At 42.9% G+C, this 144,179-nt stretch overlaps 2 protein-coding genes and 1 long non-coding RNA gene across 5 annotated transcripts; 1 reads left to right on the forward strand and 2 right to left on the reverse strand.

The window, feature by feature from the left end:
- Positions 1–16,805: 16,805 nt before the first annotated feature.
- Positions 16,806–82,919, forward strand: CPM (carboxypeptidase M). 2 transcript variants are annotated; one of them, XM_073327826.1, is made up of 9 exons: positions 16,806–16,907; positions 17,115–17,274; positions 53,663–53,760; positions 65,416–65,588; positions 67,858–68,042; positions 68,304–68,474; positions 71,593–71,745; positions 79,416–79,564; positions 82,542–82,919. In XM_073327826.1, the coding sequence occupies exons 1-9, from the start codon at positions 16,902–16,904 to the stop codon at positions 82,791–82,793; spliced, it is 1,347 nt and encodes a 448-aa protein (XP_073183927.1). In that variant the 5' UTR covers positions 16,806–16,901; the 3' UTR covers positions 82,794–82,919. The 2 variants fall into 2 exon arrangements, with proteins under 2 accessions (XP_073183927.1, XP_073183928.1); XM_073327827.1 differs by lacking the exon at positions 79,416–79,564 and having other exon boundaries at positions 82,542–82,689.
- Positions 82,920–87,493: 4,574 nt separating this feature from the next.
- On the reverse strand, positions 87,494–96,530 carry LOC140905131 (uncharacterized). Its single transcript, XR_012156763.1, has 3 exons — positions 95,088–96,530; positions 93,890–94,017; positions 87,494–87,845 (listed from the first exon to the last, which is right to left on the reverse strand). It is a non-coding gene; the product is annotated as an uncharacterized LOC140905131 (long non-coding RNA).
- A 4,084-nt stretch (positions 96,531–100,614) lies between these two features.
- On the reverse strand, positions 100,615–128,247 carry MDM2 (MDM2 proto-oncogene). Of its 2 annotated transcripts, none has more exons than XM_073327824.2 (11): positions 128,118–128,247; positions 127,467–127,551; positions 122,012–122,086; positions 121,432–121,565; positions 120,210–120,259; positions 118,743–118,810; positions 118,492–118,585; positions 115,700–115,857; positions 114,781–114,936; positions 113,288–113,365; positions 100,615–110,214 (listed from the first exon to the last, which is right to left on the reverse strand). In XM_073327824.2, the coding sequence occupies exons 2-11, from the start codon at positions 127,545–127,547 to the stop codon at positions 109,642–109,644; spliced, it is 1,467 nt and encodes a 488-aa protein (XP_073183925.1). In that variant the 5' UTR covers positions 127,548–127,551; positions 128,118–128,247; the 3' UTR covers positions 100,615–109,641. The 2 variants fall into 2 exon arrangements, with proteins under 2 accessions (XP_073183925.1, XP_073183926.1); XM_073327825.2 differs by lacking the exon at positions 128,118–128,247 and adding an exon at positions 127,675–127,876.
- Between the last annotated feature and the right edge of the window lie 15,932 nt (positions 128,248–144,179).

The raw sequence follows: 144,179 nt of genomic DNA on the forward strand, positions 1-144,179 counted from the left end.
CAAATCAGATACACTTGATTATCTCAAGCAATTGCACAGAGGGAGAGACTGCACTAGGACACAGGGTTTCCCCCACCTAGGCAGGTCTCTCCCAGATAAACAATTAGAGCAAGTATTTATACCTTTATTACAGACAATAATAAGCAACAACTGCAGATTGTTTAATACATATTCCCTCATGATCTCTTATTTTTCTCACAGTTTCTCTTATAGTCAGCATTCTATTCTTATCTAATACAAGGTCACAACAGCCTCTTTCACAGTTCTTTTCCACTCGCTTCGCACTATCCCCGCTTCTACAAATCTCGCGTTATTAAAGCTAGAGTTAGCCTGACTCCTGCTCATTTCAGAGGCCTGCATCCAAATTCCCTTTATCTACTTCCACACTCCCCCCTTTTGTGCTTCCAGCACAACTGTCAATTTTAAACTTCCATTTTCATTTCATTTTGTATTTCAAACTCTGCATCAAATACGTCAACCTGAGGGGTTTTAATTGGATACAATGACAACGCATGGTTAGTATGGACATGGAAAGTATTATTATTATTACGTCTTTTACAACAACAACAACATAACCCTAAACCAAATAACAGCAATACAAGCAATAACATGCCCACAATAATACTATAATGGGGTTGTTGCACAGTTTTAGTCACAAAACATCATACTTAGTACAGAAGGTAGACACTCCGTAAGCGGTACGAAAGGCATACTTTTCAACTTGATACATATTTTGAAGCATATGAAGTTACCCTTGTAACTCAGAAGTTCTGAATCTCTGGTAGGAGTGAAAGTAAATTTTGGAATCGATCAGGTATTAGGGTGGTCCAGTTAAAAGGTATCTGAAACCTAAGGGCTGATTGAAAAATTCTATCCGCAGGCCTGCAGCAGTGGTGAGATTAAAATGAATATCTTGTAATATGGTGGCCTCAACATGCACACAGCTATCATTAGCTTGGAAGAGTAGGTGTCCTATCAGGGTAGTTCCTTGTCCCATATCCTCCCAACAAACATTGTCATGAACAGTGACAACTTCCCCTGGCTTCAGTTTGCATACACACTGAAGTTGTGAGGGTTCAAACGGCCAGAATGTCCATTGACTCCCTCTCCCTATCCAAATGTCAGGTGTTATTCCAGGAGCACTAACTAAAAATCGATTAGGCATACCAGGTAGTCTAAGTTCCCAAATGTCTCGGTGAATTACCCAGTCCCACATGCATCCTCCTCACGGACCCTGCAGGATATGGTATGTGGGAGCCCACATCCCTCCAACCAGTCCCTATGCTTGGAAGGAACACGGCGAACGTTTGCACCTCCACCCAGAAAATCTCGAAGTGTGTCTCCCTGGCCACAGATCAGATGATACTCCTGAAGTGTCTGTAAGGGCAGTAGGCCAGGCCTGATGCTCTAGATCACTCCGAATGGCCATTAGCTGCTCATTCAGGAAATCCTGGATTTCTGAGCAAGCCAGACCCCACTGGAATGCCTTCCCAGCCTCAGTGATATTCAGTACCATCTCTGTTAACAGCTTCTGGGTCATCGAACTAAGGGCGGAGATAACATGTAATTCACCCACTCCAGCCTGAACCTGGGTTAATTGTGCTCCAGTTATAAGGCCAGTGGTTTTTTCCAATTGTCCTAATTTCTCTTCATGTTCTAGGTTTCTATAAATATTCCAAATTGCTGTTGCACTATTGGCCCCATCCTATCGGGATCCAGCTAAGTCCCTCTTCTTTCTAAAGGAAACCCAGGCCCTTTGTTATGTTAACCTAATGGCAGCCCCTCTTGAGCAATTTGGATATGTAGAGGTAATCTGAAACTGGACACGGGCAGTGTGAATTTTATAGTCCCTAATGTAGCATTAATCACAGTCCATCAATATCCTACTACATCTCTTTCTGGTACAGTACTATACCACATCTGTTGGCTAAACACTTTCATATACTTCCGAGAGGCATTAGCATCAATGGCATAAGAGGGGGTATATTGCAATATGGCACAGGTTAAATTATTAGTTACTGGAATAATTTCAGTACAGGTAAAATTTCCAGCGACAGAACAAACTCTTTGGGTATATGTTTGGTTATTCACTAATTGGGTGACCAAATAACAATGAGGGCCTCTTTCATATAACATTTTACAGACTCCAGGAACGACCATCATATCTACTTCGCTATAGAACCCATTAATCTCAATTTCTGATTCTCGGGGTTCATCTGTAGTGATATCATATATTTCTATTTCAACTGTGTATCAATGTTTTCCATTCAATTGTTCTCTCATATGAGCTATTCTGAACCTTTAAAAAATACATTTTCTGAACAACATTTCAATAAATTACGTAGATGTGAAGGTCTTGGCCAATAGGTTTCATTAGAATATACAGTATCATTTGTATTTGGGTAACTTACAGGAGTGGTTGCAAGGGTGGAAGGGATGGTGGGAGTAATGTTCGTGGCTGTAAGGCGTTTTTGGTGTTCATCATCCGGAAGACAATTAGGGAGGGCCGTGCATTCTGATGGTACTTGCCCATAAGCACAGATTCCAGCCCCTGAAATAAACCCACCCCACTACTTTACTCCACATTCCCAAGAATACATCCCGCAACTCCCACCCTGCCAAAGTACAATGCTCCGTCTTCACCAGCAAGGCCAATTCTCAATGTCTTTTGTAGTCAGGAATCCTTGAATCTTGGTGGTTTCAGCAGAATGGGCGTTTCTTCTTCTCTCTTGAAACAGTTGTGGTTTTGCATTATACAGGGGAGAGGTTACTAGCACGTCATCCTGTAGTGCTTTGGTTTCTTTGGCTGAATGCAGGTTAGCTCTGTCAGTGGACAAAGGAGAGGTTACTAGCACTTCACCTTGTCCTTTCCCCTGCTGTCCAAAAGGAGGAAAGAAAAAACCCAGAAGGAGGGACAGGCTGATCAGTAGTCGAAGTGAAGTCATCTTGAGGTGGAGGGGTCTTTTTGCAGTAAGAAACATGGGTCCAGGCAGTCAGTCCTTGGCACTTCACAGCGGTGTTGGTAGTTAGCAGGACTTAATAAGGGCCTTTCTAGCATGGGGCCAGAGTAGTCTTTAATTGATGGACCTTTATGGAGACCCAGTCACCTGGTTTTAACAAATAGCAGGTTTGCTCAGGATCCTTGGAGCAGTACTTCTTTCACCTTTAAATACAGAGACCTAACACATTTCATTAATGTCTGGCAGTGTTTTGCAGATCTCACAGCTGCTTGGGTACATTCAAGCCCCCCTCTTTCTTGGCTGTCAGCCAAATCCTAGTGTCTTTGGGCAGGCCAGCGTCTTATCTTTGGACAGAGCCTGCCAGCTACAGTGTTGAATTAACTCGTCCTACGTTCTTTTTCTTCTCCCCTTCTTGGCTTCTATTAACCTGCAAAGGAAACTTTCACTTTCTACTCACACACCTTTGTTCAAAAATGAACACTTATACATTGCCCATTATACAGCACTTTAGTCTTATTGTTCAATGTATGCCACATACACCCTTCTAGTAAAATGACTTTATCAGGGAGCTTTGGAGCAACAAGCCAGGACAAGCACACCCACTTTTGAGGAGTCCACTTGGTACAACCTCTGGTGTCCAATAGCTTTCCTCCCTCCCCAGCCCTCTGGCTAGAAATCTGAGGTAGCCAGAAGGATCCCATGTGTAATATGGGGAGTGGGTTAACCTTTCATGCCCTTGCTTCCAAAGACTGTTGGTGTGCAAATTTTAACAATGTTTTCAATTAAAAGATCTGGCCAATGAAATTTCTTTTTCTTACTTAAGCAAATGTATTAAACTTTAGTATATCACATTTTCCTGATATTATCCAAACACTTTGTATTCCAAGTTGAATAAAACAAGTGTCTGCATTTTGATTTAACCCTTCTATTTAGTTTTAAACTAAACTGTCCTATGAAAAATTAAACACAGCAATTCTGGCCACAAGACAGAACATAGTTCCTAATGTGCCAGTAAATTCATGGTATGTTGAATTGCTTTTCAGCTGGCATCAGTTTTCTCTGATTTTCTGAAAGACAAAAAGAACATAGATCTGCCCCTTCTGGGCAGTCAGTCATTGCTTAAAATATTTCCTTTTTATACAAATACCCTTATTAATTGCAGACAAAATATAGGAATTACCCATATTTTCTTGTATTTGTTTCATAGGTAGCCCAGGTTTCAGTGGCTTCTACCTTATCAGTTAGGTAATTTACATTAAAACAGATGCTTTCCAGCTTGCTTTTGGATCCAAAGCTATCCACAGCTTAAAGATTATTACTTAAAAAAGGACACAATTAACTTTACCAGACTTTTGATTGCCTTTTACTTTTAACTCCTGATGTCAAACACACAGCGATCTGAAGACACCACCTATTGTAGCCCTGTCATAAATATAAAGGGAAGGGTAAACCCCTTTGAAATCCCTCTTGGCCAGAGGAAAACTCCTCTCACCTGTAAAGGGTTAAAAAGCTAAAGGTAACCTCGCTGGCACCTGACCAAAATGACCAATGAGGAGACAAGATACTTTCAAAAGCTGGGAGGAGGGAGAGAAACAAAGGGTCTGGGTCTGTCTATATGCTGGTCTTTACCGGGGATAGACCAGGAATGGAGTCTTAGAACTTTTAGTAAGTAATCTAGCTAGGTATGTGTTAGATTATGATTTCTTTAAATGGCTGAGAAAAGAATTGTGCTGAATAGAATAACTATTTCTGTCTGTGTATCTTTTTTGTAACTTAAGGTTTTGCCTAGAGGGATTCTCTATGTTTTGAATCTAATTACCCTGTAAGGTATCTACCATTCTGATTTTACAGAGGGAATTTCTTTACTTCTATTTACTCCTATTTCTATTAAAAGTCTTCTTGTAAGAAAACTGAATGCTTTCTCATTGTTCTCAGATCCAAGGGTTTGGGTCTGTGGTCACCTATGCAAATTGGTGAGGCTTTTTATCCAACATTTCCCAGGAAAGGGGGTTGCAAGTGTTGGGAGGATTGTTCATTGTTCTTAGGATCCAAGGGTCTGGGTCTGTAGTCACCTAGGCAAATTGGTGAGGCTTTTTACCAAACCTTGTCCAGGAAGTGGGGTGCAAGGTTTTGGGAAGTATTTTGCGGGGAAAGACGCTTCCAAACAGCTCTTCCCCAGTAACCAGTATTAGTTTGGTGGTGGTAGCGGCCAATCCAAGGACAAAGGGTGTAATATTTTGTACCTTGGGGAAGTTTTTGACCTAAGCTGGTAAAGATAAGCTTAGGAGGTTTTCATGCAGGTCCCCACATCTGTACCCTAGCGTTCAGAGTGGGGGAGGAACCTTGACAAGCCCCTTGGAGCCTAATAAGATATTAAGTAGCACTGTATAATTGCATTCCTTTGGAAAAGGGCCCATTTTTCTTCAAAATGGCTGCAAAGAAACCAAGAATTCTTTTTCTTTCTAAGTAACAGCCGTGTTAGTCTGTATTCACAAAAAGAAAAGGAGTACTTGTGGAACCTTAGAGACTAACCAATTTATTTGAGCATGAGCTTTCGTGAGCTACAGCTCACTTCCTCAGATGCATATCGTGGAAACTGCAGCAGGCTTTATATATACACAGAGAATATGAAACAATACCTACTCCCACCCCACTGTCCTGCTGGTAAGATAAGCTATTACCAGCAGGACAGTGGGGTGGGAGTAGGTATTGTTTCATATTCTCTGTGTATATATAAAGCCTGCTGCAGTTTCCACGATATGCATCTGAGGAAGTGAGCTGTAGCTCACGAAAGCTTATGCTCTAATAAATTGGTTAGTCTCTAAGGTGCCACAAGTACTCCTTTTCTTTTTTCTTTCTAGTATTTCACAAAGTTCAACTGCTTAATTCCCTCCAGCAACTACAGTGTTAACTTCTCACTTTCCTTTCTTAAATCACTTGCTTATCTCCTAAAACGACACCCAATCAACTCAGATTTTACCATTCCAAGTATTATTCCGGGATCTCTGGTCACTCGATTACGGACCTAAAAGTGGCAATTCTTCAACAAAAAAACTTCGAAAATAGACTCCAACGAGAGACTGCTGAATTGGAATTAATTTGCAAACTGGACACCATTAACTTAGGCTTGAATAAAGACTGGGAGTGGATGTGTCATTACACAAAGTAAAACTATTTCCCCATGTTTATTTTCCCCCGCTACTGTTCCTCACACGTTCTTGTCAGCTGCTGGAAATGGTCCAACTTGATTGTCTCTTCAAAAGGTTTTTGTTTTGTTTTTTCTCTCCTGCTGGTAATAGCTCACCTTACCTGATCACTTTCGTTACAGTGTGTATGATAACACCCATTGTTTCATGTTCTCTGTGTATATAAAATCTCCCCACTGTATTTTCCACTGCATGCATCTGATGAAGTGAGCTGTAGCTCACGAAAGCTTATGCTTAAATAAATTTGTTAGTCTCTAAGGTGCCACAAGTACTCCTTTTCTTTTTCCGGGATTTAAGTTTCCCATTCCTGTAATTATTTACTCCTTTTCTTTCACTATGCCCTCCAAGTTTCCAAACCTGTTTTCCAATCTCTCTATCTGTTGCCTGCCCGCTTAGGCCCAATCCTGTTTTTCTCTGTGAACTGTCCCTTCCATGGACACCAGCTTTGTCCCACTACCAATTTAACAAGGAGGGTGGGCTTCTTGACTAGCCCCCACCCCTCCTGGTCTCTTCTTTTAAATATTCTCACTCACAAGGTGTCAAGGTTCCTCCCCCACTCTGAACTCTAGGGTACAGATGTGGGGACCTGCATGAAAAACCTCCTAAGCTTATCTTTACCAGCTTAGGTCAAAACTTCCCCAAGGTACAAAATATTCCACCCGTTGTCCTTGGACTGGCTGCTACCACCACCAAACTAATACTGGTTACTGGGGAAGAGCTGTTTGGACGCGTCCTTCCCCCCAAAATACTTCCCAAAACCTTGCACCCCACTTCCTGGACAAGGTTTGGTAAAAAGCCTCACCAATTTGCCTAGGTGACTACAGACCCAGACCCTTGGATCTTAAGAACAATGAACAATCCTCCCAACACTTGCACCCCCCCTTTCCTGGGGAATGTTGGATAAAAAGCCTCACCAATTTGCATAGGTGACCACAGACCCAATCCTTGGATCTGAGAACAATGAAAAAGCATTCAGTTTTCTTACAAGAAGACTTAATAAAAATAGAAGTAAATAGAAATAAAGAAATCCCCCCTGTAAAATCAGGATGGTAGATATCTTGCAGGGTAATTAGATTCAAAAACATAGAGAACCCCTCTAGGCAAAACCTTAAGTTACAAAAAAGATACACAGACAGAAATAGTTATTCTATTCAGCACAATTCTTTTCTCAGCCATTTAAAGAAATCATAACCTAACACATACCTAGCTAGATTACTTACTAAAAGTTCTAAGACTCCATTCCTGGTCTATCCCCGGTAAAGACCAGCATATAGACAGACACACAGACCCTTTGTTTCTCTCCCTCCTCCCAGCTTTTGAAAGTATCTTGTCTCCTCATTGGTCATTTTGGTCAGGTGCCAGCGAGGTTACCTTTAGCTTCTTAACCCTTTACAGGTGAGAGGAGCTTTCCCCTGGCCAGGAAGGATTTCAAAGGGGTTTACCCTTCCCTTTATATTTATGACACAAGGGCTACCCGAGTCCTCTGCCTTGAGGCTTGTCACCTGGACAGAATGCACGGCCAATTGGCGTTTTAACTATTTAATTTCCTCTTACGGCAGACACACTGCTGTTATGGCACATGCTGACCACAAATGGTTACATTTTGACAAGTCTCTGAAGGACTGGTACTTGCTTAATCAGTGCTTTCTTTTCTGCCTGGAAGTCCTTCTTAAGGCTTACAACTTGTTCTGGGCATAGGTTTGAGTTTCTGCCCGGTTCATAATCTATACTTTTAATTGCTCAATTCTAGCTGTCAGGTACACATCTCTTTCCTTATCCCCAACTCCTCTTTGTACCCCAGGCATGCTACGGTTAAGGTCATATGCGCCAAGGATTATATGCGTGGAGCGAGACTCCCCGAGTCCACCCCTCCACCAACCTGGCCTTCTACAACCAGGATTACATCCACTTGCACTCTATCACTGACTGGAGTGGAGAGAGGAATGCTAAACCCCTCTCCACTTCTCAGACCTACTGCGGCTGAGAGTGGGACTCACCTTTAATCATGCAATTCTTAACATATAAAACCAACTGTGCCAAACAAAGCAAAAGTAAAATATCAAGGGCAAAAGAGAGATGGTGTGCAGGGTTCTCCCCCTCCTCAATTTTCCATTAAAACTGTGACAGATTTTTCATTACCAGTTTGCCTGTGCCTTAGTTGATCAGCCTAAGACCACAGAATCATAGGGTAGAGATGAAGAGAACACATCATGTGACTGAATTTAAAGCATTAATTAATAAAATAACAGTACTCAAGGGAAGAAAAACGTTAATGCTCAAACCCTGATCCTCTTTTATACTCACAAACACGCTTCCTGAGCTGGCCAGGCCCAGCGGGTAGGAGAGAGAGAGAGAGATGGATGGGAGGTTATCCTGTGCACAGATTGTCCAGAGATATACTGTAAAAATTTCCAACTTGCTTCCACTTTTGGGAGGTATTCCAGTCCAGGCCGGCTACCTGTGGCTTCTTTAGCGTCCCCAAACCACATCGGCTCCAGGGTTGCAAAGGCAGACTGTTGGGTCTCACCAGGTGGCTAACCTTCGAAATGTAATCTCAGTCCTGCAACTTATTTGCCTTTGTTTTACCTTTGTTTATATTTTCTTCACAGCCAGCTGGGGCTGAAAGCAGATTTTTTTTGTGCTTGGCATGGTCTGTGTCGATTCTTGACCTTGAACGCAAAGCAGCTCTCTTCTTATCTCTAGGCCAAGCTAACTTTTCAGATTAACCTGTTCCTTTCCCTCCTTGACTTCAGCCTTAATTAATTGGGAATATAAAGAAGCCAAGGGGTTAACAAAAAATAATTTGGGAGGCATCCGGATGCTTTACATTTCGTTTCAAAGCCTGTACTTCAGTTTTTAATTTTTCCTGGGAGTCCTTTACACTCCACACCCAAGACTCGTGGAGTCTCTTTGTGGCTTCCTCTGAGGTGTATGATTTTATTTAAATCGAAGGTACCTTCTAGTGGGAATTGTTTAGATGGATTATCACATGTGTAAAGATTCCAATTTTCCAAATACCTGCAGGTCCTAGGACCATAATGTACGTACATGTGATATGCCAGGGTACCCTTAGGGGATATGGGGGAATATTTAGACTGTCCCTCACCCATTTTCTAGACACACAGCAGGGAGCTGATAAGCTAAGAATATCTCTTCTGCTCAAATCACTCACACAGGAAAGATTTATCAAGATGTCCACGACCTTCCTACACCTCCCTTCAGCAAAGAGCGTCGGCTAGTCTCAGAGAGACAGCGCCGCTTACTCTGATTGCTTCCAGTGAGATGGTCAGATCAATCAGTGGCTCATAAGCGTGGGAGAAAGGGACAAAATGGATAGAGGCACACAACCCTAGACCCAGGCAGGCTGCTCTCTGGGCAATGCCATGCAGAGACAGCCCCCCCTAGTCAGGATCTTTTACTGATCCACTGAGGTGCAGTCCACCGGGCTTGCGTTAGAGACAGCCCCAGTCACGAGCCTTTGGCTTCGCAGGGTGCTCTGGGCGTCTTCCGGCGGCCCTCATTCACACACACGCCTCTATTCCTGCGTACCACGATGCATCTTTACCTTATGTCCGGACTTAATACAACCTTTCCCTTATGTGAGGGGGTAACAACCCCTCAGTACCAGTACATTAATCTTATTGGGGATGGCAAAACTAAGTCCCCAGCACCACATCAAACTAACCTTATTGGGGGGGGGCAAAATAGTTCCCCAGCACTGCTCTGTATCTGATCTTGCTGCACAATCAATAAGTTCAGATGGCGTAAGCCCAAAAGGGACAGGCGGCCTCACGGGCAGTCCTCCTCCGATACCCCAATAGAGATTTCAAAAGGTCTCTTCCTCCTAATGTGACACCATGGGGTTCGAAGGAGAAGGTTTGCAGCAGCTGCCGTTGTCTCTGCAGGCATTGCCATCCCGGACCAGCCCCCAGATTGTCGGAGAAAAACACAGTTCTCACTCTCAGGTTGGGTGCAGCAAATCAGATACACTTGATTATCTCAAGCAATTGCACAGAGGGAGAGACTGCACTAGGACACAGGGTTTCCCCCACCTAGGCAGGTCTCTCCCAGATAAACAATTAGAGCAAGTATTTATACCTTTATTACAGACAATAATAAGCAACAACTGCAGATTGTTTAATACATATTCCCTCATGATCTCTTATTTTTCTCACCGTTTCTCTTATAGTCAGCATTCTATTCTTATCTAATACAAGGTCACAACAGCCTCTTTCACAGTTCTTTTCCACTCGCTTCGCACTATCCCCGCTTCTACAAATCTCGTGTTATTAAAGCAAGAGTTAGCCTGACTCCTGCTCATTTCAGAGGCCTGCATCCAAATTCCCTTTATCTACTTCCACAGCCATGTGCCCTGTGTGAGTTGGGAGAAGCTGAACCCAGGAGCAGAACGCAGGCTGTTATCCCTAACTTTGAAGCATTTTGCAGCAGGCTAGTGATATTGTTAACCCTGTAACAGGGAAGCATGGGCAATGCTAATTATAGCAAGGGGAAATCGGGAGGCGAAAAATAACTTATGTTTTAATTGTATGCGTTGAATGTTTTGATTTTAGCCAAACTGTTCTAGTTAAATTGTCTCAACTAGTCGGATTCACCAACTTTTCTTTAAATGTAGTAATGGGGAAAGAGTCGTTTCTATTTTGCTATTCTCAGTTTTGTATTTTCTTGTAACAGGGTTTTCTTTAAATCTATACACTTTAACTGAGTGATTGGTTAATCAGTTAGCTGACCGGCTAGCAGTGATTTCAGCAGAGGAAGAGTCTGCATAGATTCCAGCTGAAGATTCCTACAAGCAAGTGGAAGGAAGATGTTGTTTGAGACTCAGCAGACTGTATAGATTTGGTGATCAAAGACTCTAACTGAGACTTAGGTGAACTAAACCTAAGCTTTTGGGAACTTTCAGTTTCTTCTCATTGTATTTCTGTGGGGACTGGACTGTTCAGATTTTAATTTGTTCTCTTTATGTATAACTGTGAAGGTAATGTCTGTGGATTATAAAATAGCCAGGTCCTGCTGTAAAAATTATTCTTATTTCTTTATCATAAGATTTTATAAAATTATCTAATTAAATTCATTTCTTTAGTTCCTTTTGAGACTTGAATGTGGAGAGGTTGACCCTGTGCAATCCTTGCTGAAAATCCTTAGAGACTGAACTCTGGGTATCCAGCTACTTTCTATGGGAGTTGGGGTTTGTTTTTTTAAGGCACTAGAGACAGGAAACGAAGTGAACTCTAGCCCACCCAAAGGTTACAATTGCATGACATCAGATGTGATTTTAATTGTTCCAGTCAAGTTAAGTAATTACATCCATGTTTTTTCACCATGCTATTTGCATCCTCCTTTTCTACCTCAGAGTCATGTACATTGATTTTTTTTTATGTCTGTCAATAGAACTATGACCCATCCTAGACTCAATACAGGCTGAAGAAATTTGCCTTCCTCCCCCACTCACTTGAATGGTGCCATTAGGATAATCTTTCAAGCAGCCCTGCAACTAGAAACTTAGCTGTCTTATATCTTCATTTTTAAAATGTAAATGTTTGATAAACTAAATTGCACAATACAAATACTTACTTAAAATAGTTTAACACAATTTTATAACATTTGACAACTTTTTATGTAATCAAAGCAGAGAGTTTTCTTCTAATAGAAATGTAGGAATTGCCATTCTAGATCAGAACAATGGTCCATTTAATCTAGTATCCTGTCTCTTACAGTGACCAGTACAAGATACTTCAGAAGAAGGTGCAAAAGACCTTGCACTGGACAATTACAAAAGATAGGTTTACACTACTGCCATTTTACTTTCATTGCAAGGTGTCACAAGATAGAGGACTTTAAAAAAATTGTCATATACCAATTTCTGAAGCATGCCTCTGAAGCATGTTTTAAAATAAATCTTGATGCTATCCTAATTTTTTCTTTGCAGGTTCTTTGACTTTCCTATGTCAGGCTCTTTCAACCTCAGACTTTAACAATCATTATAAAAGGTGTTGAAAATATTTGGGAAATAGATCTTAAGGCTGACATCTCTCTAAATCAAGGGAATGACACTTGGTCCAAAACAAGAAAAGTATTTAATTTTTGTAGAAATAATCCAATCCTTTCCAATTTTATAGCCAAAGTTGGTAGCACTGCATATAGTTGAAGTTGCCTGATACTTTCAACTATAAGATCCCGTTTTCACTTGCTCATAGCTTTGCCAAACTTTAAGTGCTTGGGCTGAAAGTTTCCATGCTGGGTGTCTGCCATAGGCTGTTTTTTGTTTCGTTTAGCTTTGTTTTGTTTGTTTGGCATTTTCAGCTAATATGGGTCAGCTGTTTCCAAGAATGAAAATGGGGGAAAATACATTGTTTTGCCCATGTTAACAAAAATTATTACAACTGCCATGTTGAGAAGCTCTAGCACCTCAATGCTTTTGGAGCAGGGATTTGAAATGTGGCTGGATATAGGGGTGGTGGAGAGGGAAAAGAAATCACACTGGTGCCTTGGGAAAATTCACTCAAATTTGGGTAAATTATGAGTTTTTGAAAAGTCTCAGTTCACAAATGTTCAGTAGAGATTTGTGGAGTTGGGCAGCAAAATTCTTTGAGGATTTTTCTGTCTGCACTGAACATGCTCCATCCGAGGAATGCAGAGACTGAGCAGAACTTTCCCTGTAATTGCTTTTCTTCCAGTTTCTGAGGGCTACAGTGGCCTCAGGCACAGGAAGTGAGAGCAGGGAGACTGTCTTTCCTGTGCTGTCCATACTCCCTCTGCTGACACCAGCGTGGAGAGATGGAGGGTTGGATTTTCATTGTTGCCAATTCTTGCAATTTTATTGTAAATCTTTCAATATTTGCTATTTTTCTTAAAGCCCCAGCTCCTGGAGAGATGGGATTGGGTGAGAATCTCAGTTTTCATTTTTTTTATTTAAAAAAATAGTACATTTTTAGTCCTCATAGTTGTGGCAAAAAGCCTGAAATGAAAATATGATTCAAGTGTGCCCTAAACGCTCAAACGATAGGAGAAATAAAAACATTAAATGAATCTTATGATTTTAAAGCTAATATTGTGATTTGGGGGGGGTCTGACTTATGATTTTTGAACACTTGGTTGGAAATGCTGTTACTCCTACAGAAAAATATGTATATTTTACACAGCTATATTGATCACTTTTAAAATACAATGGGACATACTTTAAAATGTGACTTACATTTGTCTAATAAAGCAGTTAGAGCCTGCATTTGTTGTGCATCTAAAAGTGGCATACTGAAACTCACACTGACTTCAGTGGAAGGAATGAAGGATTGGGCCCTTAATTGTACAATATTTGTAAAGCATTTTAAAGATGAAGTCATAAACATCAGGTATTCTTCTTGTAATAATAACCCAATTATTTGCATGACCATGTTTGGTTCATTCTACCAATTAAAAATTGTCAGTAAAAAGTTGCTGCAATTAAAACTTAGGAGATTTCAGAATATAATACTTATTCTTATATAGCACTTTTCACTGGTAGTGCTCAGAGGCCCAGATCCTCTAAGGTACTTAGGCATCTAATTCCCACTGAAATCAAGTGGGAATTAGGCAAATGTTATCCCCATTTTATAGATGGAGAAACAGGAGAACTGAGAGATAAAAAGACATGCCCAAGGTCAGTGGCAGAGTCAGGGACAGAACCAGGGCCAGTGAAACCACTAGGTGAGCTAGCTGGTTGCCTAGGGCACCAAGTGGTTGGGGGCGCCAAAAAGCGGTACCCTGGCTCGGCAGGGAGGAGCTGTCTTCTGGAGGCACCGGAGAGCCAGAGCATTGGCTTGCGGGGGCGGTGAGCCCCAGCCATGGGTGAGCTGGCGTGACTCAGGGGGCAGCAGACCTGCAAAGGCGGTAGCGCAGCTAGCGGGGCACATCCGCACCCCCAGCCCCTCCTGCCTAGGCTGTGGCCCAGCACCAACCCGGGGTGGGGGGGGGCTCCTGCAGGCAGGAGCGGGGTCGGGGCAGGCAGGGAGCAGGGGGGGGTGGATGGGTTGGGAGTTCTCGGGGGGACTGTCAGAGGGCGGGGGTGTGGAGAGGGGTTGGGGTAGGCAGGAGACAGGGAGCACGGGGGCCACCAGGGTGGGATGGGGAGGGCTCGAGGGGGGGCTGTGCACCCTCCAGGAGAGTTCAGGGGGTGGGGAGGGGGGAACCTGGCCTGGGGAGCAGCCCCTGGGCACAGCTGGCCCCTGGGCAGGCTGGCCCCGGAGGTCTATAAAGGCTCGTTGGGATTTGCCCCTCAATGAACCAATGTGCAGGGGAGGGGGGGCGCAAGGTGGAAGTTTCACCTAGGGTGCAAAATATCCTTGCACGGGCCCTGGACAGAACCCAGGATTCCTGACTTAGTCCAGTGCCCTATCCCTGGACCATGCTGACATGATGTATGAATTAATTTTTAAAAAGGCTAAATTTTTAGCCAAAAATTACAAACATAGGGATATACATAAGGAATATGTATTCTAGTCCCTGGGCTTTGTTCACTATTAACAATAATAAATAGATAATAAACTGAACCCCAAGGATACCCCTGACTACCTTTGCCATTCCAGTAGTCTCAGATAAACCAGATCCTCTGGGAAGCAACAGTGGTAAATCCCAACTTGAGCTGGACAGCCGTAACAAAGACAGCTTGACTTTTACAGGGCGAGGCAGCCCTGCTTCTATACTCAATTCTGTTTGGCTGGCCCCTGTGCCTTCATATATCTGATTGCAACATTGAAGGGGGGAGGGAGGAGGGAAGGCAAGAGAGGGGGAAGATAATTCATTAGAATTTTTAGTTTAATTCTGAAGCAGCTTTTTTAAGGTGTTTCAGAAACACAGTATGGGTGTTAGGTACACTATAAACTTTTTATTGCTACTTGTTAGGAAGATTTTTCCAAACACCAGCTTGCAGCACACTGACTTTGACTTTTATAGCACAGCATCATGCCCTCGTGCAAGCATGTACAGTAGCTGATAATTGAATTTTGTGTGCATACAGACTGGTCAATCCTTTGTCTGCACCCAGATATTGTGTATGTGCTCCTTTTATGATTGGGATTAGTGATGATGAGCACAATTCGCTGTTTTGGGGGGGAAGGTTCTGACAGGCTATGGGAACATGAGTGCTTCTCCCAGCGAACAAGAGTATTTTAAAGTCTTCCTATGAGAATGGCTGTTCCATGTCATTGCAGAGTTGGGGTTGGTATACAGCAAATACTCTATTCTCTCCTCGCTCTTTTACTTGTCTTTACATTATAAATACTTCAGGACCCTGACCTAAAGCTGTACAAAGCCCTGACATTTACAGAACTGTATAAATGCTTACTACCAACATTAGTTTTCAGTGAAGGATTTGTCCATACCAAGTTGGAGGCTTTAAACATCAATTATTTTTACTGTAGCCCTGTTTTTGGATGTATGGGTTTTTGGTTTTTTTAATGAGAATGGTGTTTACTTTTCATACTTACATAACTCAAATTGCTGAAAAGAATTTGTTCAAATTTAAACCAACAAAGCACATTTAGGCAGACCTCAAGGATGGACATGGACAAGTTCAGCCCCAAAAGGTGAATGTTATGAGCATGTAAGAACAGGGGTTTAAATGAAAAATATTCTGCCATTTTATCTTTAGCAGGCAAATACACATATGTTTAATGGGACTACTCACAGTGTATAAAGTTAAAGGTGTGCTTAAGTCTTTGCAGGCCTGGAGCCATATATTGTATTTCAGATACCTGTACAGTGATCATCTGTAAACTGTTAAAACTTAAACAAGTAACTTTTAAAAAGGGCTTCTTATGGGAGAGGGAAGCAAAAGTGGAAGAGGAGAACCTGACATCACACAAATGTGACTCAAGGACATTTTAAAATGCATGCAGTGATATGTAAGAGGTGTCTGTCTACGCCAGCTAGCAGGTGTTCTCTTTTATGTTCTCCTCATAGATGTAGCTTGTAATAAAACTTTGTGTACACACACATACTTTCTATTTTAAAGTTTCATGGTTTATATTCACCCCCTCAACATTTACATTTTTCCATGAAAAATCCTCTTTAATCTTCTTTGCTTAACTAAATCGTTGCCTATTTTTAAGTATATTAAAACACCTGTGTCACAGAGGCAGGTGTATTATCCACCTTCTGCAGCTGGAGAAACTGAGGCAGCAGCAGCCACCCCTGATTACCCCTCTACCTAGTCTGCCCCTCACCACCCTTCTTCCCGCCCCACCCCATGTGACTGGGGACTGGTTTTTCCTTTTGAGAAGTGGGATTTAGTGGGGATCCCTGGCGTGAAAAGGCTCAGCCATGGGCTTGTCGCAACGTTGCAATCAGCGGGACGTTTCCAGCCCCTGAGCCTCGCATTACCCCGCTCAGCATTTCAGGCCGGTGGCCACGGCAGGGACCCTTCCTGCTGAGGGCTCAGCTGCCCCCCACCAACCTTTCCTGGAGTAGGTGAGACCGTCCACGCTCCACGCCGCCCGGCTGCCTCCCGCAGAGCCTCGAGCTCCGCCGGGGCTGGTGAGGGCGGGAGAGGGGGAAACAGACCCGACCCCTTCTCACCGCCCCCCTCCATGGGCGGGCCCCGGGGACCAGACTGGATGGCTCCTGCGTCAGTCAGCGGGCAGGGCACGTCCCCTGAGGGTGTCACACCGCCTCCTGCCCGGGCTGCCGAGCTTGTGCCGGGAGGTTGCGGGCGCCGCCGCCGCTGCTGCTCCGAGCCAGAGCCATGCGGGTAGGAGCGCGCCCCGGGCTGCTGCTGCCGGCAACAAGGCGTGTGGGGCGGGCGCCTGTCTCAGCCCGGGCGGGACGACAGGCCGGCTTCAGCCCGGCGTCTCGGGGGAAGGGGCGGTGGGACGAGGAGGCGCTGAGCCCCGGGAGCCGGCGGGCCCGTGGCGAGCGGGGCCCCCCGGTGTCACACGGCGTCTCTGTTTGCTTCCAGGAGGCGGGCGGCAGCCTGTGCCTGGCGCTCCTGCTCCCGGCGCTGCTCGGCTTGGAGTTCAGCTATCACCGCAGCGAGCAGCTGGGGACGTTCCTGGAGGAGGTGCACCGGCGGCACCCCTCCATCACCGCCCTGCACAGCGTCGGGCGGTCCGTGGCAGGTAGGCTGCTGCGGGGCAAGCTCCGGAGCCGCTGGAGACCGGGGGTGGCGGGGGGGTGGGGGGGGGAAGGTGTCTGTTTGTTATAAAGTATTTGAAGAGCAGCTACAATAAAAAGTCAGACGGTGTAAAGATGTTTATCCGCATGTGAATTCATTAACCTATGACGAATGGCTAGTGGGGAAACCCACGTCTGATCTAACTGCGCCTTGATTTATGACTTCTAGCCAAAAACGGTATAATTCTCAACTCAGTATTTTGTGCCTGGGAGCAGATGCTTTGATATTTGACATACTCAGGTAGTTGATTGCGATACAAGTAGAGGGCTTGGCGACTGCTCTATTTCTGTAGTTCCTAGCATCGGTCTACTTACATTTGCCCCTTCAGGGATTTGTGTGTTGCTGTCTCTCAAACTGTAGTAACAAACCTACTGAATGCAACATTTAGTTATATTAAACCACAATGTAACTTATCCTTTGAAATAGGGCTCTGAAGTTAGACAGTTCCAGGGCTACAACTTCAAAAATGTAGCTGATTTCAATATTTTTTAAATGGGTGTAAGATGTCCAACTTACTAAAAGTCCAAGCCAGTCACAATGATATTGTAATGTGTATTTTCTAATTTATGGATAACTTTAAAAGATATATAGTCTTCCTGGATTCACCCACTATTCCAACAAGTACAAGTAAAAAGTACTTTGGTGCTGAAATCAAGACTATTGTGTCCCTCATTTAACACCAACTCTCAAGCTCTTTGGGAAAATATAGGGTATGTCTACACTACGAAATTAGGTCGAATTTATAGAAGTCGGTTTTTTAGAAATCGGTTTTATATATTTGAGTGTGTGTGTCCCCACAGAAAATGCTCTAAGTGCATTAAGTGCATTAACTCGGCGGAGCGCTTCCACAGTACCGAGGCAGGCATCGACTTCCGGAGTGTTGCATTGTGGGTAGCTATCCTACAGTTCCTGCAGTCTCCGCTGCCCATTGGAATTCTGGTGTGAGATCCCAATGCCTGATGGGGCTAAAACATTGTCGCGGGTGGTTCTGGGTACATATCGTCAGGCCCCCGTTCCCTCCCTCCGTGAAAGCAAGGGCAGACAATCATTTTGCGCCTTTTTCCTTGAGTTAGCTGTGCAGACGCCATACCAAGGCAAGCATGGAGGCTGCTCAGCTCACTTTGGCAATTAGGAGCACATTAAACACCACACGCATTATCCAGCAGTATATGCAGCACCAGAACCTGGCAGAGCGATACCGGGCGAGGAGGCGACATCAGCGCAGTCACGTGAGTGATCAGGACATGGACGTAGGTTTCTCTCAAAGCATGGGCCCTGCCAATGCATGCATCATGGTGCTAATGGGGCAGATTCATGCTGTGGAATGCCGATTCTGGGCTCAGGAAACAAGCACAGACTGGTGGGACCGCATAGTGTTGCAGGTCTGGGACGATTCCCAGTGGCTGCGAAACTTTCGCATGCGTAAGGGCACTTTCATGGAACTTTGTGACTTGCTTTCCCCTGCCCTGAGGTGCCAGAATACCAAGAAGAGAGCAGCCCTCACAGTTGAGAAGCGAGCGGCAATAGCCCTGCGGAAGCTTGCAATGCCAGACAGCTACCGGTCAGTTGGGAATCAATTTTGGTCAGTTGGGAATCAATTTTTTATTTAAAGAAATTTAAAAATCCAATTTAATAAGGACATTAGCGTACACCTACATTTATGCATGTCTTGTCAAGTGTTCTGAAAAGAAATTTATGTACGTGCAGTACTTTTCATTTGATCATGGAACAAGAAATTATTCTAAGAAATACGGTATAAAGTTAGAGATGAGGAACTACATTCTTGAGAAACATGTTCACATAATCCTGATTAATCTGTTTTTGCTTAAGCAAGAGCAATTGTAGCAATGATCAAATCTATGATTGTGTTCTAGATAAAGCTGCATCATTATAGGCGAATTAGCATGAAGAACTATAGTAGGTAGAGTTGCTCTTTCATGTAGGGTTAAAAATAAAGGTAAATGTGTGACTTCACATTTTCTGAATACAACAGTACTTGTCTGAAAGAGAATTTGATTTTTAAAGTCCAGTCTCTTCTGTTTTGGCTAGATATCAATCATCACTGGTATTAAGTGTGAAAGCAGCTGCCAGACCACTCACTCACTCTTGATTTAAGGAAATAACTGATCAGCAAATAATGAGTAAGGACCAAACTAAAAAGAGAATCAAAGAATTCAGAGATGGACTAATTCTAGTAGGTCATCTAGACTATCCACCCCAATGGAGGCTTGTTCTCAAATGTTAATGCTAATTAATATTGACACTTTTAATATTTTTATCTTGAGGGACCTTAACTGTTAAATATCGGGCCAAATTCTGCCTTCCTTGCCATCCTGGGACCGCACAGGCTTCTGTGTGGCGAAACTAAAGCTGAATTTGGACCCTCTCACAAGATTAAACTTTTCTAACTTATGTGCTTAAAATATGGCCCCTAAATAAATATTTAGGCACCTGAAAAATCAGACCCCTTCATTTAGAAGAACTGAGCACCCACAACTCCCATTGACTTAAAACCCAAAACTGGAAATGCACTTATCCTTTGTCAGTGAGCACAGATTACCAAGGATTTTGGTATCCCCTTTCACTGCTCTGCTTAAGCACATGGGAGAGGTGGGAGCTGAAAGTTTTGTCTCAGGAGCGCCCCCCTGCTCTGCCTGCTAAACTTGCATCATGCAAAGTGAAAAGAGAAGTGCTTTTCTCCCTGCCCTTCCTAAGCACTTTAAGCAGAGCAGTGAACAGAGTAGATAGGCACTGAACAATGTATCAATACCACATAAAGCAGGGTTGGGCAGACAAATGAAGGTGATAGGGAATCCCGCAGGAGAAGACGGCAGTATTGCATTTTTCATCCACCACAAGTATTTGGAGGAGTGGGGGAAGTGGTATCTGGGATTTGGGTGGAGAGAGAGCAAGAAGGTTCTTTCATTCTCAGCAGCCAGCAGAGGATTTCATCCCACGCCCAGTAATAATAGTTAGAGACCTTCCCACATGACCACTAGCAGAGATAACCGGCTTCCAGAATGATTAAGCTAGTGTTCACTTTACCCCTTCCCTACGTCACTGGGATCAACATTAGGTAACACACAGTGTGTATGGTAACACCCATTGTTTCATGTTCTCTATGTATATAAATTTCCCCACTGTATTTTCCACTGAATGCATCCAGTGAAGTGAGCTGTAGCTCACGAAAGCTTATGCTCAAATAAATTTGTTAGTCTCTAAGGTGCCACAAGTACTCCTTTTCTTTTTATTAGATTCTGGTATACAGTTTTCTCAAGTTTTTCTCAAGGGAGATAGAATCTAAATATATAATTTTAAAGTTTAAATTATATCACCATTTATATTCCTGCCAGGATCCTGAGGGAAACTAAAAACTAAACATCAGTCCTCTTCCCCAAGTAAGGAAAACTGTCAAGAGATAATTATGGCACCATTAAGGTCCATGGAAGACTAATAGAAGAATTGGTATTATGAAGACACTACCCCAATCAGTAGCTACACTAAACTTAAAGGAACAATGTTACATACATGCCATCTCTTATCAATTATCTTATCTGTATCTTTACTTCTACTCATCACTTGAGCTAGTGAGATTTCACGCAGATGCTCAATACAGTCCCTGTTTGCTAGAAACTGGGAGTGGACGACAGGGGATGGATCACTTGATTGCCTGTTCTGTTTGTTCCCTCTGAAGCACCTGTCGGAAGACAGAATACTGGGCTAGATGGACCATTGGTCTAACCCAGTATGGCTGTTCTTATGACTAGTAGAGCCCTGCACGCATTCAAAAATGTGGATCCGCATCCGCCAAAATTAACATGCATCCGACCCATGATCCACTAGGTGTCTTTTATATGTATCCCGCAGCAGCAAGCCATCTCACAAGGGCTAGCAAAGTGGTGTGGGAGCAGAGATGAGTGAGCAGGGGGTGGGTCTTGCAGGGAAGAGGCAGCATAAGGGCAAGGACTGGGGATAATGGGTGGCACAGGGGTGGGGCCTCAAGGAGAAAGGGGCTGGGGGGAAAAGGGGTGTATCATTGGTTGCTGCTCCTGGGGGCTCACAAGTGACAGCAGCAGCAGTGTGTGTTGCACCACAGCAGGACAAAGGGGTGGGGTGCTGGGGCTCTGCCCACTTCAATCCCTGTGGCTGGGGGTAGGCCCCGCTGCCCAGGAGTCAGTGGGCTGGGAGTGAAGCCAGTGGTGCCCGACCAGGCCATGGTGGGGATGCTGGCATAGCCCGAGGGGCCCGAGCTGCTGGACAGGAAGTGGTGCAGTGAGTGGGTGCTGGACAGCCCCGATTCCGGCTTGCCGCCCGGCCACTTGCTGCCAGCCTTGAGCGCGCTGCGCCCCTCAGGCTGCCCAAACCGGACACTGTGGGCCAGGTGCTGCTGGTGAGCAGAGCCCTGTGCAGTTGTATCCGCATCCGATACACTATCTGCAAAAATGGTCTGTGGATATGAAGCGGATATCCACGGATTTGCAGGTCTCTGCTAATAGTTCCATCTAAACTTGTAGCTCTGTACAATGGTGTATAATAAGACCTTAAAGCTAGTAAAAATCTAGGAAAACAAGTTGAGGTAATGGGAGGAGGAGGAAAAGGAAATAATTTTCATGCTGTCTTTCGGATCCTAGGCTAGATAAATTTAACATCTTTTGAAGGTGCACAGAGAGCATCAGTCACTGTTAATTCTACACTCTTCCGTGCAAAATCTACTCTGGTTTACACTTTCTTCAGTGCAGTTTAAGTCAGTAGGTTTGCAGGAGATTTAAGTTAGGGGACAATTTGGTCTTTATGCTATGATTTTTAGATCCACATGTGGCATTTTGCATTATTTTAGACATGATGTTTGAACATGTAACATTATTATTATTACCCTATTTTAGTGCATAGGGACAGAGTGAGGACCTGATTTTCAGAATGCTGAGCTTCTGAAATTCAGGCCTTAAGATTTACACAGACATCTTTCTGACTGTAAAGTGACAGCTTCCTAATTTTAATTGCTCTGTAGGCCAAATTCTTTCTGCACTTACACCAGTTCCCATTATTAATGGCATTGTAACTGAAGGGAGAATTCAACCCATTATCTTTGGTGTCTGTTTACTTTGAATAAAACGAATTCTTCTGCCACACTTGGCTCACTTTCCCAAAGCTATGTCTTGCTTGGTTCTATTCTGCCTCCTGGATCAACAAAATTATCAGCTAAATTCTATTTGCAGAATTTTTTACTGGTGATGAGAAAGAACAGAGCTTATTCTAAATCCCAGGCTGATTTTGCAGTGCTTGCAGTTGGAAAAATTCCATCTGACAAATTATATGGCAGTCATCAATAATAAATACATAATCTCACCATTTCATTTTTAGGATAATATTTTCCGCTAACTGCAATTTATTTATTGAGTAGTTGCACAATTTATTTCTAGAAACCCAGTACTTATGCCATCCTACTATTGCACTGAATTAGTGTTCTTATATGATCCTTCAATAAGAACGTAGAACATAAGAATGGTTATATTGGGTCAGACCAAAGGTCCATCTAGCCCAGTTTCCTGTCTTCTGACAGTGGCCAATGCCAGGTGCCCCAGAGGGAATGAACAGAACAAGTAATCATGAAGTGATCCATCCCCTGTCGCCCATTCCCAGCTTCTGGAAAACAGAAGGTAGGGACACCATCCCTGCCCATCCCGGCTAATAGCCATTGATGGACCCATCCTCCATTAATTTATCTCATTCTTTTTGGAACCCTATTATAGTCTTGCCTTCACAACATCCTCTGATTGACTGTGCATTGTTTGAAAAAATACTTCCTTTTGTTCGTTTTAAACTTGCTTCCTATTAATTTCATTTGGTGGCCCCTAGTTCTTGTGTTATGAGAAGGAGTAAATAACACTTCCTTATTTACTTTCTCCACAACAGTCATGATTTTATAGACCTCAATCATATCCCCCCTTAGTTGACTCTTTTCCAATCTGAAAAGTTCCAGTGTTATTAATCTCTCCTCATATGGAAGCTGTTCCATACCCCTAATCGTTTTGGTTGTCCTTTTCTGAACCTTTTCCAAGTCCAATATATTTTTTTTGAGATGGGGTGACCACATCTGCTGTATTGAAGATGTGGGCAAACCATGGATTTATATTTTAATATGGATATATACCTATCTCAGAGAGCTGGAAGGGACCTTGAAAGGTCATCAAGTTGAGTCCAGTCCCCTGCCTTCACCACAGGACCAAGTACCATTCCTTATTTTTGCCCCAGATCCTTAAATGGCCTTATCAAGAATTGAATTCACAATCCTGGGTTTAGCAGGCCAATGCTCAAACCACTGAGCTGAAGGTAAAAGCTTTTGAGCTACACAGAACACTTCTTGACCTTGTACCTCCCACCAACAGAAGTTGGTCCAATAAAAGTTACTTCCTTGTTTACCTTGTCTCTAACAGCAGCTCTGACAGACCAGTGAGAAGAATGAATTCTGGGCTGAGAATGCCCTGTTCCCGATTTCTAGACATTTAAATCTGAGGGTTGGGCATCTCAGCTGATATGAAATAAGGAGAGGTGGGATCTAAAGAAGATGTACATATTGGAAACAACAACATTAATTGCATCTGGACATGAACTGGAAGCCAACAGAGACTATAGTACCCAAGTGTCATGCCAAGAAACACTTATAAAGGAAAGGACAGTCATATTTTGTACAGGCTGTGACTTCAGTGTGGTCCTCAGGTGTAGCTCTCCAAGCAGAGTGCATTGCATTAATCCAGTGTGAAAGTGACAAAGGCATGGATAACTGTGGCAAGACCCACATCAGAGAAGAAAGGTCACAATCTCTTAATCAAGAGCATGTATGTTTATGGCTGGCCACAGTTTCTTCTTATGAGCCAACAAAGTTACCAAAGATCTATAGGAGCCCTAGATAGCTCACCTTCCTAACAATGCAGACAAACTCCCTCTGTTGAATAAGCAGATACCCAGAGCAGGTGACAAAATGCATGTTTTCCCAGAGTTGGCCATATAGCCCCAATCCCCAGTTAAGCACTTGGAAACCTAAAAGACTTCACCATCTGGATCTAATGTAAAGGAAACAAAGCTGAGTGCTTTTGCATATTGATGGTCTGAGAGCCCAAGGAGTCCCATTTTGTCCCCCAATGGCTTTACATACATCCAGTAGAGATTTGACAGGACAGAGCTTATCATCCCACATGCAGGCTGTGCAGCCAGAAGAGTGGTGGCCCAACACTAGTCTCTGTGTTGTCAAATAGAAAGGTACCACTCCATCTAACCTTGTAAGTATCAGCAAACATGTCAACAAAACATGTCAACCTCTTGATCAATGGTATCAAAGGCAGCCAATAGATTCAAAGGAATTGGCATGGGTGCTTGATGCCTATCTGTCCCCAAAAGGAGAAAATCAACCAATGAGACTTAGGTTTGTCTTTATGTCATAGCCAGGTCTAATTCTAGATTTAAAGGGTTGTAGAAGATCTCAGGAATGCAGGTGTTAGTGGAAATGATTTACCTCAGCCTTATCAATGACCTTTCAGAAAAAGCCAGGTTAGAATAGGGTGGTGACTAGAGAGATGACCCATGTCAAGATTTCACTTATTATGCAATTGCTTGTTTAAAAGATACTGGTACCATTCCTTCCCTGAGAGAGTGTTTACTCTCCACCAATAATAGACCTACTGTTTCTCTGCTCAATTTTTAAGCCAGCCATGAAGGGGGCACAAGTTAACAGACATTGCATGATGGGAAGCTTATTTCCTCCTGAATTTCATATAAGACAGGAATATTGAGAAACACCTGATAACCAGTAAACATTTGGTATTGATTGTTTGGCATGTGTAGTTTGGCAGGGAGTGTGTTTTCCTATTTGTTTGAACAACACTTAAGCACATTGTAGGTTGCAATATAAACTGGTCAGAAACAAAACCCTGTTTCATTGTACTCCTAATGTATATTGTATCCACCTATGTTTCTTGATTTACACTTAGGATTTATCTACAGTGGCAAGTGAAAGATAAAACTTTTGTTTTTCAGAGGTGTTAAAAAGTACACACGCTCCCGAAAGACACAAGTTTTGCTGACGACAAGCGCCAATGTGAACTAATGCCGCTCGTTTGGGGCTGGAAGTTATTTGTTGGTTTCAGAGCTTTCTCCTGCCAACAAACAACGGCTTCACTGTGTGCCTTTTGGTGGCACGGCTGTGTCGCTAAAAGCTGCGTAGTGTAGACATAACCTAAGTCCCTCACCCAAAGAGTTTACAGTCTTTTTGTTATGCATTTTTCCACTGTCTGGCACAATGGGCTCCTATTCCATGACTGGGGTTCCTAGGCACTACTGCAGTATACATAGCAGTATTATCGGATAGTGGCGAATAAGAGTAATTGTCGCTTTATTCACTTCCATAAATAAATATAACAAAAAAAGATAATTTCTTAATTAAAACCAAATCTGTAGTTGGATCCCATGTTACTTTCTACTTTCTGCAAAGCGGAGTGTGCCTATAGCTCTCCAGTGTCAGGCAGTTTGAATTGCCTCATTGAGTGGAGAGTTTGTAAAGAGAGAAATCACCCACACTTCAAAAATAGAGTGGCCCAGATACGGCCCTTAGTTTATAGACTTGTATAACCACCACTTAGTAGAGCAAAGGCCATGTCAATCTGTTTCAGCTGTGTAACATTTTGACTTTAATAAAAGGTACTCTGAATTTATGCCAGAGGAACAAGATTTGGAAGACTTTCAGAGTGTAACTGAGGCCCAGTGTTGGGGGAAAAATATTCCAGTTTGTTCAGTAGTTTCTAATAAGTAACATAAACTTATTTCTTTCCTGGTAACATACCATAATGGCATAACCCTATATCTTTCCTTAGTATTGTTACTTTTCCATCACTCTAAAAATGTTGCAGACTTGTGGATCTTACAAGGTCTTGATAATAGGTAAATAATCTTTATATGAATATAGTTAAGATGAGCAAAATTGCAGTACCCCTGAGAGAAGTAGTTAAGTCAACCGAAGCCCCAGTATAGTCACTAATAGGTCGGTGGAAGAATTCTTCCATCAACTTAGCTACTGCTTTTTGGGGTGAGGGGTGGCGGGTATCTATCACAACAGGAAAAATTCCTTTGGTCTCTGTAGCAAGTGTCTACACTACAGTGCAGTGGCCTAGCTACAGCGTTACATCTGTACTGCTGCAGCGGTTGTAGTGTAGCCATACCCCCCTTAGTTTTAATAGCGTTTATCTTTTCTTTTACTTTGGTGATCAAACCATACCCATTAATCGTACTTTACATCCACGGATGTTCTCCAAACCTTCATGCAGCTGAATATTTTGAGACAATTTATTCAATTAACAAGATGTTCAGAATTTACTTCTGAACATCTTGTTAACTGAATCCAGTGCAGAAACCTATTGTGAGCCTCTGAACGTTTTCTTCAGTAGAGAAAAAGGTGGTGCTATCAGAATACGCCACTATTCCCCCTCAGTTGCACTAAGAAAGTGCAATTATCTTTTAATAGCGCTTTGCCTTTCTATAGCACCATCCATCCCTGAATTTCAAATGCTTTACAAACATTAATTAAGCCCTTATAACACCACTGAGAGACCGGTTTTATTATCCCTGTGATACCGGTGAGGAAGCCAACAAATAGTACAGTAATTAATTGCCTTGTTCCAGTTCACACAGAAAAATCTATGGCAGAGCCTGTAATGGAACCCAGGGACCAAGTTCAGCTATGGGGTGAGCAAGTGCAAACCCTGCTGAAGTCAATGGGAGTTGTGCCAGAATACGCCAAGAATGAATTTAGCTCTAGGTCTCCTGACTCCTTCCAATTCCTCTGCTTTAGCCACTGGTGCGAAATGGCTTTGTTTTAGGCATTTTGGACTCCACATCTAGGTGGAACAAGCTAGTTCGCAAATGAGTTCAAGCTTAGAATTCATTTGAATCTAATGAATAAGTGATCAAACAGGGAAAAAAGCAGGACACAGAGTCTAGATATTTGTATTACAGTACCACCGAGGAGTCCTAATCTGAAAGTACATCTGCACAGCAGCTGGGAGATGTAATTCTCATCTTGAATGGATGAACAGGCGCTACTTCTGCTCAAGCTAGCACATAAAAATAGCTGCATGGCCGCGGTGGCTCAGGCTAGTGGTTTGAGCACCATCCCGCCCAACCTCCTGATTATATATTTGGGTGGCTAGCCCAACCCACTGCCCATGCCACAGTGGCAACACTGCTGTTTTTAGCCACAGGCTAGCATGTGTATGTCTACCCAAGATGGGAATTACACCTCGCAGCTGCTGTACCCATAGAATGAGACCTTGCTGTGCAAGGCACTGTGCAAACACAGAACCAAACAAAAATGTTTCTCTATAGCACCCATTTTTAAAAGTAGCTAAGTGCTGTGTCTGGTGAAAGCTCCTCATCACACAGCCATCTCAGCTATTACCTGTATGTGTATGCCTCATAAAAGCAGTTCTTTAACTTTAAGACTGATCAGTTTGTTAGTGAATTTATGGCTGACTGTTAAAGGTTTGTTGTTGTTTTTTAAAGAAAAAATCCACAGGGAACAATGCTTACTGAGAAAATGATGCAAATCTTTTTCCATGGATATGTGGTGTGAGTCACATTCCTGTATATTAGAATCTTACCTTCTGTTGTTTAATTTGACTGCTTAACACACATACGGCTTTTCTCTCCTGTCACTGGTCCTTGATAGCACATTTTCCCCAAAATGTATCTTGAGCTGGTATTTCACAGAACTAGTTAGACATGACACAAGATGCATGGATTACATAGTTATTCAGGTTTTCAGCGTTCGTTCAAAATGGAACATTTTACTCATCAATGGGCTCTGAATCAGGCCCTCATAAAAGTGGAGGATTCTAAAAATTGTTATGATGTTTTAGTTGAACTTTTGCCCACTGTCCCCAAGGATAGTGGCTCTCCTGGTACTTCCCCTTTTTCCTGCCTCTTTCCCTCTAGCTTTATCTCCCCTCCCAGCTAGCATTGTTCTGGTCTTTGTCAGTGCCCATGGCATACAAGTGCATGTTAACAAGATTCCAGATAATGCATAAATGTTAATTTTAAAACCAAATGGGTAGGTGAGTTTGGCATATTAACAGCCTTATGAAATCTAGTCATGATATATTCAGTGTGTGGCGGGAGGGGAAAGGAGTTAAAAACAGAGGGGAAAGACCTTTAAGGCTTGTCTAGACTAGACTAAAAGTTGGTGTGTTTTTTAAAATATATTTATTAGCTCTTTAAAAGCATTGGCCGCAGGCTGGAATTCACCTCTACAAGCCATGTTAAAATACAATGTATCCTGTCTACACCAGACTTTTAAGACATGTTAGTTAAAACATTTTAGCAAATACATTTTAAAATACACCTTTTAGACCAATATTGAAATGTACTGACGGATTTAATTAGACAGATTCTTACAAGTGAAACCTGTAGTTGTCTAGGGCCTATACATATTGCCTATATCTATTTGTAGGAAGAAAAAATATAGCAATTTACCTCAGGTATTCATTTCTGTTCTCAATGGTAGCAGATGACAGAACGAGGAGTAATGGTCTCAAGTTGCAGTGGGGGAGGTTTAGATTGGATATTAGGAAAAACTTTTTCACTAAGAGGGTGGTGAAACACTGGAATGCGTTACCTAGGGAGGTGGTAGAATCTCCTTCCTTAGAGGTTTTTAAGGTCAGGCTTGACAAAGCCCTGGCTGGGATGATTTAACTGGGAATTGGTCCTGCTTTGAGCAGGGGGTTGGACTAGATGACCTTCAGGGGTCCCTTCCAACCCTGATATTCTATGATTCTATGATTTAAGTGGTTGTGATAACTTGACTCAGACACTTGAGGACTGCTAAGGATAACAGATTGTGAGAAGTTTCAGAGTAGCAGCTGTGTTAGTCTGTATTCACAAAAAGAAAAGGAGTACTTGTGGCACCTTAGAGACTAACCAATTTATTTGAGCATAAGCTTTCGTGAGCTACAGCTCACTTCATCGGATGCATAAAGTGGAAAGTACAGTGAGAAGATTTTATACATACACACAGACCATGAAAAAATATACATTGTAAGGAGAGTGATCACTTAAGATGAGCTATTACCAGCAGGAGAGTGGGGGCCCCACTGATTTTTCCATATCCCCTGCAGTCACATGCCCATCATAAAAGGAATGCCATTCCCCTTGATTCCACCTGTAAGTCAAAGGTGACCTTATTCTCGGAGACTGAGGCAGCAGCTCTGGCCTCTTCCTTAGTTGGTATCCCTGGGCTTACGGTGCATAATTATCACGCAATAAAGCACCTTGCCTGCAGTGTGGCAAAGGCCATTAATTTAATCTCAACCGTCCTGGCCCAACTTTCCCATAAGTTAAGGAAAGTATGTCAGGGTATGCTACAAAACAGGCTGGCTATAAATTAGTTGCTTCTACGCCATGGTCACCTATGGCAAGAGTTTGCAGGCATGTGTTGCTTTAACGTAACAGATGCAGGGCCATCCGTAAAAACTGATTTACAACGCCTACAGCAGCTGGCAAAGGGCATTCATCAGCAAATTGGGGAGGATTGGCTAGGCTCTCTATTTTCTGGTTGGGGCCTTTCCCCGTGGCTTAGTAAGTTGTTTAGCCTATTATTTAAGCTTTTCTTTCCTGTATTAATCATGTTATGTTTGCTGTGCTGTATGTGGTCCTGTGTAAAAATGCTTGTTTTGCCGATGAAGTGAGCTGTAGCTCACAAAAGCTTATGCTCAAATAAATTGGTTAGTCTCTAAGGTGCCACAAGTACTCCTTTTCTTTTTGCGAATCCCCCCACCCCACTCTCCTGCTCGTAATAGCTCATCTTAAGTGATCACTCTCCTTACAATGTATATTTTTTCATGGTCTGTGTGTATGTATAAAATCTTCTTATTTACTTTCCACTTTATGCATCCAATGAAGTGAGCTGTAGCTCACGAAAGCTTATGCTCAAATAAATTGGTTAGTGTCTAAGGTGCCACAAGTACTCCTTTTCAGATTGTGAGAAATACAGGGTGTTACCCGGCTGTAATTGTTTCATGATGTTTTATAGGCCTTTTTATAGGCCTTTGTAGCCTATCAGTATGACTGTAATTTTTATGTGCATGATTTATAAAGGTTATGTTTTGTTGTTTGTGTTCCCTGTGATCATGGTGAGTAAAGCTGGATAGGAAATTCCTCCATCCTCTCCCTCTCCCCCCCAAGTAAAACAGTTTTATTTACATTTTGTAGTTGGGGGGGGGGGTAGAAAGCTTTAAAAAAATTTGATTTGGGGGGTTTTGACAAAATTTGTTTTTTTTCCCAAAAAAATCCATTTTCAATTTAAAATTTTGATGGAAGATTTTCATGCAGTTCTAGTTGTGAATCTAAACTGGATAATGACTTTATCTAGAATGTTACAATGGGAAGCATTTCCACTTAAAATGGTACGTACAAGAGGAGACTGTAATTGTTCCGTTCTAAATATGGAGGTGCAGCTTGCATATCTTTATCCAAACAAAATCAGCCTCTATGGGCCACTCTTTTGTATTGAAGATGAGGGTGACTACAGGCCATATAGTACTCCCTAATCTGCATTTGTCCCACAGACTGCACTTTGTCCATCTGTTATAGTGACATAGAAAAGCAATACTGTTCACTCAAGCGTAATGGAGAGAAAAAACCTAACCCAGCAAAAACAAACCATGCCCTTCTATTTGTGTAGGACCAACATCTATTATAGAAATATTTAGGTTATCAGTTTTTAAATGACCAAGACTGAACCAGTTCAAGCTCTTTAAAAAAAAAAATAATCCAGATCATGAAAACGGAGTCATTCAAAACTAGCATATGGAAAAATCCCATTTTCCCTTTTTGAGATAGGAGATCCACTCCAGGCTTGTTTCTAACTCCATCCATGTACAGTCATGTCAGGCTGCCCCTCCTGTCTGCTGTGCTTGGGAGCAGCCAGGGATTTTAAATTTACAAAAGCTTTTTTTCCCCCATAAGCAAGATCCTTACAGCTTTTTATGTCCTGTTGCTGATAAGAACAGAATGAGCAGGCAAAGCAAATGGATAGTACAATTCTCACCTGTGAACCAAAACACAGCTGGTGAGATTAACAACCCCAAAAGTCTTGTGAAACTCAGAAACAGTAAATTTTATTTTAGCATCCATTTTTATTTGTGCCGATATCCTTAACTGGTGCTAGAAAGTGAATATGTAATGACTGTAAAAGAACTGGGGTTTAGCAACATGGAACAAACGGGTCACGGCAATTTTTTTTCTCTTATAAAGTGCCAGTTCCTAGAGTGCTATAGTGGAGTTCCTACTGACTCAAATAAAAAGTCTGTCATGGAACAATATTTCTATTCTTATAGCTAGCAACTCCACTGATGATTCAGTGGGGGTAGAATGAGATAGTCCATTTGTGGGTCACTCCTCACTGGGGGCACATTAGGTCTGTGCTCCATGATCTGCTCTGCCTTTAAACTCATTTCCATGGGAAATTTATGGTGTTGATTTTTCTTATAAAGCCCTGCAAAAGTTATGTTCTGGTTATCTCAGACTGGCTCTCTCCCTGTGCAACACCACGGCATGTGAGATCAGCTGAGACACCAAAGATAAAACAAACACATACATACACTCTGGTTTAATCATGAAGGAGTTTTCAGTGAAGGGTCCTCCACTGTGAAATTAGCTTCAGCCATCACACTGCCAGAGCCTAGATTTGTTGACCGTCAGGTCACACTACAAGGTCCATCTGTTTTTTGTGGTGGTTTTTTTCATACATGGGAGGAGATGGGATGAAAGTAATATGTGGTGACTTTTTAAAAAGCTTTTTGTATGACAGTGATCTTATTTAGGTATTATAGTTTTATAAAGCATATGCATGCACCCATTTAGACACAGAGTATGTGGGCAGAAACTAAATTAGAACCTGCATGTACACATTGTTTTGTCTGAGATCTTCCTGTTTGTCTTCATTTTTCTTGCCTTTAAGAGGAGAGCAGTGTTTTTATAGTCACTGATCAGGGCGATGAGGTGCCTGCTCCAAATGGCTAGAACAGCTGCTTTCCCTCATCCGGTCAAGCAATTGGGGGAGGAAAACAGCTGCATTTTCTAGACCACTGCCAGAAGCCTCTGTCCATCTCTGGACCGCTCACAAAGCCACAAGGGTTGTCCCTCTGTGGAATGCTAAAAGTGAAGCTGCTGCTCCAGGTGGATTCCCTTGTTAATCCCCAGATCTGTGTTTAGGCCACTGAGGTCTATATTCATATGTGTCTCTGTTTCAGTGAGAATGAATTGAACCTATTTTATTATATTACATTACATATAGTTACAATTTGTACTGTTCTTCTGGGAGCTCACATCTTGCCTGTCTCAATACAAATGGTCCTGAGATGGCTATTCTTGGTAACACGACAAGTCAGAAGTTGACAAGTCACTGGAGAGTAGAGGCCTAGATTTTTTCAAAAGGCTAGTTCCTTTTTGTGGGTGGAAATAGAGCTGTACAAATGCTGATTGTGATGGATTAGTATGTCTGCATGTACCTATATCTATCTTCAAACTCCATGTTGTTTTGTGAAGGATAATTTGATTGTGAACCTGTTCTGTGCCTTCACTGGGTTTTGTAGTCACCTGAAACACACAGGTGGTGTCAGGAGAAATATTGGACCTAGCAGAGGGCTAACAGTGGAGGGTGGTTAATCCTTGATGACCCTTGGACAAAAGCCATGATCCACAAAAGTACTTAGGGGCCTAAATGCCAATTTTAGGCTTCACTGCGATGCTCAAAACTCCCGCCAACCCCTGGAGGGGCCTAACTCACTTGTTGCCTAAGTTTTCAGGGTAAAATTTCTCTCCGCGCCTAAGTTTCTGATTCTGGGCTTGCACACTGTTGCTATCTCTAGGCCTGTCTCCTACCTAAGCCCCAGAGTGAGCTACCAATTAAGGGGAGATAGACAGATGAACACCGTCTATCTCACCTGTGACGCCTAATCATTAGGTGTGCTTGGAGGCTGCCTTGTGGATTATAGACCATTCAAAATCTGGCCGAGGAAGAGGAGGTGGCTATGCTGCCAACCTTGTAACATTTTAGCCCAGTGGCTGGAGCACTCACCTGGGATGTGGGAGACCAGGTTCAATTTCCCTCCTGCCAGAGCGGGAGAAGGGATTTGAACATGGATCTCTCACCTCTTTTCTTCTCTTCAGGCAGGGGGGAAATTGAACCCTGGTCTTTCACCTCCTAGTTGAGTGCTCTAGGATTATAATTAATTATTAATAATAATAAATTAAATAATAATAATTAATAATAATTAAATTATAAGGTGGGTACCACTTCCTTTTCCCCCAGCAGTTTTGTGTTGAATGAGGCAGGGGCCTAACTCATTCCGGCAAGACACTGCTTAGGTGAGTCAACTGACTCAGGCTTTCACTCTGGGGTTAAAAATAGCAGAGTAGACAAGTGGGACTGGGCTCTGAAATCCGGGGAGTCTGAGCCCAAATATCTGCACTGCTATTTTTAGCCCCGTAGCGCAAGCCTGAGTCAGTTGACCTGGGCTCTGAGACTCTCTGCGGCAGGTCTTCGTTTGCAGAGGAGACATACCCTTAGGCACCTCTCTTTGTGAGAGTGCCTATTTCTCCCCATTCATTGTGTAAGGAGCCTAGGCACCTAACCTCAGGTATTGTGGATCATAGTGATGTTCCTGTTACTCTCTACTACTCTCTGTCTACACTACGAAATTAGGTCAAATTTATAGAAGTCGGTTTTGTAGAAAGCGTTTTTATACAGTCGATTGTGTGTGTCCCCACACAAAAGCTCTAAGTGCATGTAGTCGGCAGAGTGTGTCCACAGTACCGAGGCAACCATCAACTTCTGGAGCGTTGCACTATGGGTAGCTATCCCATAGTTCCAACAGTCTCCGCCGCCCATTTGAATTCTGGGTAGAAATCTCAGTGCCTGATGGGGATAAAACATTGTCGTGGGTGGTTCTGGGTACATATCGTCAGGCCCCCCTTCCCTCCCTCCCTCCGTGAAAGCAAGGGCAGACAATCATTTTGCACCTTTTTCTTGAGTTACCTGTGCAGACGCCATACCACGGCAAGCATGAAGCCCGCTCAGCTAACCGTCACCGTATGTCTCCTGGGTGCTAGCAGACGTGGTTCTGCATTGCTGCTTATGTGCAGTTTATTGCCTTTTGGCAGCAGACAGTGCAGTATGACTGGTAGCCATCGTCGACGTAGTCCAGGGTGCTCTTTTAACCGACCTCGATGAGGTCAGGGGCGCCTGGGCAAACATGGGAGTGATTCAGCCAATTCATTTCCCCTTTTAAGTTTCCTGTCATGGCAATTCAGTCCTATCAGCAGTGCACTGTCTTTTAATGTGCAGCCAGCAGAAGATGATGGCCAGCCGTCATACTGCACCGTCTTCTGCCGAGCACCCAGGAGATGATGATGGCTAGCGGTCGTACTGCACAGTCTGCTGCCAGCAAGATGTATAAAGATAGATGAAGTAGATCAAAACAAGAAATAGACCAGATTTGTTTTGTATTCATTTTCTCCTCCCTCCCTCTGTGAAATCAACGGTCTGCTAAACCCGGTTTTGAGTTCTATCATTGAGGGGGCCATTTTGTTTCTCACAAAGCCACCCCCTTTTTTTATTTTAATTCCCTGTAAGCCAACCCTGTAAGCCATGTCGTCAGTCGCCCCTCCCTCCGTCAGAGCAACGGCAGACAATCGTTTCACGCCTTTTTTCTGTTCAGACATCATACTACGGCAAGCATGGAGCCCGCTCAGCTCACTTTGGCAATTAGGAGCACATTAAACACCACACACATTATCCAGCAGTATACGCAGCATCAGAACCTGGCAAAGCGAAACCGGGCGAGTAGGCGACATCAGCGCGGTGATGAGTGATGAGGACATGGACACAGACTTCTCTCAAAGCACGGTCCCTGGCAATGTGGGCATCATGGTGCTAATGGGGCAGGCTCATGTGGTGCAATGCCGATTCTGGGCTCAGGAAACAAGCACAGACTGGTGGGACCGCATAGTGTTGCAGGTCTGGGACAATTCCCAGTGGCTGCGAAACTTTCACATGCGTAAGGGCACTTTCATGAAACTTTGTGACTTGCTTTCCCCTGCCCTGAGGTGCCAGAATACCAAGAAGAGAGCAGCCCTCACAGTTGAGAAGCGAGTGGCGATAGCCCTGTGGAAGTTTGCAACACCAGACAGTTACCGGTCAATCGGGAATCAATTTGGAGTGGGCAAATCTACTGTGGGGGCTGCTGTGATGCAGGTAGCCAACGCAATCAAAGATCTGCTGATATCAAGGGTAGTGACCCTGGGAAATGTGCAGGTCATAGTGGATGGCTTTGCTGCAATGGGATTCCCTAACTGTGGTGGGGCCATAGACGGAACCCATATCCCTATCCTGGCACCGGAGTACCAAGACGACGAGTACATAAACCGCAAGGGGTATTTTTCAATAGTGCTGCAAGCACTGGTGGATCACAAAGGACGTTTCACCAACATCAACCTGGGATGGCTGGGAAAGATACATGATGGTCGCATCTTCAGGAACTCTAGTCTGTTTCAAAAGCTGCAGGAAGGGACTTTATTCCCAGACTAGAAAATAACTGTTGGGGATGTTGAAATGCCTATAGTTGTCCATGGGGACCCAGCCTACCCATTAATGCCATGGTTCATGAAGCCGTACACAGGCAGCCTGGACAGTAGTCAGGAGCTGTTCAACTTCAGGCTGAGCAAGTGCAGAACGGTGGTAGAATGTGCCTTTGGATGTTTAGAAGCGCGCTGGTGCAGTTTATTGAGTCGGTTAGACCTCAGCGAAACCAATATTCCCACTGTTATTACTGCTTGCTGTGCACTCCACAATATCTGTGAGAGTAAGGGGGAGACGGTTATGGCGGGGTGGGATGTTGAGGCAAATCGCGTGGCTGCTGGTTACGCGCAGCCAGACACCAGGCCGGTTAGAAGAGCACAGGAGGGCGCGGTACGCATCAGAGAAGCTTTGAAAACCAGTTTCATGACTGGCCAGGCTACAGTGTGAAAGCTGTCTTTGTTTCTCCTTGATGAAACCTCTCGCCCCTTGGTTCACTCTACTTCCCTGTAAGCTAACCACCCGCCCCTCCTCCCTTCGATCACCGCTTGCAGAGGCAATAAAGTCATTGTTGCTTCACATTCATGTATTCTTTATTAATTCATCACACAAATAGGGGGATAACTACCAAGGTAGCCCAGGAGGTGTGGTGGAAGAGAGAAGCACCAGGAGGGGTGGTGGAGAACGGAAGGACAAGGCCACACAGTACTTTAAAAGTTTACAACTTTAAAACTTATTGAATGCCAGCCTTCTGTTGCTTGGGCAATCCTCTGGGGTGGAGTGGCTGGGTGGCCGGAGGCCCCCCCACCGCATTCTTGGGCCTGGATGAGGAGGCAATGGAACTTGGGAAGGAGGGTGGTTGGTTACACAGAGACTGTAGTGGCCGTCTGTGCTCCTGCTGCCTCTCCTGCAGCTCAACCATATGCTGGAGCATATTAGTTTGATCCTCCAGCAGCCTCAGCATTGAATCCTGCCTCCTCTCATCACGCTGCCGCCACCTTTCAGCTTCAGCCCTCTCTTCAGCCCGCCACTTACTCTCTTCAGCCCGCCACCTCTCCTCCCGGTCATTTTGTGCTTTCCTGCACTCTGACATTGTCTGCCTCCACGCATTCGTCTGTGCTCTGTCAGTGTGGGAGGACAGCATGAGCTCAGAGAACATTTCATCGCGAATGCATTATTTTCACCTTCTAATCTTCGCTAGTCTCTGGGAAGGAGAAGATCCTGTGATCCTTGAAACACATGCAGCTGGTGGAAAAAAAAAAAGGGACACTGGTATTTAAAAAGACACATTTTATAGAATAATGGGTACACTCTTTCACAGTAAACCTTGCTGTTAACATTACATATATAGCACATGTGTTTTTGTTCCAAGATTGCATTTTGCCTCCCCCCACCACGTGGCTAGCCCCTCATCCCTCCCTCCTCCTGATGGCTAACAGCGGGGAACATTTCTGTTCAGCCACAGGCAAACAGCCCAGCAGGAACGGACACCTCTGAATGTCCCCTGAAGAAAAGCACCCTATTTCAACCAGGTGACCATGAATGATATCACTCTCCTGAGGATAATACAGAGAGATAAAGAACGGATGTTGTTTGAATGCCAGCAAACATACACTGCAATGCTTTGTTCTACAATGCATCCTGAGTACGTGCTACTGGCCTGGAGTGGTAAAGTGTCCTACCATGGTGGACGGAATAAGGCTGCCCTCCCCAGAAACCTTTTACAAGGGCTTTGGGAGTACATCCAGGAGAGCTGCAAATGCCAGGGCAAATTAATCGTTAAACATGCTTGCTTTTAAACCATTTATAGTATTTTAAAAGGTACACTCACCAGAGGTCCCTTCTCCTCCAAGTGGGTCCAGGAGGCAGCCTTGGGTGGGTTCGGGGGGTACTGGCTCTAGCTGTTTGGAAAACTGGTTTCTCCGCTTGCTTAATGTGAGCTATCTACAACCTCATCATCATCATCATCATCTTCCTCATCCCCAAAACTTGCTTCCGTGTTGCCTCCATCTCCATTGAAGGAGTCAAACAACACGGCTGGGGTAGTGGTGGCTGAACCCCCTAAAATGGCATGCAGCTCATCATAGAAGCAGCATGTTTTGGGCTCTGACCAGGAGCGGCTATTCGCCTCTCTGGTTTTCTGGTAGGCTTGCCTTAGCTCCTTAAGTTTCATGTGGCACTGCTTTGAGTCCCTGTTATGGCCTCTGTCCTTCATGCCCTGGGAGATTTTGACAAAGTTTTTGGCATTTCGAAAACTGGAACGTAGTTCTGATAGCACGGATTCCTCTCCCCATACAGTGATCAGATTCCGTACCTCCCGTTCTGTCCATGCTGGAGCTCTTTTGCAATTCTGGGACTCCATGATCACCTGTGCTGATGAGCTCTGCATGGTCACCTGCAGCTTGCCACGCTGGCCAAACAGGAAATTGAAATTCAAAAGTTCGCGGGCCTTTTCCTGTCTACCTGGCCAGTGCATCTGAGTTGAGATTGCTGTCCAGAGCGGTCACAATGGAGCACTCTGGGATAGCTCCTGGAGGTCAGTACTGTCTAATTGTGTCCACAGTACCCCAAATTTGACTCAGCAAGGCTGATTTCAGTGCTAATCCCCTTGTCGGGGGTGGAGGAAGGAAATCGATTTTAAGAGCCCTTTAAGTCAAAAAAAAGGGCTTCGTCGTGTGAACGGGTGCAGGGTTAAATCAATTTAACGCTGCTAAATTCAACCTCAACTCCTAGTGTAGACCAAGGCTAAGTGCCTAAGGGTATGTCTATACTACGGAATAAGGTCGAATTTATAGAAGTCGGTTTTTTAGAAATCGGTTTTATATATTCGAGTGTGTGTGTCCCCACAGAAAATGCTCTAAGTGCATTAAGTGCATTAACTCGGCGGAGCGCTTCCACAGTACCGAGGCTAGAGTCGACTTCTGGAGCGTTGCACTGTGGGTAGCTATCCCACAGTTCCCGCAGTCTCCGCTGCCCATTGGAATTCTGGGTTGAGATCCCAATGCCTGATGGGGCTAAAACATTGTCGCGGGTGGTTCTGGGTACATATCGTCAGGCCCCCGTTCCCTCCCTCCCTCCGTGAAAGCAAGGGCAGACAATCATTTCGCGCCTTTTTTCCTGAGTTACCTGTGCAGACGCCATACCACTGCAATCATGGAGCCCGCTCAGGTAACCGTCACCCTATGTCTCCTGGGTGCTGGCAGACGCGGTACGGCTTTGCTGCACAGTAGCAGCAACCCATTGCCTTCTGGCAGCAGACGGTGCAATACGACTGGTAGTCGTCCTCGTCGTGTCCGAGGTGCTCCTGGCCACGTCGGCTGGGAGCTCCTGGGCAGACATGGGCGCAGGGACTAAATTTGGAGTGACTTGACCAGGTCATTCTCTTTAGTCCTGCAGTCAGTCCTATTGAACCGTCTTATGGTGAGCGGGCAGGCGATACGGACTGCTAGCAGTCGTACTGTACCATCTTCTGCCAGGCAGCCATGAGATGTGGATGGCATGCAGTCCTTCTGCACCGTCTGCTGCCAGCCAAAGATGTAAAAGATAGATGGAGTGGGTCAAAACAAGAAATAGACCAGATTTGTTTTGTACTCATTTGCCTCCTCCCCTGTCTAGGGGACTCATTCCTCTAGGTCACACTGCAGTCACTCACAGAGAAGGTGCAGCAAGGTAAATCTAGCCATGTATCAATCAGAGGCCAGGCTAACCTCCTTGTTCCAATAACAACGATAACTTAGGTGCACCATTTCTTATTGGAACCCTCCGTGAAGTCCTGCCTGAAATACTCCTTGATGTACAGGCACCCCCTTTGTTGATTTTAGCTCCCTGAAGCCAACCCTGTAAGCCGTGTCGTCAGTCGCCCCTCCCTCCATCAGAGCAACGGCAGACAATCGTTCCGCGCCTTTTTTCTGTGCGGACGCCATACCAAGGCAAGCATGGAGGCCGCTCAGCTCACTTTGGCAATTAGGAGCACATTAAACACCACACGCATTATCCAGCAGTATATGCAGCACCAGAACCTGACAAAGCGATACCGGGCGAGAAGGCGACGTCAGCGCGGTCCCGTGAGTGATCAGGACATGGACACAGATTTCTCTGAAAGCATGGGCCCTGCCAATGCATGCATCATGGTGCTAATGGGGCAGGTTCATGCTGTGGAACGCCGATTCTGTGCTCGGGAAACAAGCACAGACTGGTGGGACCACATAGTGTTGCAGGTCTGGGACGATTCCCAGTGGCTGCGAAACTTTCGCATGCATAAGGGCACTTTCATGGAACTTTGTGACTTGCTTTCCCCTGCCCTGAGGTGCATGAATACCACGATGAGAGCAGCCCTCACAGTTGAGAAGCGAGTGGCGATAGCTCTGTGGAAGCTTGCAACGCCAGACAGCTACCGGTCAGTTGGGAATCAATTTGGAGTGGGCAAATCTATTGTGGGGGCTGCTGTGATGCAAGTAGCCCACGCAATCAAAGATCTGCTGATATCAAGGGTAGTGACCCTGGGAAATGTGCAGGTCATAGTGGATGGCTTTGCTGCAATGGGATTCCCTAACTGTGGTGGGGCTATAGACGGAACCCAGATCCCTATCTTGGCACCGGAGCACCAAGCCGCCGAGTGCATAAACTGCAAGGGGTACTTTTCGATAGTGCTGCAAGCTCTGGTGGATCACAAAGGACGTTTCACCAACATCAACGTGGGATGGCCGGGAAAGGTGCATGATGCTCGCATCTTCAGGAACTCTAGTCTGTTTCAAAAGCTGCAGGAAGGGACTTTATTCCCAGACCAGAAAATAACTGTTGGGGATGTTGAAATGCCTATATGTATCCTTGGGCACCCAGCCTACCCCTTAATGCCATGGCTCATGAAGCCGTACACAGGCAGCCTGGACAGTAGTCAGGAGCTGTTCAGCTACAGGCTGAGCAAGTGCAGAATGGTGGTGGAATGTGCATTTGGACGTTTAAAGGCGCGCTGGCGCAGTTTACTGACTCGCTTAGACCTCAGCGAAACCAATATTCCCACTGTTATTACTGCTTGCTGTGTGCTCCACAATATCTGTGAGAGTAAGGGGGAGACGTTTATGGTGGGGTGGGAGGTTGAGGCAAATCGTCTGGCTGCTGGTTACGCGCAGCCAGACACCAGGGCGGTTAGAAGAGCACAGGAGGGCGCGGTACGCATCAGAGAAGCTTTGAAAACCAGTTTCATGACTGGCCAGGCTACGGTGTGAAAGTTCTGTTTGTTTCTCCTTGATGAAACCCCCCGACCCTTGGTTCACTCTACTTCCCTGTAAGCTAACCACCTGCCCCGCCTCCCTTCAATCTTCGCTTGCAGAGGCAATAAAGTCATTGTTGCTTCACATTCATGCATTCTTTATTAATTCATCACACAAATAGGGGGATGACTACCAAGGTAGCCCAGGAGGGGTGGTGGAGGAGGGAAGGAAAATGCCACACAGCACTTTAAAAGTTTACAACTTTAAAATTTATTGAATGACAGCCTTCTTTTTTTTGGGCAATCCTCTGTGGTGGAGTGGCTGGTTGGCCGGAGGCCCCCCACCGCGTTCTTGGGCGTCTGGGTGTGGAGGCTATGGAACTTGGGGAGGAGGGCGGCTGGTTACAGAGGGGCTGCAGTGGCAGTCTGTACTCCAGCTGCCTTTGCTGCAGCTCAACCATACACTGGAGCATACTGGTTTGGTCCTCCAGCAGCCTCAGCATTGAATCCTGCCTCCTCTCATCACGCTGCCGCCACATTTGAGCTTCAGCCCTCTCTTCAGCCCGCCACTAACTCTCTTCAGCCCGCCACTAACTCTCTTCAGCCCGCCACCTCTCCTCCCGGTCATTTTGTGCTTTCCTGCACTCTGACATTATTTGCCTCCACGCATTCGTCTGTGCTCTGTCAGTGTGGGAGGACAGCATGAGCTCGGAGAACATTTCATCGCGAGTGCGTTTTTTTTTCTTTCTAAGCTTCACTAGCCTCTGGGAAGGAGAAGATCCTGTGATCATTGAAACACATGCAGCTGGTGGAGAAAAAAAAGGGACAGCGGTATTTAAAAAGACACATTTTGTAAAACAGTGGCTACACTCTTTCAGGGTAAACCTTGCTGTTAACATTACATACATAGCACATGTGCTTTCGTTACAAGGTCGCATTTTGCCTCCCCCCACCGCGTGACTACCCCCTCAACCTTCCCCCCTCTCTGTGGCTAACAGCGGGGAACATTTCTGTTTAGCCACAGGCAAACAGCCCAGCAGGAATGGGCTCCTCTGAGTGTCCCCTGAAGAAAAGCACTCTATTTCAACCAGGTGACCATGAATTATATCTCACTCTCCTGAGGATAACACAGAGAGATAAAGAACGGATGTTGTTTGAATGTCAGCAAACATACACTGCAATGCTTTGTTCTACAATGATTCCCGAGTACGTGTTACTGGCCTGGAGTGGTAAAGTGTCCTACCATGAAGGACGCAATAAGGCTGCCCTCCCCAGAAACCTTTTGCAAAGGCTTTAGGACTACATCTAGGAGAACCGCAAATGCCAGGGCAAAGTAATCCTTTCACATGCTTGCTTTTAAACCATGTATAGTATTTTAAAAGGTACACTCACCAGAGGTCCCTTCTCCGCCTGCTGGGTCCAGGAGGCAGCCTTGGGTGGGTTCGGGGGGTACTGGCTCCAGGTCTAGGGTGAGAAACAGTTCCTGGCTGTCGGGAAAACCGGTTTCTCCGCTTGCTTGCTGTGAGCTATCTACAACCTCATCATCATCATCATCTTCTTCGTCCCCAAAACCTGCTTCCGTATTGCCTCCATCTCCATTGAAGGAGTCAAACAACACGGCTGGGGTAGTGGTGGCTGAACCCCCTAAAATGGCATGCAGCTCATCATAGAAGCGGCATGTTTGGGGCTCTGACCCAGAGCGGCTGTTCGCCTCTCTGGTTTTCTGGTAGGCTTGCCTCAGCTCCTTCAGTTTCACGCGGCACTGCTTCGGGTCCCTGTTATGGCCTCTGTCCTTCATGCCCTGGGAGATTTTGACAAAGGTTTTGGCATTTCGAAAACTGGAACGGAGTTCTGATAGCACGGATTCCTCTCCCCAAACAGCGATCAGATCCCGTACCTCCCGTTCGGTCCATGCTGGAGCTCTTTTGCGATTCTGGGACTTCATCATGGTCACCTGTGCTGATGAGCTCTGCATGGTCACCTGCAGCTTGCCACGCTGGCCAAACAGGAAATGAGATTCAAAAGTTCACGGTTCTTTTCCTGTCTACCTGGCCAGTGCATCTGAGTTGAGAGTGCTGTCCAGAGCAGTCATAATGGAGCACTCTGGGATAGCTCCCGGAGGCCAATACCATCGAATTGTGTCCACAGTACCCCAAATTCGAGCCGGCAACGTCGATTTAAGAGCTAATCCACTTGTCAAGGGTGGAGTAAGGAAATCGATTTTAAGAGCCCTTTAAGTCGAAATAAAGGGCTTCATTGTGTGGACGGGTGCAGATTTACATCGATTTAACGCTGCTAAATTCGACCTAAAGTCCTAGTGTAGACCAGGGCTTAAAGTTAGGTGTTGTGATGCTCAGTGTTGCAACACCTAAGTTCCTCTGTGGATATGGGCAGGGGTGCCATTTCAAATTTGGGGGAGGCATCTTTAACCGTGATTCCAGGGGCTACTTAGGCACCTGAAAACTAGTTTTTTTGCAGATGTGGGGGGAGGGGCACAAACAAAAATTATAATGCAAAGGGGGTGTTCCGCTCAAAAAGTTTGAAACCACTCAGGGTACAGGCAGGGCACGTAGCTCAGGCTGCAGGGAGGGGCTGTGTGCGGGGAGGGTTGTAGCTCAGTGTCCAGGCAGGGGGTAGCTAGGTGCTGTGGGCCGGGACTTGGGAGGGGCGTAGCTCAGGATGCAGGGAGGGGCTGTGTCCGAGGGGGTGCTCCTACTGAGGGACCAGCCATGCACTCAGTCTCTCTGTGGGGACAGCTCTGAGGTAGGGATGCCAACTTTCTGATTGCAGAAAACCAAATACCCTTGCCTCACCCCCGGTCCCTCCATCCCCCCTCCCTCTGTCGCTCACTCTCCCCAACCCTCACTCACTTGCTCATCTTCACCGGGCTAGAGCAGGGAGTTGGGGTGTGGGAGGGGGTGAGGGCTCTGGCTGGGGGTGCAGGCTCTGGGGTGGGGCTGAGGATGAGGGGTTTGGGATGTAGGAGGGGGTTCAGGGCTGGGGCTGGGAGTGTGTGGGGGAGTGAGGGCTCCGGCTCAGGGTGCGGGCTCTGTGGGTGGGGTCAGAAATGAGGGGTTCAGGGTGCGTGAGGGGGCTCAGTGCTGGGACAGTGGGTTGGGGGGCAGGAGGGGGTGCAGGCTCTGGCCGGTCAGAGCTTATGGGCTCCCGGAAGTGGCTGTCATGTACAGCTCCTAGGCTGACGGGCCAGGGGGATCTGTGCATTGCTCTTGCCTGCAGGCGTCACCCCCAGAGCTCCCATTGGCCCAGCCAATGGGATCTGCAGAGCCGGCTTTCAGGCCGCCCCTGAACCTAAGAGCTAGACATGCCGGCTGCTTCCAGGGAGCTGCGCGGAGCCAGGGCAGGCAGGGAGCCTGCTTAGCCCTGCTGCACCGCTGACCTGACCGGGTCACTAAAAGTCTGCACTGCTGACTGGAGCCGCCAAGGTCCCTTTTTGACAAGGTGTTCCAGCTGAAAACCAGATGCGTAGCAACCCTACTCCAGGGGCTGGGGCAAGAGGCATGCTCTGCCCACCCAGAGACACAAAGGGCGGTGGGAGGGGGACACCCTGACATCAGCCCCTGCCCAGCAGATCAGGCTCTCAGTCCCAAGCAGCGCTCCATGGCAGGGGTGGGGCAGCGCAGCGGATGCAGATGGCAGTAGAGCATGGCTGCATCTTCCCTCCTGCTGCAAACTTCACCCATATACGGAAAATTTGGGGGGGAGGCAGTTCCCCTCCTTCCACGCCACCCCCCAGACCTCCCTAAATGGCACCCCTGGATCTGGGCAGAAGAGCTGGCCATTGCCAAAGGAAACTGTTACCCGAATTTGGGCACTGGCCCAATTTCGGGTAACAGAAACCAGGTCTTCCAAGTGGGCTGGTAACAAAGCAACAGATCACCTGATGGGGGAACTGAGGCTGACCAGGCATATCACTTGCCAGAGGGGATTAGAAACTATAAAAGGACAAGGTCTCAATGACCAGAACAAGAAGACGGGATTAAACAGGAGGAATGGGTGTGGCAGGGCAGAATCTTGCAGTCTCTGAACAGACACTGACCAAATCCCAAAGGACTGTTGGAATGGTGAGGAAACTGAGGCAGGGATTTGCGTGCAGGTTTTGTTGTCTTTCCATGTATAGTTCCGTGGCTTTTCTATGAGTAAAGTGTGATTGGTTTAGAATTCTTTTTGCAGAATCTCTGTGTTCTTGCTTTAACTACGCATCCCTGAAGAAGTGTTAAAACTAAACCAGAATACCCAGGTCAAGCTCTGGAGAGGGTGTTCTTGAGTGAGTGGGGTGTCTTCGGAGGCTTAGGGCAGTTGGACTGTGGGGTGCCATTCCTTGGAAGTGGTATCAGATAGGCATGTGCCTGAGAGGCCACAGGCTGTGGCTGAAGCCTTCTGAGCTCTAGGGGGATCGTGGAAGCACATAGATTCAGTGTTTGGATACAGCCAGAGCAGCCTCGTAAATATCCATCAGGGAGAGCTCAACCAGGTCTGTGATGGACACTAACCTTTGCACCAGAAGTTATTTTTAAGAGAAAATTGCTTTCCTGAAAAGGGAGATCAGGTTGCAGTCCCTAGAACAGTGGCCCTCAACCTTTCCAGCCTATTGTACCCCTTTCAGGAGTCTGATTTGTCTTGCATACCCCAAGTTTCACCTCACTTAAGAACAACTTGCTTACAAAATCAGACAAAAAAACAAAAGTATCACAGCACACTACTACCAAAAAAATTGCTCACTTTCTCATTTTTACCATATCATTATAAATCAATTGGAATATAAATATTGTACTTACATTTCAGTGTATAGTATATAGAGCCATATAAACAAGTCGTTGTCTGTATGAAATTTTAGTTTGTACTGATTTCGCTAGTGCTTTTTATGTAGCCTGTTGTAAAACTAGGCAAATATCTAGATGAGTTGATGCACCCCATGCAAGACCATTGTGTATCCCCAGGGGTACGCATGCCCCGGTTGAGAACGACTGCTCTAGAAATCTGGGCTACAGTGTCATTCGCTAATCCTCTCATCAACCCTCCACACCAGCTCACTGGGCCTTGAAGGACTTGTGTACTCATTATGACTGTTAGTTTGTTTATAGGTGTCTAGAGAGATGGATCTACTTAAATAAAGGTAATCCGAGGGTAACATACCTAGGAACTTTAAACATGGCTAATGGATTCTTTCACATGTGCTCTCATCTAGTCACAGGGATACTCCTGGTACAACCTCAGACCACAATGGCTTGTATATTTATAAAGAATCGACTGGATGTGGTAGTAATTTGCCAGTTGTGCTTTCCAATCTTGGCAGCCCAAAACTAGGTTAAAGTACAAAGCTCACTTTCATACACACTAACTTCAGACTGATATCTCAAAACCAAAGGGAAACAAAGGACACTAGAATGTGTCTCTGAGCGTGACAAAGAGCTGTGTTATATCATTTGTTATAGGCAGCCATAGTGCTTAGATTTTAGTTACTGTAGAAGTTGTTAAAGACAAGTTGTCTTTGCTAAAAGATTGTCATGAATACTCCATGAAGGATGTGAGATCTTGTTTCCCATTTCAATGACCGAATCTGAGAGCAGCTGTTCAAATTAAAATGTTGTTATTTCTGATTCATTTAGTTATTTAGGACAATGTTCGTATGGATCAGACTTTTTAAATTCCAATTTAAAAACATTTCTCATGTCATTTTCACAAAATTCTGCTAAATAAGCTAAACAGTGACTGAATTCATAACTCCAACATACTTGCGATGATATCTTGAATGTAGTGTTTCCTGTTTTAACAAAACAGGTTGTTCTCTATATTGTTGAGTGCCAACAGCGTGGTTGTGTACAGGGAATAAAGAGTGTCTTTCCCAGAGAGCTTTGTTAACTATTCATTAGGGCACTGAAATTGTCTGGCATGGATCTGTGATGTTTGAGGCATCTGTAGTTTTAGTTCATTTAACTCCAAGGAATCCAGGACACACAGTGCAGTGCAGATGCATGCCTATGTTACCCATGAAGTAACATTAAACTTTATGTTAATCTATTTGTTAATTCTCATTATGAAGTGCTCTGCTCAAGCTCACTCTAATCCTGTTCCCTGGCCAGTGTAGATCGCACCAAAAACTCATTTGTTCTTAATGTAAGCAGTCTTCGCTTGGCAGCATTTGATCACTAAATTTCAAAGCTGAGTAAATAAAAAAAATTAATATGGTGGTAACTCTTGCCCTTAGCAATTTCTCTGTACTAATCACACAGCAATTTCACACTTCTCACAAAAAAGGACAATAGATTACAACTCCTACTATGTATTGTTAGACACATCACATGTACATTTAAAAGCTGTTCACTTGTAAAAGTATGTTGTCGTTTTTTCTTAGCAACTTGCAATCCCAGATACAGAACTAAGTAAACAGACTGATTAAAGTAGAGATACAAGGCTTTTTGTTGTACATAACAAGGAGATCCTGTTCAGCCTTAACTCGCCTTTTCTATGCCCTGGTCTACACTACAGTGTTAAGTTGAATTTAGCCGCGTTAGGTCAATTTTATAATGAATGCATCTACACAAGCAACCCCATTCCGTCAACCTAAAGGGCTCTTAAATTGACTTCTGTACTCCTCCCTGGCGAGGGGAGTAGCACTAAAATCGACCTTGCTGGGTTGAATTTGGGGTAGTGCAGATGCAAATCGTCATTATTGGCTTCCGGGAACTATCCCAGAGTGCTCCAATGTGACCGCTCTGGACAGCACTTTCAACTCCGATGCACTAGCCAGGTACACAGGAAAAGCCCCGGGAACTTTTGAATTTCATTTTCTGTTTGGTCAGCTTGGCGAGCTCAGCAGCACAGGTGACCATGCAGTCCCCCCACAATCGCAAACGAGCTCCAGCATGGAGCAAGCGGGAGACACTGGATCTGATTGGTGTATGGGGAGAAGAATCTGTGTAGGCCGAACTCCGATCAAAAAGAAGAAATGCTTATATATAAAAAAATATATGCCAAAATTGCACAGGGCATGATGGACAGAGGCTACAACAGGGACACACAGCAGTGCCACGTGAAGGTCAAGGAGCTCAGGCAAGCCTACCAAAAGACAAAGGAGGCAAACGGTCGCTCTGGGTCAGAGCCCTATACATGCCGCTTCTATGGTCAGCTGCATGGCATTCTAGGGGGGGACCCTACCACTACCCCACCACTGTCAGGAGGACACCTGCAACGGGGGAGTCTCACGCAACACGGAGGAGGATTTTGTGGATCAGGAAGAGGAGGAGGAGGAGAATGCGCAGCCGTCAAGCGGTGAATCCATTCTCCCCAGCAGCCAGGACCTTTTCATCACCCTGGAGCCAATACCCTCCCAAGACGAGATCCCCGACCCTGAAGGTGGAGAAGGCCTCTGGTGAGTGCACATTTGTAACTACAGTACAGGATTTAAAAGCAATAGTGTTTAATGTTTGATTTGCCCTGAAGACTTGGGATGCATTCACGGCCAGTACAGCTACTGGAAAAGTCTGTTAACATGTTTGGGGATGGAGCAGAAATCCTCCAGGGACATCTCCATGAAGCTCTCCTGGAGGTACTCTGAAAGCCTTTGCAGAAGGTTTCTGGGGAGGGCTGCCTTATTTCGTCCTCCACGGTAGGACACTTTACCACGCCAAGCCAGTAGCAAGTAGTCTGGAATCATTGCCGCACAAAGCATGGCAGCAACTGGTCCTGGGTTTTGGTCGCATTCAAGCAACATTTGGTCTTTATCTTTCTGTGTTAGCCTCAGGAGAGTGTTATCATTCATGGTCACCTGGTTGAAATAGGGAAATTTTTGTAAGGGAACAATAAAAGGACCCCGTTCATGCTGGACTGTTTGCGCTTGGCTAAAAGGGATCATCCCATAGCCGCGCGGCAGGGGGAGGGGTGAAGGGATCATCCCAAATAGCCATGCAGAGGGGTGGGGGGAGATGTGTGCTGCACATCCACCCGAAAACCGCAGCCCCTCCTTTTAAATGGCAAACCCAACCGGCATTGCTTGCCGGGAAAGGAGGACATTGCAGTTTGAAAACATTCCCACATGTTATGAAGGCGTTAGAAGCCAAACCCATGTACCCTTTGGCTTACCATGGCTGCCTGGAAACTGAATTCTGTTGCCCAGCTGTGTGTGATGTGTCACCATACTGGCAGGCGCTCAATATAAAAGGCAAAATGCCGTTTGTACCTAAAGCACATGTGCTGTCTTCTGTGAATTGCTTAATTCACTGTGAAAGAGTCTCCCTTTTGTTCTCAGAAATGTATCATCTTAAATTTTACTCTCCCTTTTTATCCCCCTGCAGGTGCAAATGTTTCTATTCTCCCCCTATCATCTCCATCCCTGAGGTTATCCCAGATTAGAAGGCGAAAAAAACGCACTCGCGATGACATGTTTTCCGAGCTCATGCAGTCCTCCCGCACTGATAGGGCACAGCTGAATGCATGGAGGCATTCAGTAGCAGAGTCCAGGAAATCATTAAGTGAGTGTGAAGAGCAGAGGCAGGAGGTGATGCTGAGCTAATGGGGGAGCAAACGGATGTGCTCAGGCGTCTGGTGGAGCTGCAGGAAAACCAACAAGAGCACAGACCACCTCTGCATCCACTGTACAACAGCCTGCCCTCCTCCCCAAGTTCCATATCCTCCTCAGCCAGACGTCCAAGAATGCTGGGGGGGGGGGGCAACGCTCTGGGCACCCAGCCACTCCACTCCAGAGGATGTCCCAAGCAACAGAAGGCTGTCATTCAAACAGTTTTGATTTGTAGTGTGGCTACAAGAAGCAATGTGCCCTTGTCCTTCCCCCGACCTGACCCTACCCCACCTGGGCTACCTTATCAGTTATTTGCCCTCTTTTTTTTAATTAATAAAGAAAGAATGCATGGTTTCAAAACAATAGTGACTTTATTTCCTTTGCCAGCTGTGATCAAAGGTGGGAGGGTTGTTGACTTACAGGGAATTAAAATCAACAAAGGGGGCGGGTTTGCATCAAGGAGAAACACATGCAACTTTCACACCGTAGCCTGGACAGTCATGAAACTGGTTTTCAAAGCCTCTCTAATGCGCAGCATGCCTACCTGTGCTCTTCTAATCGCCCTGGTGTCTGGCTGTTCAAAATTGGCAGCCAGGCGATTTGCCTCCCACCCTGCCATAAACGTCTCCCCCCTTACTCTCACAGATATTATGGAGCACACAGCAAGCAGTAATAACAATGGGAATATTGGTTGCACTGAGGTCTAACCTAGTCAGCAAACAGCACTAGCGAGCTTTTAAACGTCCAAAGGCACATTTTACCATCATTCTGCACTTGCTCAGCCTATAGTTGAACTGCTCCTTACTACTGTCCAGGCTGCCGGTGTATGGCTTCATAAGCCATGAGAGCAAGGGGTAGACCAGGTCTCCAAGGATAACTATTGGCATTTCAACATCCCAACAGTAATTTTCTGGTCTGGGAAGTAAGTCCCTTCTTGAAGCTGCTCAAACAGCCCAGAGTTTCTAAAGATGTCATGCACCTTTCCCAGCCATCACACGTTGATGTTGGTGAAATGTCCCTTGTGATCCACCAGTACTTGCAACACCATTGAGAAGTACCCCTTACAGTTTATGTACTGGTTTGCAAGGTGATCCGGTGCCAAAATAGGAATATATGTTCCGTCTATCGCCCCACCACAGCTAGGGAAACCCATTGCAGCAAAGCCATCCACTATGATCTGCACATTTCCCAGAGTCACTACCCTTGATAGCAACATGTCAGTGATTGCATTGGCTACTTGAATCACAGCAGTCCCCACAGTAGATTTGCCCACTCCAAATTGATTCCTGACTGACCGGTAGCAGTCAGGCGTAACAAGCTTCCACAGCGCTATCGCCACTTCCTTCTCAGATATCAGGGCAGCTCTCATCTTGCTATTCCTGCCCTTCAGGGTAGGGGAAAGCAACTCAGAGTTCCAGGAAAGTGACCTTACGCATGCAAAAATTTCGCAGCCACTGGTAATCATTCCATACCCGCAAGACTATGCAGTCCCACCAGTCTGTGCTTGTTTTCTGGGCCCACAATTGGCGTTCCATTATATCAACCAGCCCCACTGCCGCCATGATGTCCCAATTGCCACATCCCGTGCTTTCAGGAATGTCTGTGTCCATGTCCTCCTCACAATCATCCTCGTGCTTCCGTCTATTAGCCAGGTTCTGCACATACTGCAGTATAATGTGCAAGGTGTTTACAATGCTCGCAATAGCAGCAGTGAGCTGAGCAGGCGCCATGCTTGCAGTGCTATGGCATCTGCACGGGTAACCCAGGAAATAAGGCACAAAATGATTGTCTGCAGTTGCTTTCACGGAGGGAGGGTGGGAGGGATGGAGGGGAGACTGACAAGATGTACCCAAAACCACCCGCAACAATGTTTTGTCCCATCAGGCATTGGGAGCTTAACCCAGAATTCCAATGGGCACCGGAGACTGCGGGAACTGTGGGCTAGCTTCCCACAGTGCACCACTCCATGAGTCGAAGTTAGCCACGGTAGTGCGGACGCACTCCGCCGACTTAATGCGCTTAGTGGGGACATACACAATCGACTGTATAAAATCGATTTCTAAAAATCACCTTCTATAAAGTCAGCCTAATTTCGTAGTATAGACATACCCTATGTAACTATGGTGTTCTGTTACCATCAACAACCAGTGCTTAGTGATAGCATTGAATATTACATGATAGTTGTGTTTTAAAACAAACCTGAATCAAAAAAATCATATTGCAGAGATTGTACTACATGCAAGCAATTTTTATGCCTGTTATGCATTGAAGGACTTACTTGGTACAGGTATAGTAACTGGCATTTGTGCCAACATTCAAGTGACCGTTGTGGATATTCGAGGGAATACAGTCCTATTCCTTACTCTAAAGAATCAGGATTACTCTGGGTCTGGGCACCTCATAATTAAACAGAGGGTACAATCTATAAAACTATTTAGAACTTTGAGACATGCATTGTAGAAAATTTTGGCAAATTCTAGTTTTTTATTGGGTTGGGGAGAGTTTTTTGGGGGATAGAGGGGGAGGAGAGGAGAGTGGGGGAGATTGTGTACTGAAATATTCCCAAAGAAGCCTTGCTGTTTGCAAAGCAGTTTGGTATTGAGTGAATATCACCCATTGTTGGCTCAGAGTATTTGGTATTAGACTTCACGGACTGATCAGCAAAGTATTTAAAGTATGGAATAAACTTATTTGATTTCTTCAAATGAATCATGCAGACCAGTTTTGAAGATTCACAAATGTAAAATGGCTCTAATATGGTAAAACAGAAGCTCTACTAGTCACAAAAATATTTGCTATTTGAATGCAATCAGCTTTGAAGAAGTCAGATTTAGGGCTAAATGTGTATGTACATCAAAGTGGTCCATTACATGTGGTCTGCTTTTGGTTTAAAAAAATTAAGTTTAAACAAAGATATATACAAGATTGGAAAAAGCAAGCCCACAGATCCACTAGGCAAGGCAGTGTTTTCTGTTAGTATGTACCTTTATTTTTGCTATAGTGCAATCCTTTTGTATAGAATAGCTAAAGATTAGTAATGTTTCAATATACTATCCTTTTAAAAAGTAGGTAGTCTTCTTGTTTTTCTTTAATGTTGATAATTTTGACATGCTGCTAATTAGAACAGACACCTCCTAGGTCCATTTATTTACATGTACAAGACAAGTCTTGTCTCCATCCATTAGCTTATTTTACACAGAGTAATGGGTGCTTTGGTTGTGGGTAGTTCCAGGGTCTGCTAGGAAGATTAATTTCAGCAAATCTATTTTTCCCTTTAACTCTCCCCTTTCAATGAAAGATAAGATGGTAGCTTTGAATAGTGGCAGAGTATCCTACTTCACTTCCTAAATCTGATCACATTTTGGCAGCCAATTTAAATTTGATAATCTAGGGCCTAATCCTGCAATGAGACTACTCCCCTGAGGAAAGGTGGCAAGGCAGGTCCCCAACAACAACAATATATAGATAATACATAATAGTTAACTTTATTTTTATGACTCATTTCTTATCCCTGTTTACCTCAGAGAAATTTTGTTATAATTATTCCAGTGTCTCCAGATGTCTCACCAACAATTCATTACTGTATTTTATTTTGCAAGTTGATGCTCCTATTTTATTTGGTGTTGAAATATTTTGCCTGTTCATGAGGAAACTGTTTTCTTTTGTTTTCCTGTTGCTTAGTAGCAGATGTGTGTGTGTGTTTTCCCCCCAGATGCTCTCTTCTCACATTCAATAAACGTAAAGTTAAAAGAGTATCTTAGAATATTATTAGAAAACTGTCTAGCTTGAAGACTGGAGCATTATACAAAAATACCTCAGTACATTTTTAACTTGGGCTTCAAAGACAAAATATAGTTCTGAAGTTTATTTAAAAAAATCTACTATATTATGCTATACAGAGGATAGGCTGGTCTAAAAGTTTGTATCATTTGACACTTAACATTTTTTTTCCTGTTCCCCTCTTAAAGGTAGAGACCTGTGGGTTCTTGTTCTGGGAAGGTTTCCAACCCAACATACCATTGGCATACCAGAATTCAAGTATATTGCTAATATGCATGGGGATGAGGTATGTCTACAATTTCAATTTTTGCAGTGTCGTTTACAGCAAAACATTTACCAGGGATCTTAAAAGGAATTTTGCTTATGCTCATATTACTAATTATTGGGGTTTAATATACCCCTCCAGTTTCTCCGAAATTCGAAAAGGTGACCTACAAAGGACTTGAAATGGGCTTATGCCCTTTGTGCCTGTTTGAAAAGGCCTGAAATGCTTAAATTTCTGTTTGTTTTTCTTCAATCTAAGTATTCTCAAGTCTGATCTTTCCTGGGTTTGGTGGAGGATCTCTGGAAGGTCTCAGGTGTTTGTGTGAGCTCTTAAGTTAATTGAAGTAATGTGTATTAATTTTTAACAAGACTACTTCCTTTCTCCAAAATTTGTCAACAAAACATCCAAAAAAGCTTTTAAACAGTCAGACTAAAAATCTTTCCCTTTTAATAGCACAGCTTTCCCTCCCTTGAGTCTGGGATACTGCCATTTTCATTAGTTCACCAGTCTTTTTCCACCCCAGAAAAGACCTACATTTCTAATGTAAATAAGCATTTATTTTTTGAGGAAAAACAAATTTTTAGGCTTCCTTCATATATCAAAAAAGAGAACAAGCATTCTCTTTTCTCCATTACAGATCATCTGTCCGGTCCACTAGAGAGAAAAAGCACATTAAACATTCAATGTATGGTATATGGACCTCCTACATAATGTCCACGGAAGCTAAATGTAAGGTTGCAGAGTTCAGCACTTTACACAGAGCACATTAGACTTCCTCTTGTATCAGTTGATACCTGTTTGAGATGGCAGACATGGAGTAAACTTTACATGTCCCCTTTCTGGATAATGCCCTGAGACCCTAGCATAACTTGGAATGAGTCATAAATGTAACCACTTTTTTGGGAAAGTACTACGGTCTTATCAGTAACGTTAGATACAACCCAGTGAGTCCAAAAATGAGTGATAATTGCCCTGTCTAGGGCCAGCTGGCTTACTTTTTGAAAACAGACTCTGCATTGGTACCCATCACTAAAATGCAATACCTATTGTGGCCGAGATAAGTTTATGAACACAAAACAGAAACTTGCAGACATCAGCACATTGTGGAAAGAATGTCTTTACTTTATGGAAGATACATTGGCTACCACTGTAATTCCATTGTGCAATATCCACTGTACCTGTGAGCACAGATTTCATTTTTTCACTTTTCTGATTTCTCCTTTCTTCAGATATTTCACCTATTTCTTACTCGAGGCCCTTTTAAAAACAAAAGCTATAACTACTTTTAATAGGCATGTTCAAGATGCCTTACATTTTACTTCATCTGACTGATGTAGACTCCCAATATGAGAGGGCGTTCTTGGTGATAATTCAGCAGAATAGCAGCAAAATTCCACACTATACATTCTTGAAATCTAGAAAGAAATATAGATTATACAGCACAAGCTTCCTACTCCTGAAGAATAGCACAAACTATGCTATAACAATACTGTGAACGTATTTATTGTAGCACCAGGTGACCTCATCATGGACCTGGCCCCCATTGTGCTAGGTGCCATACAAACATAGAACAAAAACAGTTCATGCCCCCAAAAGCTTACAAAAGGTAATTATGACACTGACCTATATGACAAATTTCCCCTAATTAAGCTAGTTTCTTGCATTGTTTGTTAGAATGCACAGACTTTGTTCTTTGGGCACTGGGGTAGCTAAGCTCTATGCATTGCTCAGAATCTCACTATGTGCATTTGATTGTGTGGACAGAGCTAAAGGGGGACAGGCTTGGTTGTGGGAGAGTGGTCCTTGACCTGCACAGTGCATTAGCTCAGTTGCCCATCAGCTCCTTCTAACAACCAGTTTCAATCAAATCCTCAAGATGCTGGAACAGCACTCCGGTGCATGTGCAAAAAACAATTGGGAAGCTGGGAGAGAGCCTGGAAACAGGGCTGTTCCTGCTTTCCAGGGACACATGGTCACCTTTAGGTCCATGTTCTGTGTATGGAATTAACATGTGTAAAGTTGAGATTTGGTTTTACTTTCTGGCCATAAAAAGATTTTAAAGTATAGGAAACTAAGTCCTATACAGGAGAACATTAGGGAGTTTGAATGTTCAGTCACATAATCTAAAATTTTGCTGAGCTAGTCTCCTGGTGCGGTATTCAACCTCCCTCTTAATATATTCAACTTCCCCTTTAACATATTAAGCCAATAAGTGTTGTGTTAAGTGTACAGCATGCATTGACTTGATTGATATAGGCTAGCAACTATGACAATGAAGCTGTATATTCAGCATTTGCCTGCTGTATTGCATACCTGGATATTATATATCCCCCTGAGGAGCCAGTTGTCAACAACAAAGTTTTAGAAGGACAGTGTTCAGACAGGTAAAGCTAAAATTGGACCTACTTATTTTGTTTGGAATGTTGTTTACTACAGTGCAGACCCTGCTCATAAGAATGGAGATGATCTGTGACGTGTTTGAGTTGCATGCAGTCCATGCATATCTGCAACTGGAAGAAAACCACAACATGCTGTGGTTTTGGAGGGTTGCCCAGCAGAGGAGTTGACATCTTAATATTGTAGCCCTCGTTTTGGAGAGCAGATAGATTTGTTTGTTTTTCAGAATCAGGACATTAAAGTTATTTTTAGAATAGGTTAAATTCTTTTAATAGAGACATAACCGAGTCATGTTAATAGTTTGTTTTATACTCTCCACTGTGGTGTGTTTAGAGACCAGAACAAATTTTCAATCTATTTGGCATAGCCACATGTCCCTGGGCCTGAATGGAGCTCAAATCAACAATGTTAAAGTTAGCGTTTTTTATTACTATCAGCTCAGGTCAGATTAGAACTGATCAGAACATTTTTGATTAAATGAAGTTTTGACAAAATATGCTGTTTCAAAGCCAAAAGGTTGTGTGGGGACTGATCTGTTTCTATGAAGTTTTCAACAGGAAGGTTAAGTAAGAGACTCATTCTCTGGTTGGTGATAGGGTATTGGCCTGGGCTGTGGGAGACCCAGGTTCAAGGCCCTGCTTTGCCTGATCCAGAGTGATCTGGAATGAAAAACTGCATTGAAAAGCAGGGACTGGAACACAAGTCTCTCCCAACCTGGGCCACTGTTCTAACCATCATGTGTCACCCCCCCCCCAAATACACGCCCTTCTGAATTAAAAAGCTCAGGTTTTGATCCAAAGCTAGCCATTTCAATAATTCAGTTTTCACAAAAACATTTGAAAATATTTGTTTTTGTTGCAATGCAGAATGAAAACAAATTTTGAAATCTCAACCACTGCTGTGCAGTGGAATTGCTGTTCTCCAGCCAGCTCTAATGACTTAAGCCCCATTTGCACAACTAAACTAGAGATCCCAGTTACACCACTGAATGCAACTTCCCCCATAGTTTCATTAAAACTTCTGAGCATTACCTACTTGGATATTGCTATCCCACTCACCAGTTAATCTGAACAGCTGGCTCTCCTAACTTTGTTATAGCTATCACGTTGCCTGGGCCTCAGGTGAAAGCTTCCCCTGCCCCATTATCTTATTACAACTCACAATAGTTTTCCTTTAATTACAACTATCTTAACTTTTTTCTGTTGCAAGAAACTGGGCCCATGATCAGTGTTGAACTAGCCTAAGTGAAAGAACGTATCTATCATGTTGGCTTCTTGTGACATCACAAAACTTTAACCTCCATGTGATGAAAAGAATTATTACTAAAGAAAGGCTTCTAGATAGGAGGTAGATAATCTGGTGGATAAGTGGGTTGCATTTTGATTGTTTGTGATAAAATATCAAGTATTATTCAGGTAAAAGACCTGCCGAAGCAAACCTTTCCATCTAGCTACCTCTGCAGTTCCTGTGTTTTGTGTCCCAAGGTTTTCTTTTCAACAAGTGTCTTCTTTATATATTTGGATGTTTCCCAGGGCTTTTCAGAAGCATAGGCCTCCTAACTCTTGACAATAGAAATGAGTGAAAGCCACATCTAGATCATCAAAATTCCTAGGAAGAGTCTGGCTAAAGCTGACCTGCTGAGCACCATGAAAAAACAAAACACCAAGAAAGTGCTTCAAGGAACCATATGAAAACTGACTAGCAGATTGTCTCTACTGTGCACTATGGCATGAAAAAAAGAAAAAAAAATTGAAGATGCTGAGAAAAGAGCTTTGAAATAATGTGTTTGATTATAGAGTGGGCTGTTTTCTTTTCTGCTAGATTCCCACCTTTCAACTCTAGCCTAAGTTAAATAACTTGGATGTGATATATTTTGCCAATAAGCAGCATAACACACAAGTGTTTATACTGTAACTAAAAAACAAGGCCAGTAGCACTATGATTGTTTTTGGCTTTGGAAATCTCTGAAGTCCATTCACCAGAACATAACATTTTTAAAAAGGCAGAAGATTAACATTCTTCCACAATATACACTGTGCTTTAAACCAGTCTCAAGTTACTTCCCCCCTCCTTTCCTCATCTCACACCCACTGCCTCTATTCTTCTTCTTCTTCTAAACCAGTGGTTCTCAACTCTGGTCCACCGCTCGTTCAGGGAAAGCCCCGGGTGCGCTGGGCCTGTTTGCTTACCTGCCGCGTCCGCAGGTTCGGCTGATTGCGGCTCCCACTGGCTGCGGTTCGCCAATCCAGGCCAATGGGGACTGCAGAAAGTGGCACGGGCCGAGGGAAGTGCTGGCCGTCCTTCCTGCAGCCCCCATTGGCCTGGAGCGGCGAACCGCGGCCAGTGGGAGCCGCGATTGGCCAAACCTGCTGATGTGGCAGATAAACAAACCAGCCCAGCACGCCAGGGGCTTTCCCTGAACAAGTGGTGGACCAGAGTTGAGAACCACTGTTCTAAACCATCACCTCCTAAGTTAACTAGAGACTGTGTGGGATAGAACAGGTCAACTTGGTAACACCTAGTGCAATTACTAGCTCTGCAACAGGCTTTGACATTTCATTCAGTGGCAAAAAGGAGGAAGACACAGCATGCTCATGATATTCAGCACTCCTGTTTTGTTACAAGTGCCAAATATCAACAGGTTGGCACAGATACAGCTGGATACCATCCAATAACGAAATGTATTTGTACAAATACAAGTTTTAAACAGGCTATGGCTCATTCAAGAATAAACCCAGCAAACAAAGTGAGGTATACCTGGGCCATTTAGTGCTTGGTATTGTAATTCAGGGCAACTGCACATGTATTCCCCCGGTGGTACACCAAGCACACCCACTCTAGGTTCCTGGTTCTTCAGACATCACCTCTATTGGGTGAAGACAAAAGTCTCTCTCCTTCCGGACTGGGGTTTTTTCCCCCTCAGACAGTGCAGGTCCCTGTGTACACTGATATTCCCAGCAAGCCAGACTGCCTAAACAGGCTAGAGTCTGCACTTTACTTTCTCCTCAAAGGCTATGGACAGCGTGATTGCCAGCAGTTATGAGTACCATACAGCTCTTTGTAAGCAAGCACATTGATTCTTAAGGTGAAAGCACTACAGAGAAAACAAAATAATAAACATTTCTAGATGCAGGCTAAAAGCTTACCAGAAATCACCCATCAGTCTTGTTGAGTGTTTCTTTGTCTGTTGGTCTCTGGAGAAACCAGTTTGAATTAGTTACCCTTTAGCCATGTTCTTCAGCCAAGGGGGAACTTCTTGTTTGGCTAACATTAGGAAGTCCACCAGGTCCTGGGCAATACCCTTATCTTCCTCAGAGAAATATGAAGTTACCACAGCCTGGAGTCCTTCTTTCTGTAGGGAGCCCATACGTTGCATATAACCCTCCATATTCAGGAGTGGCAGGTTTGTATAATGGTGGTGCCCAGAATGGGTCCAAGTCCTGCCCCCCGCCCCCACACCTGCCTAAGCCTCTGGGAGGGAGTTTGGGTGTGGGAGAGGGAGGGTTCGGGCTCTGGGAGGGAGTTTGGGTGCAGGCTCTGGGCTGTGGTAGCGGGTTGGGGTGCAAGAGGAGGTGTGCGGGGCGGGCTCTAGGAGAAAGTTTGGGTGCAGTGCTTATCTCGGGCAGCTCCCGAAAGCGACCTGCACCCCACTCTGGCAGCAGCTCCTAGGCGGTGGGCCCAGAGGGGTCTCTGCGCAACGCTGCCCAGGCCACTGCAGCTCCCATTGGCCGCAGTTGGCAGAATCGGCTCTTGGGGCAAAGGCAATGTGCAGAGACACACCCCCGTGAGGGGCTGCAGGGACATGCCGGCTGCTCCCGGAAGCAGAGCAGGCGGGCAGGAAGCTACCTTAGCCCTGCTGTGCTGCCGGTAGTGATGGCAGGGGCCCTGGGCCCTTTTAAATTGCCCAGGGGCAGCAGGCTGCGCCAGGAGGGAAGCTCTGGGGGAGGTGTAATGGGGGGGGATGCAGGGCCGAGGGAGAGATGCAGCCCTGAACTTTGGTGGAACCAGGCTGCCATGCTCTCAGATTGGTGGAGCACGGACACCACGGGCTCATACGACTCACTGCCCCTGTCAGAATTTACCACATGCAGGGCGTTCAGATTGTGAAAGTCTTTTACCACCTCTAGGCTGGATAACAAAGCTGGGATTTCCCAAGAAATAAACTCTTTTACTGTGGCCTCCGGATCTGGAGAGGAGTCCTTCTGGATGCATCTGCATGTACACCCTTCAGAGTTAAGGATATCTCTCTCCAGGTTCAGATCCCTTCCAGGTTTTCCAAAGACCAGGGACTGTACTGTTTTGCTCACTGCTTTCAATACCTGGCTTAGCAACACCCACTTTTGTTCTTTCCATACCCACACTATTGTGTGGACAACATTCAGCATGTTAAGACTGTTTTTAGCTTCCTTTTTCCTCTGAGAAGAGCTCTTCTTTTTAGTATAGGTCTGGTTGTGACCTTGCTCTGCTGCCACATCAAGATGCTAGGGTTTTAGAGCCATAGTCAGGCAGCTCTCTGCTTCATCAGGCAGATATATATCCTTGTCCAAGTCATCTTCCTTCTGTAGTGGCCTTGGTCCACACAACTCCAGCTCTTTCTCCTTTGCCGAGTTGGACTTTGATCCTGGCTGGACCTTGAGCAGGTTCTGAAGCTTAGTAAGCTCCTTTTGCAGCAGAAAGCACTGCTGTTCCCCTGTCTCCTACAATGTGAGGCAGGTCAGCTCTTACTCCTGTTTTACTGCTTGCCCTACTATCCTGTCTCATGAAGAGCAGATATCTTCCAGCTCCTGCTGGTATTGCGTGACCTGTGTCCGTAGTTCCAGGATTTCAGCCTGGTTCTGATCAGCAGTAGCAGCCTTCTCTTCTAGCTCATCACAGTAACTTATTGTAGAGGTTTGCTCTGTAGATGAGGGAGCTACTGCCATTATTGCGGCCTCTATTGTGCATGGGATCTTAGTGTTCGTGCCGCAGGACCTCCGCTTCTTTATTAGACTGCTACCTGCTCCTTTTGGGAGGTCTTTCTGGATGTCTAGCTCATCAGCCAATGCACTGTTATCCACACGAGCCTCCTGGTACTCTCTTTCTGTGCTCACCATCTTATCCTGGGTTTCCAGACATGCCTCTGTGCGTCAGACCTGCACATCTACAGAGGTGGGGATCATTCCTCTGGTCTTAGTCTCTAGCTCAGGGGTGGGCAATAATTTTCACAGGGGGCCCACTCCACGAATTTTGGTAAGTCCTCACGGGCCACACATTTCTTATTAATGAAATTACCTCACCATCTATTGTAAAAAGACCCCCATTATGTTCTTTACACAAAGTAATCACACTTAATAACAATTAACTGAATACATGATTATCCAAAACTTATCTTAGAAGGCAATTTATATTGCAAACCATTTTGTGAACACTTGTAAAAATTGTAACAACAACACTAACGCTAGCTTTTACTTACAACTTATGTTCATTATTAAAATTAAGTGTAAAAGAAGAAATGAAACTCACTCAGTGTGAAGAAGAAAGTCTCTGATGGGCATTAACAAGGGAGGTGAAGTCAGGTGTCATTTCTGTTGTTGCAATGCGGAGCACTGCTGCAAAGTGGTCATCATTGATCCAAGAGCTGTTCTTTGATTTATGGAATTTCATCACAGAAAATATCTGCTTGTAGATGCAAGTTGATCCGAACGGTACAAGCATCTTTTGGGCACAGAGCCTTGATCTTCGGAAAGTTCTGTTCATTGAGAGATACGTAAAACCTCGGAAGTGACGCTGATTTGAATTGCTCCTCAAGCAATGCATCACACTCCAAGTCAATAAGCTCAAGTTGGAGGTCACTTGGAGTGTTGTCCACAGGCCACATCACATGTGAAAGGGGAGGAGATCAAACCCATGTCATTTTCTATCATTCTAAAATCCTCGAAGCGGCAAGAAAATTCAGCATGCATAGTGAGCAGTAATGACATGTATCTTTCCAGGTTCTGGTCAGATATTGTAATCTGTTGCAAAGTGAGGAAGTGCGTGAACTGCTTGTTTCCAATCTAATGGGGAAAGGAGCAACTTTGTCATGAAAGATTTGACAAGGGAATCCATGTCATGAACAAAAAGCCCCCTACCTTTCAGTTTCGAATTCAGTTCGTTCATGTAACCCATAACATCAATGGCAAAATGCGAAATCAGAGAGCCAGTTCACATCGTTCAATTGAAGGAAAACCACATCTCTTCCTTTCATTTTCAAAAACAAATCAATCTCTGCTCTCAGATCCCACATTCTTTTCAGAACTTTCCCCAACCTAAGCCATCTAACATTTGTATGGTACTGAACATCCCTGAGCTCTGACTCAGACTCCTCCAGCAGAAAGACAAACTGCCTGAGGTTTTAATGCTCGTGCTCCAATAAAGTTGACCAGTTTTGTAATTGTATCCACAACATTGCTTAATTTCAGAACACTTTTGCAGAGGACCTCTTGGTGAATAATACAATGTAGAAAAATGATTTTCTGCTCTGGGTTTGTTTCTGTCACTTGGTCTTGTATTCTTTTCAACAATCCAACGTTTTTGCCTGTCAGATTAGGACTTCCATCAGTGGTCACACTCACCAATTTCTTCCACTCCAATCCCAATTTTGAGACACTTATTTACTGCCTCCAATAGATCTTTTCCAGTAGTCATATTTTTCATTGATACCAGTTCTTCTGAGAGTTCAAAATTTGTGGTAATACCTCAAATGAAAATCAACAACTGGGCTGGATCTTTAATGTCACAACTTTTGTTGAATGCCATTGCAAAGTATGAAAAATCATTTACCTTGCTTTTCAACTGTTGGTCCAGGTTCTCCGAGACAATGAAACATTTTTGAACTGCTTTTTCTTGTCTGGGCACAATATCGCAGCAGAGTCAACCAAACATTCCTTGATAAATTCTCCCTCGGAGAATGGTTTGCTGTTTTTGGCGATTTTGTGTACAATCATGTAGCTCGTTCTTATAATTCTGTCTTGTGTTGCGGATAGTTTTGTGAAAAAATTTTGCTCTTTTGCATTCGAGCAACCATCTAATGCGCTTTTCTAACTTTCTCTTCAGCAGACATGTTCTTATATGTGGATGCATGTTTGCTCTCAAAATGCTGGTTTAAGTTGTAGTCTTTGAAAAGTGCCACACTTTGCAATGTAAGCATACAGCTTTCCCTGTCACATCAGTAAAAAAGTATTTTGAAGTCCACTCTTTGTTAAATACTTGGCATTCAGCGTCTACTTTTCTCTTCTTTGATAAACTGATTTTTAAATTCTACCTCTCCACTGCAGTGCAAATAAAATAATTTGCGCAAAAACTGAAGGCTATTAAGTATTGTTGATTTTGTAGAATGGGGGTTAGGGGAATGTGACAAAGTGCATTTACCTTCTTCTCTTTTTTGGCTTTGATCCTGCAATGAGCTCTGTGAGCAGAGGTGAAAGTAAGCCGGTCCGGTCCAGCGTACCAGTAAGAAAGTGGGCACCGGTACACAGCCGATTGTACCGACAGGGCCACTGATGGCGGCGGGGGGTGGGGGTGGGGGGAACGGGCAGTTGTCCCGGGACCTGGCGATTTAAAAAGGCCTGGGGCTCCCGGCAGCAGCTGGAGCCCCTGGCCCTTTAAATTGCTGCCGGAGCCCTGGGGCTGCTGCTGCTACCCCAGGGCTCTGGCGGTGATTCAAAGGGCCCGGGGCTCCCGGGCGCCACTACCACGCCAGCGGTTGGAGCCCTGGGCCCTTTAAATCGTCACCTGAGCTCCAAGCCAGATAGCGCTGAAGGGCTGGCTGGGGGAGTCTGGCCCCAGCCCTGCCCCTTCCACCTGAAGCCCCACCCCTTCCGGGGTCCCACAGCCACCCTGCCACCTTGCCCAGGACCCCAGTTGCCCTGCGTACCGGGAAGTCCATTAAGTTACTTTCACCCTTGTCTGTGAGAATGGAGGTCTGCACCAAAACAAAGCGCTATTGACTTTTATTTTGGGCATTCCCCCTAAGGAGTTTGTTGCAGGGTCAGGGCCTTAGTTATTACTAATTTCTGGCTTCATAAAACAACAGAGTTTTTTGTTCATATACCAGACAAGGAAGATACTTACCAACAACTTAAGACAAATCAGCAAACTCATCAGTGACTAGTATTGTGGGCCTCTGTATTTTTAAAGAGATTAAGTTTAAAATAAATGAATTAAAAAAAAACATTTAAAATTCACGTTATCTTTTAGAAGAAATCCTCTCTCGTGGGACTAGTTAAGTTATGTGTTTTGATGCCTAGCAATACTTGAACTGCTGCAAAGATCACATCATATTTCAAGAATCCTGTAATGAATAGCTCTAAACCCCACGTAAAATGCTGGTTAGGAACCAGCCCAAACCAGAACCCTTTATTCCGTAGAAGTTTGTGACTAAGTAACTGCTACCATTCTTACTTAAACACTTGATTGTAAATTGTTATGTTGACAGTTTTACAAATGCTGATGTGTGATATAAGTCTGTACACCACTACTGGAAGCCACAGTTGTGGTATTGATTTTATTGTGCCCATAATGATGCGAGTGGCAGTTCTGAAAGCCGACAAGTGATCCGTAGAAGCTATATATCCATATGGGTGAGCAATGGTCTGTGGTAGAATAAACAGGGCCCAGTGAAAAGATCCGTAGGCAGTGCTGCTGACAGAATTGCTGGGCCCCTGGGCAAGGGCATTATGCACCTGCCCCAGGAAGGTCCAAGGCATTGTGGGATCAGTGCAGAAATCCACAGGCCCACCAGTGGTTGAACAGAGTGTTGTGTGTAGATATGGTGCACTGTGTGCACCCAAACAAGATGGCTAGTAAGAAGATATCGCCCCATGCAACAGTGCAATTCCCTAGCACAGACAACCCTACACCACTGATAGGATGGTTTTAATGTGCTAACAACGCATAGTTCTAAGATGGGTCTCAAACAAACAATCCCTATCTGCATATGACTTAAACATCATTGTAGCTGGCACAGTTCAGTTCCCACTACAGAAGAAACCCTAGTCAATCTGAATTTAAAATCACTTGTTAGAAGTGGCCCCTCCACATTCATTTCTTTCTCTTCTATTAAATTACATTTAATTTTCTAGAGGCCAAGAACTGTAACAAAATAATGTTGACCACAGCAGATGTGTGTTATGATTATAGTTTTGTGTCATGTTTATATCGCACAGTATTATTTTTGTCCAATCAAATACGCACTGTGCTGAGCGTCTTCCTGTCTTCATAGTGGACTTGAAAAATAAAAACCTGTGCTTCTTAATACAGACCGTTGGAAGGGAGCTGCTGCTCCATTTGATAGACTTCCTGGTGACCAACGATCAGAGCGATCCAGTTGTTACAAAGCTAATCGATAGCACGCGGATTCATATCATGCCATCAATGAACCCGGATGGATTTGAAGCTACAACAGTGCATGATTGTTATTACTCAGAAGGAAGGTAAGGATGTGTGTTTTTTCAGGGTGGGGAAGGGGGCAGAGGAGACAGTAAGTAGGGAGGTTGTTGTTTGTTTCGTTAACATTTAGAGATCGCCAAGTGGCTGGGTCATACTTGGTGGATAGACTAGCCTAGGAGCTACACTCGGGATATGTTTTGCGCCACAGTCTTTAGAAGGCATACTAAATGGGGCACAGGCTTTGCTTTGAAGAAAACTGTCAGACACTGCGTGTGCGAGAGAGCGAGCATGCGCATGCATGTGCCCTTGGAGATCAAGGGGCGGGCTGGGGGAGGAGAGAGAGAACGCCCGCTCTGAACTAGAGAGGAATGATCATAGTTTTTAAGTGGTTTAACCTTACGTTATTCTGGATTCTGACTCAAAGTACATCTTCTCGGGATCCCCAAAATGCCAAAAAATAAAGACAGTCACAAGGACGTAACTTGAGCTGAGAATCTCAAATTTTGAATGCCCTCTGCTCCCAACCCTTCTTTGAGATGAGGTGGAAGATTGAAAACTTAAAATGAATCTGTTTGCTGTGGGGAGGGAAGCATAAATGAATACAATGTTTAACAAGACAAATGCCAAACTGGGCAAAGCCTCCACTTCTCACCTGCCCCACCAAGAAAGAACATTTAAGAATTCACATTAAAACCAGACATTTTATGCACTACAAAAGCACAGTTATTCCACCCCACCCCTAGAGCAGAACACTTACCTTGTTTCAGTTGATTTCTACTCTGGGCCAGTTTTCGGCAAAGATGGAACAGACAGCTATACACGTGTCGGGAGGTGCTATGTAGTGTTTCCTCTAAAGCAGGGCTGACTGTATTCTTACAGCACATCTCCACTGAGAATTTTAGGCAATTCTCTGATGGTTGGTCTAGCACCAGTGTTGCTAGCATAGACTGCCGCAGCATTTTTACACTTCTGTATCCGTATTGCTTTTATCCAGTTAAGACAGGATAAAAATATTAGCAGCCACGTTCACACTAGCTGCAGTGGTACTAGATCATTGGCAGGAGAATTGCCACGTTCTCAATGAAGACAAAGCCCTAGGCCCCGTCTATGCTAATGAAAGGCAGAATTACAAAGTAGTATTAAAAAGCAGTCTCAATCATGTGGATGAGGTTGTGCAAACGGAGCTGGCTTCAAGGGAGATTGCACTAATGGTGGCTGGCTCTGTGTGTGTGTAAAGTATTTGATACCAAAGAAAATGTAAATGTTGTGCCACGTCTGCAAACCTTTGTATGCTCTAGTGTGATTGCTGGTGACCCTGCAGAGACCAAAAATGGCAGAAAATTTTAAAAAGCCAGAGGAAAAAAAAGACAGGATGGAAAAGTATAAGGGAGAGAAATGCCAAGTGGCAGAGAACAAATTAACAAAGTTGGGAAGGTAGAGAAGAACAAAGTGCCCCATCCTGCCATTCATATTCATGCAAGTAGTCGTGCTGATTGTACCAGGACTACTTGTGTAACTAAGACTAGGGTTCTCTTGGGTCTTTTGCCTTGGCTGTCACAGCTATTTTGGCAACTTAGGGGATTTGGTGCCTTATTGAACTAGAGTAAGCCCTGCTTTTGGATAAGGTAGATTTTTATTCCTGAAACAAGTGGCTAAGATCTTTAAATGGAGGGTGGGATTTTTTTTTCCCATGGGGTGAAGCATCCACAGGATTGATGCTAAGCTGATGAGACTCTTAAAAATTAACACCCAAAGCTAAATATTAATCAGATGGGTAGATTGTCCTCCTAGGGGAGGAAAGAAAGGAAGAAATGAGCATTTGAACACAGATTGGAATTTCATACACCGTCAGAAGAAAAAAATGCTTTGGATATCTATAAAGTTTTTATAGCCACATGCTTGGGATGACTGCATTACGACTGGCAGTCATGTGTGGGTCATGTTTTCTTTCTAAAAAAGTGGAAAACAAACCCTTTTATTCCATACACTCTCTTATTTGGCTTATGCAACAATGTTACATTTTACTATGCTTTGGGTGAGGTTTCAAGCATCACTCCTAATGTCTCCACTTGGAAATATTTTAATTACTCTACAGTAATCAGTCCATTGTGGTCAGAGGCTAGTAGCATCCACAATGCGGAATAAAGTCACTATTTCATGATTTGTGAAAACCCAGTTTGTGATGCTCATTGTTTCTATGTACTGTTCCAGTAACTCTGTGCCCAACAGTCACTAACACAGACCCAAAGCATTGTGAATCTACTCAGATGCAACAGATTAACAAATATAGAACTGTATTTTCTTTCTCAAAAGGTTCAATAAGAATGGGAAAGATCTGAATAGGAATTTCCCTGATGTCTTCAACAATAACAATGTTACAATCCAGCCAGAGACTCAAGCAGTGATAAACTGGATAAAAAATGAGACGTTTGTTCTTTCAGCTAACTTGCACGGTGGAGCACTGGTTGCCAGTTACACATTTGATAACGGTAACCCAGGTAAGATAATATCCTTGTTTCCTATTTGGGTCCAGTTTTTTCTGCCAGCTTCAGCATGAGCAAAACAAAATGCCTGATGTGGTGAAGAGAAGCACCAGACTTACATGAGCTCAGATGTGTTGGGATACACTGGTAGTACAGTTTCACTGGATCACATAAACTGATGTGTAGGTTTGGGGGCTTAATATTTTTTATCTAAGACAATATTGTGTGTGTGTTAACATTAACTTGGCTTGTACCATGGCCATCTTTATTATACAGCTACTGGCTCTTTACAAGGCTATAGCAGATCCCAAGATGATGATGTTTTCATACACCTTGCAAAAACCTACTCTTCCAACCATGCCAGCATGTACAAAGGGAATGAATGTGGGAATAAACCAGTCTTTCCATATGGCATTACAAATGGGTATGCCTGGTACCAACTGCAAGGTAAAATTTCAGTGTTTTCCAATTTTCTCTGATCTCCACTGCTTTTATTTGATTCTCCAACATGTACTTGCTAACACACCTCTGCATTCCTTGACAGCGAAAGCTCTGTGACTTGTCCACACTAGTGTTTAACTCAAGTGAGCTGATTACTAATTAATTTGAGCTATCCAATGTGTTTGCAGTCTGGGCACTTCAGGACACAAGCTTTTGTGGAGCATCCAGATGAGCATGTACAAACATGTTAGCCAACACAAGTTAATGGGCCAGTTTCCACTGCCTGGGTCTTCAGCTCCTCCCTGCCCTCAAGCCCAGCTCTTTTACTGCTCCATCAGCCAGCATGCCACCTGTCACAGTTCAGGGCAATTGCACCTGTACTCCCCCTCTGTGGTCCAGCAAGGGCACCCGCTTTCAGGCTTCTGGCTCCCCTGGCTGTCACTTCTCTTGGGTGCATCTCTCTCACTTCTGACCAGGGTATCTCCAGGCTGAACAGTTCTCTGCCTTCACTGTGTTATTATCAGTAAAAGACAGGCTCTCGGAGCAAGCTTCTCTTGTCCTCTCTTCAGAGGTGAAGACACCGTGGTGAGTAGATCTAAGTACGTTATTCACGTAGCTGAAGTTGCGTAACTTAGATCAGTCTCTCCCCCCTTTCTTCCCCCCCACTGTAGACCAGGCCCAGGGGGTTTCAAGTTCATCACAGCTTCAGCTCAGAACAAGTACACTAATGACAAGCTTAGTCCACTCCTTATACACCCCTTATACATTTGATCTGGAGTTTCTAGGAGAAGGTAATTAGCAGACACTTGGTTTCTCTTCCCAAGGCATAAATTCAAAGGGATGGATTCCAATGGGTCATTTGCATTCCCCTTACTCACAGGTATTTCCTAGGAAATCCACTTTACATGCATTGTTCCAAAAGGTCCTTTGAAGTTCCTCATATTGCATTAATTGCAATTAAATGCAGATTACATTCATACTGTCTTCTGGCTAACAAAGTTCCATACAATTTCACAATAGTACATAAATGTGCATTTTTAATACAATGGCCCCAAAGGTATTATACTTAATGCAGTAAAGTTTCTTAATTTCATAAAGTTTGTCCAGAACATTGCAGGACATTGTTAATCTGTCACATCTCCTCAGAGCTCCTCCTTAGCCAGCTGGCAAGGCTATCTGTTGGCAAGCTGCCACTAAGGCTTCCCCTCCCCTTCTGGCAGACCAGTTTTTCCCCACTCAGATAACACCACAATCCCATCTCCTTCATTTGCACTTGCTCCGTCAGCCCTGCCCCTACAATACACAAATTGAGAGGGAAGGGGTTAATGTTTATGCATTAATATAGATGCACATACATATACAATAAACTCTGTGCCAAATTCTTATCTCTGCTATGGTTGTGTAAATCAAGTGTCCATTTATCAGTAGAGTTATCTGTGCAGCTGAGATCAAAAAATCTCTCCTTTTGTTTAAAAAGGAGAGAATCAATTTCACTTAACATCTATCTTCATGTCTAATCACTGAAACAAATACACCCCTATTTATATCCATGTGTAAATAACCAGATATACACACCTGAATAACCACATTCTATGTACAATAATCACTATGAAAAGTGACACTACACGTATTTTGTAAACTATTTTCAACTACTCAACCAGTCTTCTCCCAAGCTTGGCAAAGCCTACATTCCTCCCAGAGTTCTCCATACTGCAAATGCCAAATCCAGGTTTTTACAACCAAAGTACTACAGCAGGGTGGATAAAAATCATTATATTAAAATATATATAATGGAATTTTATGTAAATTAAATACCTTTTATTTTTAAAAATAAACAGAAAATTTGAAATTATGACAACCTATGTTTAGTCCAAACGTACCATAACCTATTTAAAGCATTTAAATAAAAAATATATTCAAAGAGTACATGTTTGCTGCAAAGTTTTAAATAAAGTCAAACCACTGAACTGGTGGAAGTCATTGGCTTAGCCTCTGGAACCAGGGATTGTTGTAGAGCTAGCCCAGATTTTGACAGCAGTAACCTCTTCTGAAGTTGTAGAGAATATTTTCTTCATTTCATTCACGTAGTTCAGTTCATTAGCTAGTTAATTCAAAGTTAAGAAACCAATTAGGAGTTGAAAAAACATGGAAGCTTGTTTTCCTCTTCCAATCTATGAATAAAAATTCAGTGTGAGAGTGAGATCTACTAGTTCTAAAATCTTGAAGGACATAGTGACTAGAAACAATCAGTTCAATTCACTAACTGCAGATACTTCCTTTATTTAATAAATCAGTTTTAAATGCAGAACATGCTTTGACAAAAATAATTTTTTTCCTTTTGTGTCCAGCACATTTAAAGTAAGTTTGATTTAACTAATAAAAACCTTTAAATGCTGTTTTTGTGAATTTCTAATTTAATTCCAATTTCCGTCCAAATAATTTGACACACAAAAATAAAAAAATCTAGTAAATAAGAAATATAATTTGCCATTTTCTAACATATTAAAATGTGTAAAAACTAAAATACTGAATAAATGTATTTTAAGCTAAATAATTGCTTAGATAAATATGTGTAAGATATAGTGTATCATCCCTGTTTAAATCAATTCACTTTGGTCCTCAGCATGCCAAAAAACCCACACCCGAACAATTTTTTTATTGTAAAAAAACAAAAAAAAGCCCACCTTTTCCCCACATTCATAATTCAAATGACTAAAAGGATTTTGCGGCACAACTAAGCATGACAAATTTAGTGCCAAAGTGTAATTTTTTGTCCCTCTTATAGATACGAGTACTTGGAGAGGTTTTGAATCAAAGGGTCCCCTTTCTCAACCATTATTATAGCCTTATTCTAGTAATTCCACCGCACTTTGGAGTTGTTGTTTTTTTAAGTAATTAAGGAGGTTTTCCACAGGGGATCATAAATCTAACTGACTGTGGGATTAAAAAACAATTGCACTTCCCAACTTGTCATAATTTATCTAAAATTGCCCTTGCATCATGATCTAAGGAAATGCTTCAAGAAGGCTAGAGTTTAGGAAAAGTTGCAAGTCTCCTAGTCCATTTTTAGCTCTTACTTAGTGGCTCTCACTGTAATAATCAAATATTTTTTTTATTTTTTTAGGTGGGATGCAGGATTACAACTACATCTGGGGACAATGTTTTGAAATTACGTTGGAGTTGTCATGCTGTAAATATCCACCAGCAAGTCAACTTCAGGCATTCTGGAATGACAACAAAGCTGCTTTGATTGAATACATTAAACAAGTTCATCTCGGTGGGTAAACTTTTGTATTTTGAATTTCATCTGCTCAACTTCCAATACAGCTTGTGGGGAAGTTCCTGTAACAACATGGCCATGTAACAGGCTCTCCGGCAACAGGCTAGAACCAAGAGAACTACTTCTGTAAGGGACTTTGCCTTTCAGTATGAAATCTGGTTTTTCTTGATTCTTGCTGAATTAAGAGACGGATGTAGCAGAGAGCTGTGTGTGCCATCCTCATTTTAGAAACAATATTGTGAGCATGATGGTGGCTAAGAGAGGATAGTGAGACAGAGAATGCTGCCCAGAAGTGACTGGAACATCTGGAATATTAGCATTGTGAATGCATTTGTTCATAGGCCATTCTGAAGAAAAATGCAGACTTTTTTTTTAAACTGAACAATGTAGGTGAACCCCATTTAACCTGAGATTGGGGTTTGAGAAAAGAAAGGAAATCTCCAAATTAAGTGTATGTGAACATATCCATTTACTGTAAAAGCTGTGTTATCTGGCACCTTACCAACCAGAAAGCTCTAGAAACTGGCATTTCTGATATCTCCAAGTTCAAATCTTCAGAAGGGTTGCCAGGCTCCCTACCTGGCTCCATGTGGCTCCCATGTCCCTGCTGCTTCTAGGCGGAAGAACAGCCATGGGGGCTCTGTGCGGTACTCCTGCCTCACCCCGAGCACTGGCTCCACAGCTCCCATTGGCTGGGAACTGTGGCCAATGGGAGTTGCAGAGGCGGCACCTGCGGGTGGAGGCAGCATGTAGAGCCGCCTGGTCGTGCCTCCACCTAGGAGCAGCAGGGACATGAAGCCACTTGCAAGGAGCTGCCGAGGTGAGCGCTGCCAGGATCCGACACCCCGAAGCCCCTCCCATGCCCCAAGCCCCTACCCCAAGCCCCCTCCCACACCCAAACTCCCTCCCTCCATTGGTAAGTATAACTCAGTTAACTGGAATTTTTGACTAACCAGCACCCTGTATCCCTCCAACATGTCGGACAACAAAGCTTTTACTGTATCTAGCTTTATTAAAATTGGATAGATACGGCCATAGTAGTGACACATACCAGTCAGAGCCATAATCCAGCTTTCACACCTATTAGGGGCAGTGAGCAGTGACCAGCACTGATTAAAATAGAAAGCTGTAGAAAGACACAGCCATTCTAAGAGACATTTATGAAAAAGCTTTTTTAAATGAAGACTGACAAAACATATCATTTGTGTCAAATGGGAAAAGGGTAGGGCTTACTTTTTGTGGGTTTGCTCATTTAGGATCTGGGAGCTATTAAGAGCAGAATTCATCTGCCTTCCTTATTTCTGACAGCCATCCAGGTTTCAAAGTATTGATTAAAACCTCGTAAGCCACTGACCACACAAAGGGCCCATTTTTGCAGCTGTTCTCTGCACAGATCTTCCCACTGACCTCTCTGGTGCTTCTATATGCAGAGCAGCTACAGAACTGAAGTCACCTAAAATAGAGACTTGTGTCCACCCAGTCTTTGGGAAGTGGACTCCAGTGGGCAGTGTTCAATACAGGGTCCTCTGAGGAGTCAGACAAATATCACAGCCTCTGCCTCCATCCTATGGGTTCAGGAGGGAAAAGGAGTGAGAAAGATGCTGGGATCTAAAATCTACAGGGGGTCCATCCCTGGTGCAGACACGTGCTGAGGGGGAGAGGGGCATACAGCCAATATTGGGCACAGGAGATTAGAATCTATAGTAGTTAGGTGCAAGGGGAGAACACAGGTGAAGGAGCATGGCTCAACTACTTAGGAAATTAAAGGCTTCTCCCGCTCCTCTGTGGCTTTACTGAGGTGTCAGAGCTAGGAGCCAGTTGGAAGCAGCTGGCAACTGGTATTGCCAGCCTCAGGTGTTCAAAACTCATTAGTAAGGTTAAGATCTTGTCACGGTTTTTAGTAAAAGCTGCGGACAGGTCACAAGCAATAAACAAAAATTCATAGAAGCCCATGACCAGTCTGTGAGTTTAACTAAAAATAATTGGCAGGGGAGAGGCTGATGGGGGATGATGAAGCCCGAGCCCTGCTGTGAGGGGCAAAGGGGGTTTAGCAGCCACTGCCACCATGGCAGCTCCGGGTTCCCTGCCATTCACAGAGGCTGGGAGCTCTGGGTCCCCCCGACTGGCCAAGCCAGCTCAGGGCTCTGGGTCCCCACTGGCTGACAGCTTCAGCCCCTGCACCCCACGGCTGAAGCGGAAAATGTCAGAGATCTCTGAAAGTCATGGAATCCATGACTTCTGTGACCTCCATACCATAATCTTATCCTTTTTCATTAGTCATGCCCCATCTCCGCCCCCCAAAATCCCAGGATATTAGCTTAAACACAATAAGATTTAAAAAATAATAATTTGGCTCCTCTTTATTTGCCTTCTGGTTTCTAAGCAACTAGGATGTACTGAGGTCACGTTTTAAACTTTTCTTCACAACCATGTGGGCTGCAATCTTACTTTTCATTTTAAAACAAAACAAAACATGAATTTGGAGGCTGTGTCTCTAAGACAGTCATCAAGTATTGCAAGATTTGACAGAATTGCAACAGACTTCAGTCTTACGATATTAGCCCTTGAGGAAACCATCCACCTATGCTCCTCATATGCTCCCTAGTACGAAGGAGGAGAGAGAGGAAATTTTGCCCTGCTTGCCCAGCAAGGACTGAGCTGAAGCCTTCGTCACTCAAGGAGTACTGCCTTATGTCACGCCGATGGAACCCTCCCAGCCCCTCCCTCTGCCAGGAACGGGACAGAAGTCACAGAACTCACCCTCATTACACTTTTTTTTCTGAGCCTGCAAACTGTGGTTTAGAATGAGTTTTCTGCACAGTGTGGTGCACCTAAAAGTGATGCCTTCACTTCAAAGGGGGCGGGGATCCTGAGCAATTTACAGTGGGCTGGGCGGGATTAGAGATGGCAGTTTGTATTGGGATGTTCACTAATTAAAGACAGTTGTAGGGTTTCACTTCAGAGAAAACCAGCATGGGGAGAAGGAATTAGATTTTTTTTTAAGTGAAAAGAAAAGGAGTACTTGTGGCACCTTAGAGACTAACCAATTTATTTGAGCATAAGCTTTCGTGAGCTACAGCTCACTTCATCGGATGCTCAAATAAACTGGTTAGTCTCTAAGGTGCCACAAGTACTCCTTTTCTTTTTGCGAATACAGACTAACACGGCTGTTACTCTGAAACCTGTTTTTAAGTGAAGTGTCGCAACCCTGCCCCCATGTGGGCAAAGGCTGGCAGTGCTAGAGGGCAGCAGCTTTTAAATGGAAGCGAGCAGTGATTTAACAGAGACCAACCCACAGTGCACTCCCATTAACAAGAGACATTTCCACATTTCCCTGTGCAACAGCTTTCATATGGGTATTAACGCCCCTATAGGTCTTATGGGCATACAGTGCTTGAATAGGAGCCTGCTCATATGGGCCCTGATTCCATATCCTGGAAGGAAAACGTACGTGCACATTTCTAGTTAGCATACTTATGTATTTTATAGCGTACTATAGAATTAGTGTGTTTGTAAAATTTGTTATAAAAAAAACCTGAGGGCAGGGAATTGTCAGGATTCACAGGCAGAAATACACCCTGCTCTTTAAACTTGTCATAGATCCTTGAAGCCCCAGTCATAGACCAAGACCACATTGCGCTAGGCATTGTATAAACACAAAACACTGTTCCCGCCCCAAAGAGCTTGCAGTCTAAGACTATATCTACACTATGAGCTAGGGGTGCCATTCCCTGCTCACGTACACCTACACTGATGAAAGTTAGCATGAGTATGTGTACACAGGCCCACTGGGAATCACGCCCCTAGCTGGTAATATAGACATAGTCTAAGTCATTGTTTCTCAATGACTGGTCTGTTGACCGGCATCGGTCCCTAAGATCACCCTAACAAAGTTTAGGAAGGCAGTAAGTTGCTCCCTAGTATCAAAAAGGTTGAGAAATACAGGCCTAAGTAATCTTCGCTTTCTGAATAGTTTAAAAAAAAAAAAAGTTAGGTGCCTACAGATATTTTGCTTTCAAGGAAAAACATAAGCAGTGTGGTAGATGGCCAAAATGGGTTTTCTTCCCTTACATAATTTATCAGTGGAACATGAGGGGAAGCCCACAGGGTTCTACAGTGTAGTAATATTTCATATGCAAGAATACCTTGCAGCAACTAGCAGTCTCAGCATAGGTCCTTATTTTGGGTTTGTTATTCTGCCAAAGTTTATATACAAAAACATATTCCCAAAAAACCTCTGTGTAGAGATGTGCTTTAGATGTTAATAAAGAATTGCAGGCCAGGACTTGTGGTATCAATTGGAACCGGAAAAGGTTCAGGAAAGGGCAACCAAAATGATTAGGGATATGGAACAGTTTCCATATGAGGAGAGATTAATAGGATGGGGACTTTTCAGCATGGAAAAGAGACGACTAAGGGGGAATATGATAGAGGTCTATAAAATCATGACTGATGTGGAGAAAGTAAATAAGGAAGTGTTATTTACTCCTTCTCATAACACAAGAACTAGGGGGCACCAAATGAAATTAATAGACAGCAGGTTTAAAACAAACAAAAGGAAGTATTTCTTCACACAATGCACAGTTAACCTGTGGAACTCTTTGCCAGAGGATACCAGACTATAACAGGGTTGGAAAAAAAAGAACTACTGGTAGTTAAATTCATGGAGGAGAGGTCCATCAATGGCTATTATTCAGGATGGGCAGGGATGGTATCCCTAGCCTCTGTTTGCCAGAAGCTGGGAATGAGCGACGGGATGGATCACTTGACGGTTACCTGTTCTGTTCACTCCCTCTGGGGCACCTGGCATTGGCCCCTATCAGAAGACAGGATACTGGGCTAGATGGACCTTTGGTCTGACCCAGTATGGTCGTTCTTATCTTCTATCCACTGGCCATGCTTCTCATATTAAAGATGAAAGGGCCTGAAATTTGCCTAACTGAAAGCTGCAGCCATTCTTATTTTGGTCCCTCAGCTGAGTAAGTTTGGATGGCCCTACTTTATACTGCACCTCTGTCTGAAATGGGACTGTACATACATAATTTGAACTGGTATAACTGTTCTGGGGACCAGAAGGAGGTAAGAGTCAGATCAGTTGAAAGTCTTTGGGTAAAAAAAAAAAGGGAAAAAATCAGCATGATATCATGGTAGGGGTCAACTCTAGAGCACCAAATCAGGAAGAAGTGGAGGAGGTATTTCTTGGGCAAACAACAGAAATACCCAAAACACAAGATGGGGTAGTAATGGGAGACTAACTTCCCAGATATCTATTGGAAAATTAATATAGCAAAACACAAAATTTCCAATAAGTTCTTGGAATATATTGGGGACAATTTTTTGTTTCAGAAAGCGGAGGAAGTAACTGGGGGATAGCCATTTTAGACTGACCAAGAGGGAAGAATTGGTTGTAAATCTGAAGAGGGAAGGCCATTTGGGTGAAAGTGATCATGAAAAGACAGATTTCACAATTTTAAGGAAAGGAAGGAGTGAGAGCAGCAGAATAAGGAGAATGGACTTTCAAAAAAAGCAGACTTCAAAAACTGGTAGGTTAAGTCCCATAGGAAGAAAATCTAAGGGATAAAGGAGAGTTCAGGACAGCTGGCAGTTTCCCAAGAACACAATATTAAATGCCCCACTGCAAACTGTCCCTATGTGAAGGACAGATAAGAATAGTAAGAGGTCAATATGGATTCATCAGAAGCTCTTTAATGACCTGAATATCAAAAAGGAATCTTGCAAAAGTGGAGAGGTGGACAAATTGCTAAAGGGGAATACAAAAGAATAGCATAGGTATATAGGGAGAAAAATCAGAAAGGCTACGGCACAAAACGAATTACACCTAGCAAGCGACATAAAAGGCAATAATAAGAAGAGGTTCTTTAAATACAGTAGGAGCAAGAGAAAAACAAAGGAAAGTGTAGCTCCTCTACTTAGCGAGGAAGGACCGCTAATAACAGATGACATCAAGAAGACTGTTTAATGACTATTACGTTTCATTCAGTCTTCATTAGGAAGGTTAATGGTGACTAGATATTGAACACAATTACTATTAACAACATTGGTGGGGGAGAAGGAAACGCAAGCCAAAATAGGGAAACAACAGGTTAAAGAATATTTAGATAAATTAGATGTATTCAAATTGGCAGAGCCAGATGAAATTCATCCTAGGGTAATTAAGGAATGAGCTGAAGCAAGCTCAGACCACTAGCAATTATCATTAAGAACTCCTGAAGGACTGGAGAAGGGAGACTAAACATAGTACCTATCTTTAGAAAGGGCAACAATGAGGACCTGAGAAATTATAGGCCAGTCTGCCTAATCTTCATACCTGGGAAGATATTGGAACAAATTATTAAACCAGTTTATAAGCACCGAGAGGATAACAAGGTTACAAGGTGTGACGAAGTGGGGTTTTATTCATCTTATGTTGCATGTGAGTCTTACTGTCCTATACTAATATTGTGGGTACCTCTGTTTCCCTGTGTACTGCACCAATATTTCGATGGTGGGAATTGGGGGTGTGATTTTTGCTGAGGCCCTTGGGGCAGGTGAGGCTGCCCAGCTGTCTGCACATATGTAACCCGAGACACAGGAGACATCTTTTGCCCGGGAAGCAGGAGTACAGAAATCAGTTTTAAGACCCCTTAATGTCAGAAAAATGGCTTCGTTGTGTGGAAGGGTGCAGGGTTAATCCAATTTAACGCTGCTAAATCCGACATAAATTCGTAGTGTAGACCAGGCCTATAACAGGTGGTGGTAGGGTTATTTATTGTTGCAGTAATTTGGAGCAAGAGATACACATTAGCCTTTTGCCCATGATCCTTGATTATTCAAATGTGGTTGACTTTACTAATTAATTTTAACAGATAGATATTCTTTTAGAGGACACACATATACAATGAAATCTGGATTTAATACAGCACTTTTTAAACATTAGAGTAAGGTTTATCAACCTGTGGGTTTCATCGAACAAGTAAAAAAAAAAAACCAACAATAATATGGGCCGGGGTAAGTGGATCTGAACCCACAACCTTTACATAGTGGCAAGGTTGCTACTGAGCCAAAATTATACATTTAATTAAATATACTGAATAAAATAGCAGAAACTGAGCTAACACACTTCATCAATATTGTCTCAAATAGCTGTTGCAGACAAGTCAGTTAACAAAACTGCTCATTCTTGGAAATCTGGTGTGTTAGAAGATTTGGGAAGGCTAAAATATAAGTAAATATACAACTACTCTGTCTTTTTGAAACACTAGGCGAGAAGCAACGTTTGACCACACCAACAGGGTAAATGAGTTTTTGTTTTAAGCTAGGTAAATAAATTCAACCGCATAAAAGAGATTTAAGTAAGTTCTTTTGTAGAGAACACGTGCAGGAACATCAATGTAAATTACGAAATTGTACCTTTAGAGAATGAGATGGAAAAGCCGACATGGCTGCATTTTAACTTGATGGGAAGGTAAATGATTAAGAACTAAGAATTTTGTGCTGCTGCTACTTATTTTCGTTAGCAATATGTAGGAGACTGGCTCTATTGTCTAGTTTGGGGAGGAAATGACTGAAACAAGCCTCTGCTGCAATGAATGATGAAAAAACTGGCTTTTCCAGACCAGAAAATGAAACCAACAGTCACATTTACATACTCTCTCCCTGCCTCATAGGTATCAAAGGTCAAGTTCTTGACAGGCATGGACAGCCTATACCAAATGTAATAGTGGAAGCCAAAGGAAGGGAACATATCTGTCCCTATAGAACCAATCAACATGGAGAATATTACCTTCTCCTCCTGCCTGGAAGCTATGTGCTTAATGTAAGATGACTACTCTGCTAAACCTTCATTTCTAAATTATGTTCAGAGAGTTCTTGAAATTGCCAGAGACAGGAGCCTATAAAATTAAGGTGTTGGGGTTTGGATTTTTGTTTTGTTTTAATAAAATAAATGTACAGTGTCGACACAGGGCAGTGGGTTCCCCTAACTGCTGAGAACAGCCCTTCACCTCTTGGTAACATCATCAATCAATATTCATCTATTTAGCATTTAGCAATACCCATTACTTATTGAAAAGTGAGCAGGTGAGAAGTACAAAAGGCCTCATGTGGACACAGTACATGGGGAGGGGGAATGGCAAGGACTGGCATGACAGAACAAAATCTCTTTCATTCAGAGGCCTTTAAAATAGTAGTTGCATATTTTTAGGGTGAGCAGGATTAGATTTTTATTGGATAAGGTGTCCATAAATGTTGATTTCATCATACACATACCACCCCATCCAAAACTATTTCCATTCAGGATAATCAAAATTGAGAGGCAAAGTAAGAAAAATGTTGCTTAAGAAATTATTAGAGCTTGATTAAGGATATTTACTTTCTGTGTTTTGACATGTTGACAATTTGTCAAATCTAAAAAAATGCTTAAAAAACAAACATCCATAGTATCCATCGAAAATATCAAAATATAAAAAATGCAGTCAAGCCTGCCTATTTTGAATGTTTCCAGTTGAGGCATAGTGCTGCTCTGAAAAGTGACTATATAAAAAAATGGCCGCTCATTGTGTATGCAGAGCCATATTTGCCCACTTGAATGAGAAAAATGAGTACAGAAAATCCTGTTTTCTAAAAAGAGTGCAAAGTTGGACAAACTATCAGCATTTTCTAAAGCCTAATATCTAGGTGGTAACGTGACAGGCCTTCAACTAGTGGCAAGTTTGTCTTAATCAGTCAAATCCCAGTAGTGCTGATAACTTAAGATACTGCATTCTAAATGGTAACAATTTTTTGCAGGGATCTCAGGATTTCTGTGGCCATAACCAAAGAAGTCATTGTGGTTGATAAGGGAACAGAACTTGGAAATTGCTGCTCTGGGACTAGCCTAAATAACTAGAGACTGGATGGCAACTTTACATGTACTGGCAGAGGGCTGTGGAAGGGGAAAAGTGGTGGCTCCCTTCTATACTACCTCTCTCACAACCTGTGGAAGTTCCTTTGCAGGACTTCTGCTTCCACCTCCAGGGATGTTGCACACTGTATAGAAAGTAACTTGCTTGATTTAAGATGGAAGAGTTGCATCTTAGAGTTCTCTTTCTAATACTTGGTCTTTGCATCAGTTTCATAAATTTGAAATTCTTAAAGGCCAGCCTTACTCTGAAAAGTGACTGTAAAAATGCTATTTTGGGGTTCTATGCTTATTGCTAAGGCTAAGATTGTGTCATGGATATTTTTAGTAAAAGTCACAGACAGGTCACAGGCAAAAGAGAAAAATTCATAGAAGCCCGTGACCTATCTGTGACTTACTAAAAAATATACCTGACAAAATGGGGATCTGCAGGTCCCCACACGGCCTCAAGCGGAGCAGCTGCGCAGGGGCTAGGAGCTGCCCGCAGCAGCTGGGGGCTGTGGGGTATCCCTGCTACCCACAGCTCTGGGGGTCCTCCGCTGCCCATGGGGGCCAGAACTGCGAGGTACCCCCGGCAGTGGCAGCCACGAGCTGTGGGGGTTCCCCCGCCACCTGTGATGACTGAAGCTCTGGGGGCCGCCGGAGGTACCCCTGCAGCTCCCTGCCCCCGGAGGAGGCGGGGGACCCTGCAGCTTCCAACCACCGCAGGCTGAAGTCACAGAGGTCACTAGTAGCCACAGATTCCATAACTTCTGTGACAAAATCGTAGCCTTACTTATTGCTTCAGTGGATTTTCGCATCAGATGTCTGTTTACAAGTGATGAGATTTTTTTCCTACCTATGCCCTATAAACTTATATTGGGGATAAAAGTGAAGCTAGGTTTTTCCTTCTAATGCATCACCACAACTGACAGATTTTGCAGGCCAACTTAGGCCTTTGACAGCATCACTCAGCTCTTCAAAAGGGTTTCATAGATTTAACTAATTGTAACTTAATACACATTTCTGTTAATTTACAAGATAGAATAAAATCCACTGCTCACTCAATCTTAGCTGTGTTGACTCCGCAGAGCTACAAGAGTAAACACATCACTTAAGTTAACAGATATGACTCTGCACCTTGTGAGGGGATTGACTGAGTAAGAAGCTGCCATTTTTATACAGTCACTTTTCAGAAGAATAGAATCTCATTTAAAAAAAATAAATACACTTCCCAACCTACAGCCAGCAAAGTGAATGACAGTTGTTGACTCTAGTTGTTTGGCCTATGCAAGGCAGAGACTCCCATCTAAATGTTAATACATGCAACAAGCAGCAAGGAGAAATCCTAATTGATGTCAGAGGTCATGATAATATAGTTATTATTCCCTGTGGATATTTCCATCCAGTATGGACAAACACATTCTGAGTTCTACCCAGCACTTTACTCTTGTTCCTAGCCTCTTAAACAAAGTATTCTTATTTCGGCTCACTCAATGCGGACATCATTTCTTTTGCTCTGATAATTTGAGTCATCCAATAGTTCATTGTTCATTCATCATTAGCCAATAAACCAGCTAAAGCAAAAGTAACTAAATCCCTTTTGTTCTCTGTGAAAAAGTTGCCAAGAATACCTAGTATGTTTTCTCCTCTGTTATCTATGTTATTGCAATTAGACTTGAACATATGTAAAATATTTCTCTCCCTTCTCATTTAATGTTCACTCTATACTTTACTTTTATCTTTACTTTCACAATCTACTTAACTAATTTATGCAGGAGGAGCGCTACATCTAATCTCTGCATTAGATGCAAAGAAGCACTCTACAATATTTGTAAAGTAAATTATGTAACTAAAATGACTAGAGCTAGCATGTTAAACAAGCTAGTAAGAACATTTTCTTGTTTGTCCTTAGGCTACAGCACCCGGATCTGGATCAATACTAAAAACACTGCTAGTACCAAACGGTCCTGAAAACTTCAGTGCTTTGAAATATGACTTTGTTTTCTCAGAGGTCTCCACCATAGCAAGAGATGCTTCGTGCCCTACCAAACCTCTTTATCCAGATTTTGAAACCATTTCAGCAGCAGTAAAACCTACTTTGCATTTCTTGGCTTTAATGACTGTTTTGTATACAGTTTTCAAGGAAGAATTAGGTGAAACTTGAAAACATTATCTCTAGCACATCAATGCACAAATGTGTTTTTTAAGAGCTAAAAGTTGTATTTGCAAAAGAGTGTATATTATTGTATAATTGAATACCGAGGGTTTTTTTTAATCAAGTTTACTATATTTTTAAAATGTTGGCCGGACAATCAATAAATGTTTTGCCTGTTTAAATGTACCAGAATAATGCTGATATCCATTCCCCTTTTGTAAGATCAAGCTTGCAGCAGGTTTGTCTTCACAAGCTGAAGGTAGCTCAGGTGTCTGTCTGCACCACAGATATACCAGACCCAGACCTATCAATCTTCACCTGAAAACACTGTCATCTCCCACACTGTGTAACTCCTCCTGTTAATTTCCTTCTGAAGTCCCTGTAAGCTCTTCATTGACACTTGACTCAGTATGCTTATAGACTTCTGTTGTAAGACACAGAATGGTCCACCAGGGATATAAGTGTCTCCCACCTCCCTGTCTGGAGAAGTATGTCTCAAGGCATGCTACCTTTGAGTGACCTGCCTTTGACTACAAGGCCACGTGAGCATAATTTTCAGCATAGATACATAACCCCTCAGATATTCTCTGTACGTACATCTCACAATCACAATGACCAGTGTGAAACAGGCTTTCAGTAGAGACCTTTCATGATCCCTTTTTGGTAAACCCCAGGGATCCCTGAACCCATATGTGCTCCTCTGCCCTTGGGTCACTGTAATCCTATCAAACAGAGAAGAAAAAAAAGTCTCACTTAAGAAAGTTGAAAGCTGATCTAACAGTCCTCCAGAAACTCCACCTCATTGAACCTGAGGCTTTTTTTTAGTAATTACCCAGCCATGTCTAGGGAGGCGTCAATCCAGTTCAATAAAAAATTGAACCCATAAATCTTATCAACTGATAAAGACATGGAAGGAAAGCTCTTAATTGTTAATGCTAGCATCTCCCACGTTACGCACACTTTTGTTAACTCTATGCCCCCAACAAAGATTATTCCTCCTTTTTCAATCAATTATTTTGAGATTGACTTGTCCCTAGGAAACCAGATTATATCAAGGGACTTCAGTGAAATGTTAGATCTGCTTTTGGACAGATCGAGCAGACTCCACCATTCCTGGTCCTCGGTGAGGCAGACCATTACTGCCCAGACGGAAGAACGGGGCTGAAAGGACACGTGGAGGCGGCAGCACCCTTGAGGTAGAAACAATTCCCCTTTTTCTCATCCCTGCATTCCCTATAATTACAGTGGGAATGTTTTTTTGGTATCAGGTGGCTTGATATTTCTTTATTATTGAAATACCACCTATTATGATCTTTGATCACGCTACTCATCTCCTGAAATGTAGGGGCTACCAGAAGATGGAGATTAAACTCCTCTTTACTAGTAGACACACAATTTTAAAAAACCTTGTGGAGGAAGAAACACAATTTTTCTTTGAGACCAGTGACAACGCTATGAACTCCCAAGCAATCTCACTGGACACTTTCAAGGCATTCTTAAGGGGAAGAATATCATCCTACTTCTTTCATAAAAAGAGAGCTAGGCAGGGTGAGCTGGTGAATTTAATGTAAAGGCTCAAGGAGGCAGCTCTCAGCTATGCTGATTCTCCCTCTTCTGATAAACTCCAAGATATGAAATTAATACATTAACCTCGGCTCAGGCTGAATTTGCTTTGTTTAGAGTAAAACAGACATACTAGGAATTCAGCAACAAAACTGGGAAATTAATTCACTGAAAGCTAACATCCCCTCAATTCACTCGTCAGAGGCAGATACTCGCCACTCAAAAACATATTAATGAACAATTCTCTACATTCTACCAATGCCCATATTTAAAGGAATACTCCCCTGATGATTAATTACTTGAGGAATACACCAAAAAAACCTGCAATTCCCCCAGCTAACAGAAGAACAAAAAATTTGGCTTGATTACCCTTTACAAACTTGTGAGAGTATGGAACAAGAAATTGGGTAAGGCCCTGGCCTCAAAGGCTTTCCTGCTGAATTTTATGCCCAATTCAAAGACAGACAGTCTGGCTCCCAGACTGGCCAAAGTATAAACTGCCCTCTTCAATGAATGAAGCCCTAATCTCGGGAGGTTTTAAGCCTGACAAAGATGCCTAGGAACATGCTAGCTATTTACTAATATCCATAATCAACTCTGATATTAAAATATTGTCTAGAATCCTAGCTGGATGATGAGAAAAAGCAATGAGGAGCATAATACACCTGGACCAGGTGGGTTTTATACGACAGAGACAAGGGTCAGAAAACACTCATCTTAATGTGCTGTCCTACTATCAAAACCACTTGAAACTGATGGCTATTCTGTTGGTGTTTGTGGGAAAAGCCTTCAATAGAGCAAATTGGATGTATTTTTTCCTCATCCTATAAAAATATGGACTTTGTCCCTCTTTCATTTCCTAGGTTAGACTTGTGTGCTCCAATTCCAAGTTACAACCAATAACTACATCTCCCCTCTTTTCAGTCTTTAGTCCCACAGTAACAGACAGAGCTGTCCCTGCCTTCCTTCCTATTTGATTTGGCCTTGGAATACAACTTAGAGCACGCTAGGGGATCCAAGGTATTACACATAGGGTCCTAACAGACAAAAATATGCTTCTGTGCTGATACACTTTTATTTATCACCAACCCCCCTCAGGCTACCCCCAACATATTACAAAACCTTTGAATTGTTTGGGAAAATCCCAGGGCACAAAATTAATTGGCATAAGTTGGAGGCTGTCAGTATCTCTCAGAAAGTGCATAATGTCACCCTCTTAGACAAAACTTTTCGCTGGCAACAGGAGGAAATCAGTCACGGGCTTGGCAGTCCGCTTTTCTAGGAATATAAAAGAAAGTCAAAATTAATGTTAATCCTCTTATCGCACTGATATCTTTGGATTTACATAGATGGCAGGCCCTCCCTCTATTGCTTTGGGGTAGAGTTTAATATATGAAAGATGAATGTCCTTCTAATGCTTCTATTTATGCTTAGCTCCTTGCCAGTTTATAATTACCTTTCTGGTATTTTTTTTTTCAGAATTAACATTTGTAAGATCTTCTTGTGAGGTATGGGCAACAAGCCCAGAATATCCTTTGAGAAAAACCATGACTGCCTATCAAATTAGGAGGCTTTGGGTCTACCAAACTATAGGCTTTACTATGTTATCCTCAGTCTTGAGACAAGTGGCATAATGGTTGGCCCTTCAATGCTCAGGATCTCCAGCCTGGCTGTACATGGAAGGAAGGAACTGTAGCCCCACCACCACTAGAATCAATTCTAAAAATGAGTCTCCTACCATTTTCCTAAGAAGAAATCTGTCACAATTCTGACATCTTGGAAAGCTTGGTATCTGGTTGTGTCTGTTTAAATATCATCCCTTATTACATTCAAAGACTTCAGTTTGGGGTCATTCCAAAATGTTATAGACCCACTCTATAAATTTAAATTTAAAAACAAAAACAAAAAAACACAAAAACACATTTTGAGCATTAATCACATAATTGAAAATGAGTCCTTCATGCTCTTTCCTTGTCTTAGGAAGCAGGAATGGCAATAATTTCATGCTCTGCGACACCAGTTTGGTTCAGATGCCTTTGCAGCCCCAGAATCCCTCACTTTGGAGCTTCCTGAAAAAGTTACACTGTCGACTTAAGTCATTGTCTAGTCTGTATTCCAAACTATCAGGCAAATTGGCAATCAGTAGGGACAATGTTAGAAAGAAATGGGAAAATGAGTGATCAGTTTCCCTTACCAACATTCAGTGGAATCAGATTTGTTCCACTATACAACCCCAAATCTAGCAAGCTGTGTTAAGATAGGGCCAGTAGGAAATTCTTTGGAGAATGCACTGGATTCCATATATCCACTTTGGAGAATCCACTGGATTCCATATTTTCAAGTCCAGAATACCCAGGTTTAACAAATGCTGATGCTGCAATGCAGCAGGTGCTAAACTTACACCATATGCTTTGGGATTGTCCTGCGAGCTGTCTTTTCTGGACAGAGATAAATATATGGACCAATTTCTTTCTGTCCACTAATGTGGAACTGCAGGCTGGCCACACCATCCTAACCAATCCATCTTGGAAACTGAAGGCCTTTGAAACAGTATGGCTAGGTAGAACTTGATCACAGCCAAACATCTAGTTCTACAATGGTGGCAGTCCTAAGTACACCCAACTATCGAAGAATGGTGTTTTCACATGGGGAACCTGGTGGCAATGGAACAAATAATGTTTTACAGCAGAAACAACCAAGTTTATAAATATACGGGTCCCATTTTTAGAAGCATTGGAATAATCAGTTATAAAGTCCCCATTGGGTAAACTTTTTTGCACCCACTACTCAGACCTTAGACCCCCTCCTGTCTCCTCAATCCATCGCCTTCCTCTTCCCCCTCTCCTCTCTGTCCTATCGTTCTTCTCCTCTCCTCTTTTATTTCCCTCTCAGGCTTTACCTTGGCCCTCCTTTTCCTCTCAACACTCCCTTTTCACTTCTGCTTCTCTCTTTTTCTGAAAGGAAATAGCTCTGGAGATTAGTTTTCATCTTACTTTACAAAGAACCCCAAACTAAGACTGAATAATAAAATGACCATTAGTACATTACTGTGCAGGCAAATCTCTTTAGCCAGACAAAAGCTGTCTTTGTTATATTATTCTTTGCCCTTAATAATGAAATTTGATCTTACTTACTTTGCTGTAAAATCAGATGTTGGTTCTATTCCAGATTAGTTACCCTTCTTCTCTTTGTTCTTTATTGTTTATTTTAACACAGTTAACATAGAAAACAAAGACTACATTTAAAAAATAGTTGGGTTGGGCTGACGTATAATACAAAAAAGAAAGGAAACCTTCCCTCTGTAACTGGAGTTCTTCGACATGTGTGGTCCCTACCTATATTCCATTGTGGATACAAATGTGCTCCATGCACTTAAGACCAGAAGATTCTTGCTAGTAGCATCTGTTGGTCTGTGCCTGTGCTGTTCCCTTCCTAGTGTTCTGAAGCAAAGGTAGAATGGTCTCCAGTTCCTTCTCTACCGTGAATTGAACCTATGATCTGAAGAAGAGAGGAAGGAGGGCAGGTAGTGGAATACAGATAAGGACCACACATCTTGAAGAACTCCGGTTATGGAAAGTAGGTAACCTTTATTTCTTCAAGGGTCGGACCCTCTGTGTATTCTACTGTAGATGACTGACAAGCAGTCCTCATGATGGAAGTGGGTATGAGGATCCCTGTGGCATTGAGGATTAAAAGACCACCAACCCAAAGGATTAAAAAAGGATAACAAAATTAATGGGTTTATGGAAGAAGAACCTGTCAAACTAAACCTTATTTTTTTTTAATATTACAAGATTGATTAAGATAACAGTCTTGATGTAATATACTTAGACCTCTGTAAAGCATTTGACTTGGTATTGCACAAAATGTTGATTAAAACACTAGAATGATATAAAATCATCATGGCACAAAAACTAGCCAACTGATAGATCTCAAAATGTAATTGTAAACGGGGAATCAGACTCATAGAATCATGGAGTGGGAGTGTTTCCAGTGGAGTCCCACAGGGATCAGTTCTAAACCCTATGCGATCTAACATTTTTATCAATAACCTGGAAGAAAACACAAAATCATCTCTAAACTTTATCAGTGATGACACAAAAATAGGTGGAGTGGTAAACCATGAAGAGGACAGGTCACTGATTCAGAGCAATCTGGATCACATGGTAAAATGGGTACAAGCAAACAATACAGTTTTTAATATGGCTAAATGTAAACGTATACATCTAGGATCAAAGAATGTAGGCCATGCTTACAGGATGGTGGACTACATTCTCGGAAGCAGTGACTCTGAAAAAGGTTCAGCTGAACTTGAGCTTGCAGTATGATGCTGCGGCCAAAATCGCTAATGCAATCCTGGGATGCATAAACAGGGGGCATCTCAAATAGGAGTAGAGGGGTTATTTTACCTCAGTACTTGGCATTATGTGACTGCTGCTGTAATAGTATGTCCAGTTCTGGTGCCCACAATTCAAGAAGGATGCTAATAAATTGGAGAGGGTTCAGAGAAGAACCATGAGAGTGATTAAAGAATTAAAACACACACCTTCTAATGATGGACTCAAGGAGCTCAATCTATTAGCATAACAAACAGAAGGTTAAGGGGAAACTTGATTATAGCCTATAGGTATCTATATGGGGAACAAATATTTAGTAACGGGCTCTTCAATCTAGTAGACAAAGGTATAATGATCCAATGGCTGGAAGTTGAAGCTAGACAAATTCTGACTGGACATAAGGCATAAAGTTTCAAAAGTGACAGTAATTAACCATTGGAACAATTCACCAAGGGTTGTGGTGGATGGTCCATCACCAACAGTTTTAAAATCAAGATTGGATATTTTTCTAAAATGTCTGCTCTAGGAATTACTTTGGGGAAGTTCTGTGGCCTGAGTTATGCAGGAGATCAGACTAGTTGATCACAATGGTCCCTCTGTCCTTGGAAACTATGAATTTGTGAGGTCCCCGAAGACTGCAGAAGGGCAAACATAGTACCCATCTTTAAAAAGGGGAACGAAAAGGACCCAGGAAATATAGACCAGTCAGCCTAACTTCGATACCTGGAAAGTTACTGGAATAAATTATTAAACAATAAATTTGTGAACAACTGGAGAATAAAAGGGTTATAAGGACAGCCAGCACAGATTTGTCAAGAACAATTCATGCCAAAACAACCTAATTTCCTTCCTTGACAAGGTTACTGGCCTAGTGGATAGGGCAGATTTTAGTAAGGTGTTTGATACAGTCGCACATGACATTGTCATAAGCAAACTAGGGAAATATAGTCTCGATGAACTTATTGTAAGGTGGGAGCAAAACTGGCTGGAAGACCCTACTCAAAAAGTAGTTATCAGTGGTTTGCTGTCAAACCGAGAGGACATATCTAGTGGGTCCCTTACTAGTCAATATTTTCATTAATGACTTTGATAATGAAATGGAGAATATGCTTTCAAAATACACAGAGAACACCAAACTGGGGGGGTTGCAAGCACTTTGGAGGACAGTTTAGAATTCAAAATGACCTTGACAAACTGGAGAACTGGAATGAAATCAACAAGATGAAATATAATAAAGTACAAAGTACTATACTTAGGAAGGAAAAATCAAATGCACAACTACAAAATGGGGAATAACTGGCTAGATGGTAGTACAGCTGAAAAGGATCTGAGGTTTATAGTGGACCAGAAATTGAATGAGTCAGCAATGTGATGCAGCAACAAAAAAGGTTAACAACATTCCAGGATGCATTAAGAGGAGTATTGTATGTGAGATAACTGTCCCGCTCTACTTGGCACTAGCGATGCCTTACCTGGACTACTGTGTCCGATCCTGGGCGCTATACTTTCGGAAAGATATGGACAAATTGGAGAGAGTCCAGAGGAGAGCAACAAAAATGACAAAATGTTTAGAAGACCTGACCTCTGAGGAAAGGTTAAAAACCTGGGTATATCAGTCTTGAGAAAAGATGATTGAGGGGGAAATCTGATAACACTTTTCAAATAAGTTAAGGGATGTTGTAAAGAGGATGGTGATCAATTGTTCTTCATGTCCACTGAGAGTAGGACAAGATGTAATGGGCTTAATCCGCAGCCACGTATATTTAGGTCAGACATTAGGAAAAACTTTCTAACTATAATGGTAGTTAACTCTGAAATAGGTTACCAAGGGAGGTCCTAGAATCCCCATTATTGGACGCTTTTAAGAACAGGTTAGTCAAACATCTGTCAGGGATGGTCTGTTAACTTGGTCCTGCCACAGTGAAGGGGACTGGACTTGACGACTTCTCGAGGTCCCTTCCAGCCCTACATTTCTATGAATCTATACATCAGCTGAGGAGGTATGCACCAGGATGTAGTGTCTTGTGAAGGTCTGAATACAACTCCACGTGGCTGTTTTACATATGTCAACAAGAGGTACTCCCCAAAGAGAAGCTTCCAAAGTAGCCTTTTATAGAATATCAGGGTTGGAAGGGACCTTAGGAGGTCAGCTAGTCCAACCCCCTGCTCAAAGCAGGACCAATCTCCAACTAAATCATCCCAGCCTGACCTTGAAAACCTCTAAGGAAGGAGAATCCACCACCTCCCTAGGTGACCCATTCCAGTGCTTCACCACCCTCCTAGTGAAAAAGTTTTTCCTAACATCCAACCTAAACCTCCCCCCAGTGCAACTTGAGACCATTACTCCTTGTTTTGTCATCTGGTACCACTGAGAACAGTCTAGATCCATCCTCTTTGGAACCCCCCCTTCAGGAGTTGAAAATAGCTATCAAATCCTGCCTCATTCTTCTCTTCTGCAGACTAAACAAACCCAGTTCCCTCAGCCTCTCCTCATAAGTCATGTGCGCCATCCACTAATCATTTTTGTTGCCCTCCCCTGGACTCTCTCCAATTTTTCCACATCCTTCTTGTAGTGCGGGGCCCAAAACTGGACACAGTACTCTAGATGAGGCCTCACCAATGTTGAATAGAGGGGAATGATCACATCCCTCGATCTGCTGGCAATGTCCCTATTCATATAGCCCAAAATGCTGTTAGCCTTCTTGGCAACAAGGACGAACTGTTGACTCATATCCAGCTTCTGGTTCACTGTAATCCCTCGGGTCCTTTGCTCTGGTGAAGAAGGTTCTCACTAGTTGCAGTGGAGGAGTCTGACAACTGGTAGCAGAGCAAGATACAACCAGAAATCCACTTAGTTTTTGCAACAAGATTGCATGCCCTCTCATGCATTCCATAAGGGTAACAAAGACACTGGGTGACCTCCTAAATAGCTCTGTTCACTGAAGACAGAAACCCAATACTTGAGGTACATCCAAGATGAAGTTTCTGTTCCTCATAAGAGATGAGGTGGAGAGAAAACACAAAAACAAAACTGGTAAGTGTGTGAATTGATTCTTATGGAAATCAGGGACTACATTGGTGACAAATTTAGGGTGTAGTTCCACATGCAGAAAAACTGCAGGATTGAGTGGATACTTTTAGGATCTATTTAATCCATCATGCTATCCATTATATAATTTAATTTGAAAACAAACAAGCTTGTCTTTTAAAAAAATCACTTTAATTTAAAGGCAACATTTACAAAAAACAAAGGGAACATACACTAGATTTCTAAATAATTCACTTGGAATTTTCATAGTGACAGTGATATTCAAGCAAAATAGCATACATCACTTAGAGGTAAGGCTGCGAGTTTGCCACAGAGGTCATGGAAATCACAGATTCTGTGACTTTCTGAGACCTCCGTGACTTTTGCAGTGGAAGGTACAGCTGGCCCAGAGGCTGCCTGCCTGAGCAGGTCGAGTGGTCCCCAGGCCAGCCACACCAGCCACTGCTGGGACAGTCTTAGGTCACCACGCCCCTCCCCACTGGCAGCAGCAGGAGTTTGGGTACACAAGGGGGCTCAGGGCAGCATTTACCTTGGGGGGCTCCCCAGAAGTGGCTGGCTTGTCCAGCTCCTAGGCAGAGGCACAGCCAGGTGGCTCCACATGCTATCTCCTGTTGTCACCACCCCTGCACCGCTGCTGCCGCCCCCTCCTCCCCAAGCACCAATGGGAGTCCCAGGCCACCCCACCCACACAGAGCACCTGCGGCACCCCTGGGCCACCTCCCACCCCAGAGCACCCAAGTTTTAGTCAGGGTATATAGTACAGGACATGGGCCATGAATTTTAGTTTACTGCCCGTGACCTGTCCATGACTTTTACTAAAAATACCCATGACTAAACCATAGCTTTACTTAGAAACAACAACTATATTTGAAGAAAATAAAGCCTTTTTTCTACATATAAACATATCTGTTAGTCAATTGTGATGAGGTCAGCAACACTTCAGAGATATTCCCTGAGTACAGAAGGTTGACCTTGAGTCTTGACATATACAATAATTTGGTCTTTTGGCTGAACAAGTTGCCCCTTTAAAGGGTAAATCTTCAACAGTGACCTGTCCCTCCCCAGGAACCCCTGAAAAGTGAAACCAGGATTCATGTTGCTATCAGTCTAGAGGCTGCATTGTCCAGGTCTACTGCAGCCTGGAGATGATCTGGCCACCAGCCTACCTTCTTCGGTAAGGGCCTGGAAGGGACGCTTCCCTGGGAAGACAGTCTCAAAAATCTGAAAACTTGGAATAGTTGACAAAATTCTACTTTGCCAGTAATGCTTGATAATTGACTATTTGGAATTGCAAGCTTGTTGATGTGAATACCTTTCTTCCCAGAAGATCTAGATGGTTAGCTTCTTTATCCAAAGGGGTAAATCGGCTCTGCAGTTGTCTCCACTTTTCACCACCAGTTTGCACCACGAAGGAGTTCAGGACAGGATGAGTGAACAGAAAACTCTACTCCCTTAGCTAAGAAAATATATATTTCTCTGCTTTTAGAAGTAGGTGCACATGGTGCTGGAGTGTGCCACACCATCTTAGCCGGTACTAGCAGAGCCTCATTCACTACACTAGGAGCACCACCCTACTAGCCCTGCACTCTCTAGACCGTCCAGGAGCTGTGCGGTGATTACCGGACCTTGTCCACAGGGATCTGAAGCACCTTAGCAATGTGCCTTAATAGCTACTGGAATGGTTTGTGGTCATCAGGCACAAGATAGTAATGCTGGGGCAACCACCTTCTCAGGAGAAGATGATGATAGATCCAATCCTCATTTCTCCTCTTCCTTGGGCTCTGGGAGAGCTCAGCTTGCTCTCTTGAAGAAGAGGGATATTAGTGTAATTATCTACAGGAATGTACCAATTCTGGCTAATGTGTATAAAGGTCCCATGGTTCTCAATATGGCCAGTGAGAAGGGTGCATTGTAAGGCTTGTTTGGGGGTTTTGCCATTTTGTTTAAGTGGTTGTTTGCCCTACATGTTTGACCCCCTTCTTGTTCATCAGTTGCTGCCCTTTTTCAGTAAGAGTGGGGAAACTGTGTCATGTGACTTGGGAATAGCCTGCCTAGTAACAGAAGAGCACAAAAGCCCGGCACACCCTGTGAAGCATGCTGTCTGTCCCAGAGGCAGCCCCATGTCTACAGAATAACATCAAGGAAGATCAACTCACCTGTTCCCAAGTGTGCTCCTGATCCTTGTTGTCCAGTCCATGGTGTTCCTGGTCAGTGTCTTTGTCCGTTCTTGTTCCAGCCATAGTCCCGATCCTGTTGTGGCAGCTCTCTTCCCCTCCTAGTATGCCTGTGAAATGGTGATGTACAGTTTATCTTGTTGACCCACTTATAGTTTTTGGTGTTCTGGCTTTATGCCAATTTGCGTGTTAACTATCGAGTTATTTTAATAAATTTTATTGTTGTTAGTACCCATTAATTGCTTAGTGCTTTTTCCTTCCTTTGGTGGGAAGGTCTGGGAGGTGAGGGAAGGGGATTGCTATTGGTGACCAGAAACTGATCAACGGTACCTGTAGGAAGGAGGGAGGGGAAAATTACTTCCTGGCTTGTCTTCCAATCTATTGGGGGTTTAACACCATCGTGGTTTGAGGTGGTCCCCAGAGCATAGGGTACCAATGGTATGCCACCTTATAGGGTTGTGGAGGGGCCAGGAGTTTCAGGATCCTGCAGCCAGGCTAACTTCCCTGGGTGAGGACCAATGACGGTCCTTTCTCAATGTCAGACACTTCAGACGAAAACAGAGCCCAGTTCTAATGGCGACACCCTTGGTGCCACTGATGTTGTAGCACCCCTACTGCTGGATGGCAGTGGAGAACAGTCTCTCTCTTAGTAGTATTCCTGTACCAAATGGTATCAAAAACTCCCAACAGAAGATAGGTTCCAAAAGAATGAGAAGTGCACGGATCAGGGAGGAGAAGGATATCCTCACTGGTAGTATACCTCTCCCTGAACAGGGGATGAAGATTTTTGTCTCCTGTACTGATGTAGCTGGCATAGGAAGGGTCATGGAAGTCGTAGCTTCCATATGTGAGCATGTCAGTACCACCGGTGCAAATGGCTCTTTGTAACATCGTCTTCTTTGGTATGGAGGGTAGTGGAAGCCACAGTGTTTCTCCTTGCTCTGTACCGATGGTGAAGCAGTAGCAGCTGGTACTGGTACCAAAGTAACCTTAGCCTTTCATGCCTGAAACTTGGCCCCAGGGCTCTTTTGGAATCTGTGACCAGAGTACAACAATTCAGCCAACTCAGAGGGAGTTGGGGAGACAGTCTTCCTCTTAGGAGAGGATTCGAAGGGAGACCTCTCTAGATTTTAGTGTGCTTCCCCTGTGTTCAGGAGTCTTCAACGCTACTTCTACTCACCCCGGTTAAGAAAGCCACGGTGCTATGAAGCATGCTTTTCAACACCTCTGACCGATGTACAAGTGAGTCGCCCAGCCCAGATCAGACAGAGGTCTCATCTGCTCCATAAGATGTTTTATGATCCTCAACTCCCATGCCTGTTGGGTCTGGCTGGGCAAGGAGCAGTGGATTGTTCATCTCAGACCATGTGGTGATAAGAAGGAACAGTAGAGGCAATTGGTACACACCACCCCTTACACTTTTGGTTCAGAGCACGAGGAGGGGAAGAGCACAGGCACAGACCAACAGACAATCCCAGCAAGACTCTCCTGGTCTCAGGAGCATGGAGCCCATGCATATCCACAATGGAACACACACAGGGGACAGCATGTGAAGAACCAGTAGTAGAATGGCAAGCGGTAACAAGAATGTATGCAGAGAAACTGGGAGGCAGTGACAAATTCTTAACTCCCATTTTCAGAAAGCTGCTGAAATAATCTACGCTCACTGAGAAGACAGAAGGCAAAAATCTGATTTTCTGAAATTGTGATTCCTCTAAGAATTGATTTCTTATTCTTCTCTTCTGTAGAAATGGAATAATTTTGCAGCATTGTAAAGCTGATTTAGTCCACTGAATATTTAATGTTTTGCAAATTTTGTATATAGTATTACTATTGTGTATCAAACTTTTCCAAGGTGAGTAACGATTTTAGTTACCTTTTCAATAGATCCTTTGATTTTGAGCATATTTTATGTCCTTACTATTCATAATCAATCTTATAATGCAGCTGTTTATTTCACAACGTATCTTACTGCACAGAAACTCTATTGGTTATATACTTGGGTGTGGCATAATAGAGTACAAGTCCTTCTACAAGATTCAGAAACACTATCAACTACACTATTCCTTAGCAATGTTATTGTATTTGGGATGGCATACATAATGGATATCTGTGCTCAGCACACAAAATGTCAATCAATCATCAGGTTATTTACAGGTCCACTTTTAGGACATTTTGTTTCACATAACCGTATTTTGGGCTGAAGGGGGTTAATTAGCACACAATATTACACTTTTTTTTTTAAAAAAACACAAGTTGTGGGAAGCACTTGTTAGCTATTAAAATTTTCAAACGTTTTTAGCCGGGGAAAATGTGAAGCTGGACAACTATGTTATTTACACTGGAGGTGAACTGAAGGCAAAGAAATCAGAATGCAGAAATTTCAATACTGTATGGTTAAAGTTTTAATTGTACAGTTGTCATGTGGATGGAAGAAATAGTCCCATGTCAGTAAAACTCTCTAAAAATAATTGTTTTCTTAAATAGCTATGACTTCCCTCCTTTCTTCCAGTTGTTAGACACCCCCTTTCTACAGCAAAATCAGATCGTTTTTGAGTAATAACGATTTCTCTCTTACGGATTTCAAGTCACATCTTCCTCAAATCCTACAGTGGTGTCTTCCCACCCCACCCCACCCGCAGTACCAGGCCTTTTGAATGATCAAATCACAACAACATTTTTTTCTTATATGGATATATTATATATATAAAAAAATGCACATATTATAGTTCAGTTTATTCCTTTTGTTTAATGTGATATGTTTTATATTGGGTTTATTGTAGGTACAGGTATGCATTATTTTTTATAACAAATTATATAATTCCATTAATGGAAAAAATCAATGGCAATATTAATAAAAGTACAGCCATAGTGTAAACTATCATTGCATTATCAAACACTTTATCCATTATGCTACCCAACTTCTTTCAATCCATAGGAAACTACAGATATTAAATGAGCTACAAGAAACCTCCCTCATTCTCCAGTGACTTAGAAACACATCGAGTTTACAAGGTAAATTTAAATAAATAAATAAATAAATGAATAAAATTGAAGGTCAAGAACAATGTAGATTAACAATATCTCTGCACATGCAAATTACAATTCACTGAGTTTTGCTTCTCTGTAAATTAACCATAAGAATTTTCCTATATTTGTTAAGTACCTTCTATAGAGAAGCTATTAATTTTTTTCTACATTATAGTAGGGACTGAGGTTGTGCAAGAACACAAAGATGAGTTACATACCAGTAAACACAGAACAAGATCATTGACCGTATGAATCCACAAACCTGCAATACAGCAGGAGCTCAGAACCTTCTAGTTAGCAGTATTCATTGACATTAAGTTCTGATGGTTTTCACCTTAGTTGGCATAAGTAGTACATGTCCAAAGCCCACTAAAATCAACGAGAAGCCTTAAGAGCTTCCCACTGACTTCAAATGACTTTGGATTAAGGCTGCACATACATGGATTGACAAAAAGTTAATTTAAAAAACAGTGAAAATATATGCTGCCAATGAGGAAAAACAGATCTCATTCTCTAACAGAGAAAATACTGACCTTGAATCCTTCAAATCATTTTGATAATTATATAACATATTCAAGATGAAAAAATTAAAAGACAACAAATGCCAGGAGGGATTTCAAAAGATTCTTTATTACATGCGCTCTATTTTATAAACAGAAAATAAAACCTTGAGTTCCTTAAGAGTTGTGATTTCGTACAACAAAAGACACTAAAACCATTTTAATATATCCTGCATATTTTTTCCAGCAATGAAAAATTTGTTTCTTTTAAAGAAAACTGTAGTACGTGCGCTTTTTGAATGCTATTTAATTTTAATGGACACTGACAGACAGTACTGATATTTGCTATTACAAATCCTCTCAAAATATTTTGATTAAAATTTTAAGCCATTAAAATATTGATGCACCTATGAGCGGTGTCTATATTGCACAGCTGTTTGAAATCACTACAAAGCAGGGTGGTCTTATTTTAAATGAGCAAGGGCACAATCCTGTAATCCATATACATTCTCAAAGACCAAAGGAATTCTGCATGCAGAAAAACTGCAGGACGGAGCAAATACTTTCAGGATTTATTTAATCCACCATGCTGTCCATTATATAATTCAGTTTGCAAACAGTTTGTCCTTTTAAAAAAAAACAACCATCGCTTTTTAACTTAAGGGCAATATTTACAAAGACCAAGGGGAAATATACCAGATTTCTAAAGTATTGCTAATAAATATTAACATTTACAATATACTACAGAGATTCAATCACTTGGAATTTTTATAGTGTTAGTGCTATTGAGTAAAACAATATAGGTCACTTAGAAGTAGTAACTAAGTAGATAGGTTGCCTCTCTCCCCCTGCCCCCCATTTTTCTACATAACTCTATGTTTGTTACTCAACTGTGAAGAGGTCAGCAACATCTCTGGGACTTTCATTTTTTTTTTTTTAAATTTAATATCCCGTCTACATCACAATTTTTAAACTATGTCAGAACTCTTAACACCCAAGAGTTTAGCTTCAGGTGTGGTGTGGACTGGGGGCTTTATTTCTGGGGAGCTGTGTTAAGTCAATCCTTCTAAGCACAAATAGAAGGCTACCAAAGAGAAAAGTGTCTCTCTCCAAACCAGGGAGTGAACAAGGTTTGGAATTATTGCATAAAGACATGCAGTAGTTTCTATTTATATAAATACACAAATATCCCTGCAGTTCTTAAAATTCACCATGTGGTCATCCAAATATACACACCTTGTATCATTCTGCACCAGATGAGGTGAAGGATCCCAAAAATGTGTAATAAATATCACATATGCAGTTCTAAACCTTTGACTGTGTACTCAGAACAGTATTTTTTCAAACATACATATTGTGACAAAGTTCCTCCTCTACCTTGGTGGGTCCTGTGCTTATTGGCGGATTTTGCTCGCCGCAGAGATTCACAGGAGCCCTCAGTTTGGCCACTTTCGTGGCTCAAATCTGCCATTCACTCAGATACTCTTTTTCCCCATGCTGGCCAGTGATGAGGTTAAGAACAATCCCCGCAGTTTCTGCTGATCCACCCTGTGGGTCGGGGACCAGCTCAGAGACCTTCACCTCTGGTGGAAGCTCCTGTGTTGGATTAGGAGTTGGGAGGTTTGGGGGAAACCCGGGCCCGCCCTCTACCCCGGGTTCCAGCCCAGGGCCCCATGGACTGCAGCTGTCTAGAGTGCCTCCTGGAACAGCTGCACGACAGCTACAATTCCCTGGGCTACTTCTCCTTGGCCTCCTCCCAACATCTTCTTTGTCCTCACCACAGGATCTTCTTCCTGATGTCTGTTAACGCTTGTACTCCTCAGTCCTCCAGCAGCACGTCCTCTCACTCCCAGCTCCTTACGCGCACACCTCACTAACTGGAGTGACAGCCTTTTTAAACCAGGTGTCCTAATTAGCCTTAATTCTAGCAGCTTCCCATTGGCTACAGGTGTCTTAATTAGCCTGTCTGCCTTAATTAGTTCTAGAAAGTTCCTGAGTGTTCTGGAATAGGAAGGAGGGTATAAGAATGAGAAACAGAGGCTGCTAGACCACCTCTCTCTACTCACATCAAGAACATTTGAAATAGAAAAGAAGCATCATTGAACTGGAGGGGGTTCTGGCTGAAGTAATCCAGCCAGACTGCTGTAAGCTTATGCTGAGACTATTTTGCTTTTAAGTATACTTAGCTTGTTAAATTAGGTATTAGTTTGCCTTTTATTCTCTTTGTAACCAATTCTGACTTTTATGCCTCATTACTTGCAATCACTTAAAATCTATCTTTCTGTAGTTAATAAACTTGTTTTATCTAAACCCGTGTGTGTTTGGATTCAAGTGTTTGAGAACCTCCACTTGAGATAACAGGATTTTGCATGCTAGTGGCTGAGAGTGAACTGGGCAGGAGTAGTTGTTCTCACAGCAAAGCAGTGTAAAAGGCATTCCAGACTGGGGAATTGAGGGGACACAGCTGTTCAGCAATACACACATGGTTCAAGATAATTAGTTGTTAAACTGTTTTTTAAACTGGTTTAAAAGCCACTGTCACATAAAAAAATTACTTTAAAGAAACCTCATGGGCGACGCGACTCTAGAATAACCTCATAGGCTTGGCCCGAGCACGGGAAGCTCCCTAGAAGGGTGGGAGGGCCACCAGTGCCAGGACCATAGCCCTGCCCCCTGCTCCATCCCAAAGCCTGCCCCCCACTCGGTCCCCCGCCCACTGCCTGTGCTTCTCTGCCCCGTTCTCCCAAGGGCTCCCCTTCCTGCGCAGCTCATGCCTCTTGGAGCGAAGAGACGCGAGCGGTGGGAACCATGGGGGACAAGGTTAAGAGGCATGAGAGGCCGGGGGCCTCAGGTGAAGAGGCAGCATGGGCAGGACCACAGGGAAAGAGCGAGACATAGGAGCAGGGCCTCAGGGTGAAGTGCGGGCCGGGGCATGGCCCAGGTACCCTTTCAGCAGCGGCGCAGCCTGTTTGAGGAAACTTAAGCCTCCCTTGGACTATTATACCCACCGTCCACGAGTACCTTTCTTACCCAACAGCCTCTTAGATTACTAAAATGGAAACAACGAATTTACTTTTCATTTGTTCATCTCTCATCTTGGACAAGTCACCACTTCTTCTAATCATTTCACTTTCCGGTTCTGATACAATCATACCATGCTGGTTTATAGCAGTTGAAAACAATGCAAGGGTTTTTATTGGTTTAAAAACTGTTTCCACGGATGTTCAAAAGTACAGGGGAACACTTGCAAAAGCGTGGGGAAATTAATAGTTTTTGTTTAGGATTTTTTTTTTTTATATAAAGGAGTCATGACTAAATTTTGCATTAAACTTTGTGCTCACAGAGCGCTTTGGAGACATCATCACATTTAACCACCACTTTCTAGCAAATGAAATAATGATAATACAATGATCTATAGACAACATTGCTATTCAATTTTAATACCTTCGATAAATAGATTTAGTTTTATGTAGCTGTTACCCTTTCTAAATCAGCTAGATAATCAAACCTGATATCCAGATCCTCTTGAATACATATGATGGTTTTTCCAACTTTAATTCAAATCTTTATTTAAAAGTGCTAATATGCATTAGTTGATAGCACTTAATTGAAATAAGCCTGCAGTATCAATAGTGCTTAAATATCTAACCAGTAAGTTGGCTATTGCTAAACTTTGTTTTGACTCTGAGACTTTTATAGGATAACACCAGTAAATATTCACAAACAAGAAAGTTTCCCCTTCTCTCTAACCCATTCACAAATAACTTAAGACTTACTTAAATTTTGGAAATCGTAGTATCTATACTTATCTTAAAGTATGTTATGAAGACTTGAAATCTGAAACATAAAAGCAATTTTTGTTGATGTCTTGGATAGTATTAATTTTGAACCAGGCACACTGTTCTAAAGAGATGAATTTAGAACTGACATAGGAACCACGCTAATGAAATACCTAAAACATCTAGGGCCCTCTGAAATCAGTTTTATTATTGTGGATCTTTGGATTTATTTATTTCATTAAAAAAAATAATTCCATCTATGTCTTTAATCAAAATTGTTTGATGGACATTGACAATTAAATAGCCTTTCTATAAATTCATTAAAATGTTCAGAATTGGATTGCAATGGGAAAAAACTGATTTTACCAAAAAATCCTATAATTAAACAAAACATCCTGCAGATACACAGTACATAGTAAAAGTAACACATTTTAAAACACTTCTTAAAGTAGCACTCAGTAATATGACCAAAATTACTTTGCTGAACAATAACACAAGTCACCAGAAGAAAGAGCCTCTTACCATGTCAATTTACCTGAATTCAGATTTGAATAATTAAAAAAATGCACTCAAAACAATTTATCCTTGCAGCAGTCATTGTTGCCATTTTAAATTAACGTAAGTACTTTAAAGCTTCCTACAGTCTGAAGGAATGCTTCATTTCAAATTTGATTAAATCATTTCAAAATATCAAATCAACTGTTTATTGCTGAGTAGCATTACAAAATAATGACGTTTAAATATTATTTTTGCCATCTCTGGCAGATATCTGCATTGTGGTACAATATGGCTAGCCTTTTAGTATTTTTTGTCAGAAAGTGATTCCCCTCTTGGCTGTAAATAGATTTTTATATTTCCCTAAAGCTTCTCTCTGTCTTTACAGAGCTTACAGGGAAGATGTAAGGTAGGGCAACCTCTGCTACTTTAGGCACAGTCATAATCTTCCAATAAGTGCTAAGATCCAGTGGACCTAAGATAGGGTCATTCTGAGTACTGTGCAGAAACAACAACTATTGTTCATGCACTTCTGGTTAACGGAGGTGAGAGGTGGTAGCTCGCTATACTGATCAATGTTTTGTTGCATGGCTGGAGTCTGCAACTCCCAACATGAAACTGACACAGCAAGGAACTGAATTCCCAGAAGTTGCCCTTAAATCCCAGATGCTGGCTCTTCTCCCCTAACTCTTGCACTCCCTTGTGTCCCTAGCCCCCTGCACCTCCTCCCCATTAAATCCCTTGCCCCCCATGCCCTCCTCCTCACTGCTCTTACCTCCAGCAGCTGCACATAGCTCAGCCATGCAGCCCACCCTGCCCACCTGCTTCTGCGATCCTAGATTCTGTGTTATTGTTTTAATTCTGCGATTCCATCAGTGTTCTCGTTATCACAGATACCATAGGCCCTAAAACCCCAAGAACACAAAATAAAACATGGAAATTGGTATGGAAGAGGCACAAGGACCTCTTTTGTTTGTTGTACTGTAAGAATAATTTCAAATCACTGTACCAATGGTACTTGATTCCTATATGCTTTGAATGCACAGAAGTCAAGTCTATGAAGGAATATAAGACCATTATTGAAAACTCTGCAGTCTTAAAGATTTAATTCATGTCTAGGTCAGGGGTTCTCAGCCTTTTCCTTTCTGAAGCTCCCTGCAACGTGCTATAAGAACTCCATGACCCACCTGTTCCACAACTGTTTTTCTGCATATAAAAGCCAGAGCTGGCATTAGAAGGTAGCAAGCATGGCAACTGCCCAGGCCCGAAGCCACAGAGGGCCCCGTATAGTAAATTGCTCAGGCCTTCAGCTTTCTGCCTTGGGCCCCAGTGTGTCTAATGCCTGCCCTGCTTGGCAGACTCCCTGAAACCTGCTTGAAGACCCCTGATTGAGAACCACTGATCAAGGTCACCCATCCAGTCATTCACCTTTGTGGGTTCCTTACTCACAGCCAAACTGTATTCATAACCAAATATAGATTTCTCTTAGGGCCTCTGGTCATGCAGCTAGTTCCTCTACTGAATAAACTCCAATATGACCAGCACAAAGAACTAATCCTGAACCCCTTGGCTGCAGCCAGAGATTCAATAGCACTCTAGCTGGGAAAAGTGTTGCTGCTGAAGGACTTTTTCTACTACAGCACTGTCAGGGGGCAACGACTCACCGCTGCAGTGCCTCCTGCTGCTTGTCCAGGGAATTAGCTCTTTTCAGCCAGGAGTGCCCTCTGCCAGTCAGTGTCTCGCCTGCTGCTGGACCTGTGCCCCTCCCGGACCCCGGTGCCCTTCTAGATTAGGGTTCTGCCCCCTGGCTACTGTCAGTCATCATCTAGCCCCTGCTCCCGGGGCAGACTGTAGTCTGTACCACTCATCGGCAAGGGGGGTCGGACCAGCTGCCTCTGTCTAGGTCTGGGCTGCTCCTCTGCAGCCTTAGTACCCTTTCGTGGGCCTTCACCTCGGCCTGCAGCGTGGGACTCTGCTAGGCTGGAGCTCCCCAGCTCCCTCTGCCCTTCCCCAGCACTGCTCTGCCCTAGGTACCCTCCTCAGCTTCCTAGGCAGCCAGCCTCCTCTCTCCATGTAGCTAGAGAGAGTGTCTGTCTCAGCTCCTGGCTAACAGCCCTCTTATAGGGCCAGCTGTGGCCTAATTGGGGTATGGCCCCACCTGTGGCTACTTCCCCCAACCAGCCTGACTTTCCTCCAGCTATAGCCCTCTCTTAGGGCTGTTTTAAGCCCTTCAAGGCACAGCATGGTAACCACCCCACCACAGGCACCTTTAGAATTTTCAGATAACTCTCAGCTATCTTATCTCTACTTTTTTGTTTACTACCTTTTGGTAGTTTTAGCTTGCAAATTTCATTAAGAGAGGGGAAAGAGAAAACTCCAATCTTATGACTTTCCTATAAACCTTCCTGTGCTTCTGCCCCACTCCATCATCACAAGATCTCTGCTCTTTTAAAATGCAACTACACTTAAAAATATTCTCTTTTTATCTAAATGTTAAAACTTACCTTACAGGTGTCTAAATGCCCCAACAACTGTGTGGGTGAAACCAGACAACCACTAGGTTCTCAAATGAATTCACACACAAAAATGATAAAAAAACCAAACACCCAATCACCTGTGCCTGAACACTTTTCACAAAGTGATCACATTATATCTGACGTATCACTCCTCATCCTCCTCAAAGGAAACCTGAACAACATTTTCAAGAGATGAGCTTGGAAGCTTAAATTCACAACTCTGGTAGACACTAAAATTCCTGGCCTGAACAGACACTGGATTTATGGTTCATGACAATCATCTGCAATCCACTAACTCCCTCTTTTTGACTTATGACTGCAGAGGTGTTAAACAGACCACTCTACCTTGAATGGTCCCTTAGATTAGAATATGTGCTAACTACTTACACTAAACAATCTGTTCCACCTTGCATTTAGCTGTGATGCTACGAGTACCTGTCTCTGACCTGAAGAAAAACTCGAAAGCTCGTCTCACCCCAACAGAAGTTTTGTCCAATAAAAGATATTACCTCACCCACCTTGTCTCTCCTCCTGTCCACCCCCCACCTCCACCCCCCTCCCACTCAATAAATTAAAACTGGCAAACATTGCTAAGTCTCCGAAAATACAAGAATATTTACAAGTGATAAATTAAGAGTTAAAGGTAACCTGATATTAAATAAGTAGAATTTCAGAGAGCTCACCATACAAGTAATATGCCTGTGAACTTTCTTTTGCATTGATTACTGCACAAAATAAAGTAATAAAGGTAAATAAGACAGGGAGATGTACTGAAGGTTGCTCACCATTAACCCTGCTTTGGGTTTAATTTGCCTAGTTTTAGAAAAACTGGAGTATAATTCATGATGAACTCTAGGTCCGCAACATATGGGTCAGATACATGTGAAAAACTGAGTCGGGTGCAGACTTCAACTTGGGACTTCAATATAGAAAATTGGCATTTAATAGGATTACTGAGGTGCTCCAATTTATTTTTAAGACATGTTTATGAATGCCATTCTCAGACTTATTAGCAAAGTACTTGAAAATTTTCATTCAGGTACATGGTATCTTCTCTACTTTCTTTTCAATCTCTGAATCTTGAAAGAAAGCCTCACAAGATTAGAATGTTGAAAGGATATGATAGGAAACCCTGATAACTTGGTTTCTTAGGACAGCTGCCACGTCGTAGGAGTGTCTTTGCTTTTACGTAAATAGCATATATTTTGGGGTAAAGCTTGGTTTTTTACAATATGAGGAAAATTTATAAATTTTTTTTTGGTGATAAAGTACTTCATATGCAGCACTCAAGAATGCACATAGTACTCCTGGAAGACCTAATTCAGACAGAAATATATTGATTTTCCATGACACAGAAGTCTGCCCAAGGACATGGAAGCCCTGACATAACCAGTTCCACAGTGCTGTGAGGAGGGGAAAAGATTTTATTGGCCCATTTCCACAATTTGTACAAAAAAAATTCTTTATCCTTTAACTGTCAGAAGATTTCCTAGTCAAACTATTACAAAATCAATTTGGCTATGGGCAGGTTCCTAGCATTCCAAGGGTTACACAGAATAGCCTATACTAGGAATCCAACTTTGTGGACTGCTTATTTGTTTTATTCCTTTGCTAAACTTGACAACTAAGCAAAGGGTACCCTACTCTAAGGGGGGAAAAAATATTCTTTATAAAAGGAAATTATATAATCGACTTCTCCAAAGCAGGGAATGATGAAAAATAAATACCCACTGTGGTAACTAGAGGGGCAATTCTCTAGGAAGAGGCGGCAGTATTTTGTTATGATGCAAACTGTATGAGAGAGAGTTAAAACTCTTAGTAGCAACAGTATTTACTGCCTCCTTCTGAACATATGACTTTACACTGATATTTCCTTATTCTCTATAGCCCCCACTCCTCTTAACAGCCCCCAGATCACTTTCCTGTTTGGTTCTGATCTCCTGCATCCAACACAGAAGTTGTCTGCAAGTTTTATCATAGTTATATTTATGAAGTAACACACCATAATAACAACAGGTTTCAGAGTCGCAGCCGTGTTAGTCTGTATTCACGACAAGGAGTACTTGTGGCACATTAGAGACTAACAAATTTATTTGAGCATAAGTTTTTGTGAGCTACAGCTCACTTCTTCGGATCTAAGGTGCCACAAGTACTCCTTTCTTTTTACCGTAATAATAAGCGGCCGCTGTGCAAGGAGATGCTTTACAAAAAGAAGTTTTGTAGGTTTAAGAATAACCCTCAACTACAAAGAAGCATCTGCCTGAAGACGGAATGGTATTTCTGTATTGTGACAGAAGCAGCACCACAGAAATCCTGCCACCATCGCTATAGCCTATTCCAAAATTCTATAGGTTACTCCATCCCTATTGAAATGTCTGGGCCCTTCTTTCCAATACACATTGATTAGAAAAGGCTGTACATGAGAGAGAGGCAACCAAATCCTTTTGGAGGAAGGGAGGCAGGCTGCTCTCTTGTAAGAGCATTCATGGTGTTGCTCCCCAAGTGACTAAGGGCTTGTCTACATTACCCACAGGAGCAGGATCGACAGGCAGCGATCAATCCAGCAGGGGTCGATTTATCATGTCTACTCTAGATACAATAAATCAACCGGCGAGCGCTCTCCCGTTGACTCTGGTATCCACTGGAGCGAGAGGCGGAGGTGGAGTTGACGGGAGAGCATCAGCTATCGACTCACCGCAGCGAAGACACCGCAGTGAGATCTAAGTACGTTGACTTCAGCAACGTTATTCACGTAGCTGAAGTTGCGTAACTTAGATCAATTCCCCCCTCCCACACCCTCCCCCACGTGTAGGCCAGGCCTAAGAGAAGGGACAAAGCTGAAGAGACTATATGCCTAGACAGTTTTATTGGAGACTAACTTTATCCTTCCAGCTAGCAAACTGCTGAAATTTAAGAATCTGTAAGTGATCAAAATTTAAAAAGGAAAACACCACAAAAAATTGTTTTGTTCACTTATTTGCAATAGTACAATATGAGTCATTTATGTCCATAATTCAAAAAGTACTAGAAAAATGTAAAAATAAGTAAGTCTTAGTAAAATGAAACCTCACTGCAGTCCTTGGCAATTCAATCTTTTTTCAGAAGTGAGGATAGAAGAATACTTATTGTGCGGTTTAGTAAGATTTAATTGTATAATTTCTGGTTCTGTTAATTGCTCTGTAATCTGCTTTTCTATATCCTTGTCTCTAGTGTCTCTCAGGCGTGGTCTACACATACCAGTATAACTATTACAGTTAGGGATGTGATCTTTTACCAGAACAGCTACAGCAGTACAGCCCCTACTGCAGACACAGTTATACCCATTCCCATGAGGAAATAATTTATAACAAATAATTTATAATGCTATAAGTATAATCATACTGGTATAGCTGTGTCCAACTTAGAGGAGATGTACCCCTTAACCAACGATTAGCATTCATGTTGCATTCCCCGTCAATACCCAGCCCAAACTGGGAAAGCTAATGATCCAACCAGCAGACCAAATTTGGTGATGAATCCTGGTCACTTGCCACATATGTTAAAATGACGACTGATATATTGAAAATCGTATAACTTTTGTTTACACCGGGCCTCAGTATCTGAAGTCACTAAATGAACGGTGCTCCCATTTTCACCATTCTTTATTGGTTAAACTACTTTGGAATGCTGCCCTTGAAATCAGAAAGCCCCAAAATCTGCATGTCTCTTCTCAATATTACACTCTGCAAGAGGACCTCATTAAGCAAGAGAAGAAAGCCACATTTTTGCACAATAGTCTCGTCAAAATGATCCAAAACCTTATATTTTTACCCTCAAAATACCAGTTCAACTGAGTAACTTAACAGCATTTTAAAAAAAATTCTATGTAAATACACACTTTCACTGCCTTCTTGGAATTCACCACAAACACAAAATATTCAGCAACATAAAAAGTACAGAGAAATTTCACAAGACAGAGAATTTGGGAGGGGGGGGGGTGGAGGAGAGGGCAAGTATGGTGAGATTTTTTAAAATTCATTACTGAAGAGAGTTACCAAGGAACTGGACACACTAGTTTTAAGGATATTTAATTTTACAGATTTTTCATTTTTTGTCCAAAAAGGTAGTATCAAAATTTTGATCAACATTTTATATTAAAGTCTGATTTCAGTATATAACCGGCCAATCTACCACCTCACAACTCTTCAATATTCAGAAAAACCCTTACAAAAACAGAGAATCACAGATTCAATTAAAAAAACCTACTGAACTAAAAAACCACCCTTATGCAAAATATCACCGTGCTGTTTTTGCTCTCTCTGAAAGGGTTTGGTATATTTGGTCTTATTTAAATGAACGTAATGCTCATGAAATGTGGTACACTGACAACACTGGACACAGGTACAATAGAAGTATAAAATTCCCCAACACTGCTCCACTAATGTGTTTTCATAGCGAACGTGTTTTTTTCTTTTGTTTTTTTTAAAGTCACCATGTCCATTGAGTCCTTGGCCCCCTCTGCTGGGCCAGTCAAATGTGCCAAACTCAGATGTGGTTACTTATCTATTAGCAACAGGACAGACTACCAAATCATATGAAACAGGTCTCAAAATCATTTCACAGGAGTGATGTGACAAACATCTTCGGTTACTACCAATCAAAGCTGAATTCAAATCAATTACTTATCAATAGTAATCATTTGTATAGCACCTGAAACGTACACTTGCATTTTACTGAAATAAAAGGCTAGTCTCTACCCAAATTTCATTCTTCCCTCATTCCAATTTTTGGTCTAAATTAATTATTCTAATTCTTTACTAACTTTCACACCTTCTGGTGATCTGAAGTGGTCTCAGAAATATTTCCCCCAATTTACCTACTTCGATAAATAAACTGAATTCTCAGCAATGACCAAGTCAAAATTTTATTTTTCAAAATAGGAATTTTCCTAGGGATTTCTTAAGAAGTTCTGATTTTCCCCAATGACTTGGCTAAGGAACAAATACTGGAATTTGTAGAAAGATGGGAAGGTTGAAATTATGAAATCTATTAATTCTTACTGAGGAAAAGAAAATTGAAATGAAACTTGAGAACTCTCTCATTTCTCAAAAGCATTAAATTCATTATTTTAAAATGGATATTCTATACAGTTGTACAAGAGTCATTACTGATCTGCTTGTGATGTGTAATTCTTGTCGTGACAGATCCCCTAACATGGAAATAAGTTTCAGGAATTTGGGTATTTTAAAATCTCTTCAAATGCCTAATGAAGACATCAACTTTTCATTAAAATCAAAAGAAAGAAAAATCAACCAAAATATGTTTTTAGTTAAACATACAAAAATAGTTTCTTACTCTCTTAATTGTAAGAGTCTATGGAAATTTGTATGGAAGGTCTGTTGAAACTTTGTTGCACAGTTATGCTGAAGTTCCTTCTAACTAAAATAAGTTAGCACAATCATCTGAATTGGCTGTCTACAGACTGGACAGGGTTTATTCCGCTTTTTCAGTTTCCTTGCACAAGTAAAACATGACATAAGATGTCCTGTCTTGCCATGAACTATACAGCCATTTTTAGGTCTGCTCTGACATATGACACAGGGCTCTATGCTAGAAAGGGGTAGACTGCATTCCATACTTTCCTCTTTGTCTTCTGACTCTTTTTTCTCAGGTTCTTTGCAATCCTCTTGGCTGCTACAAAACATATTGCTAGATGTAGATGGCTGAGAGTATTCCTCACTTTCCTGGGATTCAGAAGTTTGTGCTGTTGTATCCTCACTTTCTTCAACACTTAGTTCTTTATCTTCATTCATTTTCACTTTCTTACAGTCGGGAACATCAAAACCCTCTTCACGTTCTAGCTGTGTGGAACTTTCCAATTTTCGCTTTTCAGATTTGTCGTCATTCTTTTCATCAGGAAGCCAGTCCTCACGAAGAGCCCAGCATCTGGGGCAATGCCGCGGAAGGGGAGGGTTCATTTCATTGCATTTAGTGCACTTCCAATAATCCTTTAGTGAATTAAAAGTTAAACAGTTAAGCGATTTGGCATTCCTACTATTATAGAAAAAAAACTAAAGGAGATTATAGTTTCTTTATGTTACTGCTAAAGTATTTACTCAATATCTGTAAACAAAATTGGTCAATCACCTCATTTTAAGGCAGAAAGAGCTTTAGGAAGAGGAAAGTTAAGATCAATTACACCACAATTTCTCGATCTTGTAATGATAGCACATATGATTTTTTTTCCCCTCCTTGCAATTAAAAATTTGGGTGTAAAACTCTCTCAAAACTGAACAAGTAAACAACTATGCCAAGGAAAATACGTTACACAGGCAGTGTACCAAAACTGTATACAGTTAGTACTATCATTAGAGCTAGACTCAAATCTATTCCATGATATGTTTTAGCAACTGATCTTCTACCTCTCTAATGTAAGTTTGCACATTACACAGACTATCTGCATATATATTTCCAGAAAAATAAAACTATGTTAAAGTGATATTATGGTTGCAACTACTTATCAGTAATTTAGGAAAAACACATTACAGGGATGCTGTAATTATCCTAAAACCAAGCATTATAAACCCAGGATATTCTGAGTTAAGGTTAAACATAAAAGAAATCCAAACATGTTAAGGTATAGAAATGCACATTTAGGGCACTCAAATACCTTTAGGTCTGCCTTGTAATAACACCATATACTAAACTCATTTACAGAACAAGATTCCACTTTATGTTGTACGTAGCAGTACATCATACTGGAACCTCTCTTACGCTGCCTTCATGATCCCAGAACATTATGGTTCTTTAAATAAAAGTCTCTAGCCGTTAGGTTACTGAGCCTTGAAAATTTGAACAGAGTGTAACTGATGCAATGTCGTCTGTCTCCATTTGCAGAACCTGAAACAATTCCAAAGGGTATGTGACCTGATTCATTTATCTTAGAGGGTGCTAACTATCACCCAATAATAATACTTCAAACATCAACACGTAACTCATTATTCAAAGCATATACAAAAGGAGAAGGAAAATCATACTGTGAAGATCTGTAATGTACTGTGAGTGACAGCTTATTCTGGTACCACCAGTCAGTGGCCTTGGGACAAGTATCCCATTGTTTTCTGTCTCCAGTCAAGGAAAAACCTAGCAGACCGCAGAGGAGCATCTGGGTTCCTCCAAAAAGCCAGTGGAGCACATGAGCCTCACTGAATGGAGCCTGAGATCCAGGAGGATGTGTGAACCTATTTTGAGTATCTGCACAATCTACTGAGAGCGCCATATCATGTGACAGAATTTATTCTGTGTACAGAACTTGAGAAGTATCACTGCTGTTCCCCCCACCCCCAATCTAACCTGTTTGTGATTAAGCCATTTTTGTGTTTGTTGTCCCAGGTCAGATTAACCTGATTTTCCTACCCACTCCCAATGGTATTAGGAAACATTTAGGATTAATGATCATTTTCTGCCATTATTTTTCTTAACTGAAAGTTTACACCTGTAAGTAAGAGAGTCTGGTGCAAACAATCTTCTTTGGAGAAACTCAAAGAATTGCCCTGTTTCAAAATGGCTGCCATTACCCATTGTTCTTAATGTAAATGAGATCACAGGTCAATATCATCGTTACAAATGGCTATAGCCTCCCATTGTTCCCAAGGAGATGACAACCTGCCTTTAGCAGGTAGACCCTATGAGATCACAAGGTGGAGAGTAATATTTGGTTGTACTGAGAACAATTAGCTCTTCTCAAAAATTACCAACTGGGGGAAACCTGTGGCTTCAGTACAACTGAAAACAACTGAAGGTGGCAGCTATTTTGAAAGAGCACTTTTTTCTGAAATTCTCTGAAGAACACTATTCTCCAGTCTCTGCTGAAGGAAAAACTTCCAATTATGAATACTGTGAAAAAACGATCAGTAATCCTAAAAAATTTTTTCTAGTCTACTCAAGATTTCAGTGAGTTTAAACTATATGAAATGTGTGCATTATTCAAGAGCCTTCCCCCAAAAACCTCAATTTGACTAACACTGGATGCTCAACTCCTTAAAAGACATTTTAAAATTCATTTTCACTCCTAAAGGTATTTAACAAATTTATATAAATTCCATTCTCAGAGTGTTGTAATTTTGGGGAGTGGCAAACTTAAGGTTAACTATGGAGCTGCAACTGGCAATACCATAATTAAAATGCTTGTTTTAGATGCCTTTTTCTACTCAGACATGAACTGTGAATGAAGAGCAATAAGAAATAAAGGTATATCACCTATTTAAATCTAGACAAAGTAACTTTAAAAATATTCTGTTTGACATTTAAAAAAAAAAACCTCCTTATATTCCCAGAGGTATCATTACAGCTGGCTCCACAGTACGAGCATGATTAAGGCAGCTCAGCCAATGACATGATCTGGATCACTAATTCTCCTATGCAACTCTGAGTTCATAATAGCAATTTAAAGAAATGTTCCACGCTTTAGTATTTAGCTTTAAAGACATGTCAAATTCTGAATTCAGATATTCTGACAAGCCAATGTGCTGAAATTTAAAAAACTTTACTATACACAAAAAAAAATACAGAAACTGATCTTTTCAATCTTCTAGACAATTTTAAAACAGTTCCTTTATCCTTAGTGAATTTTCAATATACAATTTTTTGCTATTTTCTTTATTTCACTCAGATTGGACACTGAAATTAAAAGTGGCCAGTTTTATTTTGTTTTCTTGTAGACAAAAACAATGCTAGCTTTTGGTTTCCAAAAAAATTAAAAAGCTTTTTTTTAAAAAAAATCCTTCCTTTGTGTTTTAAACAAAAAGTTAGATCTAGGCTCTAAATTGTGTGCCCCTTACTCTGAGTGAGCCAGTAAAATTTGAAATTCCTGTATCCACAACTTTAAAATGGCAGAGAGAAAGACTGATTTATAGGTCGGTAACTGAAAGACCTCAAACTATCATTTTCCTTTTAATGCAAGAAAAAGCCAGGTTTTATTTTTAAAATCACTGCAATATCCACAGAATTCATATATGTTCCCAGTCCTGGTCTTTCATTTCACAAGACTTGTGATTTTGCATGAACTAAGGATTTACTCACAGCGAGTGAAATTTCAGGATCTTCATCGAATGAATCAGCATCACTCTCTTCAGTCTGATATATCGTCACCTGATATACCTGATGGAAGGAAATATATTTTAACTTCCTTTTACTTGTTTTTCAATTTTAAATGTTTTATTAAAAAACAACCCTGAACAAGTAGTAAAGCACACTTGACAGAATATTTTTGTTTAAACTTTTTATCAGATAGAAAATAGTACTTGCTAAAGTTCTAGATGATGTGGCTACATACTACATGCATTTTCTTGGTGTACTGAATTAAGAGAGGAGCACTACTACTTACGGGTACAGACACTGTAATCAATTACCAGCTCTAAAAACTTTTGTTCTCATTTGGGAACAACCTCTTGGAAGATTTACAATATAGATAGACAACAGTGGGCCTCCCTCAAATGGATAATGTCAATTGTGAACAAAAGCTTTAGCAACAAGTATTTCACTAGTCAACACAATAAATGCAAGACACTAATTCTAATACACTGCACCATAGAGCTCACTGTTTGTAATTTTTAAGGCTACCTATGTGGCCTCTTAATAATATAAGATAGGAGTGGCCAAACTGTGGCTCATGAGCCGCATGTGGTTCTTTTAATGTTGAAGTGTGGCTCATGGAGCCCCCCACACTCCCACCATTCTCCACCTATCACACTTGGGGAGGGGAGCCTGGGACCTCTGACTTGTAGCAGGGTGGTGGGGTAGGGGCTTCTGCCTAGCAGTGGGGTGTGGGGGCTCTGAGTTTCAGCCCCACAGGGCATGCTTGCCAGGGCTCGGGGCTTCAGCGGGAGCAGGATTGAAACCCCAAACCCCAGCAGGCACCTCCCGCAGGACTGAAGCTCCAAGCCCCAGCAGGTGTGTCTTGGTTCTGAAGATTGTCGTATGCAGCTCTGAGGGTCAGTAAGTTTGGCAACCCCTGATATAAGATCTTAAATAGTTTCTAAAAATGTATTCTAAAAATACTTCTATTCACTTTTAACTTTATGCAGATAAATATCCTATTTAATATGTTTTGCCTTTCAAAAATTATGAGGTTTTCTTCCAATAAAGTTCTATATACATATTCCAAGCTAAGACCTTTATCCTGCAAGAAACCATGCATAAGTGGACTCCTGACCCTGCACTGAACCTCAGTGACTCCAACAGCCAGCCAGTGAATTTTACTGGATTAAATTCTATGGCCTATGTTATGGAGGAAGTCAGATTAAATCATTGTAATGGTCCCTTCAGGCCCTATAAATGACCCCAATGGAGCTCTGCCTACATGGAGCTTCTTGCAGAATCATGATTAAATTTGTACAAAGAAAACTCAGTATAAAGAATGGCAGTACATATTTGCCATACAGCACATACAGTCATGAAAGAAGACTATGGAAATGTTTCATATTGGATTCCAACAAAATGCTTCTGCTATAACATTTCAGATTTAGCTGGGGGGGGAGGGGTGGAGGAGGTGGGGGGATGAGGAATATACATACCTCATCATCTTCATCTGTGAGCTCTTGTCCTTCTTCATTATGGCTATAATCTTCTGAATAAATGGACTCAACTTCAAACTCAACACTGAACTGGTCTGAAACAGAACTCTGGTCAAACCAATCAGAGTTTTCGCTTAATGAACTGGCATGAAGATCCTGAATAAAAAGGGGAGGGGTGAATATATTTAACTTCATTATTCCATTCTTATGACTCATACTGCTACATGTGTATTTAAACATAACAGTAAAGAGAAACACTGTTTAAATGGCTGTGGGCCAGAGATAAAATAGTCATGTCTTAGCCAAATACCTCATACCACTCAAGATGTTGGGATTTATCCTGCAGTTGCACCACTTAGAAATATATTATTGGACTAATAAAATCTTTAAGAATTATTTTTAAATGAATGAAAAGAATATTGGAACTGGCTCCAAAACTAGTATGTTGAAATATAACACAAGCGAAGTTTGAACTTACATTTGCTAACATTTAAGATATACAGAAAAGCAGGTGATAGCGTGTGTGAATTTAACAAATATTTCACTTCTGTGTACTGAAATTTTATAATACTTACAGCATCTTTTATCAAATCTCAAAATGCTTTAACAAAGGTGTGTAAATATTAACCCACATTTTACAGATGGGAAACTGAGAAGTGTAAATAACTTACTCTAATCACGAAACACACTCTCACTGGGAATACAGATATTCATACACAATTCAGAGGCACCACTTTTCATAATGAAGATTTAAGAAAATTCTATTCTTAAGTTTTGTGATCCAAGCCACATAAAATACAACACTCAGATTCTCTGACATAACTAGAAGCATTATTTGTTTCAAATATTAAGGTGATAATCAAGATGCATGTCTGGGAAATTTGAGAACTCAACATAAATAAAAATACATCTTGCTTACAGGACTTGCAGAGTCTATTGAGTCACTGCTGTTGCTTCCTTCGCAGCACAGCCCACTTACAACACACCAAGAAAGGCTTTCATCAAATGTGAGCGAAATGCTGTCTGACTTATGCCGTTTTCTTCTTTCACTAGGTTGTTCATCTGAAGAATTTTCTTCTGTGTCAGAGAGAAAAAGCTTATTAATCCAAAAGCATCTACGAAGTCCACGTTACATGCATTTTAGTAGATGTTTAAACTGGATTTTACTTATTCATAACTTTAATATTAAAATTATTCAGTGTTTTTCAATGGAAAATTAAATAAAGGCACCTGACCTATTTTAAAAAGACAATGAAACACATTCTTGCCATATTCCTAAAAGAAAATGGTGTAAAATGGGCAAAAGATTGACATTTCAGAGGCTGTTTTTCGCTGACTGCCCCTATAAATGGTCATTTCTCCAGGCAGTAGATACTATGATTAAGGAATCATAAGAACGAACTCCCGGCCACCTCCGGAAATTGGGGATTTTATTTTAGCATAGCATGCAATAATATATTTATTGGTATCAGAATTTCTATTATAAACCCAATTTGCAGGGGTATAAAAGTCCACACTAAAAATTCCTTCAAGGCTAAAACATGATGTTCAAGGTATCAACTGTGGAAACACTGTTTTAAGCCGAAGAACTAAAAAACACTGACGTTTTGGACTCTGGTAGCATGAGGGAGGGAGGGAGTAGGGAGACAGCATTTTGGGGATGAATGTATCAAAATTCAACTCCACTGATATTAAGAAAAGGCATTATAAACGAACTTGACGAAGACTTAATAAGCAGCTGCCAAGTCAGTATGTAATAAATGCAGTGGAGTGAAATTCCCTACCAGGATTGGCAAATTGGTTCAATGACCATTCAACAGAGCCTGCTGCCACCTACAGGTGCCTTTCACTCTACTGCCCAATACTTTCTTTGCACTGTAAAAAAAGTTTGAAAAATCCACCCCAGGGCCTCTAAGCCTGGCATCTTTAGTTTTAAAAAAACAACAAGAACAAAACACTTGTACATACTTTGTGACTCCTCTTACTTTCCCTTGATGCTTCTTGGCTCAGTCCCTCTCTTTTCTTTTTTCGCCCTGAGAGCCCCAACCTTCAAACTTAGATGCCCCCAGGCCCAACCGTTGCTCCTGTCCATCGTTGTCCTCATTAAGTTGTCATCTCTCCATGAGGCACTGATAACATGCCAACACACGGTTTCTAAACATTTACAGTGAAATAGTAGCGGCTCCAAAGGAGCCGCTATCATCCCAATGTACGAGCATAGTGGTTTAAGGGGAAGATTTCCTACAAATTAAAAAAACAGTGTACATAAAAACACTATATTAAAAGAATTTTAAGGCTGTAATAAACTGACAAATGGATGCAAAAACAGAGTTAATGATTAAGCTTGCAATAAGCAGGCACAACAGAACACCTGATTACTCTGGGTTGTGTGTAAGTATTACAAGTTATAATCCTTAACTGTGAATTTTCATCCTTTCACCAGTTTGAGTTACAACATTAAAGAGTTCTTTTAATGTAGCGTGAATGGCTTATAAATGCAGTACAGTTTTATGATAGGCTAGGATGACTGCTGCCTAAATACTAGAAAGTCAAGCATATCAGAAATACTTTACATAGATCAAACAACTGAACAAAATATTACTGAACATAGGAAAACAAAATAAATATTGCATGCTATGATTTTATGTGAAAGGTTATTGTTACTCAATTTATCACAACTATCAAGAATCACCAGATAAGTGATAAAATGCAGGTTGGTGTGGAAATTACCAGTGTGTATTACATATAATTGAAAGTTATGAAGTGTCACTACCAAGAGGTTGAAAGTTTAAACATAACTCAAAAAACCCACCCACTCAAAAACACCCACTAATTACAGCTACTAAATATCAGAATCAATACCTCAGATGTTAAAGAATGCATTAACCAATAAATATTAAGTTGCCATGTAGAGGGGAGAGGTAGAGAAGAGAATCAGAGGGCCAATCAGAGGTATTTAGGTGACTAAATACTTTTGAAAATCTGGACCAAGATAACTGGATAAAATAGAGCCTTTCACCCCATGTCACTGGCTTAAATCCAATACAAGTAGGTTACAAACAGCAACCAAAAGTTACAATCTGGTGGCTGTCTGAAGAGTTACCTGACATCAGTTTGATAGTCTCAGTGCAGTGTGTGAAAAGATGTCCACATCACAAAGAAAACACCACTGATACCTTGTTGGTGACATCAGTATAAAGGCAGAGGACTGAAAAGTCATGAAGACTGAGTTACCCTATCACCCTACCGGTAGTCCTTGCAGATCAGGACTGCACCATGCTGGTGCGGTTATTGTATGTATTATCATAGCACCTAGTCATGGACCAGAGCCCCATTGTGCTAGGACAGTGGTTTTCACTATGTCAAAGATTCCCAAAGGGATCCGTAACTGCAGTTGAAATTTTTTAGGGGTCCATAAATGAAAAAAAAAAAAAAAAAAAAAAAGATTGAAACCACTGTGCCAGGAGACGTACAAACATGTGGGGAAGCCTATATTGCCATTACCCACATTGTATCTATTCTATGGATAAGCAGAGAAGCTCATTCTCCAGGGCTGTCAATCTGGTACCTTTCACAATGGCTAAAAACATGAAAATGTGGACTCCCCCACAAAAGATAACATGAGCCAGTGACATACAAGTTTGCTCTAGGTGTACATACTCTTGAAAGGTATAAAATATTGAAAATCCTGCATTATAAATGTGCACATACCAGATTCACTAAGCATCCTCCTAGAAGAGGTAGTTGGTCTAGCAGTCAAATTTGGGGATGTCTGTTTTTCGTCAACTAACTCTTGCATGGATTCCTGTTTAACAAAAATACTAAGTAAGCATAGTAGTAATGTGGATAGGATGAAATTAATTTTAATCTTTCAACTGCATCCAAATCTCAGTGGTAAAGCAACTGAAGTTGTGAAACTTGAAAGAGTGTATATGTTAGAACGTATCAAGTAGTTAGATCACCTTTAGAACATTGCCTTTTTCAAGTTGGCACCTGGTCTCATTCTCAGATACGTCTGCTTCCATAGATTCTGAAAAAGAAAAATACATAATGCAATGCATCAGAAAGGAAATATCTGCAGGCTCAAGGAACTACTGTGAAAGTTGTAAAAATATACTGCAAATACTTTGTACATGTTATTTTAAATCTTAATTCAGAGTATACTTACAAGTATGAAGTGATTCTGTAAATGTTAAGAAAGGTTCAAGGTTTTCTTTGTAACATTACATACACAATTATAAGAAAAAAGAAATGTAACTGTTTTGGGATTTCTCACAGAAGAAAAAAATACACTTTTTAGCTAGATATCAACAGAATGATTCTACACTATTTACAAGGGGACACATACAAGATCCACTGGTTTACAAAAGAAGATATCAAGCTCTGCAAGAGATGTTTACAGTCACTAATATACTACTAAGACATAGAAATAATTGTTCTAACTACATTGTCAGAATGGACCCTGAACTACACAATGCAACTAGTTATTTTCAAGACAAAAGGTATCCATTTAGAACGAAGTTAAGTATAGTAGGCACGTACCCTCTTTATTTGACCAGATTTTATCTTTGAGATCTTCTCTACTTCTATCCTTCCACTCTGCTGTTCTGGCCAAGATTTTCAAAAATAGGAGCCTAACGTTAAGCCCCAAAGTCCAGATTTAGGCAGGTGCCTGATTTTCAAGTGTTGAGTACCCAACTCTACCCACTGAAGCCAATGGGAGATGTCAGGTGCTCCATACTTTGGAAAATCAAGCAGATTACACATGTATAAATGTAGATTTAAGCGCCTTTAAAAAAAATCACCCCATATTTAACTTTCATTTCACTCATTTCTTAAATTTAAGTTACATCACAGCTGCATTATCCTTCCTTCTCTTGCAGATGTGAATAAATTTAATTAGACCATAGTCTATTTTATGAAATTATATATGGATTTATTAAACTCATAAGAACAAAGTATATAGATTTTTTTCCTGCTACTTTTATTGTTTATCATGTAAACTATTACAAGAGAAATGTTAACTCAAATTAGACAGGGTAGTTAAGGATGAACCAATATTCAAATATTTTGTTTTAAAAATACATTTCTTAGTGTGAGTTGAGTATGTAAAGAAAGCAGAATCAAAGTCTGCACATAATGCCTTATCCCGTTTCCATTGAAGCCAATGAAAGTTTTGCCACTGACTTCACTATGAGCAAGTTCAATCCCATTTTCTGTGCGAGACCCATAACCTTAAACAATTTATTTGTAAAAGATGCAATTCACCTCCAACAGTGCTACAAAAAAGTGATAATAATTACGTCATCTATCAATGACTGCAGTTAACTGAATATCACCAACAAAGTAAGTTAATACAGGTTCAGGACTTTTGCATTAATAAAGATCATTTTCTCCCCCACAAAAAAGGCCTTTCAACACTAACTTACCTTGTTGACTAACTGCTATCAAGTTTCTGGAAATCATTGAGTATACTTTCCTTGAAGGGAGACAAAACAGACATTTCATACATTTAAAAATTATAAATTGGAAGTTCCTATTTACTGTGGTAAATTTAGCCAAAATAGAAGAGAGAAAGACCAAGCTGAAAACACTGATTATTTTGTAGTGTCATGATTAGAGATGGTTGAAAAAAGAGGTAAGCGCATTTTATGAAAAATTCAAAAAATGAAAATGCTTCTGTTTTGTTCAAAACTTTTCACAGCATTTTTGGATGTTTTCATTTTATTTTGGTGGGGAAACCACCACCACCACTTTGATTTTGCTTTTTTAAGCTTTCCACTCCTCTTTCACCACCCCATTGTAAAAAGGGAATAGTATAAAAAGTGAAAGTGTTTTCCCCCACCAAAACAAACTTTAAATGCTTTTTTCTAAAAAGTTGGAAAAAATTCCATTTTGAAATTTTCTCAAAAAATGAAAAATTTCAACAAGATCAGGAATTTTCCTCTTAAAGTTTCAATTTTGTCAAAAAGCCATTTCTCACTTAATGAGCAGTTGGACCATCTCTAGTCATGATTCAAAGCATTTTTAATGGAACTTGTACAGTATTATTTCAGGGTTTAATCCAGAGAAAAATATCTTAAACTTTTAGGGCAGTTTGAAGACCCAGGTCATACATCCTGGCTTTGCAGCAATATAACCTATTTCAGAAGAAAGTCTAGCCTGCTGCAAAGGGAAATCTTCAACCACTGTCACTCTGCACTGATGAGTGGCGTAGCTGCCTAGAGAAAAACAAAAGAGTATGCCTCTTCTCTGCAACCCCCTTTACTGGGCTTGGTCTCCCATGCACAAGGAGTTCATAATGGGAAGGGGACAGACTTAAGTGCTTGTGTAATGTCTAAATTATGTTGCTGTTACCTCAAGGGGTAAAGAGAAGAATCTCTCTTTAAAGCAGACAAAAGCCCATAAGGTCACTGAACCTCAGAAGTTTGTGTTGCTTCTGAGGTCTGGCAGTTATAGATATAAATGCAGGCTGAATCGGGCCTCCCTCTAAAAAACTAGATACTTGGCCAGTGGGAATACAATTATGACAATTCCATCTGTCAAGACTTATGCAAATAAAATATGCAACAAATTGCAAACCAACACACACTTTAGGTGTGTTACATACATTTCATACTGATCTCTCTCTCAAAGAATATGAAATGTTACCTGTGTTCTTTTACAGAAAAGCTTGGTACCCCAAATAGATCTCCAAGAAGATCATCTGCACAGTGGACAATATGTTGCTGTTTTTCATCATATAATTGTTTAGACATAATATATTGGCCAAGATAGAATATTACCTACAATGCAAGACAAATATAGCTATACTAAATATATTTATAACTTTGAAGTATAAAACCAATATAAAATAACCTATTTCAAACCCCCTAAAGAGTCTATTCTCCTTTCAATTACCACCTGCAACTCCATATTAATATTAACAGTTATAAATAAATACTACTTTACATAGCAGTTTTCATCTGCAGTTCTCAAAGCTATATACTCCATTTTACAGACAAGAGAAACTGTGGTATAGATGTTAAGTGACTCGATCGAGGTCATAAAGCAGGACTGTGGCAGAGCCAGGAACAGAACCATCTTCCAGCTTCCAAATTGATGCCCTATCCAGTAAACCACATTATTATTCTTTCATTATGGGATCACTAATAAGTATGGTAAAATTGTTAGTGTGACACTTCTATTTATTGCTATCCATCATTGTTAATGAGAAGTTCTGATAATTTACCTCCTTCATTGTAAAAGTGTCTTTTTGGGCACCAGCACAGTTTAACAACTTCAACAATAGTGGCTTCGGTTTAACCTGAAAGGGAAAAAAAAAAGCAAACAACATATTTAATTTTTATAGTGCATGTCCTCCCCAAAGAGTCCAAAGCTCCATAGATTACTTTTGTATTACTCCCACAAAAACTATGTTAAAAGAGTGTTATTTACATTGAAAAGTCAAGCACCTCAAAGTTAGGACATGGCAGATTTTTGGTTCCCTGTGCAACCTTAATTTTGTCATTTCCCCCCAGTGCATTTACTGTTCACATCAAATGAAACAGGGGTTCTGTGAAAATCTGTGTGTCATCACATAATTAAAGACTGTGCCAAAATACATATGTACATGGAGGCTAAAGTAAGATTGCACAGGCAACAACAGTCTTTGCAACCTAAATAAGATTCATTTACATACTTACGTAATTGCCTAGGTTTTTCTTTTTCAGAAAAAGAAAACAAACCCTATTACACGCAACTATAATAACCCTCCCTCCCCCAAATCATACACCACCACTTGGGTGTGAACCCTGAACTTTCAGCAGTGTAGCACAGACTGCTCTCTCTTGAACTACAAGACTTACTACATTAGCTGGTAAGTAGCAGGTTGGTATCTGAAGGGGGAACCCAACCTAGCTCTCTCGCACCACTAGGAGGTGTGGCAGCTCCTACCCCATATGGTGCTCTCAAAGTTAATTATATGGCTCATTAGAGCTATTTGCTGGGTTTGGGCGTAAGCCCCTGTGTCTCTCTCCCCACATCATCTTGTGCTACAGCAGCTCTAACAGTTCTTAAATGTTCCAAAGATAGAGTGCAATGCTGCTGTTGCTGGTTCAGCAGCAGCATGAACCTGGTCCTAACATGTTCATGTTTAGTTATTTCAGCATCGAGACAAAATATTTCTGAAGAACAAGTGAGATAAGGGAAATGGCTTTTTTCAAAAACGTATCTCTCAGCAAAACCTGACCGGAATGCCATGGGACAAAACAGACAGCTCTTCGGCCAAAGGACTTTCCTTCTGCCATATTTCAAAGGTTTGATGCAAACTATGAAGCAGTTAGAGCTTTCTAAAAACAAAAGGGCCACAAGAATTTTTTATATGGAAAGGGTTAGGCAACCTAATTACTGGCTCAACCCAACAATACAAACATATCACTGAAATGCAACAGATGGATATATAACAAAAAAGGAACAAACTCCATCAAATCGAGTATAATGAGGGAGGCCAAAGAAGAATTTGAAGAGCAACTAGTAAAAGACAAAAACTAACAGCAAATTTTTTAAAGCACATCAGAAGCAGGAAGTCTGCCAAAGAATCAGTGGGGCCACTAGAGATTGATGTGCTAAAGGAGCACTCAATGAAAACAAGGCCACTGCATTCGTCTTCACTGCAGAGGATATGGGGGAGATTCTCATCCCTTAGCCATTCTTTTTAGGTAACAAATCTGAGGAACCATCCCAGATTGACGTGTCAGTAAAGATGGTTTTGGAACCACCTTTAAAAAAAAAAAAAAAAAAGCCTTGAGGCATTGCTGAAAATTACAGGCTGGTAAGCCTAACATCAGTACCAGGAAAACTGGCTAAAACTGTGTGCCTGATAATTGTGTTCTTTACTATAGATCAAGGGTAGTCTATTTTTTGTCAAGGTCCAAATATCTTGGTCAGGTATAGGCAAAGTCCAGACTCCAGAGAAAATAATAAAATACAGTACAGTAACAATAATTCTAAGTAAATAAGATTTTGGGGTCCATTCAAAAGCGTCTGGCAGTCCGGATTTGGCCCATGGTCCGCCTATTGACTACCCCTGCTATCTATGAACACGATGCGTTGGGAAATAGTCAACATGACTTTTGTAAAGGGAAATCATGCAGAATCCAATCTAGTAAAATTATTTGAAGGTGTCAACAAATATGTGGACAAGGGTTATCCAGCAGATATGCCTGGACTTTCAGAAGGCTTTAACAAGGTCTCTCACCAAAAGGCTCTTAAGCAAACTAAGCAGTCATGGGATAAGAGGGAAGGTCCTCTCATAGATCAGTATTAAAATATAGGAAACAAAGGGTAGAAATAAGTGGTCAGTTTTCAAAATAGAAAGAGGTAAATAGCAGGGTCCCTCAAGGATCTGTACTGGGAGCAGCTGCTGTTCAATATATTCATAAATGATCTAGAAAAAGGCATAAACAGTGAGTGGCAAAGTCTGTAGACAATATAAAAATACTCAAGATTGTTAAGTCCAAAGCTGACTGTGAAGAGTTAGAAATGGATCTCAAAACTGGGTGACTGGGCAACAAAATGGCAGATGAAATCCAATCACAGAATTGTAGGACTGGAAGGGACCTCAAGAGGCCTTCTAGTCTAGTCCCCTGCACTTCTGGTAGGAATAATTATTATCTAGACCATTCCTGATAGTTGTTTGTCTAACCTGCTCTTAAAAATCTCCAGTGATGGAGATTGCACAACCTCCCTACTAATTTTATTCCAATGCTTAACTATCCTGACAAAGTTTTTCCTAATGTCCAACCTAACCCACCCTTGCTGCAATTTAAGCCCACTGCTTCTTGTTCTATCCTCAGAGAGTAAAGAGAATAATTTTTCTCCTTCCCTCTTGTAACAACCGTTTATGTACTTGAAAACTTATGTCCCCTCCTCAGTCTTCTCTGCTCCAGACTAAACACTCAGAGGTCATGTTTTTTAGACCTTTAATCATTTTTGCTGCTCTTCGCTAGACTTTCTCCAATTTGTCTACATCTTTTCTGAAATGCGGCATCCAGAACTAGACATAACACTCCAGCTGAGGCCACAGAGGAGAGCAGAAGAATTACTTCTCGTGTCTTCCCTACAACACTTCTGGCTAATACATCCCAGAATGTTTGCCTTTTTTTGCCATAGTGTTACACTATTGACTCATATTTAGCTTGTGATAAATGTAACATTGATAAATGCAAAGTAATGCACACTAGAAAAAATAATTCCAACCATACATACAAAATGATGGAGTCTAAATTAGTTGTTACCACTCAAGAAAGATCTTGGAGTCATTGCAGATAGTTCTCTGAAAATATCCATTCAAAGTGCAGCAGCAGTCAAAAAAGCTAGCAGTATGTTGGGAACCATTAGGAAAGGGGTAAATAATAAGACGGCATAAAACAGCTTCCATATGAGGAGAGATTAAATAGACAGACTGTTCATCTTAGAAAAGAGATGACTTCAAGAGAATATGACAGAGGACTATAAAATCAGAATGGTGTGGAGAAAGTGAATAAGGAAGTATTATTTACCCCTTCACATAACAAAACTAGGGATCACCCAATGAAATTAGTAGGCAGCAGGTTTAAAACAAAACACAAGGATGTACTTCTTCACACAATGCACAGTCAACCTGTGGAACTCAGTGCCAGAAGATGTTAAGAAAGCCCAATGTATAAGTGGGTTCAAAAAAGTATTAGATAAGTTCATTAATGGCTATTAGCCAAGATGGTCAGGGATGCAACCCCATGCTGCAGGTGTCCCTAAACTTTGACTGCCAGAAGCTGGGACTGGACAACAGGGGACGGATGGATCACTCTAATTGCCCTGTATCATTCATTCCCTCTGAAGCATCCGGCATCAGCTATTGTCAGAAGACAGGATTCTGGGCTAGGTGGACCATTGGTCTGACCCATTATAGCTATTCGTATGATTTTACGACAGATTCATAAAGGGAATGAACATCTCACTGAAATAGAGAGAATGTACCATAAACAGACAGAACTTAGAGCTAGTCTACACTGGCAGTGCTTTAACATGACTTATGTACTTGCAGCAGAGGGCTGGGAAAGAGCTCTCACAACGCTCTTAAAAAAAAACAAAAAACCACACCCCACCTCATGAGGGGTGTAGCTCCCAGCACTGGTGCACTGTCTATACTGGAGCTTCTCAATGCTGAAACTTGCTACGCTCAGGAGGGTGTTTTTTCACACTCCAGAAAAAGAAAGTTGCAGCGTTGTAAATTGCCAGTGTATTACTTAAGCTCTTAATTATTTAAGATCTGATCCTGCAACTGGATAGGTGTGGGAGGAAGCTTGTGCCCACAAGGAGCACTGCTGACTCTATACAAACACAAGGGCCCACCCAGGCATTGTAGATGGATTGCAGATCAAGGCCTTACAATCACTCCCTTGATTTCCATGACAAAACCCTCCAACTTTTAAGGTATTTTGATTTTAAATAAATCAGTGTATTTTTCCATCCTAAGCTGCATGGTATTCTTTCATGAACATCTGGCTTTTTTCATGTTTTCCTACCTTTCTAGCCTTTTAAACTATTAGTAACTACTTAACTTTTCTAACAAAGTAAATTCACTTGGAATAGCATGCCATAACTTTTTAAATAACTTAAGTCACACCTGATGTGAAAGAAACCATAGGATAGTGACTAACACCATTGCTGCAGCTCTGGTACAGTACTCAGACAGAAGCGTGACACACTTAATGAATCACCATACCCCATGGCTTTTCATTATAAGGTCTATGTCTCTTACCCTGTTTTGCTTTTAAGTTCTGATGCAGCACAAGATGGTATTGTGACATATTGAAAACCCACAGTTAAATGAAAACAAAGAGGAGTCCTTGTGGCACTTCAAGTTTATTTGTATTTGGCCAAATAAATTTGTTAGTCTCTAAGGTGTGACAAGGACTCCTCGTTGTTTTTGCCGATACACATTAACACAGCTTTCAGAGTAGCAGTCTTAGTCTGTATTCACAAAAAGAAAAGTAGTACTTGTGGCACCTTACAGACTAACAAATTTATTTAAGCATAACCTGTCGTGAGCTACAGCTCACTTCATTGGATGCATTCAGTGGAAAATACAGTGGGGAGATTTATATACATAGAGAACATGAAACAATGGGTAAACAATATCTGAAACCTGTCTCCATACAGTTAAATGGAATCAGTAAAATTCAGACTCTCAGAAACAATACAAACACCATGTAGTGCTAGAAGATACCCCTTTCCCAACGCTCTAATTGGATTCTGTCAAGATTTCCATTGTAAATGCTATTTTTATGGATTTTATATTCTGAACGGACCTAGTAATCTGTTTGGGGCTCAAACTTGGCATTAAAATCAAACACCTGTTAAAAACATTTCTTTTAGAACACATTTAAATACAACAAAATCCCTGAAACATGAAGTTTAGGTAGCTGTATCATCCTTCACTCCAACCCTGAAAGCTGATTTACTCCACAACTGGGCGACTAAAGAGAATCCACCTTCACTTCCCTGGCTTTAATCCAATATTAACATCTATTTCCTAGCATTGATGTAGGAGCAGTCAGCATCCACACCCTCGACACCTGTCTACCAACAGGTCCATTGGCACCAAGCCCCGCAGCCAGCAGGAAAACCTCCGTGTCTGAGAGCCAGGGGCCAGGGCTACTCACCAGCGCCTCTTGCTCGGCGTGGGGAATGGAAGAGGCGCCGAGGCGGTCGTCCGACCCCGCTGACATCTTGGTGTTGCACATTTGCCTGAAATGAAGACAGCCGGTGTTAGCAGCTTGCCCGGCAGCGGGCGAAGCGGGGAGTCCGCACGGAGGAGCGCAGCCATGCCCCGCAAGGATAACGCCAAGCGGCGACACGAGCCGGCCTCACCTGGGCGCTCCTGGCGGCCGCACACGCCGCTGAGCTGAAGCGCTGCACTGGCATGAAGCGGCGGGGCCGGGCCGCCTTTAAATAGCGTCGCCAGACGAAGGCAAGTCGGGGCTTAGCTCCTCCGCTGGCCGCGGCCCGGCATGTCTGAGCATAACCCGGGGCTGACGCTGCTGAGTCACGGGGGGCCGGCCGCGCGCCGCTGCTGACTCACCCAACGGCTGGGGCAGCCGCCTTGGTCCAGCCCCCGCCCCCGCCTCTCGCCCCAGCCCCCGCCTCTCGCCCCAGCCCCAGCCCCGCGGCCGCCCGTTCTTCGTTCCCGGGCAGGCCCCGCGCGGCCGCCTTGCGGAGCCTGCCCACCAGGAGGAGGCGAAGCGAGGCGCCCGGCCTACCCCGCCCGAGCCCCTCCCTCCGCCAGCCAGGCCCAGCACCCCGTTCCCACGCACCGCCAGCCGCTGGGGAGGGGGAGGTGCCGCTACCCCCCACGAGCGGCCGCGGCCAGGCCCGCTGCGAGCTCCGCCATTTCCCCGACGCTCCGCGACACGGCGCCCCCGGGCCGGCGCCCCCTCGCGGCCAACAGAGCCTGCCCGGCCGAGCTGCATCCGGGTCTCGGGCCTGGGCCTCGCGGCGCGTCGCACGCAAAGCTGCCCGGGGGGGAGGGGCCGCTGCTTAGCCCGGGCCTATCCCCAACCCCCGCCAAGGCGCGGCCTCCGCCCGCCCAGACTGACAGACCGGCCGAGGGGACCCGCCGCCACCTCCACCTCCTCCCCCGAGCTGCCGGCCTGAGCCCCGGCCTGACCCGACCCTTTTCACGCACCCCGGGAGCTGCATTTCTCCACCGTCCACACGGCCCCGGCCCCCCTGCCCCGTTCCCTGGCCGCGCAGCGGGGCAGTTGTCTCCCCGGCCGCCACGCCCAAGCCAGGCGTCCACACCGGCCAGCAAACCAGGAGCAGGGTGCCAAACGGCGCGGCTGTTGGCTCCACTCCCGTGGGGCCCAGCCTGGAGCGCTGAACGGCGCATGAGCCACAGTGACCCCCGCTTGTTGAACTGGTTTGTAAGTGGGGCATGGCCCAGCCATCATCCAGTTATTCTATAGATCAGGTTTTAACCATGCATCTGTAACACAGGCCTGGGTTTCTGCGGACAGCAGGACTACGCCCATAAAGAACATATCGCAGGATCGAGGCCCTGGTCATCTGACAAAAATCCCGGCCTGGCCTGAGGTCAGGAAGAACACTGACTTGAACAACTGTTTGCACCAATTTTAGCAGTTTCCACTGTAAAGTGAAAAACAGTGGCACAGGAAAGGGAAAAGTTGCATGTAGTGATAGGTATTTCTAGTCATTTCCTTTCCAGCTCATGTTCTCCCTCTTGTCTCACAAAGTCCACTTTTTCAGTAAAACTCTGTAAAAACGACTAGTATTTCATTAAAAACCTACTGGGGGTAGAGGTGAAGAGTCCTGGGCAGTCAGAGGAGAAAATTAGGGCTCATCAATAATAGCAAGTCTACTGTGTAAGCCTGGTTTTTCCCTGCAAATCTTTATTTTACCTTATTTTTTTAAGAACATAAAATTCTCTATTATTTAAAAAAAATAAAAGGAGTACTAGTGGCACCTTAGAGACTAACCAATTTATTTGAGTGTATGCTTATGCTCAAATAAATTGGTTAGTCTCTAAAGTGCCACTAGTACTCCTTTTCTTTTTGCGAGTACAAACTAACACGGCTGCTACTCTGAAACCTGTCTATTATATTAGGCCATCCAGTGTTTCCTGTATAGCTGCTTGCTTCCTCCATGCGCCCTGCCAGTTGTGTAATGCCACAGAGGTGGGCTGGGAGAAAAGGAATCTTTCTGACTTCTGTGTCAATTATCTTAAACTCTGAAGTATAGGATTCAATTACATTTATTTTAGTAGAAATTACTACTATTGATGTTAAAGTTTTCTAATAAATCCAGCTACAACATATTATTCATTTCAGAGTAACAGCAGGAGAGTGGTTTTTCATGCTTTGTGTGTATAAAAAGATCTTCTACACTTTCCACAGTATGCATCCGATGAAGTGAGCTGTAGCTCACGAAAGCTTATGCTCAAATAAATTGGTTAGTCTCTAAGGTGCCACAAGTACTCCTTTTCTTTTAACATATTATTTGTAGAACAGTTGACTGTGACCTTTGGCATTTCATCCAGATGAATAAAAGCAGAGAGCCTTTCATATCATCCACATAACTAATTCAATGCCAGATTAAAGTACATTTTATTCAGTTTGGTACTAGATGAAGATACCCTTCCTTGCTAGTTTGGTTTCCAAACTTCCCCATAATAGCCATACTTATTACTAACTTTTACTAATGTATGCAAATCAGTGGTTAAAGTAGATTGAAACAGGAGGGGAATGTGCGGAAAAGAGCTGTTTACTCAGTCCAAGGAGAGGTGGGGAAGCTACCCTGTGCATTTTTTCCCCTCCTTTAGTCCCTGATTCAAATATTCTAATAAGTAAGTATAGGGTCTTCACATTAAAAAGATAAAATGTAAATTAATTTTAGTAATAGAATTATTTGTTTCTAGCAATAGTATTTACTAATTATACTGTTAATTGTATAAGTCAGTAGAGCTGGTCAAAATTTTTCATTCAAAATCTTTTTTTTTAAAACACAAAATTAGATCTTTTTTTAAAACCAAAGCATTTGGTTTTTAACATTTTCCATTTTTCTGCTGAAACCTGCAGATTTTTTAAATTGAAATCTAGGAATGGAAAGAACAGACCTGAATTATTTGAGAGTGGAAAGAGAATAAAGGTAAGAACTAACGTAGGCCTGGTCTATACCTAAAAATTAGATTGAGCTAGGTATATTGCTCAGGACTATGAAAAATTTTGCTCCCTGTTTGATATAATTAGGTTGACCTAATGCCCACTGTAGACACAGCTAAGTCAACGGAAGAATTCTTCCATCAACCTAACTATCAGCTACCTCTCAGAGAGGTGAATTAATTACAGAGACAGAAAAACCTTTTCCGTCGATGTACGAAGCATCAATGCTATGACACTACAGTGGCACAGCTCTAGCCATTACAATGTAGCTATGCCCTTGTCTGCAGAAGAGATAGACAAATGTCTAGAGGCCTGCACAGATGCAAACTTATATCCACGGATGCCAATCAGTATCCACAGAACCACAGCGGTGAAAGGAGCAGAACATGGGGCTGCCGCTCCCAGGAGCCAGTGCCCCACTCTGGCAGCTCCTCTGGCACGGCTGTACCACCGCAGCCCCACCCCCAGCCCTGCCCCGTCCCTTCCACATAGCTGTCTGTGTCTCCTGTCTGGGAGCATGCATGCCGCTTTACCACAAGAGCGCAACCAGGGACAGCTGCTGGTGAGCCTGGTGCCCGCCCCAGTGGGTGGGGCTGGGGGGCGGTACAGCCGTGCTGGAGGAGCTGCTGGTGCGGAACGCTGGCTTTTGGGAGTGGCGGCCCCGCCCCACGTTCTGTTCCTTTTGCCACTGCGGTTCCCGGGAGATCCCTGCGGTTCCACGGATACCGATTTATATCCACGGATATCCGCATCCGTGGATATACATTTGTATCCATGCAGGGCCCTACAAATGGCTGGGCTTGTCCACTGGACAAATACAGTTTTTCAACAGGACCTTGTAAAAAAATTCCAGTGAATTGTAAAAAATACTATTTGTGTAAGTACTTAGATTTTCAAGACAGTCCTGTTATCCTTCTAAAACACAAAGCTCAAGGTCCAAGAAGTTACACAATGAGTGGCATTTAAACAATTGTCAGAATTTTTGAGATGTGTTTACATTCCATTATCTCCAGAATTTCAAAGGGCAGAAAGATTGTTTTCATGAGGACGGAATGTCCTAGCCTACAGCTGACAGAGCAGGAATCCTCTCAGACCATCCCTCCCTAACCAAATGTAGCCAGAACCTAATCTGATCATTACAAGAACAATACTCATATTGTATACAAAAAGTACTAAAGTGTGCAGAGCTGAATTGCTAGAAGTTTTACAGTTGGACTTAACATAAAACAGCAGTGAAAGTTTTTACTCTGCACTAGGAAATTATTTAAATAACACTGTTTTATTCCTGTACAGAATGCAACTAGTGAACTGAGGCAAAACAAAAGCACAGACAGAGAACACCTTTTACATCAACAACACAACAGCTATTACATTCAAAACAGAAAGATATCATTTGCTAAGTCTTTACAAATGTATGTTAAAGAATCAGGCTTTGTAGCTGTGCTTGTGGTACGGTTTTGCTCAGGCTGTATATAAGCGACATGCCTGTTTAAATCACCAGTAAGTTTTACTGTGATTAATATAGCCCACGCGCTTCAAAAAAAAAAAAGCAGTTATGTCTATCTTTTTCCACTCCTCAGCCAGCGAGTGTCTTGCTGTGAACAACATGTGTGAGAGTGTTCTTCAGCTGACAACTGCCATTCCCAGAAGACCTATCAACAGGGGAAAAGTTTCTGACCATGATTTTGATTAGCTTTTGGGCACAAATCTTCTTTTCTCAGGCAGAATTTATAGTGAGTCAGTGGGAGATTGGTCTAGTTTAAAAATCTGCTGTTGTTTTCAAATCTGCAGTGGTGCAGCTGTATCAATACTAAGTCTCAGGTATAAATAGTTCTTTATGACATGATGGTAAAGCAAATGAGCCTGCTTCTCTCTCTCCCCCTCCTTTCAATGTTTACACTGTTGCTTGCTACCACTGGTGCAGTTGCACCATTGTTGGCAGTTGCTGTAATACAAGGCTGTTTTTATTGTAAGACTATTTTTTCTAGCATAGACAAAACCACAGTGTGATATTTTTAGGTTGAATGGCAGCTTGTGCCCTTAAAACAGCAAATATTCTCACTGTTCCAATGGCCCAGAAACAAAAGGAGGCCACCACCACTTTGAAGCCCTGCCCAGTGACACAATTAGAGCCATAGCTAACATGTCTATGGTTGCTCATTAAGGACCAGGATAATTGAAACCATTCTAATACAAATTTACACTCTGCCTAATGACATGATTCATAATTGCTTCATTTGCTAGAAATAGGTTTTCCCCATACTTCTATGGAATATGGGTCTGTATTACAACAGACACTTCCCCTGTGGGAAAGCCAGGTTGCTATACCATATGAATGAGCTCTAAAGCTGCAGCTACACTAGAAAAAGGACTCAAAGGAATTATTTCTGACAAAGGATGCCACTTTCAAGGAGTGTAGAAACTTTTCCCGCTGTTGTAGTTAGAGTCAGCTCCTGCTGCATAAAACATTCCAGAAAGTTTAGGCACCATTTTAGTACCACTAAGGCCTGGCCTTCACTTAAAAGTTTTGCCGATGTAGTTGTATCAGTTAAGGGTATGGGGGTGACCAGACTTCCTGCTTTTAACAGGACAGTCCCATATTTAAGCCCTCCTGTAGGTGTCCTGACTTCTTCTTTAAAATGGGCAAGTTGTCCCATATTTTCTGCCTTCTCTCCCCATCAGTTCTGGTGGGTCCTGTTGCTGGCTGGATCCCTTCTCACCAACTGCCTGCCCACCAGCGGGGGCCAGCTGCTGGCAGGGGCCAGCAGATAGAACCCCAGACTGGCAGGGGGTTGAGCGGCTCAGTCCGCTGCTGATCTGGGGTTCCGTCTGCCGCCTGCACTGCTGGTCTGGGGTTCTGTCCACCAGCCCCTGCCAGCTGGGGTCCCAGCCACCGGCCCCCCTCAGCCCGCTGCTGGCCCGGGGTTCCATCCATCCAGGCCGGCAGCAGGCTGAGCGGGGCCAGCGGCCGGGACCCCGACTGGCAGCACGGGTGGCAGATGGAACCCCACACCAGCAGCGCGCTGAGCCGTTCAGCCCGCTGCCGGTCTGGGGTTCCGTCCACCGGCCCCTGCCAGCCGGGGTCCTGGCCGCCGACACTGCTGAGGCCGCTGCCAGTCTGGGGTTTTGTCTGGGGGGGGGGGCGGGGGGGGGCACTGTAAATGTAAAATTTATTACTGGCACGCGAAATCTTAAATTAATGAAGACTTGGCACGCCACTTCTCAAAGGTTGCTGATTCCTGTCATATTGCCTCCATATAAATTCATGGTATGCCCACAACTTGAATACTGCATGCAGACGTGGTTGCCCCATCTCAAAAAAGATGTAATTGGAAAAGGTTCAGAAAAGGGCAACAAAAATGATTAGCAAAAAGAAAGGGAGTACTTGTGGCACCTTAGAGACTAACCAATTTATTTGAGCATAAGCTTTCGTGAGCTACAGCTCACTTCATCGGATGCATACTGTGGAAAGTGTAGAAGATCTTTTTATATACACACAAAGCATGAAAAAATACCTCCTCCCACCCCACTCTCCTGCTGGTAATAGCTTATCTAAAGTGACCACTCTCCTTACAATGTGTATGATAATCAAGATGGGCCATTTCCAGCACAAATCCAGGGTTTAGCAAGAACGTGGGGGTTGGGGGGGGTTTGGAATAAACAAGGGGAAATAGGTTACCTTGCATAATGGCTTAGCCACTCCCAGTCTCTATTCAAGCCTAAGTTAATTGTATCCAATTTGCAAATGAATTCCAATTCAACAGTTTCTCGCTGGAGTCTGGATTTGAAGTTTTTTTGTTGTAATATAGCAACTTTCATGTCTGTAATCGCGTGACCAGAGAGATTGAAGTGTTCTCTGACTGGTTTATGAATGTTATAATTCTTGACATCTGATTTGTGTCCATTTATTCTTTTATGTAGAGACTGTCCAGTTTGACCAATGTACATGGCACAGGGGTATTGCTGGCACATGATGGCATATATCACATTGGTGGATGTGCAGGTGAACGAGCCTCTAATAGTGTGGCTGATGTTATTAGGCCCTGTGATGGTGTCCCCTGAATAGATGTGGGCACAGTTGGCAACAACCTTTGTTGCAAGGATAGGTTCCTGGGTTAGTGGTTCTGTTGTTTGGTATGTGGTTGCTGGTGAGTATTTGCTTCAGGTTGGGGGGCTGTCTGTAGGCAAGGACTGGCCAGTCTCCCAAGATTTGTGAGAGTGTTGGGTCATCCTTCAGGATAGGTTGTAGATCCTTAATACTGCAGAACGGCTGCCAGTGAGCAGAGATTAATAAGACTGGGACTTTTCAGCTTGGAAAAGGGACGACTAAGGGGGGATATAATAATGGTCTATAAAATCATGACTGGTGAGGAGAAAGTAAATAGGGAAGTGTTATTTACTCCTTCTCATAACACACAAACTAGGAGTCACCAAATGAAATTAATAGGCAGCAGGTTTTAAGCAAACAAAAGGAAATATTTCTTCACACAATGCACAGTCAACCTGTGGAACTCTTTGCCAGAGGATGTTGTGAAGGCCAAGACTATAACAGGGTTCAAAAAAGAACTAGATACATTCAAGGAGGATAGGTCCATCAATGGCTATTAGCCAGGATGGACACGGAGGGTATCCATAGCCTCTGTTTGCCAGGGGCTGGGAATGGGCAACAGGGAATGGATCACTTGGTGATTACCTGTTCTGTTCATTCCCTCTGGGGCACCGGGCATTGGCCGCTGTTGGAAGACAGGATACTGGGCTAGATGGACCTTAGTCTGACCCAGTATGGCCGTTCTTATTAGCTCTCATAAAAGTCATGGCAATGATCTGAACCAAGATCTCTCCTCTTCCTAGTCCAGAAAGCACAAATGGTAACAGTTACAAAAGAACTGGAATACTGGACTATATCTTGCCTGCCATGTTCTCAGTTTTGTTACCATTAGCTGGGGCTCTGACAGCAGGTCTGGGATGACAAACTTACAATTCTGGCTCCCAAACTTGTACTTGGCTGCTGTGCAAGTCCACAGGAGGCTTGGTGGATACTTTGGGCCTAAGAATCCCATCGAGCTCATTTCAGAAGGGGCAGAAATGCCTCTGAACTGCAGAGGTCCAGTTAGGCCTTGTCTACACCTAAAATAAAAGTTGACCTAAGTCTGGTCTATGCTACAAAGTTAGGATGATGTACGTTGCCGTGCATCACCTATTTGTGCGTATGTCTACACTTAAACTTGTTTATGTAAGCATCCTGTTACAGCAACTCAGTAAAATCACCTCCCCAAATGGTGTAGAGCTACAGTCGAGCTATTGAGGTCAGTGCAGCACAAGTATAGATGCTATAGGACGTGTGTTGACCCTAACATTCCTCCAGTAGGTGTTCCACAATGCCCTGTTCCCTGTGACATGACTGTTCTGATCACAATTGTAAATTCCACTGCCCAAGGGATCCTGGAGACCAGAAGCCACCTCCCCCTTTAATACCTCCTGTGCACTTCTGAAATGCCTTTTCTTGGTTTCCCACCTTGATGAGCACACCTAGCAGCTCTCCACACTTGGCATTGACATGAATATGCATACCACCAACACAAGCAGCCAAGTATGCATGCACCCAAGTGATATAAACGTTTGCATCAACCAAAATTTGTAATTCAGACGGACATGGCCCTAGCAAGTCACTTGAGCTCACTGAGAGACATAGTTAAGCTGACCTAAGCCTTGGTATAGAAACTGCTAGGCCAATGGAATAATTCTTCCATTGACCTAGCGGCTGCCTCTGAAGAGGTGGAGTAACTACAGCGACAGAAAAACCCCTTCCATCGCTGTAGCAAGCATTCTACGCTACAGTGGCATAGCTGCAGTCATAGGTGCCGACTTTTCATTGTGTGTGGGGTGCTTGAGCCCCTACTCTGCCCGACGCCGCAACCCAACTCCACCCCTTCCCTCAATGCCACACCTCCCACCCCCGCTCTTCCCATCCTGTTCCACCCCCTCCCCTGAGCACACCACATCCTCGTTCCCACCTCCCCTACAGCCTCCTGCACACCGCAAAACAGCTGATTGCAATGGGCAGGGAGGGAGTGGGAGGCGCTGATTGGCAGGGCCCGCCACTGAGAAGGAGGTGCTGGTGGGGTAGAGGGGAACTCATGGGGGGCTGCCAATGGGTGCTTAGCACCCACCATTTTCCCCCATGGGTGCTCCAGCCCTGGAGCACCCACAGAGTTGGCACCTATGGCTGCAGTAGGGCTTGTTGTATAGACATACCCTCACTCTCTGCAACCTCATGCTGCTTCTTCAGGCCCTTAATTTTGTCACAGCACTGTCTGGCATTCTATTCAATGCCAGAATGAGCCAGAGGCTGATAAGGAATTAATTAGTTCTACCTGGATCCCAATAAGAATGAGGGTCTTTGGATCTGGCTCAGGCTAGCTGGCAGCACAATTACATGATGGCCTTCCATAAGGCATTGTGGGAAGCACAATAGGGCAGTTGTTTGCACAGGAATTCAGCCCTCTTGCAGAAATGCATGCTGCGATTTTCAATTAGTGCAGTCTAGGTTCAGGTAACTTGAATATTTTTTAGGGGATAGGGCCTCAGAGGGAAGAGTGTTGCTTACTGAATCTTCAGCACACACAGCTTCTTATGTTTTCCTCGTCTGTACAAGTCATGACCAGATCCAACCCTGTTTAATTTGTAAGATCTGACAAAACCACAACCTGAGGTACCATGGCTTTGTAAACACAAGGCTTGCATAGTCCTAAAAAAATGTTTTTCTAACAAACACTAGTCATGTGTTCTTGACTCTTAAAAGGCACTCAGTTCAACTGGGGCCTTACTGGTTAGAGCATTATTATATAATTAAGCACAAGCTGTCTCAAAAACACTCTTGAAGTTGGAACTATTCTAGGTCAGTACACAAACTTCCTGTGCTTGTTTTTTAATTGATTTCCCATCATACATTTGGGAGCAGTTTTTAATTCGGTCCCTGCCTGCCCAATTCTGATTCATTCTGGCTCTTGGAAACAGCTGAATCAACCACAAGCCCAGAGTTAACAAACTAATTGTGAATCTGCCATTAAGACTCCAACTGGCAAAGAAAGATTAAATAAATAAAACTAATCCCTCGAATTTGTGTTGAGGTCACCAGCATCTAGCATGCAGCTGAGGTGATACAATTTAAACCCCATCTATACCAGATTCCCCCATGTTAGGAACTTATTTTTAAACCGAGAAGTTAAATATAAATGCCTTTTGGAAACACAATTATTCCATCTGATGTGGAGTGACCAGGGCATATATTTATTAAAATGGCTGTCTCAAGACAGGGCCAACGACTGTTTTTATGCTGCTGCAGCAGAAAATCCCAGGAAAAGATTTTTCTGATGAAATTCATTATAGCTTTGGCTAAGACATCAGGGAGTGGGGAAATAGAACATATTTCTTCCTCTCCAACTCTCCCCCCAATTTTTTTGTTGCTAACAGAGAGTGGTAAAGTCTGCAACTGTAGCAGCAAGTTCTACTAATCAGCAACTGTGAAAATATTTTTTTCCAGTGATCTCGCCTGCCATGGAGAGTTGACTGCTCATTACGCCGTCTCAAATTTATGATGGGTGGTTTGTCTGATTTAAACAAAGTAGGATGATACTATTTGCTACCAGGACTGTTTTATTCAGTGCTTTGTTGTTTTCACTCTAATGCACCACTTAAACTAGCACAAAGCTATCTTTCTATGGCAGGGAATAGTATCAACAAGCTAATAGGATTAATGTAAGTGGCAACAACACATTGTAGGAGATTTGGGACAATGAGCAATCTAAAAAAAGAGCCTAACTCAATAAATAAATAAATAAATAAATAAAAATCCAGCCTTCCATGAGACAGCTATTTAAAAACCAGTGGGAAATGCAATATATCCCTTAGAATGACTGTGAACAGCCACCCATAAAAAGTGGATTCCCTATATGGAGATCCTATTGATGGTGGGGTTAGGCATTGGTTCATTGGTATAAGAACAGCCATACTCGATCAGACCAAAGGTCCATCCAGCCTAGTATCCTGTCTACCGACAGTGACCAATGCCAGGTGTCCCAGAGGGAGTGAACCTAACAGGTAATCAAGTGATCTCTCTCCTGCCATCCTTCTCCACCCTCTGACAAACAGAGGCTAGGAACACCACTCCTTAATAGCCATTAATGGACTTAACCTCCCTGAATTTATCCAGTTCTCTTTTAAACCCTGTTATACTCCTAGCCTTCACAACCTCCTCAGGCAAGGAGTTCCACAGGTTGACTGTGTACTGATTGAAGAAGAACTTCCTTTGATTTGTTTTAAACCTGCTGCCCATTAATTTCATTTGGTGGCCCCTAGTTCTTATATTATGGGAACAAGTAAATAACTTTTCCTTATTCACTTTCTCCACACCACTCATGATTTTATATACCTCTATCATATCCCCCTTTGTCTCCTCTTTTCCAAGATGAAAAGCTTAGCCTCTTTAATCTCTCCTCATATGGGACCCGTTCCAAACCCCTAATTGTTTTAGTTGGCCTTTTCTGAACCTTTTCTAATGCCAGTATATCTTTTTTGAGATGAGGGGACCACCTCTGTACGCAGTATTCAAGATGTGGGTGTACCATGGATTTATATAAGGGCAATATTCTCCGTCTTATTCTCTATCCCTTTTTTAATGATTCCTAACATCCCGTTTGCTTTTTTGACTGCCGCTGCACACTGCGTGGACATCTTCAGAGAACTATCCACAATGACTCCAAGATCTTTCTCCTGATTAGTTGTAGCTAAATTAGCCCCCATCATATTGTATGTATAGTTGGGGTTATGTTTTCCAATGTGCATTACTTTACATTTATCTGCATTTGCCATTTTGTTGCCAATCACTTAGTTTTGTGAGATTTTTTTGAAGTTCTTCACAGTCTCTTTGGTCTTAACTATCTTGAGCAGTTTAGTATCATCTGCAAACTTTGCTACCTCACTGTTTACCCCTTTCTCCAAATCATTTATGAATAAGTTGAATAGGATTGGTCCTAGGACTGACCCTTGGGGAACACCACTATTACCCCTCTCCATTCTGAATATTTACCATTTATTCCTACCCTTTGTTCCCTGTCTTTTAACCAGTTCTCAATCCATGAAAGGATCTTCCCTCTTATCCCATGACAACTTAATTTACATCAGAGCCTTTGGTGAGGGACCTTGTCAAAGGTTTTCTGGAAATCTAAGTACACTACGTCCACTGGATCCCCCTTGTCCACATGTTTGTTGACCGCCTCAAAGAACTCTAATAGATTAGTAAGACATGATCTCCCTTTACAGAAACCATGTTGACTTTTGCGCAACAATTTATGTTCTTCTATGTATCTGACAATTTTATTCTTTACTATTGTTTCAACTAATTTGCCCAGTACTGACGTTAGACTTACCGGTCTGTAATTGCAAGGATCACCTCTAGAGCCCTTCTTAAATATTAGAGTTACATTAGCTATCTTTCAGTCATTGGGTACAGTAGCTGATTTAAAGGACAGGTTACAAACCATAGTTAATAGTTCCGCAATTTCACATTTGAGTTCTTTCAGAACTCTTGGGTGAATGCCATCTGGTCCCGGTGACTTGTTACTGTTAAGTTTCTCAATTAATTCCAAAACCTCCTCTAGTGACACTTCAGTCTGTGTGACTTCAATTCCTCAGCTTTGTCACCTACAAAAGAGGCTCAGGTTTGGGAATCTCCCTAACATCCTCACCCGTGAAGACTGAAGCAAAGAATTCATTTAGTTTCTCTGTGATGACTTTATCGTCTTTAAGTGTTCCTTTTGTATCTTGATCGTCCAGCGGCCCCACTGGTTGTTTAGCCGGCTTTCTGCTTCTGGTGTACTTAAAAAACACTTTGTTATTACCTTTTGAGTTTTTGGCTTGCTGTTCTTCAAACTCCTTTTTGGCTTTTCTTATTACATTTTTACATTTAATTTGGCAGTGTTTATGCTCCTTTCTATTTATCTCACTAGGATTTGACTTCCACTTTTTAAAAGATGCCTTTTTATCTCTCCCTGCTTTTTTACATGGTTGTTAAGCCATGGTGGTTCTTTTTTAGTTCTTTTACTGTGTTTTTTAATCTGGGGTGTACATTTAAGTTGAGCCTCTATTATGGTGTCTTTGAAAAGCGTCCATGCAGCTTGCAGGGATTTCACTCTAGTCACTGTACCTTTTAATTTCTGTTTAACTAACCTCCTCATTTTTGCATAGTTCCCCTTTCTGAAATTAAATGCCACAGTGTTGGACTGTTGAGGTGTTCTTCCCACCACAGGAACGTTATCGTATTATGGTCTCTATTTCCAAGCGGTCCTGTTATAGTTACCTCTTGGACCAGATCCTGCGCTCCACTCAGGTCTAGATCAAGAGTTGCCTCTCCCCTTGTGGGTTCCTGTACCAGCTGCTCCAAGAAACAGACATTTAAAGTATCGAGAAATTTTGTCTCTGCATTTCATCCTGAGGTGACATGTACCCAGTCAATATGGGGATAATTGAAATCCCCCACTATTATTGAGTTCTTTATTTTGATAGCCTCTCTAATCTCCCTTTAATGTTCAGTCTGAAATTTGGAGTGGAGGCGGGGGAGGGGGAGACAGATAAGAGGTAGCCTTTAATTGAACGTCTGGAATCTGCCTACATTTCCATTTGGTTTCAGCAACAAAACCCAGCAGGGTTTTCTATCCAACAAGGTCCTTCTCAGTGTAGTGCCATCCTACTTATCTGTCCTTGTTGCCCCTGTGATGCTCGCCTATTTGTCCAACTCTCCTAGAAGTGTTTTTATGCTTCCCTCCATACTTCCCCTTATGCATCCAACTAGTTCATAAAGCCACTACCTTATCCTCCCTTCCAGGCTCCCATCAAGTCCACAATAGTGCCAACTGATAATGACTAGGCAGCAGGGCCAGTGCAAGGATATTCTACTCCCTAGGCGAAACTTCCACCTTGGCCCCCCCGCACATTGGTTCATTGAGGGGCAAATCCCAACGAGCCTTTATAGACCCCAGGGGCCAGCCTGCCCAAGGGCCAGCTGTGCCCAGGGGCTGCTCCCCAGACCAGGTTCCCCCCTCCCTGCCCCCTGAACTCCCCTGGAGGGTGCACAGCTCCCCCGCGAGCCCTCCCCACCCCAGTGGCCCCTGCCCAGAGTCCGCTCACTGGCTTTGCTGGGCTTGGGCCGCTGCAGCAGCTCGGCAGGGAGGAGCCGTCTTCCAGAGGCACCGGAGAGCCAGAATGTCCCGCTTGCGGCGGCGGAGAGCCCCAGCCATGGAGGAGCCAGCGCGGCGCAGGGGGGCAGCAGCCCTGCAAAGGCAGCGGCGCCGCTAGAGGGGAGCAGCAGCACCCCCCACCCCTCCTGCGGCCTGGCACCCCCCCAGGGGCTCCTGCAGGCTGCAGCGGATGCATGCGGTGCCAGCCCCCATGTGCCCCCGGCTCCCCCCTCGCCTAGGGTTACCATATTTCAACAATCAAAAAAGAGGATGGGGGGAGGGGCCCCGGGGAGGGGCCCCACCCCCCATCCACTCCCTCCCACTTCGCACCTCCTGACTGCCCCCCTCAGAACCCTCAACCCCGCCCCCTGTTCCTTGTCCCCTGACTGCCCCCTCCTGAGACCCCCCCCACCCTAAGTGCCCCCCTAGGACTCCACCCCTGACTGCCCCAACCCGTATCCACACCCCCGACCCCAGACAGACCACCGGGCCTCCCACGCCCCATCCAACCACTCCCCGCCCCCTGACAGGACCCCCAGAACTCCCGACCCATCCAACCCTCCCCCTGCTCCCTGGCTGCCCCCCGGCCAGGACGCCCCTTACCACGCCCGTGCCGGTCAGACGCTGGCTCCACGTGGAGGCAAAACAGGCTGCCGGGCGCACAGCCCCTCCCCCGCAGAGTGCTGAGGCAGCGGCGGCTCACACGCCCCCCAGCTCTCCCCTCGCCGCGCTCGGGCTCTGCGGCTCCCGTGTGAGCCGCCGCTGCCGCTGCCCCTCCAGGAGCAGGCTCAGGGCCCCGCGCCCCAGCGGTGGCTCACATGCCTGGGAGCCGCAGAGCCTGAGCGCGGCGAGGAGGGAGCTGGGGGGCACACGGGGGCCGCCACCCGCATGCACCTGCTGCGGCCTACAGGAGCCCCCGGGAGGGGGGCACCGGGCCGCCTCCGGGGCAGGAGGGGCAAGGGGCGTGGCTGCGCCCTGCTAGGGATGCTGCCGCCTTTGCAGGGCTGCTGCCCCCCTGCGCCGCGCCGGCTCCTCCATGGCTGGGGCTCGCCGCCCCTGCAAGCCAACGCTCCGGCTCTCCGGCGCCTCCAGAAGGCGGCTCCTCCCTGTCGAGCCAGGGCACCGCTTTTTGGCGTCACCAACCACTTGGCGCCCTAGACGACCGCCTAGTTCGCCTAGTGGTTGCACCGGCCCTGCTAGGCAGGCAGCTTAGAGAGAGTACTGATGTCATCATGTAGTGCTTGTTGATAGCCCATAAAAAACCTGACTCAGACCCAGCTACTGGCAGCCATGGCCTTAGTCTGTGTAACCCTGTGGTCCTATTGCGACCTTTGTCTGCCTTCCCTATCCCTTCTGATTGTTACACACATGTATTAATTGTTATTGTAGACAGTGCAGGTTGGAACTAGGACGCTGTCTGGTGGAATGAGCTCTGTCTCGTGCTCATCTTTGGATTTCCTCTGTTTTTCCTCCATTGTCCGTCTGTCTCTTTCTCTCTTCTTCCCTTCCTCCATTGCCTCTCCTTCTTCCAGCACCTCCTCCCCCCTTCACTCCCTTATTGTTGCTGTCTTTCAGGATAGCAAAAGCACCCAAAAACAAGCTAAAGACATGTAGGAAAATAGGTCCCATACAAGGAGCTTGCAGTCTAAGACCCCAGTCCTGCAAACACATGTGCTTAGCTTTTATGCAAGAATGTGCAAAACTGTTTGCAGGGTTGGGGTCTAAGTAAACAACATACCATTGACAGGCAAAGCAGAGGCGGGAGGGAGATAACAGGAAGGGGATTTATTTTAACAAGTACATATTTACTTGTGTTTGATACATTTAATCTGTTTCTATTTCATTCCTTTGCTTCCTTCCCTTTCCTGTTGTGACCCAACATAATTGTAACTAAAGCATGGTCGCCTTCCCTCCAGCTTCCCCCTGAAAGTCAACTAATAGAAGGTGAAGCAGACCTGCAAGATTCTAGACTCAACACTGCACATCCTTCTTCCCCAAGATAGTGCTGAATATCACCAGACTACTTCAGTGAGAGAAGCAAATATGCTCCTGGGGGTTTGGAGCATGGCTGCCCAAAATAAATATCAGGCTCCCACAAGAATGAGAAACTGCTAACTTTCTGTAAGTTCAGCTCAGTGCAACACATGGTCCTGTTGTAGTCAGTGGAGTGGTTTGCTGGGCCACACTGAACATCCGATGAAGTGCATCCGATGAAGTGAGCTGTAGCTCACGAAAGCTTATGCTCAAATAAATTGGTTAGTCTCTAAGGTGCCACAAGTACTCCTTTTCTTTTTACTGAACAGAAACTTGATCAAGCCGAGTAGTTTTTGCAGGTGACTTGTTTTTGTTCTAAGAATAAATTCTTTCCACTTACTCTGAAAAGAGAAATCACAGGGGGATTCCCCCACATGTAGCCTGTGAGGCCCAAATCTTGCTCTAAGCAGGTTTCATCAGATTGGAAGTA

This window comes from Lepidochelys kempii, chromosome 1, assembly GCF_965140285.1.
Source record: "Lepidochelys kempii isolate rLepKem1 chromosome 1, rLepKem1.hap1, whole genome shotgun sequence".
Taxonomy (NCBI): Eukaryota; Metazoa; Chordata; order Testudines; family Cheloniidae; genus Lepidochelys; species Lepidochelys kempii.

Coding starts and splice junctions, on each gene's coding strand:
- CPM (XM_073327826.1), top strand. Junction 17,275..53,662: donor CGTCGGGCGGTCCGTGGCAG/GTAGGCTGCTGC, acceptor CCCCTCTTAAAG/GTAGAGACCTGTGGGTTCTT. Junction 79,565..82,541: donor CTGGAAGCTATGTGCTTAAT/GTAAGATGACTA, acceptor GTTTGTCCTTAG/GCTACAGCACCCGGATCTGG.
- MDM2 (XM_073327824.2), bottom strand. CDS start 127,547: ATGTGCAACACCAAGATGTCAGCGGGGTCGGACGACCGCCTCGGCGCC. Junction 120,260..121,431: donor TTTTCTGTAAAAGAACACAG/GTAACATTTCAT, acceptor TCTCCCTTCAAG/GAAAGTATACTCAATGATTT. Junction 118,586..118,742: donor AAAAAGGCAATGTTCTAAAG/GTGATCTAACTA, acceptor TTTGTTAAACAG/GAATCCATGCAAGAGTTAGT.